Source organism: Pseudorca crassidens, chromosome 12, assembly GCF_039906515.1.
Source record: "Pseudorca crassidens isolate mPseCra1 chromosome 12, mPseCra1.hap1, whole genome shotgun sequence".
NCBI classification, from domain to species: Eukaryota; Metazoa; Chordata; class Mammalia; order Artiodactyla; family Delphinidae; genus Pseudorca; species Pseudorca crassidens.
In genome coordinates, this window is record NC_090307.1 from 91,282,492 (window position 1) to 91,423,652 (window position 141,161).

The 141,161-nt window shown below is 56.5% G+C and overlaps 1 protein-coding gene and 2 long non-coding RNA genes across 6 annotated transcripts; 1 reads left to right on the forward strand and 2 right to left on the reverse strand.

The window, feature by feature from the left end:
• Positions 1 to 259: 259 nt before the first annotated feature.
• GALNT9 (polypeptide N-acetylgalactosaminyltransferase 9) lies at positions 260 to 91,244 on the reverse strand. 4 transcript variants are annotated; one of them, XM_067701278.1, is made up of 11 exons: positions 90,382 to 91,021; positions 66,079 to 66,259; positions 50,466 to 50,632; positions 48,236 to 48,410; positions 44,876 to 45,073; positions 35,550 to 35,667; positions 10,182 to 10,367; positions 8,014 to 8,151; positions 5,932 to 6,027; positions 2,087 to 2,254; positions 260 to 1,160 (listed from the first exon to the last, which is right to left on the reverse strand). In XM_067701278.1, the coding sequence occupies exons 1-11, from the start codon at positions 90,620 to 90,622 to the stop codon at positions 1,014 to 1,016; spliced, it is 1,815 nt and encodes a 604-aa protein (XP_067557379.1). In that variant the 5' UTR covers positions 90,623 to 91,021; the 3' UTR covers positions 260 to 1,013. The 4 variants fall into 4 exon arrangements, with proteins under 4 accessions (XP_067557379.1, XP_067557380.1, XP_067557378.1 ...); XM_067701279.1 differs by lacking the exons at positions 260 to 1,160; positions 90,382 to 91,021 and adding exons at positions 1,386 to 1,774; positions 91,145 to 91,244; XM_067701277.1 differs by lacking the exon at positions 260 to 1,160 and adding an exon at positions 1,386 to 1,774 and having other exon boundaries at positions 90,382 to 91,023.
• LOC137204005 (uncharacterized) lies at positions 88,975 to 93,051 on the forward strand. The gene is made up of 3 exons (XR_010933405.1): positions 88,975 to 89,465; positions 91,440 to 91,650; positions 92,765 to 93,051. It is a non-coding gene; the product is annotated as an uncharacterized lncRNA (long non-coding RNA).
• Positions 93,052 to 121,075: 28,024 nt separating this feature from the next.
• Positions 121,076 to 128,239, reverse strand: LOC137204199 (uncharacterized). The gene is made up of 2 exons (XR_010933466.1): positions 127,871 to 128,239; positions 121,076 to 122,205 (listed from the first exon to the last, which is right to left on the reverse strand). It is a non-coding gene; the product is annotated as an uncharacterized lncRNA (long non-coding RNA).
• Between the last annotated feature and the right edge of the window lie 12,922 nt (positions 128,240 to 141,161).

Sequence of the window (141,161 nt, forward strand, 5' to 3'; positions counted from 1 at the left end):
CAGTGGCCGTGGCTCCCGGGCCCAGCCGCTCCGCGGCATGTGGGATCTTCCTGGACCGGGGCACGAACCCGTGTCCCCTGTATCGGCAGGCAGACTCTCAACCACTGAGCCACCAGGGAAGCCCTGTCCTGCAATTTTAAGTGCAATCTTGAGAGGACCTCCTGGAGGCTCTGGGACAGCCCTGGTGGGGGTGTGCTGCTTCTCAGCTCCAGCCCTGGAGTGTGAAAGCCGCTGTGGACAGTACATAAACCGAGGGGTGTGGCCGTGTGCCAATAAAACTTTATTTATAAAAATAGGCGAGGGGCCGCGGGTCATCGTTTGCTGACCCCTGCCTTAGAGCAACACAAGAGGTGCCTGGCCCCGGGTGAGCCGCTAGAACAGGGTTCCTCCCTGGACGGCCGACCAGCTCTGGCTCCTGTGGGCAAGACATCAGGTCTGTACGGTTTAATCACTCTTTACTGGACTGAAGCAGTCACATCAGTCTCCTCGCACAAGCACTGCCGGGGGTTGTCTTTGAGGCCACGGCAGCTGCTGTCCCCATCCCCCCTCACCAGCCAGGGAGAGCCTAGCTCCGCTCGGTTTAGATGGAGGTGGTCACCGGGGCAGCCCCGCCAAAGGACGGAGAGGTCAGGAGCTCGGAGTTCACAGGGGGCTATTGCTGCCTGGGGGATGGACGGGAGCTTCAGCACATGCAAGGAGGTGGCCACTGGCGGCTCGACAGGAATACCGTAGAAAAGGCACGTGATTCAGGTCTGGAGTTGGCGGTCAGCTGACGCGCTCAGGCAGAGCCGCCAGCTGCGGGGGGTCCGCGCTGCTGGAGGGGGAGAGGTCCCCATGTCCCCATGTCCCCAGGGCCCGCCGGCAGCTGAGAATAGGTCCCCCCCCCCCCGAGGGGATGCGGGCACGGCCAGGGCCCTCTGGGTTCCAGTGGTGGGCTGAGTGGGAGGGGCCCCACGCCTGCCCCAGGTCCTCGGGGTCTGCGCTGGGGCGGGGGCACAGGGTGAGCCTGGGGGTCAGTGCCGCCCTGGCTTGATCCAGTTTCTGATGGTCCACTTCTGCCCTGAGCACCTCTGCACCACCAGCCGGAGCCCAAAGTTGGCGTCCTTGGACATCTCCACCTCCAGGCACCGGCCTGTGTCTCTGCTCACGATGGGACCGCCCTGCACGGGAGGGAGACCCAGTCAGCCCGGGGGTCCCATCGCAAGAGCTTCCAAGGAGTGGGGGTGATACCAAGGCCAAGCGGGTCACTGCACGGCCACCTGAGACTCGGGGTCCTGACTCTCCCAGTCCCTCTGTCCCCCATCCCTCGGTCCCTCCTGACCCCCTATCCCCCATCCCTCTGTCCCCCAATCCCTCTGTCCTCTCGCCCCCGCCCCCGTCAGCCATCTCCCTTCTCCTGGAGTCCCAGGAGTGATCAAGACAGTGGACCCCAGGGCCGCTGAGACGGGCTTCTCCCCCAGAATTGTCCCCCTGACCCCTGGCATGTCTGATTTGCCCATCGGTCACCTCTGCAGGCCCTCTGGTCCCCCAGACATCAAGGGCCCTGGCCCAAACCCAAGGACCCCCAAGCTCATGTCCTGTACGTCCTCTATCCTTCTCCAGACAGGTCCCTCCCATGCACGCTGGCCCTCAGCGTCCTGGCTCCAAACGCGGCCTCCTGGGGACCCGCTGGTCTTGTTGGGTCCACTTGAGACAGTGACAGCTCATCCCTGCAGCCTCTCCTGTAACCGGGAGCCCCCAGACAGGACCGTGCACGCATCTGTCCCAGGGTCTCCTGCGTGGGAGGAGTTGGGTCGATTTCAACAAATCTCTGGGGAGTCCAGTCTGGCCCCACTTGGCCAGCAGCTGGGGCGGGGCTTCCGGGGCAGTCAGACCCCATCCCTTCTGCCTAAAGCCCCTCCCCAGGAGGCCAGAAGAGGCAGCCACGGGGCTGCGAACAGCCCGGCCCTTCCCTGGCAGGTCCCCTAACGTCCGTGAGGGGGTCACGTGGGAGCAGCTGGTCCAGCCCCTGAGCCCTGCAGCCCCCGCTGCCCTCGGCTTCCCCACAGGCTGGTCCGGCGGCCCGGGGTCCCAGCAGCCCGCTGACCTGCGTGAAGTCCCACAGCCGCTGCGCTGGCCGGGCCACGTCCTCACACTTCCTCAGGGTGGGCGTGCGGCCCCTGCCGTCATCCACCAGGCACTTGGAGTCGGGCAGGAAGGCGGTGGAGCCCAGGGGGCCCAGCTGCAGCAGGCCCTCGGCGCTGTACCGCACCAGCTGGGGAGAGGCGGAGCGGGCGGTGGGCCGGGGCTGGCCTCACAGGGGCCACCCGAGGCCCTGGAGGGAATAGGTGGGGCATCGCGGGCGGGCCCAGCCCGGTCAGGGGCCAGCCTTGCTGGGGAGGGGCCGGGCCCCAAGGAGCCCCCTCGGCCCCAGGGCGCCTGAGAGGCCGTGGGCGGGGAGCCCACAGGGGATGCCTTCCGGTGGCCCTGCGGCCCCAGCCCCCTTTCTTCCACAAATTCCCCCAGCGGGATGCTCTCGGACTCCTTCCCCAGAGCTTTGCTCGGACCCCTCCCTCCATGGGGCCCAGAGCCTCGGCCTCAGACGAGGAGGAATTCACACATGCCCCGGGCCGCCCGTCTGCCCTCGAACCGGAGGCCGCCCCAAGTTCATGGTTCCAGGTCACGTCATTTGCCAAACACCAGCTCAGTAACGCCTGTGCACCCACGAGGAAACCAGTGCTCTAGGTTCCTCCGCTCCCCGGCTGTGTGGCTTTGGGCGAGTCACGCCACCTCTCTGTGCCTCGGTTTCCTCATCTGTGAGCGGGAGATGATGACAGTGCCGGCCGGGCAGGGCCACCGTGGGGAACCCACAGGCGTGTGGAGTGCAGGCTGAGCACAGCAGGTGCCGGGGTCGGTCAAGTGCTTCTCTCCTCTCCTTTCTCGCGTTTTCTCTCCCAAAAGAGTGGGCGCTCGCGCGCCCTCTGCTGTGTTTCCAGTACAACCTGGTGGCGCAGCACCTCCCCTGCACGTTCGCGCGGCCCTGCGACTCTGCCACCCCCACTTAGCATGGGGCCCACGTTCTCTCCTGCGTCCTCCTGGGGGCGGGGCGTAAACGCGCGTGGCACCTCCCACGTCTCCAGGGTGAGGAGGCCCGAGCAGCAGGGGGAGGCCGTGTGCGGAGGGGCCGAGGCCCCGGAGCGGCAGCTCACGGTGGCTCAGACGTGGCCTCACCAGCCTGCCGGGTGGCCTGGGCAGTGCCGTGCAGAGCGGGTCCTGCTGCAGATCTGTGAGTAAAATAAAGACTGTGGTCCTGGCGGGCCATTCTGCCTGGGGACAGGTGGTCACAGATATGCTCGTGTCCCTTCTCTGTAAACTTTCTGAAGCCACGGAGATTTGAATATGGGGTCCGCAGCCCCTGAAATGTCCAGCACAAGCTCCCAGCCGGAGCCCCTGCCACCTGTAGCTTCAGCCTTGGAGGTAAGCCCTGGCGGAGCTCGGAAGCGGGAGCCTCAGTGCCGGGAGCCAGCACGGCCCGTGCTCAGGGAGGTCTGTCCCAGACGCCGAGCGGGGCAGCGAGCCGGGCTGGGAAGGGCTTCGGTGACCACAGGCGTTGCCGCTGGCTTGTGGGGAAGCCGTGTGCTTTTAGAGATGCGTTCTGAAATACTCTGAGGTGAAAGGACCTGACGCCTGCAACGTGCTTTAAAATGACTCAGAAAAAAATAAATGATGCAAATACGGCCCGATCTGAACACCACTGTATCAGGATCGGGTGGAGAACCGTGTCTGTGAGGGGCAGGGACAAGCATGTGTGCTTCACGGTTACTGCTGCACGTGTTTTCCCTTCTTTTCCCTCCATAAACCTGTAAAAAGGTAAAAACTCTTCTTTGGCCGGCGGGCTGCTCTTTGCCGACCCCAAGAGTGTGTGGTTGGTCATCTGAAGACTTTTCTACTTTTCTGGAAGCTTGAAAGTGGTCAGAATAAAACCTGACAGGTTAAAGGAAGGGCCTCCTAACGACCCCCAGGCTATGTCGAGTCCAGCCCAGGAGGGGTCCCATGCCCACACGGGGGTGGACGCGCCTGCCCCGTGTCCCTCTCACTCACACTGGTCAGGCCAGCGCAGTGACCAGAGGACAGAGGGCTGGGCCCCATCGTGAGGGGTCCATGCACTGGTCTGTGTCTGCTCCCTGAAGACTGTTTACTAACCATCTGTACGTGTGCAGATTTTGGTCCGAGACTGGCTTTCTTTATGTTGTAGGCTGAACTGCTTCCCCCCAGAAGTCATGTTGAAGTCCTAACTGGCACCTGTGAATGTGACCTTATCTGGAAATAGGATCGTTGCAGAAGTGCTCAAGGTAAGATGAGGTCATACTGGGTCAGGGCGGCCCTAATCCAACATGACTGGTATCCTGATAAGCAGAGAAAACAGAGACACAAGGAGAAGGCAGGGTGAAGACTCAGCCACAGGCCCGCCCAGGCCACGCGATGATGGAGGCAGAGCCTGGAGGGATGCGGCCACCAGACAAGAACTGTGGGACCACCGGGGCGGGAAGGGTGGGCCTAGAGCCTCAGGAGGGAGCACAGCCCTGCCCAGGCCGTGATTTCAGATTTCTGGTCTCCAGAGCTGAGAGGATAAACACCTGTCATTTAAACCAGTTCCCAGTTGGCCCCAGGACACTAACACAGCCGGGGATCGGGGTTTGGGGATGTAGCTTGTCCCCATGAACACCTCAGCAGCCTCCACTGAGACCAAACCGACTGAAGTCATTTGCAAAGGAGACACCACCACGGGCGTGTCCGGCCTGGTGGGCACATGGGTCCAGCCGACCTCTCCGTGGGGCACGGTCCTGTGGACTGGCCTCCCCGTCCACCTGTGTCCACATCCACCCTGGTTCCAGCAGCGAGGCCGCTTCTGCCGGCCGCCCCAGGGTCCACTCGCAGGTGGAGGGGGGCGCTCCCCCAGGCGTCACGCGGCGTCCTTGGAACACCCACACCTCACTCAGCCACGTGACTCGCTGCCCCAGACACCTCCGCGGCTGGCCCCACACTGCTCGCTCCACAGCAGGGCTTGCTGGGAAAGGACCACCGTCTACCCAGCCACCTGGAGTCGAAGAGGAGCAGGGCATGTTCGGCGACGCCCCACAGACGTGGCCTCTCACCTCAGGCCTGTACCGGCCAGAGGATTCCCCTCCTGCAGCTGAGGGCCCAGCAAACTGGATTTCTCCCGGGAGCCCACGTTTGCACCTCGACGGGTGATTCTGCTTCGCTCTCTTAAGGCAAGGCCACGTGCCAGCAGGGGTCCTGTGAAGAGGCTGCAGGGGTGCCAGGGGAGCACGGTCTTCTCCGCCGCCACAGGCTTGGCACCCCCCACCCGCGATGGACCCCTGCGCAGCTGTGTGGATGTCCCCGAGCGGGAGCAGGTTCAGAGAGCTTCAAGGGGGCCGAGTGTCATTTCGGGGGTTAATTTAAATCCCACCCACTGAGAATAAGCATTGTCACTGCAAGCAGAAGGCGGGTCCTCTTGGGATTGGAAACATCAGGCTGCGTCGGGGTCCAGCACACCAGCCCCGTCACCTCTGGAAACACACCTGCCTGGGGTCTGGACACCCGAGTGGCTGGCTTTAAAGCCCTCCAGGTGATAAGAACTGGTGGCTAATGTGATACTTCCTGGGTTACGTCTACACTGTGGCTACCATTTACCCTCGTTTTCCACTTCAGTCCACACGGCAGCCCTGAGAAATAGGTACCGTGATCATCCCCTCGATGAATAGGGAAACTGAGGCACGGGTGTCAGGTGATTCGCCCAAAGCAAAGCCGTTGCTCTTAATTTACCCAGGGCCTGAGCTCACAGCCAGCGGCATCAGAATGCCCCGGCAGGCCTGCCTCTGCCCCCCGGGACCCACCTCCACCTGTGCTCGGGGCTGTGTCCCTCAGGAACGTCACCGCCACCCCTACCTGGGAGGACATCCCGTGGCAGGGGTACAGGATGGCACGGTCATCATCTTCTGCCCCCTGGTCCAAGCAGTAGCCGCTGGCTTTGCTGTTTCTCACCTACGACCAGAAATCAAAGCAGAGGCCCTGTCACAAGGGTGCTAAGTGCAGAGGCAGGCTAGAGGGAGCTTTACCGACCTGTCCCCTGCCCAGGACCTGTGGTCGCAGGAAGGGGTGGCCCTCCTGGGGTAAGAGGAGGGACGGGGGGAGGGGGGAGGAAAGGAAGTGGGAGGGCGAGAAGGGGAGGGGGAGGGGGGAGAGGAGGGGAAAGGGGGGAGGGGGAGGAGGGAGGGGGGAGGGCGAGAAGAGGGAGGGGGGAGGAGGCCGAGGAGGGGAAAGGTGGGGGGGGAGGAGGGAGGGGACAGTGCCCTGGCCGGTGGGCTGGCTGCGGAGGGACTGGCTGGGCTCCTCGGAAGGGATGACCGGGCCTGGCTCTGGGGGCGATGTGGACTGATGTGCCGCGCGTGCGTGCGTGTGTGGACCCGGCCACCCTCCCCAGGTGAAGCTCACCACAGAAGCGGTAGCCTCGGAAAACAGCGAGGAGGGCCTGGCTGGCTCCCGGGAACAGCCTCCCCACACTCACGCCTTTTGCCGCATGACTGCGGCTCGTCCCCTCACCGGGGGTCGGGGGGCTACTCCCACAGCCCCCGAGTCTGGTCTGGCCTGGAGGCTTGCTCAGCCAATAGACGCAACGGAGATGGCTGTGTGCAGCTCTGAGCCGCAGGACACCTGCAGCCCCCGCTCTGCCTTGACCCCTGACTCTACCCTGAGAACAAGCCAGCTGCCCGCTGGGGGTGACAGACATGTCACCTGCGCCCCAGTGCCCTGTTGACAGCCAGGCACCCTCCAGGTGTGCGGGTGAGCCTGTCCCCAGAGACCTGATGTCAGACTGGCCGAGGTCAGGGCTGCCCGGATGACCCCTAGACTTGCGAGCAGGCACAGGGGCGCTGCCCGAACCCTCTGTGTTCTGGGGATGTTTGTTTGGCAGCACTAACTAGCTGACACAGCACTCCCACCCCAACCTTGTCAGCTGGCGAAGTCCCTAACGTTACGGCTTCTGTGGGCGGGCGATGCATGAATTTCACTCATCATGGTCAGGAGCCGCAGGGCAGCCTGGGAGGGGCTGGGAGGACAGTGGCCTCCCGCCCACGCTGCTGATGTGCACCCGTGGAGCTCCCTGTCACGTGGGAAACCCCTGTGTCCAGAGGAGCGGGAATCTGGCTTGGGGGTGTACCAGGAGCTCCAGGAACAGACGGGCCTCCTGGGATTATCCCCCGCCCCCAGTATCACTTCTGCTTGGCCCACCTAAGTTCATGCATTCCTTCACCTTGGGGAGCCTGGGTCCCCGTGGAGGAGCTGAGGCCTGGGGTAGGGGGAGGCCTGTCCCCCAGCACAGACCAGGACGAGTGGGCAGGAACGCAGTGCCCTCCCCCGGCTTTAAGGAGAGGTGTGCGTGGCTGTGCACGTGGGGGCCGGTGCAGACACGTGGGTCTTCCACAGCTGGTGCCTGTGCGGGTGTGAGTCTGTGTGTCCTGTCGTGCACTCGCATGCAGGCATTGTGGCACACAGACACGCTGTGTGTGCACGCATCCGTGTGCCGGGCTCTGCGCATATGTGCTTATGTGTTCACGTGCCATTTTGTCTCAGTAACAAGTATTTGCACGGTGCAGGGCAGGCAGCTTGGGTGGGGTCTGCATACACAGGTGAAGATGTACAGGTAGCTTTCTGTGTGTCTGTGAGCAGAACAGTGTGCAAATGTACACTTCTGTGTCTGTGTGCACTTACACCCATATGCATGTGCATGAGGGCATGTATAAACACACGTGTGCGACACAGATACGTATGCACACACGTGTCTCTGAATCTGCTTTGTGTACCTCGGTATGCAGGCACGAGTGTGTGTCCCTGCGGCTCTTACACTGGTGTGAGTGTGCCCGTGCGCTCTGCTGGCTGCTGTCCGTGCGCGTGCACCCGGGGACAGGCCAGGATGCCGGGAGGCGGGGCGCGGCGCGGGTGCAGGGCGCAGCCATGCCGCGGAGGTGGTACCTCTCCGTACGTGAGCGTGTCGTTGTAGGTCCTCATCTCCGGGTACACGTTGTCCAGGTACCACTTGAAGCTGCGGCACTTCAGCCTCCGGCGCAGGGCCAGCCGCTCGGACACGTCCCCAAAGTCCACGCCGGGGTTCTGCGAAGCCGGAAGCGAGGCGGGATGGGCGCTGCGGTGTGCAGAGCCCGCACCAGCCAGGCCTCTGCCCGGGGGGTTGGGGAGCCCCAGGCCCCCCATCACAGGAGCGTGCCCGCGCTCAGGGCTTCCCAGCCCCGAGCCTCATCTGGGGGCCTTCTGCCCTCCCAGGCTCCTGGAAGGTCCAGGGCGGCGGGGCCGATGGGAAAGGCCAGGCATCTCCGGCCTGTTTGCAGCAGGACCAGCTGGAGAGCGGCCGGCCTGGACAGACAGCCACCGGCGGTGTGTGTGGGCCGGCTCGTAACACCCTGCACCCGCCGAAGGAAAGAGCTGCCCGCAGCCAGCTCCCGGGAGGTGACTTCAAACACCCCGAGTATTGTTTACGGGGGCCGGGCCAGGTCATCTGTGCTCCAGGGTGATCTCCGGGGGTCGCCGTGGGGCATCAGCTTGACCTCTGCAGGGGCCAGAGGCCAAGGCCGGGCACGTGAGCCCCGGTAAATTCTGGAGGCCGAGGCTCGGGTGCGCTTCCCGGGTTGGTGATACGCTGTACATGTTGTCACACATCGCAGCTGGGAGAATTAAGCGCGATTTCTGTGACTCCCCGGGAGTCATATCCTTTCATTATAATAAACCACAGCCCCCACGTAACAGCTTTTCTGAGTTCTGAGTCCTTGTTGCCAAACACTGAACCTGAGGGTGGTCCTGGGGGCCCTGACACTCTGTGACAGGTGGGGGACGTGGGTGGGTTTGAGAAAGCCCCTCCCCAAGCCCAGGTCCCCGAGGCTCTGATACCAGCTAAGGAAGGACCGTGGGCCTGGTGTGAAGGGCAGACCCTGGGCTGGACATGGGAGCAAATGACCTTGGGAGCCCCCCACCTACAAGGCGGCATCACCCAGACATGGGGCCGTGAATCCGACTCAGTTCAGGAGGTTGCAGTGAAGATGTTTAAAATACCAGGACGCTTTGCACGTAATGAAGATAATGTCTCTTAACTTTTTTGTTATATACACGCAGCTCTATCTGCTGACAGCTAGAAACCCATGCACACGCGTGCCTGTGTGTGTGTGCCCTAATAAAAGGTCAAGCCCCATGCACATGCGTGCCTGTGTGTGTGTGCCCTAATAAAAGGTCAAGCTCCTCCTGCGGGTGGGTGCTCCCAGGATGAGTCTACCCCAGAGACGCGAATCCTCCCGTGTCCAGGGGAGCAGAAGTGCGTGGGGCTGGGCCTGCCGCCAGTGGGGGTGAGCGGAATGGGCAGCCTGTCCTCAGCACTCCCATGCACACAGTGCACACACACGTGTATGCCCAAGCCCCTTCTCCGGGCTGCCCCGCCCCCCAGGCCCTGGTTAGGACCCTCTGGCTCACACCCAGATCCTTTTTCCCGCCGGCCACAGGCAGACCCCTCGAACAGACCCCTCCTGCCCCCGCTCCCTGCAGGGCAGGCAGATCTGGCTGCAGACATCACACGTGGGAGAAGCCGCCACCCCCACAGCAGGCGGGCCCTGAGAGCCTCGTGACAGGGTCCCGCGGGGGACCGAGTTACATTCCGGCTCTGCCTCTTTTCAGCTGCGCACCCTCGTGTGCCTCAGTTTCCCAATCTGCCGTGTGGAAGTGATGGGGTCATCATTACGGTCATCATATCACCGTGGTCTCGTGCAGAACTACGGGGAGAGGCTTCTGCGTGGCAAGGGGTATGCTATGAGTCCCAGGAGGGGCTGTGGTCACCCTGGGGCAGCTCTCAGCGCAGCAGCAACTGCGACCCCGCAGTGCCACGTCTGCGGCCGCTCGGGGGCTCACACCATGGAGGGAAGGAGCTCTCGGGGCGGGAGGGAGGCGTGCCAACCAGCGTCGCAGCTGCTGGAAACGGGCTCTGCTTGGTGAAGGTCATGACGTCCCTGAGCCTCACCCTGGCTGAGCTGTCCAGGAGGCCCCACCTCGCATGGCCGGGCTGTGCCTCGGATGACCACTGAGGCTGTCCCCGGGGGCAGCCCCGCCCCCAGCCCTCCTCCTCACCACCCGGTCCACCAGCTTACGCTCATGGGGATGTTCCAGGCCATGTACACGTGGGACTTGAAGCTGTCCATCCACACCTCGGCCGCCCGCAGGGCGTTGCGCTTTGCGTAGTAGTCAATGTCGTTGTTGTAGGGCTTCTTGGTACGCTCGATGTGGGCCACGCGGGAGCAGGGCAGAACCTCCATGCTGCCGCCGCACTGCCACACCTGTGGGGACCCGGGTCTGGATGGTGGGCCCACCCCTCCCAGCAGCCACCGGGGCCAAGGGCACCCTCCTCCCTCCCCGCATCCCCTGTTCTCAGATCCCCGGGACAGGCCTTCCAGAGGGCAAGGAGGCCCGGCCGCCTGGGCCGTTCCAGCGGAAGATGCCAAAGAGAAGCCGTGGCTTTGGGTTAAGCCCACCGAAGCCTGGGGGCAAGGCTGCCTCCCCTTCTGGATTTCCCACCGAATTGCATTTCTCTTGCACGTCCCACGATCTAAACAATGGAGGGGTTTTTTTCTGATATCCTGACAATTCATTATTATCCCTTTCCTATGGCCCCTGCCACCACTCAGTGTTTGCTCTGGGCCCAGAGCCTGGCCTGAGAGGGGTTACTTCCCACCAGCAGCTGTCCTCCCCCCGCAGCTGGAAGAACCAACCTACAGTCTAATTTTAAAAGAGTAGCTTGCGGGACTTCCCTGGTGGCGCAGTGGATAAGAATCCACCTGCCAACGCAGGGGACACGAGTTCGAGCCCTGGTCCGGGAAGATCCCACATGCCGCGGAGAAACTAAGCCTGTGCACCACAACTACTAAGCCTTCACGCCACAACTACTGAGGCTGTGCTCTAGAGCCCATGAGCCACAACTACTGAGCCTGTGTTCTAGAGTCTGCGCACCACAACTACTGAGCCCGCGTGCCACCACTACTGAAGCTCGTGTGCCTAGAGCCTGTGCTCCACAACAAGAGAAGCCACCGCAATGAGAAGCCTGAGCACCGCAATGAAGAGTAGCCCCTGCTCGCTGCAACTAGAGAAGAGAGCCCCTGTGCAGCAATGAAGACCCAATGCAGCCAAAAATAAAATAAATAAATTTATATTTTAAAAAAAGAGCAGCTTGCTATGCAAACAGTGCTTCAAGCACCCCAGACACAGTCTCGGTCTAAAGGAAAAGTCTAAACAAACAGCTGTTTCTTCTGCAAATAAGGCTCCCCGAAGCCCCTAAGCGCTAGAAGCCTCACTTGCGATAGAAATGTTGTCGCATCAGGAGCTCCTTTCATGCCTGCTTGCTTCTGCGCTGCCTCACCCGACACAACTCAGCCTCACTAGGCACGGGTCGTGTTCGTCTGTTCTACTCTACCCCAGCCTATGCGAGCCTACCTGTGCCATGAGGCGCCCAGATACTTGGTTCACATGGCTCTGGGTGTGTCCAGCTGAGATGAACACAGGTTGGTGGGCTGAGTAAAGCAGATTGCCCTCCTCAGTGTGGGTGGGCCCCAACCAATCAGTTGAAGGCCTGAACAGAACAGAAAGGCTGAGGGAGGGACAGTTCACTCCTTGCCTGACGGTCATCGAGCTGGGCTGCTGGTCTTCTCCTGCCTTCCGACTTGGTCTGGAACCACACCCTCAGCTCTCCTGGGCCTCCAGCTAGCCAACTGCAGGTCTTGGACTTCTGAGCCTCCGTAACTGTGTGGGCCAATTCCTTATCATCTCTGGATAACCCAGACTAATGTCCTACCCTATCTTATCCCACCCTACCCCATCCCACTGAAAAAATGCGGTGCAACCCACCAGGTCGACTTCACCATGAACAACTCAGTCTGATCAACTTGGCCCAAGCTCTCTTCGGTCAGATTCTTACCCTAAGCCTCTTCTAATTCAGACATTTTGGAAATGCCAGGCATGTGCTTACTCGCCTCATCTCACTCAACCCACCAGGACCCGGGAAGGACGGGTACCACAGGCAATGTTCTCCTCACTGTACAGAAGAAGATACCGAGGGTCAGAGAGGTTAAGCCAGTCACACGAGCTCACGGGACCTGACCAGGCCTGACTGATCCCACAGCCTCTTAATGTCAGTGCTGTGCTGGTCACACCCCCCCCACACGGCCACTGTCTTCTGGAAACTGTTGTATTTTATAGTTGAAACATAACATCAGTTCACAAACATTTGTCCATGCAGCCACACTTGAAAGTTGTCATTTCTTTTTTTTTTTTTTTTTTCCTTTTTGCGGTACGCGGGCCTCTCTCACTGTTGTGGCCTCTCCCGCTGCGGAGCACAGGCTCCGGACGCGCAGGCTCAGCGGCCATGGCTCACGGGCCCAGCTGCTCCGTGGCATGTGGGATCTTCCCGGACCGGGGCACGAACCCGTGTCCCCTGCATCGGCAGGCGGACTCTCAACCACTGCGCCACCAGGGAAGCCCGCTTTCTTTTTTTTAATAATTTGTATTGCAATATAGTTGATTTACAATGTTGTGGGTTTTTTTTTTTTTTTTTTTTTTTTTGGCTGCGTTGGGTCTTTGTTGCTGTGCGCAGGCTTCTCTCTAGTTGCGGCGAGAGGGGGCTACTCTTCATTGCCGTGCGTGGGCTTCTCATTGCGGTGGCTTCTCTTGTTGCAGAGCACAGGCTCTAGGCCCACAGGCCTCAGTAGTTGTGGCACGCGTGCTCATTAGTTGTGGCTCACGGGCTCTAGAGCGCAGGCTCTGTAGTTGTGGCGCACGGGCTTAGTTGCTCTGCGGTGGAAGGGGTCTTCCCGGACCAGGGATCAAACCCGTGCCCCCTGCATTAGCAGGCGGATTCTTAACCACTGCACCACCAGGGAAGTCCAAAAGTTGTCATTTCTTATCACAGAGAGGATGGGCCTTAATTCACTTCCCCATTGCCCCAGTTATTAGACATTTAGATTTTCCTCCTGTAGTTTCTTCACTATTAAAATCAAGGCTGCGCTCCACGTCAGAAACACCTTCCTGGGCTAAGTCATCGCGGTAAGCTGGCAGGCGCGAGTGCTTCCAGCTAAAGTCTTGTTGACAAATACAACTGGGTGTTTCTCAGTCCTGGGCATGGATTTCACTCCGTGGGTCCCTCTGGCCTCTTGTCTAGCCTTCTTCAGCCTAAACGTTCTGCCTTACGCCCAGTTTAAGTGGCGCTGGCTTCATCAAGGCCCATTCCTCCCAGACAGCGACCGCGCAGAGTGGCCTTGATGCCTCGGGGCTCCAGCCTGAATTTGCAGAACCCACTTTGGGGCCCATGAGGAGGGGCTTGAGAAGTGGGGCTGGCTTCACGGGAGGTGTGGAAGGCGGGGCCTGCTAGAGCTCACACCAACTAGAGGCCGCGCTCGTTTCCTGGGGCTGCGTAACGAGGACCGCAGACCAGGTGTAAACAACAGACACATTCTCTCACAGCCCTTGAGGCCCCGCTCCCTCTGGGCCTCCAGGGGAGGGTCCCACCTCCCTCTCCCAGCTTCTGGTGGCCCCAGGTGCCCTTGGCTTGTGGCCCCATCCCTCCTGCCACGCAGCCTCCCCCCCATGGGTCTGTGTCTCAAGTTCCCCTCTCCTCTCTCGGGTAAGGACAGCAGCCATCAGATTTAGGGCCCACCCTAATTCCAGGAGGATCTCATCTTGAGACCCCTCACAGCTTCCAGGCAGAGGTCTCCGGGGCTGCCATTCACCCACCACAGACGCCAAGCCCCCGTCTCGGGGAAGAGCACGGCCCAGCCCTGCCTGCTCCATCGGCCCTACTCTCTGCCCCGGGAAAGCAGAGGAAGACAGGAAAGTCTCACAGCAGGTAACGGGCGGCCCCTCCTGACACCACCCACGGCTGGGATAAGAAATCACCCGAGCGAGGGAGGAGAGGCTGCCCGCTCCTCGTGGCTCACTGAGCGCGTGCCCAGCACGCTCTCCCCTGGCCCGGCTCAGGGCCACTCGGGACCACTGCTTGGCACCCTGCAGGCTCAGCAGGCAGCCTCCACGGCCTCCGCCCGATGGTGAGAACCGCGCACGCTCTGTATCAGAGACGCGGCGCATGTTTACGCCCAGGTCCCGAGCTGCAGACGCGGTCTTGCTTCCACGTGGCTTTGCTTCCACGTGGCTGGATGTGGGGCCGCAGGGGGAGGGCTGAGGGCCCTGCCCAACTCCCACCACTTCCGCTCACCACCTCTGTCAAACCCCGGCACGTGGCCCAGCTGCCCAGGAGGCTGGGAGCGCAGGTGGTCACCTGGTGAGCCGGGAACCTTCCAGGAGGCCAAACACTGAAACAAACAGAGGAAGCTCTGCACACCCGCAGGGCAAGCGCCCGGTCCCCCTGCCCATCCTCTGTGGCCACCGTCACCACACGTTTCCTGAGGGGCCTCCCTGCTGTCCGTGCCTGCCTAGTCTCCAGCCGGGGCCGGGGCTGCTGTCCAGCCGTCCAGGCCTCTGAACCTCCCCTCGCCCCTGCTCGTCTCAGCGCCCACCCCACACCCTGCCAGGGCCCCTGTGCCGGCTGCTCCCTCTGGCGGGAACGCCCTCCCCGAGCTCTGCCTGCCTGGCCGCCTCTCCACCTTCAACTGTGCTCGCATGTCACCTCCTCCGGGATTCCCTCCTTACCACCCCATTTAAAGCGCAGCCCCTCAAGCCTCATTCCCCGGCCAGCCCTGTCTACCTCTGTGGCTTTTGTGTCTTTCTAACATGTGACACTATTTACCTGCTGATTCCATGTTGTCTGTCTGCCCCACTAAAATGTAAGCCTCGGTCAGTGGGGTTTTCCATTGCCGCATTCCCAGCTGACAAAGCTGGACCAGGAGGTAGCAGTGGGATGATGATAAACCCCAACAATGCCATGCGGGGGCGAGCTGGGGATTAACCTCGCCCTCGCTGCAGATGAAAATAAGAACTGAGGCTCAGAGACGTTAAGAAACACATCCAGGCTCACAGCTGGTTCGTGGTGGGACAGGGATTCAGAACCCTTGCACGAAGACCCTGAAGTTTCTGCTTCACCCACAGCTGTGAAAGGCGTCACGGGGACGATTCACACGATCTAAGTGTTCCTGTCACACCCACCCTGTGTCTCAACCACTAATTATCTCAATCGACTTGGTTAATTGCCACCCAAACAGAAACAGCAAACATGAGGCAGAGGACCAGGTGTCAGGCCTTCAGGCAGCGGCTTGGAGGGAGGGCGAAGGGCACGGGGGTGGGGGGGTGGGGGGGCGCCCACCCCGCCCAGAGGGAGCCCCGCCCCTCAGCCAGCAGATCTCAGCTCCCGGAGCCTTGCTGCCGGTTTCTGAGGCTGGGATTCCAGAGCAGCAGCCTTTATACACGAGCCCTTCTTACAAAGCCCGGAAATAACGGTCCGTCAGCAGCAATGCCTGTGAAGGTTTTTAACCCTCCAGCCGCCCGGCAACGCGCGCCCGACAGGGGCCCGACAGGAGCCGAGGGGCGGGGCCAGGACCCGGGGACGGGTCCGCGTGGGGCCTGGGGACGGCAGAGCGGGCGACGGGGCCTGAGCGCCTTCCCTCGAATCGACGCTCTTAGGACGTCCATCGTGAGTCAAGCTGCGTTTCTCGTGGTTCCTTCCCCATCTTCCTCCTGCACCACAATGGTCAACACGACATTTCTGGAGAGCCCTGCTACTAGAAAGCCAGTGCCTCCGGAGAAGGAAAATGGTCCCGGGCCCTTGGCGGGAGAGGCCACGTGTCTGTGCATCCTTTGTACAGACGCCTCTCTGGACTCTGAGTTCATCCCCTTGGCCGCACAGCCCAGGAGCGTGGCACGCGGCCCCTCGCTGGCCCTGCCTCTCCGTGAGCCTTCCCGTGAGGGCCGAGGGACACGGAGGGGCACTGCCGCGCTGCCAGCGCAGGAGCTCCCAGTCTGCTCTGCGGTAGCATCTCCTGGTGGAGGTTAAAATTCTCACCCCTGCTGACCACATCAGAACTGATGGTCTGGTGGTCGGGTCCCTGGGGCCCGAATCTGCGCTCGGGGGAGGCCGTGCTGTCCCAGGGGCCTCCTGGGGAGGCGGAAGGAGCAAGCCCCGCGGTTCTGTTTGGATATAGCTGAACACGGAGGTCTCTGCTGCTGCAACCAGGGTTTCCAACTGGGTCCCCCAGAGAGGCGACGGGGCCCGCAGCTCAATCCTGCAGTGAGACCCGCAGGGCGGCCAGGTGGGTGGGAAAGGACACACACGTACGCGCATGCACACACACACTCACACCTGCCGCTGGGGACAGCGCGCCCTGTGGGCGTGCAGCTGTTCTGTGGAGCAGCCCCTGCCCCGTGGGGGGAGCCACGCAGAGGGGAGAGGAGGGCTGGCCTGTGTAGTAACTGTGTCTTTTTTTTTTTGGCTCCAAGAGGCCGGTGGGATCTTAGTTCCCCGACCAGGGATCAAACCTGGGCCCTCGGCAGTGAAAGCTCGGAGTCCTAACCACTGGACTGCCAGGGAATTCCCTTAACTGTCTTAAATTTCTTTATTCTGATACTTTGACGTCTGGGGCCTCGCTGACCCGGAGGGACGGCCTCCCCCAGGTTCCGGATTCCAGGAGGCTGTAAGCCACTCACCTGAGCGCCCCTGTCACGTGTAACCCAGCCAGCCCGAGCCCTCCCCGCCCCCCCCGTGGGCTCTCACCCCCAGGGCAGGGCCAGCCCCGCGCCCCAGAGCCCCGGGAATGGCTCAGCCAGCCACTGCTGGGCCCCCCTGAGGCATCCTTCCCTGGGAAGCCCAGTAAAGGCTCTGAGCCCGGTGCACCCCACCCTCTGCCTCCTGACCTCCCCGTGGCCCGTCCTCCTGGGAGCTGGGAGTAACCCCCTCCCGTCAGCGGACGTGGTCTCCTGATCCGCTGGCCGCTCTATACCTGAATAACAATAAAACAGCTGGCCAGGGCTGGCGGCTACCTGGGGGCTGGGACAGCAGGTGACAGCAGGGCCTTCGACCCCAATTCCCTCTCGGCTTTCATCTCACAGAGCAGGGTGCGCCTGGCCACTCCACAGAGGCCTGTCCCCATTATTATTCTCCAGCTGCCCTGGAGGAAGATTCTAGCTGCTGGGCAAACTCAGAGTGTGTGGCTGGGAGATCTGAGAAGCTGCTGGTTCCCATGTGCAGGCCTGGGAGAAACTTCTGCTGCTGTTGGTGGCCTTGCCAGCGTCCTCGTGACTGCTCTCTGGTCCAGCCTGTTTAAGGCCACTTGGGAGGGAATGATGCCCAGACTCTGGCTCTCAGGGGTGCACACCCCAGTCAGGCACCGTGGGCCCCGCCTGGGCCACTTAGGCATAACAGAAGTCGTCAGTTTCACAGGCAACCTGCTCGGGACCCTCAAGTCTTTCTCACATGATTTGCAGGTGACACAGGGAGGCTTTCAGTAACACAAACCATCCCTGGCACGCATCCTGAGCTGTAGCTGTATCAGCGCTCCCCGTGTGCGCAGAGATGCCTGGTGGCGTCGGAGTCACGGCTGTTCCGCGGACTCTGCTGTGCGTCCAGGCTGGAAGGGTTCTCTGAGTGCGGCCCTCGGTTCCTGGTGACGGCTGTTTCTTGGTAGCTGCCTCGGCTGCCACGTGGACAGGCTCACCCAAGCAGACATCCTCTCCCACCGTCCAGGGAGCTCACGCCGCTGGGTTCCCTGAGGGCCCAGCCCAGGCCGGCACGTCCCACATCCACCCCGATGGCCCCAGCTGGCCGTTTCGTCTCTGAGCCCTAGAGCTGAGGATGGAGAGACGACCCTTCGCGGTATCAGGATAGGCTGGTCGCTCTAGTCAGCAACCGGATCTCGCTGCATGCGCGCAGGAATTCACGCCTGGCTTCCGTCTCAGGCGCTGCAGGCAGCGGGGCACAGGCCTGGCGGCTCCACACGGCCCCTGGGGACCCGGCACTTCGTGGCGGATACGTGCTCTCCCAGCGCCTGTTGGATGGAGGAGCGTGGGCGCGGGCGCCGAGGACAGCGTGGGAGAATGTCCCTGCTCAGGCCTGAGGGTGGAGCTGCCGCCCCCTCCCCGCATTGCCCCATCTGGGAGTGGGGGGCGGGGTGGGAGGCCACACCTAATGGGGCGGGCTGGTGCTGGCCTCCAGGAAAGGGAGGCTTGCGGTCACACAGGGGAGATTTGCTGCAGGGGGAGGGGGAGGGGAGGGGGAGGGGAGGGGGAGGGGAGGGGGAGGGGAGGGAAGCAAAATGGAGGGGGGCGATCCGCCTGCGTGGGAGACCCCGTGAAAGAGAAGGAGCACGTGCTGAGCGAAGGCTGGAGAAGCAAATGAGAGGTCCAGAACGGCCCACCTCCGTTCATCCCTTCTAAGGGGCGTCCGTGCCAGAGCTGGGGAGGGGCTGGCGTTTCCGAGGCTTCTCCCATGTGGGCTCATCCGCGTGAGTCAATTCCTTGGTTCCGAACAAGCAGTGTAACAGGGGAAGCAGAGTGGGGAAGCTGGAGGTGGGGTGTGGGAGCCCAGCCTGGCATCTCCTCGCTGCGCCACCCTGCAGCCCTGAAAGGGATTTTCTATGGCAGGAGGCTCATGGCAGATGTCGGTGGGTCCCCAGGCCTGCAGCACCCAATCCTGGCTTCCCGTCGATGTGTCCCTGGCATTCACTGGGCATCTTCCTCCTGAGATCCGTGTGCCCTCACCACCTCTCTGGGAAGGGGCGCCACAGTCTGTGGGGAGTGTGTTTTCTCTTTGGACCGGTGAGCAGGGGACTCACTGGCAGGGCCTGAGAGAGCCACAGGGGCGGAAGCTGACGTCTTTGCTGAGTGCTGTTCTGAGTTTAAAGCTGGCTTTGTCCAGGCTGTGTATTATGAGGAACATCTTCTTGAGTCTCTGGGCTTGTCGTCCTTGGGCTAGCCTGCGTTTGTAAACGGTGAGGACAACTTGGGGATAACTTAGTTCTTAATTCCTAGGTTTACATGTGATGAACACACACGTTTCCTTCTGGGTGTTGGGATCCACTGAACATGATAGAAGCTGGTTTTCACCTTGAAAATACTGAGGATGGGACTTTGCCTGTCAAGCTATGGCCAACATCTACTCAGGTTGGCCTCTCTCTTCTTTACCTTTGTAATAATCCATGGATCTAAAACCGATCAAATTGTCCATCCACCACCCATTCACTCATTGATAAACCCATTCATCCACCCATCTACTCGTCCATCCATCCATCCACCACCTATCCACCAACCACCAATCTATCCATCCACTCATCTATCCATCTATCCGCCCATCCATCCATCCACCACCTATCCACCAACCACCAATCTATCCATCCACTCATCTATCCATCCAACCACCCATCCATCCATCCTTCCATCCATCCATCCACCCATTCATCCGCATTAGTGCATACAATCAACATGACTCTAGGCAATGTGCAAAGCTGTATTAAGATCAGGAAATCAAATTGAGAGGCGAAGCAAGCTCAGTGTTCCTAGCCCAGGTCTCAAGGAAAAAGGTCGGATGCACCAGTGGTCCAGGCTGAGGCTGACAGGAACCCAGGCATCCTGCCTCACACCTGGCACATACCCAAGAGGTACCAACCATCATCTTCCTTTTGGCCGTACAGAGTTTCCACCTTTAACAAAAAAACAGGGCTTTATATTCACCCTGAAGAAAACGATGTGCCTCATGTTTAGAGATTTCACATCGGAACCTAATTTTTAAAAAAGATTTACAATCTGCTCAATTGCCCCCTCCCCAGCCCAGGTCCAATTTCAGGAAATAATTCCTACAGGGCAGCCAAGGCTGATGCCTCCCTCTCGTCACACAGACTCCTCGCTCTGCGGGAATGATTCATCTCCAGGGGCAGAATTTGACTGGATTTAGCTTTGAAAAAGCAAGTCCCATCTCCCAGGGTTCAGTTGGGCTCGATTCATAAATTTTTGACAAGAACACATCTCTTCCCGGACTATCTGAGGTTATATATATATACACACACATATGCTATGAAAACTGCTGTTTCAGTGTTCTGTTCTTATGCCAGAAACTTTCAAGCTGAGCTTTCATTCCAGATTCCTCCCACTTGTTTCACTGAATGCTTTGAACTTCTCAAAAAAAAAGAAAAGAAAAAACCAGTTTCCTTCCTTCTAAACAAGTGGTGCGCAAAGTGTGGTCCTTGGGGAATTCCCTGGCGGTCCAGTGGTTAGGACTTGGTGCTCTCACTGCCAGGGGTCCAGGTCCAATCCCTGGTTGGGGAAGGCGGCCAAAAAAAAAAAAAAAAAGTGTGGTCCTTGGACCAGAAGCATCAGCACCCCCCAACACTCCTTAGAAATGCAGATTCTCAGGCTGCACTCCGGCTGCATTCCTGCTGAACCAGAAACTCTGGGAATGTTTTAATAAGGACTTGGGGGGGGGGGGGTCTGATGTTGGCTGCAATTTGAGAACAGCTGTGCTAAATGCTGAGGCTTCTCGTCCCTCCCCCCACCTTCTCATTAGTCCTTTGAGCACTTGGCGTAATCGTCTACTTCAGAAGCTGTGTCCCTTGAACACTACTTGAGGGTGGACCACGTCTTATTGAGTTTTCTGTCCTCAAACAGAAGTGAGGCTATACTTGTTAGGTCATGATTCCCATGGAACCAAGCCCACTGTAGCTGGCTGAAATGACAAAGAAGACATCTAGCTAATATCATGGATGTGAAAATCTCCCCTATCTGCCCCAAACATATAGAAATGATAGAAAAAATGATTTTAAAAGTTAAAAATATATACTAGAAAACAAGATGAAATTCCGCTTAGCTCAGAGAGAGCAGAAATGCGCTGATGTAAGTGTGGCGGAAGCTCTAAGGCAAATGCATGTAACCCTTACGAGGGGCGGGGCTGAACGTGTAGCCAGGATCCTGTGTGAAGCCTGGGGCTGAGACTAGGCTCCCTGTAGAGTAGAAGGCGAAACCAGCTCTGACTGATCCCTGGGGTTCAGCCAGAAATAATCTACCAGGAGAGGAAGCAGACATGTACACAGCACCTGGAATCAATCTGGTTCTCTGCATGAGAAATGAAACTGGAGATCTCAGGGTGAAAACTATCGCTAATCAACTATGGTTTGATAAAAAGAAAAAAAGGAAAAAAAACCCTAAGCCACTAAATTCTGAGCCATGGATCTGGGGACAAGATAACCTGAAACTTCCTCCCAGGAATGAGTGAGTGTGCTGTGAAGATACAGCACACAAGGAAACCGGATTCCAGGAGAGCCACCAACAAATCCAAAGATGGGTGGATTTAAACCCAAGGAAAGAGAGAGAGAAAAAGTGACTAAGCAGGTCTTAAGCAGACTATTAACATTTTCAAAGAGATGAGGAATGAGGGAAAAGCACTCCTCAGTACAGAACAGGAGGTATGAATCACAACAGGCAGTTATAAAAAAGAACAAGCAGATATGGAAAATACCACCGGAAGATCTCATAAATGTAAGATGCATTCATTAAAGTTGAAAGGCAACGCTAAGTAGGTGGCTCAAATAGTCATCTGGACCTGGCTGAAGGTAGAATTTGTTCACTGGAACATGGAGCTGAGGACATTACCCAGAACACATGGCAGGATGAGGAAGATGTGGTAAAGTGGATGAGATCTGAAGAGACCTGGAGGGTCGACGGTACAGCCTCACCAGGCATCCAACAGGATTTCCAGATCAGGTGAGGCCACATACTAAGAACCCGAGCACTTTCTGGATGCGTAAAACAGAAGCCTCAGGTTGATGACGTACGCCAGCACTCGAGAAGAATACAAGGCAAAGGGTCATAGAACACGAGGGATTCAGGGCCCAGGACTATCTTCCCATCCATTCCTGTGTGACACTCTGTAAACTCAACTGATGTACAGGTGGACAGAGTCTGATAAAATGTTTCTAAGTTCATACAAAAGAGGAGAAGCAAGAGAGCAGCCAGGAAGATTCTAAAATGACAAGGAGGAAGCATTCACTTGCTAGACATTAGCATACTTTATAAAGCAGGAGATAATGGCTAAAAGTAAAAAGTTCAAAACAGACACAAGCGTATCTAGAAGCACTTAGAATATGGTAAAGGCCGCCTTTCTCATCGGGGGAAAGGATGGAATGCTTAGCGGACGGTGTGAAAAGAGATAGTCCATCATTTAAAACGGTATAAAGAAATATCACAACCTAACTTACATAAATAACATATTCCAAGTGGATTAAAGATTTTAATGTAAAAAAGGAACTAGAAAAGTGTCAGAAGGAAATGTGGTCAAATAGTCTTTCAAATAGGCCTTTCTAAGAAGGACAGCAAATACACAAGCCATTTAATAAAAAGTAGGTACTTACATTAAAAAATTGTCTCTATAAAAAGTCAACATCATAAAATTAAGAACAAGGAAAGCACTCGTGTCACACAGGAAAGAGTTAATATCCCTAATGTATGAAGTGCTCTTAAAATCTACTAGAAAATGAGGGACGTCATGAGAAAAAAATTAGCAAAGAAAGAAAAATATATGGTCAACAAATGTACAAAAATATTAACCTCCGGCTTCCCTGGTGGCGCAGCGGTTGAGAGTCCGCCTGCCGATACAGGGGACACGGGTTCGTGCCCCGGTCCGGGAAGATCCCACGTGCCACGGAGCGGCTGGGCCCGTGAGCCATGGCCGCTGAGCCTGCACGTCTGGAGCCTGTGCTCCGCAACGGGAGAGGCCACAACAGTGAGAGGCCCGCGTACCGCAAAAAAAAAAAAAAATTAACCTCATTAGTAATTGAAGAAAAGCAAGTTAAACAACAAGACGTTCCCTGTGTGTCTGTCATGTATGAAAAAAGGAAGATTATATTTAATCAGATCACATGTGTTACATGCCTGGGAAACTGCCTCCTCATGTACCATTTGAGAAAACACACACACACCACACACACCACACACACACACACCACACACACACCACACACACACCACACACACACACCACACACACACCACATACACAGACACACACCACGTAATCAGACACACACACACCACACACAGACATGTAGACACACAGACACACACACCACACACACACACCAAGCACACACACCGCATACCACATACACAGACACACACACACACCACAGACACACACAGACTTTTGTGGGGGGCAGGGCGGGGGATTTGGCAAATTGTATCAAAAGCTGTAAAATTATGTGTTTCAGCTGATCTAGCAATTCCATTTCTAGAAGCTCATCCTGAGGAAATGCTGAGACATGAAGGAAGATCCAGACATGAGAACACGACTTCAGGGCTGTGCCGTGTGGAGGGGCGGCCGCATTACAGACAGAGACCCACCGTCGAGTAACTGTCGGGGTCATGGCTTTCCAGAAATGTACACATATATAAAACATAAGCGAAAATGGGCGCACATTACGTGCACGTGGAGAGAATCTTAGGCACACGCAAGGCACCTCTGAGAGGATGTCCACCCTGGCGAAGACAGAGACAGAATCCTGGGTGACTTAATTTTGTTCCTGTTAGCTGACCTTGTGTTTTTCTAATAAAAGTCACTCTTATAAAGGGAAGAAAAATAGTATTCCAGAAATCCCTGCACAAACAATGAGTGCCGTCACATGCTGGCCACGTTTCATTTAATCCCCAGCCGGCCCCAGGAGTTGCGTCCTATACGCCCCTTGGGGACAGAAGTGGGAACTGAGGCTCAGAAAGGAGGTGGCCCAGGTGGCTGACGGGCAGGACCACCTCCAAAGGCAAGTCTCAAGGGGACATCTGAAGACCCCATGTAGCCACAGGGGCTTTTCCACAGAACACTCAAGTGGATGAGACTTTCCCTCCCCCGCGTTGCATCTGCTTCCGCTGTCTGGAGGCCTGGGTCATCTGCTTGGGGGAGCGGAGGCTGGCTGGGCAGGCGAGGGGTCCCCCTGTGGGCTACTGGGGAGAGGACGCGCGTCCTCACCTTATCAGGCAGACAGACCCACTTGTGACTAGAACAAGCCCTTCCTGAAGCAGAACCAGATGGGACTTCACAGTCTACTCCCACTACCACCAAGAAAGGTCCAGGACCAGCCTGGGGGACACCCACAGCCCCTCTGGTGTGGCCCGTGGAGCAGCGTGGATTCCTCCACGAGTAACGAGGCCCGTTCCCTGCTCTGGCAGGACAAGAGCCTGTGACGATCGACTCCTGGGGAATAGGGAAAACCTACCACCCGGCCCCCAGATGTCTAGCGCTAAGACAGCCCCTCAGAGGCTCGGGAGTTGAAGGCCCTCCGTGCTGAGAGGTTTGCCTGTAACACCCTGGGAAGGCAGCGAGTCGGAACATTTTAAAATAGAGAAGCGAACGATTTCCAATTTCTGTGTGGCAGAGCTTTGCCTAACCAGGCGCGTGCCTCTTGATTCTGTCTTGACCTTTATTAAACCTAACGGACGCGACGGATTCATTTCCCCCTAATTGGCTGGAGGACTTTCCTCATTACTGGATGAGCAGTTGGCATTTCGACAATCACAGAAATGTAAATTAGCCCCGAGACCACAGAATTACTCCTCTAATTGGACTGAATCTATCAGAAGGGCTGCGTGGCCATCTGTGTTAACGACGGATCGGATTCAGCGGTGGCTTCAAGGGCCATCTGGGCAGGAGCAGGGGTTCCAGGAAGGCGGGGGAGGAGCACGCGGGCCAGGGCCGCTCACGGGCTCCTGCCACAGGGCCTTTGCACTTGCTGTCCCCTCGCCGGGAACACTTCCCCGTAGCCACACAGCTCACTTCCTCTCCTTCATGCCTGCTCAGATGTCACATCTCTGTATTCCCTTCCCTGGTTACCCCTTTTAAAATGACAACCTCCCCCATCCCAGACACTGCTAGCCTGGGGATGAGGGGACGTGCGTACCCTGCTGAATCCCAGCACCTGGGACGGTGGTCGGCACCCGGACACTCGTTTTCATCAAAAGACACTTCAGCAAATGGACGGCTTGCCTCCCTTTGATGCCCCCCCAGCGACCCAGCACTTAGCACAGCACAGAGGCCCCCTCTTTCCCAAATGATCCAGCTGTTTATCCTGTAAGTAAACCTAAACGTCGACAGGCAGTCGCACGCAGCAGTGAAGGAGACCCAGCCCTGGGCACAAGGACTCACTCGCATCCCAACTGGTGAGGGAGCGGGGAGACAGGCAGGGAAAAGTAGGCAAACCAGTGAGACAGTGATGGGTAGAGCCGCGTCGTGCGAGGAGACACAGCCAGGCTTTGGTGGGCTGTGGCTGGGCAGGGCCAAGACCAAGGGTTGGGAAGCAGCCAGGCTGGGCGGGGCTCCTGGGCTGAGGGGCATGGAGCTCGGTTTGGACAAGGGAAGCTGAAGGTCAGGGGCTGGTGCGGGTGGGCGAGAGGGTGGGCACCAGGACACATGGTCAGCAGGATGGCGAGAGGGTCCTGCACACCATGGGAGGGAGTGTGGGATTAATTCTCAGGGTGGGGAAGCCCTAATGAGGTTGCAATAGCCCTCTCTTGGCTTTTACGTAGAGTGGATGAGAAGGCAGAAGGGTGCAGGCCGGAGGTGAGCTGAATTCCAGGTGGGATTGACGCCGACCTGGGTTTTTTAATCAGTAGACGTTGATAAGAGGCCAGGTGAGGAATCCAGGCGAGGCTTTATCAGGGCTGTGCTGAAGCACCAGGGAGCGAGAACTAGTAAGAGGTGGCCTTGCCAGCTCCCGGGGAAGGTGGGCTGGTCCCTTAAATGGGGAGCAGGTAGGGGTGGGTCCAGGGCTCAGGCCGGAGGGGTGCCTTAGGCGGTCTGCCCACCCACTCAGTGATGCTGTGTGCAGGGATCGTGGGCAGGACCCGGTTTTGCTCCCTGCACCTGAATGGCAGTTGGTTTGTGGCCTTTTTCTACCTTATTGTTCAAAATTTGCCCCAACTGAGCATGCGTGCAGTTATTTTTAGTCCCTTATACTTTCTTCGTATTCTGTTGTCCAGCTGCAAGCACTCCAGTAAAGGGTCCCAGGTCCCAGCCTGTCTCAAAACCACACTTTTGGGACTTCCCTGGTGGTGCAGTAGTTAGGAATCTGCCTTCCAATGCAGGGGACACCGGTTCTATCCCTGGTCTGGGAAGATCCCACATGCCACGGAGCAACTAAGCCCGTGCGCCACAACTACTGAGCCTGTGCTCTAGATCCCACGAACCACAACTACTGAGCCCACATGCTGCAGCTACTGAAGCCCGTGCACCTAGAGCCTGTGCTCTGCAACAAGAGAGCAATGAGAAGCCCAGGCACCGCAACGAAGAGTAGCCCCCACTCGCCGCAACTAGAGAAAGCCTGTGCACAGCGACAAAGACCCAACGCAGCCAAAAATAAATGAATTAAATAAATAAATTTTTTAAAAAGAGTCAATATAACTTATAAAACAAAAACAAAAAGTACCAACAAACAAAAGTCCAGGACCAGATGGCTTCACAGGCAAATTCTATTAAACACTTAAAGAGCTAACAGCTATTCTGAAGCTCTTCCAAAAAATTGCAGAGGAAGGAAAACTCCCAAACTCATTCTACGAGGCCACTTGATATCACCCTGATACCAAAACCAGACAAAGATACCACAAAAAAGAAAACTACAGGCCAATATCACTGATGAACATAGATGCAAAAATCCTCAACAAAATACTAGCAAACAGAATCCAACAACACCTTAAAAGGATCACACACCATGATCAAGTGGGGTTTATCCCAGGGATGCAAGGATTCTTCAATATTCGCAAATCAATCAACGCGATACACCATATTAACAAACTGAAGGAGAAAAACCATATGATCATCTCAATAGATGCAGAAAAAGCTTTTGACAAAATTCAACACCCATTAATGATAAAAACTCTCCAGAAAGTGGGCATAGAGTGAACCTACCTCAACATAATAAAGTCCATATACGACAAACCCACAGCCAACATCATACTCAACAGTGAAAGGCAAAAAGCATTTCCTCTAAGATCAGGAACGGGACAAGGATGTCCACTCTCGCCACTTTTATTCAACATAGTTTTGGAAGTCCTAGCCACGGCAATCAGAGAAGAAAAAGAAAAAAAAGGAATCCAGCTTGGAAAAGAAGAAGTTGTCACTGTTTGTAGGTGACATGATACTATGTAGAAATTCCTAAAGATGCTACCAGAGCTCATCAATGAATTTGGTAAAGTTGCAGGTTGCAAAGTTAACACACAGAGATCTGTTGCATTCCTATACACTAACGACGAAAGATCAGAAAGAGAAATTCCAGGAACAATCCCATCTACCATCGCATCCACCCTCAGCGGGGACTCGCCGTCCAGCCTCCTTCCTGGGCTTTGGGCCCGCGTTCCATTCACTCCCTGTCCCTCTTCGTGTCCTGTGAGATGGAGGCCTTCTACCCAGGCCCCCCTCCTCCAGGGACAGGTGGCTTTTCTGGGAGGACACTGCCCAGGGCTGCGAGGCACCCCCGATCAGAACAGAAGCTAATCCGGTCGTTTCAAACAGGGGATGCAACACAGGACTGGTCACCGGTAGGGCGGGCGGTGGGGAGGGCGGGGCTCAGGCAGCCAGCGACAGGCAACAGCCGGGCTGTGAGGGGCACGGGGTGCAGAGCGCCCAGGCCTCTCCCTGGAAGCTGCCGGAAGCACCTAGGGACTGTCAGGGCAGGAGCTGGAGCCCCAGGCATGGGGGAGGGATGCCCAGCCCGGCCCCGCCAGAGCCTCTCCAGGACCTGGACGTGCAGCCTGCAGGGGACCCTGCGGGCACAGCCCCGAGGCCGGGAACATGGAGGACAGCGTGGCCCACCCCGCGCCCAGCGGTGGTGTGTGGAACTGCTCCAGTGCCCTGGGTCAGGGACGGCCACGGGGCCACATCGCTGTATGACGTTAAACAACTGTTCCACCGAGAACGACATTTAGGAAAGGTGGCTTGAAATGACTCTCGTCCCTGCTCTAAACGGGGGCGGGGCACACCTGCCCTCTCTGACCCCCCCACGGCCCGGGCCTGCTGCCTCGCTCCTCTGCGCTCTGCTGTGGCCCACGGGCTGCTGGCCTTGTAAGGAGACCCTGCCCTGAACTCAGGGACTGAGCCGGAGCCCCCAGCCCGGGGGACAGACAGTGGAGCTGCTGCCCTCGGGCCCATGGGTTTCCTGCCACTGGCTGTTAACAGCAGAGGGCAGCCTGCAAAGCACAGGGCGGGCATCACTGAGGCGTCCCGCGGCCTTCCCCACCCCCAGGCCTCTGCGAGAACAGCCTGCTGCCCCGGATGTGGGCCTGCCTTCACCCGACGCCAGAGGGGAGGTCCTGGGCTTCTGATCCCGGCCTCCGGGCTCGCCCGTGGAGGCCCCGCCTGCCTTCCATGTCTCTGTCTGATTTTTCTTTCTTCTTTCTTGCTATTTAGAATTTACTTTATCTTGCTGGGATTTTTCTGTTTCCTGGCAAGCTACCTTAAATCCGGTCAACAATAAAAGTTTATAAAAATAGAGTTGCCCTATGACCCAGCCACCCCACTCCTGGGCGTATTTCCAGACCAAACTCTAATGCAGAAAGATCCAGGCAGCCCCATGTTCACAGCAGCACTGTTCACAATGGCCAAGACACGGGAACAACCTGAATGTCCATCGACAGATGATGGATAAAGAAGATGTGGTGTATATATATATACAATGGAATAGTACTCAGCCATAAAGAGAATGAAATAAGGCCACTTGCAGCAACATGGATGCACCTAGAGATTATCATACTACGTGAAGTAAGTCAGACAGAGACAAACACCATATGATACCAATTACATGTGGAGTCTAAAACATGACTCAAATGAACCTATCTATGGAAGAGAATGGACTTGTGGTTGCCAAGGGGGAAAGGGGTGGGGGAGGGATGGAGTGGGAGTTTGGGTCTAGTAGATGTAACCTATTATGTATAGAATGGATAAACAACATGTCCTACTGTAGAGCACAGGGAACTATATTCAATATCCTGGGATAAACCATAATGGAAAAGAGTAGAAAAAAGAATGTATATATATCTATAACTGAAAAAAAAAAGTTTAAAAACATATATACATATATACACACCTCTGTACACTTAATGTACGTAAGTATGATTCTGTACGTGCATATCTATCTCTACAATCTGTACGGATTCTACACGCCTGTCTATCCATATCTATACCCAGATCTACAGCAACATCTGTATCTACGCCTCTGTAGCTCCATCCATACCCATTTCCACACCTAATCCATATCTACACCTACACCTGCATCACCCCAGTCCGCAAACGTCCCCTGATGTCCCACAGGCAACGCCAACCCCAGACCCCTCCCCGACAGCTAGGGGGACCCTGCCCAGCTCAGAGCCCAGAGCCCCCTTTACAAAGTGGAGACCCAGACCAGGGGTGTTGGGGACCCACCTGTGGTCAAAGCACCAGGGCCAGACGGAGCCTGCTGCCAGGCCTCCTTTCGCTGGACGCCCCTTCTTCAACACCTCGCAGGGTTTCTGTCTTCCTTCCAATCCCTCGTCACTGTGACCACGGGCTAGAACTCACCCAGGGGAGCATCAACCTGGCCCTTCGTCGCTGTCTAATGGCCAAACCCGCAGTCACCATGCGTTCACAGAGCTCAGGTCTCCCAGCTACAGCTGGGTGCAAGGGAGCTTCCACACCTGGACCCCTCCCTGCCTCACCAGCTGGGACCGGGGGCTTTGCCCAGCTCTGCCCTCCGCCTGCGCCGGTCAGCACCCCGTGACCCCCATGCGGCCTCGGCTGTCCCCCATGTGCACTGAGCACCTACCCCACTTCTGGACGCCCCCTCACTGCAGGCCGTGCACTGTATGTGGTGGGCGTGGGCACTGCTCGTGTTACGTTCGGGTCACCCCCCGCCCCGTCCCCTCTGCCTCCCCGACCACTGCACAGGGTGCCCTCTCTTCCCAGTGAGGTGTCTCGTGCCCCCAGTTAGTTACCACGGCAACAGGCTCCTGCCTCTCCTTCAGGAGACGCTCCTTCGTGGAGGCCCACCTCCTTCCCCGTTCCCCATGCTGCAAAACCCTCCAGAAGGATATTCCCACCCAGGTGCCACCAGGGATGGAGACTGGCCCGTCTCTCCATCGCCCTCTCCCAGGCGCCTACGTGGTGACGCCCAGGGCAGTGCCTCCCACACCCCCCATACCAAGTTCTCTTTCGGACAGATTGGGGTCTCAGATGGACCCCGACCCTAACCTTACCCCGTACACAGGCTGCTTCCTGGATGCTGGTGGTGGCGTCCAGCCTCACTTCTCTCTCCCCGCCGGCATGTGGGATGCGGCTGTCGCCCTCGTCCGGCCCCCCGACACCTGGTGTCTTCTCACCTCGACCACACCCACTTTTCTCCCTCCCTGCTCGGTTCCCCCATGCTGGCTTCTGCCTGACCCTGCGCTGCCTCCGACTTGAGCCACTGCGAGCCCCTGGGGGTCCCCGCCCTCAAATGCCTCCTCCTGCCCTCACGGCCCACAACCCCTGGCCGGGCCCACCTGGCTGGGTTGGCAAAGCCCGGTCGCCCTTCCAGGCAGGTCCCTTCCTTCCCTCAGGCTCCCAGCTGGGTTTGGTTTGGAAGGAGACAGGGCGCAAGAGGTCTGTCGGGGCGCTTCTCCCCTGCCCCTCCCTGTGTGGGCGCCTTGCGTCTCCAGTGGTGGTTCATCCCCCCCAGGGCGGTCCCTCCACCCAGGCGCATGTCCACTGAGCCCCCTGCTACCCACACCCAGGCCAGGGGTCAGGGGCAGCCCCCAGGGGCTCTGCAGCTTCCTTGGGACTCTGACTGTGGTTCCCGAGCTGACATCCTCTAACACTGGGAAGGATTAGAATCCAGTGTCGAGGTGCAGGAATCAATCAGACACGGAGAGCGGGTACTTTCTGCCAGGTTCAGGAATCATCGGAAAGGATTTGTCTTTAATGACGAAAACAGCTGAGAAAAGTCAGCGTACTGAAGACTCTGCCGGCTAATCCTCTGATTCCATTTTAACGTGTATAACTGAGGATTGATTCTCAATTTGCGATTTAAAATTGGACCTTGTCAGAGAATTTTAAACATTTGCAAACAATACCGAAATGCTTCAGAGAGGTTGAGATTTGGTATAAGTTTAATATACTAGACACTCTAGAGTTTTTTAAGCGCTTAGGGGAATTTCTGCCATGATATCAGGCATTCAGTGTGCTTAAAGAGAAAAGAAAATATGCCACATTTGTGTCATTTTAAAAGTTCAAGGGAATTGAATTAACTAAAGGCAGAAATGGAACTGATCGTTGTTTAATAGCATCTAATCTGTTAAACTGAGTTAATCAAGCATTAATCAAAGAAAAGGGGAAGCTGAGTGTTCTTACTTTATTTATAACCACAATAATATGGTCTCTAGGTTTAACTGAAAAGCTTAAAGCACACAGGTTTGCAAAGGTGTAAGTTCAATAAACTGTACGTAAGTTTTTAAAAACCAGCCTTAAATAATCTTTTCTGTGACCTAAGTCCCTACAGACAAACAAAAACCTAAATGAAACCCCAGAAAAAACCCACAAAATCCACAAGGACCCCAAACCAATCAGAGTTCAGCCCCACATCGGCAGAGCTCGGCCGCAGTGGACCCCGAGGCCTGGCCCCCGGCCGCTGCCCTTCCGTCCATCCATGGGTATTTACGGAGCGCTCAGTAGTGCTCCAGGCCCCGTGCAGAGCAAGCCTGGCCGGCTTACGGTCCGCAGAGTGGCGGCTGGGCGGAGGCTGGTTCTCAAAGTGGGTTCCCTGGACCAACAGAGTCAGTGGCCCTTGGGAATCTGTTGGAAATTAAGATTCCTGGCTGGGCTTCCCTGGTGGCGCAGTGGTTAAGAATCCGCCTGCCAGTGCAGGGGACACAGGTTCGAGCCCTGGCCCGGGAAGATCCCACATGCCGCAGAGCTACTGAGCCCATGTGCCACAACCACTGAGCCTGCGCTCTAGAGCCCGTGAGCCATAACTACCGAGCCCGCGTGCCACAACTACTGAAGCCCGTGCCCCTACAGCCCGTGCTCTGCAACAAGAGAAGCCACCGCAATGAGAGGCCCGCGCACCGCAACGAAGAGGGGCCTCCACTGGCTGCAACTAGAGAAAGCCCGCACGCAGCAACGAACACCCATCGCAGCCAAAAATAAACAAATAAATGAATTTTTAAAAAAAGATTCCCGGGCTCCACCCTGCCATACTGAATCCACATCTCTGGGTTGGGGCCCAGTGATCTATTTTAAGGAGACTCTAAGGGATTCTGGTGCAGCTGGAGTCTGAGAACCAGGCCCAGAGACCAGCCTCACCCTTCTGGTAGGTCTCCTGGCCCCTCCTGCTCTGCCTGTGAACGTGCTCTGCTCAGCGCTCTGAGTGGTGGAGCGGCTGTCACAGCATCCTGGGGCCTCAGTGAGACAGGCTGGGACCTGGAACCTGGGCCCCTTTGCTGCAGTGCTTGTACCTGGACACACCTCTCCTCCAGCAATAAATACAAAGAAACTATACGGGACTAAAAATAAATGCACGCATGTGCAGCTGCTGCAAATTCTGGACAAAAGATACAAAAAGACCAAATAAAACCCAGCTGCCGCTTCTGAAGAGCCGGGAGCAAAAACAGGGTGTCAGGAGCAAAAGCAGGGCACTGCACAGGCCCCCCGCACTCAGCACCACCTAGGCGCTGGGCAGACCACCTGAGCCACGCCTCCAGCCCGACCCCTGGACACACCCCTACCCTCACCCCGTGTAAGGGACCAGCCCCCTCTCAGGGAGCGGGCAAGCAAGGGAAGCTGTTGTTTGGTCTCCGCACCCCCCCCCCACCAGCTGCAGCAGGGGCCCCCGTAAAGCCTTGCCTGAATTTCCTGTCTGGCCTCAGGCCAATTTCTATCGACTGGGGAAGGCCAAGAACCCTGGTCGGTACATCAGGACTCAGCACCCCGGCTAACTGTGATTCTTGTCCCATATACTGTCCTAAAAATTGGAAAGTCACTGCACACGCTGGCTTCCTCTTGTTTCACATCCAGAAACAGCTCTGAACCTCAGGCTTGGCTGCTGGTGGCTGGGAGCTCGTGGCCCACCTGCTGCTGCAGGACTTGCTCAGTTCACTGGCCGTCCCCAAACCCTGAGCCTCGGCCTCTCTGAAGAGGGGCCGGAGGCCACGGCAGTGAGGTCAGAGGTGACAGCGTGGGAGTCACATCCCTGGCCTCTGGCTCTAGCTTCCCAGCTGCTGGCAGCCTCGCTCCCACACAGCCAGAGCCCCGTGGGCCACCGTCATTTCCAGGCCGTTGAAGCTGCCCTGCTTCACAGTTTGGACCCATGACCAAGCTCAGTCAGCTTCCCCTGGAGAGAGGACATCACCAACCGGGGCACCAACAGCTGCCTAAGTTACTCTGCCCCCGGATGGGACGCTCTTGGTGCTGGCAATGCTGATAATTAAGAATAATCAGGGGCTTCCCTGGTAGCACAGTGGTTGGGAGTCCGCCTGCCGATGCGGGGGACACGGGTTCGTGCCCCGGTCTGGGAGGATCCCACATGCCGTGGAGCGGCTGGGCCCGTGAGCCGTGGCCGCTGAGCCTGTGCGTCCGGAGCCTGTGCTCCGCAACGGGAGAGGCCACAACAGTGAGAGGCCCGCGTACCGCAAAAAAAAAAAAAAAAAAAAGGTCTAAAAAAAAAGAGAGAGGAAACTTAAAACAGTGTTTTTTAAAAAATAAATAAATAAATAAAGGGGTAATCAGGTTAAAACAAGGTCATTCAGGTGGGCCCTAATCCAGTGTGACTGGTGTCCTTCTAACGGGGAGCACACACAGAGGGAGGGGACGTAAAGACACAGGGAGAAGACGGCCATGTGATTGGAGGGTCGCATCTACAAGCACCAGGGTTAACAGCAAATACCGGGAGCTGGGAGAGGCAGGAAGGACCCTTCCTGGGAGCCCCCAGGGGGCGCAGCCCCGGAGACTTCAGACTCCAGCCTCAGCGCAGTAAGAGGAGGGGGCCGTGGCTTTAGGCCTCCCGGGTGACGGTACTCTGTCAAGGCTAACAGATCCAGTGTCAAAAACTCTTTGATTTGGGGGCTCTGGTGTCGCCACTGGGTAGACAGCTAACCAGCTGGTTAGTTAGGCTTGAGCTAGTGGGGATCTGCGCTCCAGCCCCTGGTACCAATGGCTAAGCTGCTTCCCCATCCTGGGCCTCTGAGCATTCTGTGTGGAGCGGGGTCACAGCACCTCAGAAGGAGCACTTGTGCGTGAAGGGCAAGGAATTGGTGACCTGGTGACCTGGTCGTAACCCACGACCTGGTGCTGAGGGCTCAAACCCGAACTCTCCTGGAAGCAGGGTCCTTTGACACCCCAGGTCCACAGTCCTTGAAAGCCCTGCCCATCCCTCTCTGGATGGGCTGTGTCATGTCACGTTAATCATGCTGTGACCGTCCCGCTGAGCCGTGAGCAGAGCCCAGGATACTAGCCTTTGACTGGGCTCCGAACCCAACCTGATTTTATCCTAAGAATACACTGAACCAAGGAGGTGAAAGACCTGCACGCTGAAAACTACAAGACATTGATGAAAGAAGTTGAAGAAGACGCAAATAAATGGAGAAGTATCCATGCTCGTGGATCGGAAAAATGTTGTTAAAATGACCGTACTACCCAAAGCAATCTAAGATTGAGTACATCCCTATCAAAATGCCAATGACAGTTTTCCTCAGAAATAGAACAACCAATCCTATAATTTGTGTGGAACCACAAAGGCCCCAGAGCAATCTTGAGAAAGAAGAACAAAGCTGGAGGCATCACACTCCCTGATTTCAAACTACCTTGCAAAGCTATAAGAATCAAAACATATGGCATTGGCATAAAAACATTCCATAGATCAATGGAACAGAACACAGAACCCAGAAACAAACCCATGCACACATTGTCAATTAATTTACAACAAAGGAGCCAAGAATATACAACGAGGAAAAGATAGTCTCCTCAATAAATGGTGCTGGGAAAACCGGACAGCTCCATGCAAAAGAGTAAAGCTGGACCACTATCTTACACCATACAGAAAAATTAACTCAAAATGGACTAAAGCTTTGAGCATAAGGCCTGGAATCATAAAATTCCTAGAAGAAAACGTCCTCTCTGGAGCCTTCTCTACAAGCTGCCCCCCCCCCCAGGAGCAGCCGTGGGGAATTCAGACGCTCACAACCCCCATCCGCACCCTGCTTTACACACATCCACCAAGACAAGCCCACGAAACAGGGTGGGTCTCCTCGTCGCCATCGTGCAAACTCCCCAAGCCGAGGACCAGCCTTTACAATTTCCACCCCCCCACCGGCCCCCACTTTAGTGTAATGCAACAGAACGCGTGGCTTGAGAAAGAAAGTCACATCCAAAACACAACCTCTTGTCACCATATTCATAATGTTTCCCAGTCCCGCTGCCATCGAGGTTTCTTACATTGACCTAAGTTTTGGGGCCTTACGTCCCCCTTACTGGTAACACGCAGCTCACGGACCAGCCAGGCCAACAGGTCTGCTCGGCAGACGGTCCCCTCACGAGGCCTCGGTGGCCAGGCAGTGACACTTACCCTCATGCCCAGCTCGATGTTCTCCCCACCGTACACCTCCATGCCCGGGTCCAGCAGGCCGATGTCCCCGAAGTACTCCCGGTCCACCACGAAGGAGCAGCCGATCATGGCCGGGGTTCTGGAGGGAAGCAGGCAGTGCATGAGCTGGTTGCTGGTGTGTGGCCCCGGATCTCCACAGCCTGGGTGGGCTCACCATCCTCTTTCCAAGTCCCCACACCTCATCCCTGCACTCCTTGCCTCCGCTTGGTCACTGTGCCCAGGGCTTGGGACACAGGCAGGGCTGCCTAGGACTTGTCTTTGCATCCCTCAGAGATGACAAAAACCAGTATTCAATTCAGGCAACTTAGTGGAAATTTTTTAAAATCTGTTTACCCAATGAGTTGTTTAGTTGCCCTGATCATCAGTCGCTTGCCTACCTCCTTCGTTATTTTATCTGTGTATCAGTAGTCAGGGCTGTAATGGGCGGTTGCACAGGCTGTGCACTGCTCAACTCTATGGAAGCTCTTCAATATCAGACTCTCTCTGAATGACACACCTTGAAGTTGTACAGTGCACAACCTGTGCAGCTGTCTGCACAAGACTGCCACCTGTACTATTATTCCTGTAATAATTCTATTTACAGCTACATATTCTTAAAATGTCAGTAAATCTTGCCTTGTCCCAAGCAATTGTATCTGTAAAATCATGTGTCAATGTGCTGGTTATAGTTTTTTCTAAAATGCATTAACAATCTATCAGTGTTGAGACCTCCACTGGTCTCATGGAGCAGCGGTGGTCAAAGCAGGACAGGGTGAGACAGAGTGGCAGAGAAAAGTGGATGGTGTCACTGTGAATAGAATTGCATATTTGCTGACTCATTCATTCATTCATGATACATTCACATCATGAATGCAGGATATACTGAGCGCCTATTAGTCGGAGGGGATAAAAAAGAGAAAGGAAAGAGAACGGAAAAATAGCTTGCTAGCAAGAAGTAGACACAGTCTCTGTTTTGTAAGAAAGCAGGACCTTCCAAGCTTTTGAAGGACGTGTTTCCCTCAAAACAAAGACCCCTCCCTTGTAGGCTGAGGGTTTAGTTTCTTCCGAGCTCTGAGAGGACTAGTAAAGGCTCCCCGCTGGGGCTTCCCTGGTGGCACAGTGGTTAAGAATCTGCCTGCCAATGCAGGGGACACGGGTTCGAGCCCTGCTCTGGGAAGATCCCACATGCTGCGGAGCAACTAAGCCCGTGCGCCACAACTACCGAGCCTGCGCTCTAGAGCCCGCGAGCCACAACTACTGAAGTCCGCGTGCCTACAGCCTGTGCTCTGCAACAAGAGAAGCCACCGCAGTGAGAAGCCCGTGCACCGCAAAGAAGATCCAACGCAGCCAAAAATAAAATAGAACAAATAAATTAAAAAACAAAAACAAAAAGGCTCCCCACTGTCCCCGAAGGCCCCTGTGGTCCTGGCAAGGCTGAAGGTTAAGGCTGTTTCCTGCTCCGTTCCCCCCCGCTGTCCCGCTGCTCCCACAGGTATGAAGTCACTCATGATAACGCCATGATAAATTGTTCTCAATCACAATTTAAAAGAAGCATTTCTTTTCAATGTGACTAGGACATCAGAAGCAAATGCCCATGAGTTGTCCAAGAATAACAGAGGCATTAAAAGGCGATTATCCTTTTATTTGTAAAAAGATCCAATTTGTTCAGTCATGACATTTGAGCCACAAATCTAACAGCAACGAAATTTTAATGTCATCTGTGATGTGTAATAGCAAGCGTTTGACTGGTTAAGTTATGGTTCACCAACCAAGAGAGATATTTCTCTCATTTTCTTAACGACACAAAAATCTCAGGCGATCTCTGGTGAACTTAACTACCAAATCCCTCCCAAGTCTGATGTAGCTAGTAAGAATTTTTTTATTACTGCTCAGAGTTCCAAAATAAACTTAAACTCAGAAGGCGATGGAAGCAGAATCAGCTGGCACGGAATTTATTTGCATGAGAAATTCTTGCTGTGTTTACAGAAAACAGCCAGGGCCGAGGGGTTCTCAGGTTCGGCCGGGCAGGGGGAGACGTGTCGTCCTGGGGGCATCCTTACATCGGGGCTGATGTGCACGTGCCGGGATATAGCAAGCGGCATCTCTGCAAAGGGTCCTCACCCGGGCTCCTGCCTTGTAAAGGCAACAGACATGCGGACACACACAGATGCATGGATGCACACAACACACACGTGTGCGTGCAAAAGTACACACATGCAACAGACAGGTACACGGACACATGTAGACACACACGCAACACACCCACTACAAGGCCAGACACACACCCAACAAACAGATGTACAGATATACAGACACATGTAATACACGTACATGGTCCCACAAACGTACCCACAGATAGATACCCATACACACAGACCTACACGTACACACCCAGATGCACACAGGTAACACCCAGAGAAACACACATGTGCACCCCCGCACACATAAACACAGACCCACACCTGCAGTGAACACACACACAGATACACATACAACACATGCACACACAGAGACACACCCAGACACCCACGCATAGACAATCCACATCCTCGAGTCCATGGAATTCTGGAGTTCTGTATAAATGGTAGCGCATAGAATTAAGGTCACAAACGGGTCCTTCAGCCTTCAGGAGAGTGACAAGGGACAAGAGAGTCATCTGCTCCCGACGTCTTGAGGAAGAACACGTGCTCGCAGGCAGGGCGTGGCCAGGCAATCGGCACAAGCACAGGGAAGGCGTGTGCAGAATCTTGCAGACTCGCTGCCGAACTGGGTGCAGGGGTCACATGCACTGGTGGCGAGTTTGTGGAGAAACTGGGGTGGGTTGGCTCAACTGTCTTGGAAAAGTCCAAAGCTATGAATAGACAGCCAACGATACCTGTGCAGTGATGCAACGACGACCCGGCTCGGTGCGCACCAGCTGTGTGACCTTGGGCAAGTCGCTCAGCTTCTCTGTGCTCGGCTGCCCCGCCCATAACGTGAAAGGCAGGACGGTGCCTCCTCCACAGGCTGCTGTGCAGATGAAAACTGCACAGAGGAGTGTCTGGAGCCTGGGAACCGTTTGCTGTTACTATTTTATCCCCTGATTCCACAGCTGGCATTTATCCTAGGAGACTAATCCAAAAGCTATTCGCACAAAGCTGTGCACTGCAGCGTGAGTTATAGCGGCCAAAGGGAAATCAACTTAGAGTCCATCAGTGTAGACGGTCGAATGAATTTCGAGCCATCCCTTTTATGGACTGTTACCCACCCAGCAGGCGAGGTGCTTACCAAGACCCGCAGCACCACGGGAAGTGACGGCTCAGGAGAGGGTAAGTGACAAGTCAGCAGGAAAATGTCACTATGCTACCACCGTGACCGGAGAAGCAATTATGTGTGAATGTGTGTGTGCACGCGCGTCTATGTGTGGTCTTGCGCGTATGTGTGTGTGTGTGTGCGTGTGTGTCTGGGTGGGCGGGTCTGTGTGGTTTTGTGTGTGTGAGTGTGTACGTGTGTCTGTGTGCTTGCATTTGTATCTGTGTGTGCACCTCTATGCACGTGTGTGCATCTGTGTGTGATTTTGTGCATGTGTGTGTGAGTGTGCGTGTGTTACTTGGGGCCTCGTTCCACGCTCCCCTGCTTGGTGGGGGGGACTGGGTGCTGGGAGGGGGCCCCTCTGCCACCCCCCGAGCGTCCCCCTTTCCTCCGGGCTCCTCTGGCCCCACTGGTAGCGACTTACACCCGCGATCCCTCCGCGTCCACCAGACACACTGGCCCGGATCTGGACTCCCCTCGGGGGACGGGGTGCAAACCCTCGCACGAGCTCCACGGCCCCTGGAAGATGCGAGCCGCGTGCGCCAAGGGGCTGCACTGCCCTCCCCGAGGCGGGGGTCTGTACGACGCGGCCAAGACGCTCCGCGCCTGCACCCTGCTGGCAGCTCGGAGCCACGCGGAGACGGGGACGAACACGCCACTGGTCACGGGTCCCGTTTTGACCTCCTTCAGACCCGGGAAATAGCTCCATTTCAGTGACATGGTTTGCGCGTGCGGCCAGCCGCCCCCAGCACGCAGGACCCCTGGGCCCACACCAGGCCTGCGGGCCCCTCACTCCCCTTTCCACGTGCGGGGGGAGCCGTCTTTCTCCTTCTGTCAAGGCTGAGATACTTCCCTCCAGCAATCCAAGCCTTCTTCTCACGCCTTTTTCTTCCTTGAGCTTCAAGGATAATGAACGGTAGGGAAATTTCCTAAAGGAAATCTTCACACGCCAGCCTCTCCCGGGCTAATTTCCCACCCGGGCTCCAGGGCGGGTGTTTGAACTGCGTCCTTCAGGAGAAGGGCAGCGGCTCCGCGCCCAGGTCCGAGGGAAACGAGAAATCCCAGAGCGGTTTTCAGGAGAGACCCTTCCAGGCTCGCGCTGTCCCCGGGGATGCAGTTTCCCAGCCTGGGGTCCGGGGGTCGGGGTGTGCAGGGTGAGGGGCTCCATCAGAGGGTGGCCAGGGGCCTTTTCCGCAGGCACTGGGGTGCCAGGGCTTTTCCCGCGGGGTCTGCTGTCGCGGGGAGGTTGTGTGAAGACCCTTCCCTGAGAAGGGGGAGAAGAGGGCCATCCTCTGGATAACAACCTTGGAAGCAAAGGACCTCGCGGCTGCCCCTGCGGTCCTGTTTCTCCTGAACCCCCAGCTCGAGGCCCGAGGGGAACAGGCTGCGGGGAGCGCTGGGGACTGTGATGCTGCCCCTCCCGGGGGACCAGTGGCAGCTCAGCTCCAGTGGACCGTCACCAGGCAGGAATGGGGGCCTGGGTTTTCCAGAATATTCTACTTTTCAAAGAGTAGATATCAATTTCATGTGAAATCTCTTAAGTGTAAACATTGGTTCCAATTCAAAACATACACGGTACAATCGAGGCAACACGCTGTAACTCAGAGACGGCCTTTTCTAGAACTTGAAGGACGCGGTTACGCCACCCTTGGCTCCCCGGGTGCTGTGCACACTGAGACGGGAGATTCAGAGTGACTTCTCTCCCCAGGAAGAGGGGCCGGGGGTCTGGGGGCAGGGCAGTGAGTCCCGGCACGGAGCCTGCTGAGGGCCAGGCGGGTCTGGGGAGGCTCCGGTCGGCCTCCTCTCTTCCCCGAGGGACACACCACATCTGATTCCCAGGGAGCCTTGGCTGGGCGCGGTCAAAGCCATCAGCCCCGCAGGCAGCCTTGAGAGGCCCTTGTCGGGACTCTGCTTCCCCGCGGGCTGCACTCATGCCCGTCGAGGACGCAGTTCGGGGACTGGCTGTGGTCATGGCTCCGCGTGGAGCTGAGGAATGCTTGTGACTGTCACACGCAGCACCGGCTCCAGACTGCCACCATGGTCTCGCCTCAGCGTGGCTGTGCGCCGGCTCCATCCCCACGGGGACGCCCTCCTGGCAGATGCCCAGCAAGGCTTAGACCTTCCAGTCTCGGCGCAGGGCTCTGCAGAGGGCCTGTTCTGGACATTGGCCATTTTAGGTTACCCAGCGTGTTCACTTCCCGTGGCTGCGAAAAGAAGTACCATAAACGGGCTTCAGACCAGAGATGTGTGTCCTCTCCCAGCTCCTGACGCCAGAACTCCGAGGTCGAGGTGTCGGACTGGAGATGTGTTGTCCTCTCCCAGCTCCTGGCGCCGGAAGTCCGAGGTCAGGTGTGTCGGACTGGAGATGTGTGTCCTCTCCCAGCTCCTGGCGCTGGAAGTCCGAGGTCGAGGTGTCCCAGGGCCGCGCTCTCTCTGGAGGCTCCAGGGGAGGGTCCTTCCTGCCTCTTCCAGCTGCTGGGGGCCCCAGGCGTCCCTTGGCTTCTGGCTGCGTCCCTCCCGTCTCTGACTCCAGAGTGGCGTGGCCTTTCCTCTTCTGTGTGTGTCTCTCCTAAGGACACTCATGACGGCATTCAGGGCCCAGCCTGGTGATCCAAGGTAATCTCCCCGTCACAAGATCCCAATTGCATCTGCAAAGATCCTTTCCCCAATGAGGTCGCCTTCATGGGCTCTGGGGGTCAGGATGTGGACACGCCTGTCTGCTGCGCCCAGCCTTCTTATAAACACCCCAATATCTTTTAGGGAGACAGCCTCTCTCCTTGCACATTCTCCCTGTGGGACGGTGAGTCCCCAGACCTTCCCCTCTGTGAAGGTCAGCGGGTCACTGGAGGACGCCTTCTCCCATCTGCTTCCAGGAAAGGTGGGGGCAGGGGTTTGCGGCCCAAGTTCAGCCACTGCCTCCTCTGTTCCGGGGACTGACTGGGGTGGAGGGACACCCGTCCGCAGTGTCGGGGAGACGTCTGGCTTTCCTGCTGCCTCCTCCCCAGAGCCGCTTCAGCTCACGTTAGCTGGCGCCCTTCTCTGTTGCTGGAATCCTCCTGGTCCCGGCTCAGAGATGCTAATTTAACTGGCATGGTAAGCAGCTTGGGCATTGGAATTATTGCTTTTTTGTATGTTTTGAAATTCATTTTAAAAATCAACTCAACAAAGTTAAATTTACACGCAACAGGACACATCCCTTGAAAGCGTGTGGTCCGAGTGGTCTGATGGAGGGAACGTCGGGTAACCCCGTCCCAGTCCAGACGGAGAATGTGCCCACGCAGGGCTCCTCGGTCCTCCACCAGGGGACTGCGTTCTCTGGGCTTCTCTGTGCATCAGATCACACACTGCGCGCTCTCGTGTATCTGGCTCTTTCGCCTCTGTTTCACCATTTTGAGTTTCACCCGCATTGTTACGGGCATAACCGTTTATTCCCTTTTGGTTCTGAGAAGTCTCCCGTTACATAGATAGGTTATGCTTCGTTTATCTAGTCACCTGTTGGTGGACATTTGGGTCCAATTCGGGACTACTGTGAATAAAGCTGCCACCACAAACATTCGCAGGTGTCTTTTGTAGACGTGCGTTTTCATTTCTTTTGGGAAGATACCTGGGGTAGAGCGGCTGGTCATACAGGAAGTGTTTTTACCTCTTTGAGAAACTGCAAGTATTACAAAGTGGTCTTGCCGATGCCTTCTCGCACCGGCCGTGCTGAGAGTTCCGACTACTCTGTGTCACCAGCCCCCGCTGCCACTGGTCTGTCTGTCCGTTCTAGCAGGCGTGCAGGGCCCCTCACTGGGACACTGTGTGACTCCGTGGGGGGCGTTTTTCTATGAGTGTGTTAGCACTTTGTCTGCCTTCCTGTGTGCAGTATCTGTTCGAGGCCTTTGCCCATTTTTTGTTTGGGTTTTGGGCATCAGGGGTTTCAAATGCTCTCCAGGTAATAGTAATAAGGAGCAAAGTTTGAGACGATGCACAGTCTGTCCAGAGCGTCCCTCCTGCAGCTCGGGGCATCCAGGCTGCTCTGAGACTTAATTTCTCGCTGGACGGCTCTTTGCTCATGGAGGGTAGGTGCCCGGAAGCCCCCGTAAGACACTCCTAGGGGAAGAGAGAGCTTTCAGAGGCGCAGTGAGGGATGGTCTTGGTCACTTGCGGGCAGAGTGGCTTGTTTCAGCAGGGACACATCAGTTTGTACAGATGAGGCAGGAGGGTCCCAGCCCGAGGCCCTAAGATCCAAACCTCTACAGGGGGGACCTGGCCAAGGCTGCAAGGGGTCAACAGATCCTGGAGATGCACGTTCACTCCAGGAAAAAAATACCTCCATCCTGCTGGGCCCCCAGGAGAAAGTGGTAGCCCCACTAGATTTTGAAACATAGATTTCCCAGGGGCTCAGCAGACTAGGGAAGTGGAAGGAAGGGCTGCAAACTACAGAAGCTCAGTCGGTGATGGAAACAAACAAAGCAGGCCAGGTGCAAGGAATGACAGCGCAGGTAGGAAGGCAGAGCGTCAGGGAGACAATGGGGAGGGGTGGGGATTTCGGGAACTGGAGACCACCACGCTGTTTAGACAGGGGACTGCTTCTCAGCCCCAGGGACTGCTGCCTTGGGAGAATGCGCACCTTCCCATTTTTATAAAGATGCTGGGCTGTGGGTTTTTTTAAAAATTTATTTTATTTATTTATTTGTGGCTGCGTTGGGTCTTCACTGCTGCACACGGGCTTTCTTCTCTAGTTGCGGCGAGCGGGGGCTACTCTTCGTTGTGGTGCGCGGGCTTCTCATTGCGGTGGCTTCTCTTGTTGCTGAGCACAGGCTCTAGGCATACGGGCTTCAGTAGTTGTGGCACACGGGCTTCGTTGCTCTGCAGCATGTGGGATCTTCCCGGACCAGGGCTTGAACCTGTGTCCCCTGCATTGGCAGGTGGATTCCCAACCACTGTGCCACCAGGGAAGCCCTGGGTTGTGTATTCTTTTTTAATATTTTATTTATTTAGTTAGTTATTTGGTTGTGCCAGGTCTTAGTTGCAGCAGGCGGGCTCCTTAGTTGTGGCAGGCGGGCTCCTTAGTTGTGGCAGGCGGGCTCCTTAGTTGTGGCAGGCGGGCTCCTTAGTTGTGGCATGCAAACTCTTAGTTGTGGCGTGCATGTGGGATCTAGTTCCCGGACCAGGGATTGAACTTGGGCTCCCTGCATTGGGAGCATGGAGTCTTAACCACTGCACCACAAGAGAAGTCTCTGGGTTGTGTATTTTTAACATGTGAAAATCTCTCCGTTTTCATGTTTGGGAACCGATTCAAAATAAAATAAATGCTTTGCAGGACAATCTCTGGGGTCTGCTGAAACGCCTGGGGTCTCGGTAGCACACACAGCATCTGTGGTCTCCGGGTCTCTGCTCTGCTCCCCGGCTCATGTTTTTGACTCTTGTGGTGCTGTCTCTGCCTCTGTCTGTCTCTCCCTCATTCTCTCTAAGTCTCTGTCTCCTTTCCCTCCCTCTCTCCATCTCTGCATCTCTCGTCCTCTCTACTCCGTGACGCCTTCCCAGTTTTGTCCCTTGGTCTCGCTGCCGCCTACCCTGACTCTGTCTTCCTCTGTTCGTCTCTCTTTCCTGTTCCCTCTCACTTTCCTTGGTGAGTCCCCTGTTCTGCTCTCTCCATGTCTGTGTCCCTTTTCTCAGTCTCTTTTACTGGCTCTTTCTCTTTGGGTGTTAGCTCTGTCTGTCTGTCTGTCTGTCTCCCTCCCTCTCCCTCCCTCTCCCCCCCCCACCCGACCTCGTCATCTCTCAGGTCACACACTGGAGCCGCTCCCAAGTTCCCCCATCACATCACCATGTCCCTCTGCACGTCTGGGCAGACGCTGCATCCCACCACATTTACTTGCCCACATGGCGCAGGCCCTGGCTTTCTGCAGGAGAGCACCCCCGTCCCTCCAGCCCCCAAGCCCCCTGCGGCAGCCCTGCCCCACCGCCACCTCATGCTGTCCTGGCTCCTTCCAGGGCAGGCCCTGCCCCGGGGGCCCCGGGGGTCGGCTCACCTGATGGGCGCTGCCTCGTCACCACGGTCCAGCCAGTCCTGGGGCGGGATGATGTACATGCACCAGAGGCCCCAGTTGTAGCCGTGGGCAGCGCTGGCGTACTGCTGCACCTCAAATGTGTCGTACTTGATGTTGTCGATGGCCGGCAGGACGATGCGCCGGCGGTCCTCCCGGATCCGCGAGAGGGCGGGCTCGGCCCTGCGGGGTGGTGCATGCCCATGGGGAAGGGCATGGATGCCGGGAGCCCCTGCCCCATTCCCCCAGGTGGGGGGCTGAAGCCGGGCCTCCTCCAGGGAGGCGGCCACACCCGGGTCTGATGGCGCCTGCGGACGGCGGATCCAAGAGCTTCACCTCTGGAAGCCCCGGGGTCGCCTGGGCTGCAGACCCGCCTGCCGAGGTCTCGCTCTTCCCGGGCCAGCCCGTGGCTAAGGACTGATGGACACCAGGGATACGGGCACACGGATTGGGCCCAATCTCTGACGCCTCTATGGGTCCATCCTGGCTCCAGAGGCCCTGTGGGTCAGCTCAGTCTGTCCCTTCACAGCTCGGCCTCCCCCTCCAGCGCATCCCACTTCCCGGCCCTCCTTCCCTGCACGGGTGGCCGTACATTCATTTACAAGCATGAACTGAGGACCTGTTATGTGCCACACCCTGTTTTAACACACCGGAGTACATTCAAGAACTAGAAAAGAAAAAAACATCCATGCCTCAGGGAACTTAGGATACACTGAAGGGACAGAAAGGCTACCAGGTACTGTTGTGCAGTGCACAACCTACACAACAGTATGTGGCAGCCCTGACTGGGTGGGGGTCAGGGGACAGAAAATAATGTATAAATAAATGATATAATATATTAGGAGGTGATAGCTGTTGTGGTGGAAAAAGAGAGCAAGTAAGGAGGATTTGGAATTGCACTTTTAAATAGGGTGCCTGGTGTATGTTGCCCTGGGTGGTGAACAGAAGGAGGTGTAGGATGTAGCAGGTGGTTGGGAGAGCTGGGGAGGGGGGGGCATTCCACGCAGAGGAAGCAGCCAGTGCTGAGCTCCTGGGATGTGCTGGTGCACTTGGGGAGCGGGCCAGGGGCCTGGAGTGGCGAGATGGGGGCAGTGTAGGCAATGAAGCCGGGGAGGAGAGGGACCAGAGGACATGGGCTGTCGGTTGCGGATTCTCCTTGCAGGAGTCCAAGAGGCAAGCAGGTACAGCTTGACCCCAGAGACGGCCTTGTCTACCGCAAGGATGAGATGCTGCCCGAGGGCCTGTCACCGAACTGGAGTTCAACGTGGTCGTGAGCAGCCCACTGACGGGGCAGCCAGAGAGACGAACGCTACAGGGGGCCAGGGGGCCAAGCTCAGGCAGGGACAGCGGGGGCGGGTGGGGCTGGGGCAGTTCTCTGACCCTGGCGAGATGCGCCATGTGGCCCGCCTTCCTTCCTGTGCTTCCAAGCGACAGCCTGGTATTTACCTGCGTTTCAGCTTCATGAGGAGGCTTAATTAATTACTGTTAGCAGAGTGCTTCAGAAGTGAAAAGCTCTCTGCAAATGCCACATCTGCTAAGCAGGCAGGATCTTTGTGGAGGCAATTCTTGGAGGGAAGGGCTATTTGCAGATGGATAACTGGGTTTTCAGTTGTGAAAATTAAAGTTGCATTTTGACGTGGTAGACTTGTGATTCTCCCAAACGCCCTCCAAATGCTCCAGGGAGTTTAACGTATGTTAGAGGGACAGAAAGGCCTCCGAGTACAGCTGTGCAGTGCACAACCTGCACAACAGTATGGAGTGACCCTGGTGGGGAGCGCAGACCATAACACGTCATCAACGATAGAACGTGACAGGTGTCATGGGAAAAGAAGACTCGCTTCATAAGGGTGGCAGAGGAGAGGGAAGTGGGGGCCAGCAGGGGAAGTCAAAGCAGAAAGAAGCCGAATCTTGATCAGGAACGTGCTGGGACAGACGCAGCGCTGAGAACAAACTCGTGGTCCTGGGGTGACTGAGACGCCACAGCGAGAGTGGAGGGAACGTGGAGGAGAGGGCTCCACTCACCTGCCAACCAGGCACAAAAGCCCTGGTCCAACCAGCAGGAGCCATTAGGAAAACCAAGAACTTTGAGAGACACCGAAGGCCAGACCCTCGTGGTCCCCAGCTGGGGATGCCGGCCAGGCGCTGTGCGACTTGGTCAGCACGTCCACCACGAGCACCTCCTTACGGCGTTCGCAGCTCTCGCGTTTCCCGCAGGGGAGTATCTCAGCGAACGTCTTAGTTTAGGCTTCACAGAGTTTGAAGGTGTAATGTGGGCGATTTGATATAAAAACGGTGAGGTTTAGTCTCTCTTGAAACAGGGCAAGCTGCCCACCCACCCCGGGGCTGACTTTTCCCCGCAGCCCCTCTGATGGGTGCTCAGGCTGCCCCTGGGTGCAGGGCTCATACTCCCTGCCCAATGTGGGCCCCCTGCAGACCCTCCCACCGTGGGTCTAACTTAAGGATCTCGAGATGGGATCATCCTGGGTGACCTGGGTGGGCCCTAAACCCACTGGCAAGGGTACTTAGGAGAGAGAAGAGGAGAGACAGAGTCACACAGAGAGGAGAAGCCGTGTGAAGACGGAGGTAGAGATTGGAGGGACTCCTGGAGCCCCCAGAAGCTGGGAGAGGGTTGAGCGGTGTCTTCCCACAAAGATTTGTCCATCTGGAACCTGGGAGGGGACCTTATTTGGAAATAGAGTCTCTGCAGATGTAATTCAGTTAAAAAGCCCAAGATGAGATCAGCCTGGATTGGGCTGGGCCCTGAAAGCAAGACGTCCCAGCCTTCCTGCGGGGCGGGCCCCGGGGCACCTCTACATCATCTCACGCAGATGCTCCTGCGTCACTGAGGTATCCCTGCCGCCCCCCTGGCCACATCCCCCTCCAGGTTTCTCACTAGAAGCCCACCTCACCCCTGCATGGATGGGTGGGAGAAAATGAGTGGACGCTTTGATCTAGAATTTTCCATAAGGATGAGAAATTGCTTCCACCTTGTGCCCTAGACTTAGGTCTCCATTAACTGAGACCCTACAGACCACGTGTTCATGCAGGAACTGCCCCCAACCTTTGTGTGTTCCCCTGGCCTGAGGTCACGTGAGCAGCCTCATTTGACTGTCACCTGCTGGAATGAGTGGCCAATTCAAATTCCTTTGGGGACAAGGTGGGGATACAGATCCATCTTCATCTATATGCATCAGAAACAGGTTCTGGGTCCAGGAGCTGGACATGGAGCGGCCACGTGGCTGGACTCGGCTGCCCCCGGCCCTGCCAGGCTCATCCTCTTTGCGGGGGTCCTGCAGGCGCCAGCAGACCCCGCCGACCCCGCCCGGGGCCCAGCCCCGCCCTTACCAGCCCACGCTGAACTCCACGTGGGCGTCGAAGAAGCCCACGACAGGGGCCGTGGCGACCTTCCAGCCCTGCAGGCGAGCCCGGATCAGGCCTTCTCTCCTGCCGTTTCGGACGATTTTCACAAGGCCCGGGTACCTCTTGCTGACGTACTGGTCCAGGTGGAGCTTGAGTTCCACTGCGGGGGACACAGAGATGTTTCGGGCGTGACACCTCGGGAGGGCCTGAGGTCACCGAGACCCACGGTCGTTGTGTGCCCTGGATCTGTATTTCATAAACATTTAAGAGGACCCGCCGTTGCTGGACGTGGGGTCGGGGTGCTGGGGGGGACCTCGGAGAGATAAAAGCCCACCTCACGGAGCTGCATTCCAGCGGGAGAGACAATGAACAATCAAGCCAGACTGATTCAGACAGAGGCACGTGTTATAAAGACAGCAGAAAACGGGGCTGAATTACTCAGCTGTAGAAAGGAAGGCAGTCCGTGGACAGATGGATGGATAAACAAAGTGTGGTCCATCCATACAATGGAACAGGATCCAGCCTGAGAAAGGGGGAAATTCTCACACATGTCACTACGTGGAGAAACTCAAGGACGTTACGCTCAGTGAAATAACCCAGCAGCCAAATGGCACGTCCTGTGGTTCCGCTTATATGAGGCCCCTAGAGCAGACAGCTCCACAGAGACAGAAAGCAGGGTGCTGGGCGCCAGGGGCTGCGGAGGGCGGTGGGGAGTTAGTGGGGTTTTTTGGGGTTTTTTGCGGTATGTGGGCCTCTCACTGTTGTGGCCTCTCCCGTTGCGGAGCACAGGCTCTGGGGAGTTAGTGTTTAATGGGGACAGAGTTTCACTTTGGGAAAGTGAAAATGTTCTGGAGATGATGATGGTGATAGTTGCACAATGATGTGAATGTACTTAATACCCCTGAACTCTACACTTATTTTGTAAATGGTTAATTTTATGTTATGAGAATTTCAACTCAGTAAATTATTAAAAATCTGATGAGGGCGCAGGCGTCTACGTGAGGAAGCTCCCAATGGCCAAAAGTGCAAGCAACAAAGTAAGTCACCATAGTAACAGACTTTAGCCGGTAGGAAAAAGAAAAAGGGGAAAAGCGAGTGGACATCTGAGTGAGGCGGGAGCTTCTCCGGGTCGGCTGGGCATGTGCGGGGCAGCCTGTCTCCATCCCTCCCCGTCAATCACCAGGCTCCAGTGGACACTCCTGCGAGGGCAGCCGTGGCCCCAGGGGTGCCCCCAGCCGCAGCAGCCAGGGGCCCCGCAGGCCAGCCTTCCTGTGCTCTGTCCCCCCTCTCCAGGGCCCCGCAGGCCGGCGCCGGCCACCCGCTCCTGGCTCCCTTGACGGTGTTGGGCGGGGCTCCCCCCCCCCACCGCCCCGCGTAGACACAGAGCACACGCAGGGCTGGAGCTCCTTCAGGCCGTCCTGGAGGGCTCTGGGAGGCCTCGCCCCGCTCTCCTCCACCCGCCCCCCGACTCCCGAGGTTAGGAGGAGAGGCTGCTCTGATGGGAGAGACTGGGGATGAGGAGGGGCCGGCAGGCCCGGCTCAGCGCGCCAGGGGCTCGGTGTGGGGACCGCAGACGGGGGCAGGCGGGGCACCTCCGGACCCCTGTTAGGGGCTCGGAGCCCCTGTGCCTGCTGGGTGTGGACAGCGTGCTGGGCTGGACTGAGGCTGACGCAGGGCCACGCTAAGGGCCCGGGTTCCGGCCGTGAGCGCCAGTCCAGCTTCCCCACCAGCAAGGCTCCCACTGCAGCTTTGTCCAGGTGCCATTAGCATTTGGGAGAACTCAGCACGCTGGGGGCCTTCCTGGCTGGAGGAGTGATAGCACCCTGCCACAGCTCAGGTCCACCCAGGACCTCAGAATGAGACCTCAGGTGGAAGTAGGATCTTTGTGGATATAACTAGTTCAGGATCTTGAGGTGAAAAGCTTCTGGGTTAGGGTGGGCCCTAAATCCAAGGACAAGTGTCCTTAGAAGAAGAGGAGAGACACAGACACACCGGGAAGAGGCCTTGTGAAGGTGGAGTCAGAGGTGGGAGGGGTGTGGCCCCAAGCCCAGGACACCAGGGATGCCGGCAGCCGGGAGAAGCTGGGCGAGGCAGGAAGGACCCTCCCCTGGAGCCCCTGGAGGGAGTGTGGCCCGACTCCCAGCCCGAATTCAGACTTCTGACCTCCAGGCTCTGACATGCTTCCCTCGCGGGGCGCCGGGCTGGTCCCACTCACCGTTATCGCTGTTGTCGTCCACCAGGATGACCTCCCTGAGGAGCTGGGAGGGCGTGTGGTTGACCACGCTGTGGACGGAGCGCAGGATGACCGAGAGGGCTTCATTGACAAAGATGAACACCACGGAGATCTGGGGCAGGTCGTCCGAGTAGGTCATCTGTCTGCACCTGCGGGAGAGACGGGGTTGGGGGCAGTGGTCCGTGTCGGGATGTGACGGGGAGGTGGGAGCCTGGTGCCCCCGCGGGATGCCCGCTGGGACCAGTTCTCAGTCCTACTCCCAGTGGAAGGGCGACAGCAATGCCACAGATGGAAAAGGACCGAGCACGGTGAGAGGAACAGCACGATGACGTGTGTCTCAGAAGCTCTGGACTTCAAGGCTCTGAGCCTGACCTGCTGTCTCCTGCAGAAAGGCAGGGAACTTGCACTTTAAGGGGTTAAAGTCCCACTGGGATCACACAGAGCATTCTTCCTTGATGCCCTTGGAAGGCGTGGAAGAGAGATGAAAGGAATGGAAGTCATCTCGCGGTGCAGCCCAGTGGAGGGCCTGGGAGAGAGCCCAGCCCGGAGCCCACGTCAGCTCCCGAGGCCCAGCTCTACCTGAGCCCCGGGCGGTCACGGGGCAGGTGGCATCTACCGGGTGGGTCCTGCGCTCAGCGGCCACTGTCCCCTGAAGTGGGGTCTAAGCAGACAGTGCTGGGCTGCCCAGGAGGGTGGAGCGCTAGTGCCAGACGAGGGCTGTTGAAGCGGGAGCGATGCCTGCACGGGACAGTCTAATCGTGGCCTCCGCCCCACCTTAGCATCGAGGGTGAAATGGAAGGATGAAGTATCTTCTTCCCAAGGTCTTATCTTCGCTGTAGGGCTGTGGGAGGGGAAAAGATGGGGGGCAGGGAAAGCAAAATATTCCACGTTGGGTGTGGGATGAGGCCGATGACAGTGGAATAAGTTCACAAAGGGGCAAAGGGAGCTCTCAAAACTAGAGAAATGGGGAAAAAGGAACAAAAAATAAAGTAAGACAGAAGGCACCCAATCAAGTACGTTGGCTGCTACAATAAATGCAAACAAACTTACTCTCTCCTTAAAATGCCAGAGGCTTTTCTTTCTTTTTTTTTTTTAGAGGCTTTTCAATGAAGTTAGATACATGCACTAAAGCACACTTACACATGCACACACTCACGCAGTCACACGCAGCTCTGCTGTGTGCAGTTTACAGTAAACACAGTTCAGATAGAGTGATTTTTAATTAATTAATTAATCTATTTAATAAATTTATTTATTTATTTATTTTTGGCTGCGTTGGGTCTTCGTTGCTGCACGCGGGCTTTCTCTAGTTGAGGCGAGCGGGGGCTACTCTTCATTGCGGTGCACGGGCTTCTCATTGTGGTGGCTTCTCTTGTTGTGGAGCACGGGCTCTAGGCGCACAGGCTTCAGCAGTTGTGGCTCGTGGGCTCTAGAGCTCAGGCTTCAGTAGTTGTGGCATGTGGGCTCAGTAGTTGTGGCTCGTGGGCTCTAGAGTGCAGGCTCAGTAGTTGTGGCGCACGGGCTTAGCTTCTCTGCGGCATGTGGGATCTTCCCGGACCAGGGCTCGAACCCGTGTCCCCTGCATCGGCAGGCGGATTCTCAACCACTGCGCCACCAGGGAAGCCCTCATCTCCTCTTCTAAGGACACCAGTCCTATGGGATGAGGACCCATCCTATGGCCTCATTTTGCCTCAGTCACCTCTGTAAAGTCCCGGTCTCCACACACAGTCACATCCTGAGGTCCTGGGGTCAGGACTTCAACCTGTGCATTGGGGTCGGGGGACACAACTCAGACCCTAATGAGACCCAAAGGCTAAGGAGGGCCCAGCCAGGCTAGGACCGGGGCCGTCCGGTGCGGCAGGAGTGTGTGGGCACGTCTCCCATGGGGCGATGCGCTGTCTCACTTTATTGTGTTATAAACATGTGCAGCTTACAAAAGGTTGTTTAAATTAGAAATCGTGCAATATATATGGCTCATTTTTGTCCACCACAAATTTGCATAAAAATAATCTGTTTTCCTTATAATATAATCCCCTTCTCAGTTGAAAAAAAAATTGGTTGTGTTAAATATTGAGCAGAGGGAATTCCCTGGTGGTCCAGTGGTTAGAACTTGGTGCTTTCACTACTGTGGCCCGGGTTCAATCCCTAGTGGGGGAACTAAGACCCCGCAAGCCGCGTGGTGCAGGCCCAAAACTTAAAAATCAATCGGTAAATATTGAGCAGATCGAAGGGGATGTACCTCACACACAGGGAGGTATGACGTCAGTGAGGAAGTAAGAAGCCCACGCCTAAAACCCCGTTGAAGACAAGGAAGATTACCACCCTCCCCCTGAGCTTCTCTTTACAGCCTCTGACCCCAGGAACCTGGCCAGTAGCGCACGTGGACTTGACCTTAGGCCGGAGTCCTCCTGTCCTGCCTTTGCACCCACACAAGCTCCGGTGGCCGCTGGGTGGGACGGTCCCACGATGCCCCTGCTTCCCTCCTCCAGGCAGGAGGTGCTGTGTTTCTGGGTTTCCTTCTGCACCTGAATTGGCCTCAGTTTCAGGGCTCAATGTCCTCCCACCCTGCAGAGACTGTCCCTGCGCTGAAGCCCGGGAGGCACTCGGTGGGGCGGGGGAAACAAAACTGGCCGCCACACTGCAGCCCTGGAAGAAGTCGGTCTGAGCGGAGCCAGAAGGTTCTCCTCTGTAATTGAAAGCCCTGTTCCTGTCCGACAGAAAATAAACCACGTTTATGGTGATTGGAAAGAATCAGAGTTCAGCAAGGGGGCGGCTCTGAGAGCTTGTAAACCTGGTGACCCAGGGTGGGCCCCAGGAGTGGGGCAGAGGCCGGGACAGAGGGACTCGGGCCCTGGGGCAGGAGTACCCCATCGCCCCCTCCCAGAGCCTCCGGAGGTGGAGGGAGACGCAGAGCACTCCCACACGCCGAGGCTCTTGGTTCACCGTAAAACTGAAGGAAGACGGTGACACACTTTAAAGATTTCCACTTGACCGAGTAACATTTCTACGTTCAAACTTGAAGCTAACAGGTACAGGTCGGGAGAGAACCAGACATCGCCCTGAGCCCTCCCTCCTGCTGCCCCCACCTGCTCCCCTTAGTGATGAAAACGGTCCATTTCTGGCCCACCTGCTCTGGCAAAGCCTTGGCCTTGACTGTGGTCTCCCCGCCTCTCCCTTGACCCTCTTCCTGGATGCGCTCACCGTCCGCTGAGAAAGGGCGTGGTCTCTAGGATGTGTGAGCTGGGCCCCCTCTGACCTGACCTCTTTGTCTGTTTCCTTTTGCTCACTCAATGGCCCCACGTGGCCCCAGTGCCTCCAGGAGCACGCCAGTCCTACTCCTGCCTCAGGGCCTTTGCACGCCCTCCCCCACGCGGCCACGTCACTGACTGCTCTTCTGCTCTTTCTCCCCTGGGCTGGGAGCCCCAGGCAGGGCCCCCTGTTTGTCCGGTCACTGCTTCACGGCACCTAGAACGGCAGATGCTCTGTGGGCTTCAATCCACAACATCTAAGAAGCTTCCATTCACAGCTCCTGGTGGAATCAAAGGTGGGGCATGAGGTGCACGTTTAAAGCTGCGACATGTGTCGGAGCTCTGAATGATTTTGTGTGAGGGAGACGTTAAAAGTCTACACTTGAGCCTCGAGCTGAATCTGAGGATACGTGTGCACGTACCACACGGGCGCATGCATGCCCACACTCACACACACACCCACGAGCCCTTGACAGGGCTGTGCCCCCGCCCCACTTGGGGCATCTGCCTTATTTGGGGGTCTCTCCAGTCCTGGCTGAGCCACGTCTAATCCATCCAGACCAGGGTCTCCCAGTCTCAGCCCTATGGACTTTGGGGCTGGATATTCGGAGAATTCTCTGTCGTGGCGGTCGTCCTGTGTGTGATACAGTGATTAGCAGCATCCTTGGCCCCCAGCCAGGTTGAGACACCCCAGAATGCCTCCAGACATCTCCAAATGTGCCCCGGGGTGAAATCGCCCGGTGAGAAGCCCTGGTCTAGGATCTGGGGTCTGGCCCTGGGGGGGCTGGGACTTGGCAACCGTTCCAGCATCGTGAGGCTCCCGGCACCCAGCCCAGCGTGCCCGGTGACTGATGTTAGCTGGAGTGCAACCCTCCCTAGGTCCCTTCCTCCCCCTGAAAATCGAACTCCAGCCGGAGTCCTGTCCATCCTGTCTCAGGCTGTGGATGTCTGCTGTGGTCCTGCTCAGTCTCTTCCTTGTCCCCCATAACATGTGTTGTTCACCCCCCACTGTCACATTCTAAGTCACTGGGTGGAATCCCAGCCCCTGGATGAAGCGGGGGAGACGTGACTGGGTCTGAACCAGGCAGCTCAGCAATAGGCTCAGGAACAGACACACAGAGACATGGAGAGGTTGGCTGGGGCCTTGGGGAGAGAGGATGTGAGGCCGGAGCAGCTGCATCCATCTTGCGTCCAGTGGTCAGGATGAAGCCAATGAGGCCAATAGCAGAGCAGAGAGATGGTGAGATGCCAGGTCCAGATGACATCAGCTGAGCCTCAAATCCAAGTCTACACGAAGCCAGTGCTTCCTCCAGACTTTGTAGTTGCAGGAATAATACATTCTCTCCCCGTCTCTCCCTTTCTCTCTCTTTTTCCAGCTTAAGCCAATTTGAAATGGATCTTCTGTCAGTCCGGATCCTGCACAGGTCCTGACATGTGTATGATGCAGGGACACACTTGTGAACGCCCCTCAGGAGGGGTCTGCCCAGTCAGCCGCACCCCAGAGTCCCAGACCAGGCCGAGAGGGGAAGACAGGGGACCAGTGGGTCCAGTGCTCACAGACGTTAGACTGGCCTTGACCATTGCACACCCTGTCTCAGGACGTCCCCGTCCAGGCGAGCTGGGGGCTTTCTCACATTGTTGGTAGAGATGACACCAGCTGCTTCATCCTAACCCTGTCCTTGTCTAGGACACAGACAGTCCCAGCTTGGGACCTCAGCTTCCTCGAGAGGAGGAGAGAGCCAACTGCCAACCTCCTCAGCTAAATTATCGGCAAACCCCATTCTTTGAGACTTGGGTGTCCCCGCCATCCTGAGAGGCAAAGACTGAGCAAACTAAACACTGGAGGGGCTCTGAGAAGGAGCAGGAAAGCATCCTTGCCTTACATGGTGCAAGGTGAGACACACAGACAGCCCAGGACACAGGAGGGGATGTCTGTAGGGGGCTCTGGGAACGATTCCTCTGTTCTTAAAGAGGGACAAGATGTAGGAACATATTTATTCTAGCCCTTTGGAAATTTGGCCTGTGAAGACGTGACGCTGAGAGCTATGGCAACCATATTGTGACCATGAGGAGATAAGCCCAATGCACTGAACGTGGCAGAGCAGAGAGGTGGGAAGAGCCCAGGTCCCTGATGATGTCGTTGAACAACTCTGCCCCCCCACCCCGAGCTGTGGACTTCTCACTATCTGAGGTCACACCAATGAACAACTCTGCCCGCACCCCCCGAGCCGTGGACTTCTCACTATCTGAGGTCAGGAATCCCGGGGTTGTTGCAGCCGCTTCAGACTTGCTAGGTTTCCATCTGAAAGCATTCTCGGTGACACAGAACATCCAGTCTTTTTAGGGGAATCCCATCCTCCCTCGGAGCGTCATCTAGCCCTTGTGCCCTCAGACGTCACCTCACGACAGTCCGGGATGGGTGCTGTGGTAGATCATGCTTTCCAAAGATGCTGCGACGACAGCCCCCAAGTCCCCTGGGACTTTGCCACCCTCCCTTTGCACGACAGTGGGCTCTGCCGCCTCTCACCAACAGGACACAGGGGAGGGGTGCTACGTGCCTTCTGAGCTGAGTCACGAAGAGCAGCGAGGCTTCGCGTGCTGGGACTTTGCTCTGGGGCCACGTGGCACCAGAGAGGCAACTCTGCCCAGGCCGCCGCGCTGTGAGGAAGCCCAGGCCACACAGAGGGTCCGTGTGTGGGTGCTTGCGTGGACCGTCCATCTGCTGCCAGGCGTGTGCACGCTGCCCCCCCAGATGCTTCCAGCCCCCACCGTTGAGCACCCCCATCACACCTTCCCAGCTGAGGTCTCAGGAAGTACTGCTCAGAGAGGCTATTCCCCCTGCACCCCGCCTGACCTCCTGCCCCCCAGTACATTAAAACGTGGTTTAACGCAGCTGACTAAGCAGCGATCGTAACCAGGACAGGTACGTTCCCCAAAGTCCGGCGGCTCTGTCCTTTCCTTGGACACATGCTGTCCTGCGTGGTGCTGGGTACAGGCTGGACGCTTCCCGCATGGTGCTGGGTACAGGCTGGACGCCTCCTGCACGGTGCTGGGTACAGGCTGGACGCTTCCCGCAGGCTGGCCGGCTTCACGCCCGCCCCCTCAGGTCAAGGCCGGAGGAGGGGCTGGGCTGTGGGCCCCAGAGAGGCTCTGGCTCGGCTTCGCATGTCCCATCTGGAGCCAGAGAAGCAGGACATCCTCAACCACAGAGGATTTATGAGCCCACAGAGCACCAGGCGTGGTTACGGGCTCTTGAAGCCACTTCCGAGGTCGTGACTGGAATGCGTCGCACGCCGCGTCCCAGCTGGCCTCCGGGGAAACGGGGCCGTGGCAGCGACACTGATGGAAATTTATGGGGACGCCCTTTGTGCCGCTGGAGAAATAAATGCAGGATGGAGAGGGGATGAAGTGGCAGTGGCCTCCCGGGGGCGCAGCAAGCTTTGCCTGTGACAACAGGACACACATCCATCTCCTGCCAGAGGAGACGGGTCCGGGCTGAGCACAGACCCAGGAGCTGTACCATCGGAAGCCGAGAGGGACGTTTCTGGGAACAGCTGTCAGGAGGGTTCTTGGAAGCACGTCACTGGGGAGTGGGGATGCCTTCCGGGCAGCAGCTGCCTGCTGGCTTGACACGCTCCTGCCCTCTCGGGAACATCGGTGCGAGCCTGGAATCCCCGACCAGTGCATCCCACACCAACGCCTGGCCTTCCTGCCAGCCCAAGGCAGGATCCTGATGGGCACAGAGACAGCGCAGCCCCACGGAAAACCAGCACAAGAGGGGCTGCTTGGGAAGGTGGAGAGGAGGAAACCTGAGCAACGAGGAACGCCAGAGCCTCCTGCTTTGGGGTCTTGTCTTTCCCAGCCTGAGTGCACCCATCCGTCCAGGCAGCTGGCTGCAAGACCTCCCAGAAGCAATATGTACGTGCACACACCCAGACGTGTGTATACTACACACGTGCACACAAGTAAAACACTGCAAATACACATACATACAACTGCACACACAGCATAGATGTGCACACGCGCATTGTACGTGCCCATGATGCCTTCACACGCACGTCCTCACGGGCACCTTACGCACAGCCGCACTCTGTGGAGACATTGCCCATGATGCCTTCACACGCACGTCCTCACAGGCACCTTACGCACAGCCGCACTCTGTGGAGACATTGCCCATGATGCATTCACACGCACGCCCTCACGGGCACCTTACGCACAGCCGCACTCTGTGGAGACATTAATGGCTCATATTCATTGGAGGAGCCTGTGCGCGGAGCTAAGGGTGAGTACGGGTCTCAGACTCACCCTTCCACACCCAGGCCCTCACTCACAGCTGCGGGTGACCCACACGCACCTCGGAGAGACACTTGGGCTGAGATGCATAAGAATCACTGCACCACGTGTTCAAGGAGAAATGAGCACACACGCCACCCTCAGAGCTCAGAGCAAAAGCCGGTCAGAAACAGAACACTGGCCCGTGCACAGGAAGGCCCCTCATAGGAGCCCGGTGGGACAGTAACACGTGGGGTCGCGCGCTCACAGACACGGTTGCCGTCTGGCCGCCTGGAGGCCTGCTCGTGCCCAGGAGAGCGAGTGGACTGCAAGGGTGGCCAGACCACACAGCCCTGGGTGCAGTGCTGCAGAGGACTCCTGCGCCCACCTGGAGTGTCTCTGCCTGGGCAGTGAGGTCCATCGGGGCCCAAGTGTGCGACCTTCAGGGCCTGTGACCTCCAGCCCCTCCAGGCACTCCCTAGGGCAGTCCCTGCGGTCGCTGGGCCAGAGGCCGATGACCCGCCCCATGCCAGGGTCCAGCTCAGCGCAGGTGTCTTCTGTTGCCCCAGCAGCCCCAGCAGGGCCCTGGGGATCATCAGTGAGCCCTTAGGGTGGACAGTGGAAGGGAAGGGAGAGGTGGGACCCTGGTACTTGTTTGTCCGGCCCCCGACGGGATCTGGGGCAGCCCCACGTTGAGTGGACCCTCCACGGGGCCCTTGAGTGGGCTCCCCCTTCCCAGCAAATCCCCAGCTGAGACGGAGCCACGGGGCAGGTGGCCTCCGATTTTCCTGTCTGGCTTTGTTAGCCTCCAACCCTGCTGCAGGGGGACCAGCTGGCTCTAAGGAAGAGCCCGGCACACAGGAGGGTGAGCGGGTGGGGCCTGTTCCCCTCGGCGAGCATCCCAGGCGGAGGAGCAGCCTCAGCTGAGGGGCCCCCGCCCTCCCCAAGCATCTCCTTCCCTGGGCTCCTGGGCCTGGTGGGAAGGGAAGGGGGTCTACTGGCTGCAGCAGGAGGAAAGAAACCAGCCCGTTTCCCTGACAGCACCGTGCTTTCCATCCCGTCATCTGGGACCCTTGCCTCCACTTGCAGACCCTCAATGCCAGTGGCATCAGAGCCCCCATGTGGAGCCGGATTGGCGCGTGGCATGCGGTGTCTGTTTCCAGTGTCTCGCGATCACCATCCACACCCATTACCCTTGACTGCCGAGCCACGCGCAGCAGAGACGATTCACAGCACTAAGACTTCTCCAGCCCTAACGAGGCGGGGGAGGAGGGCATCACTGCACGGGAAGGCAGGACGGAGCCTCGGACGAGGCCGCTCATATTTACGATGCCGTTTAATTTGGGTTTGCCAGTCTTCCTTCCATTATCCCGTGGGCCAGTCTTAATAATCAAGATCTTTGTTATGTGCTTTGCGGCATAATTAAAGCCACCACTTAATCAGAAAAGCTATCTGCCTCCAGACAAAGGGAAATCAATAATGTATCTAATGGAGAAAGGTAGAGAGAACTTTGGTTTGAGAGTGGATGGAATTGCCAGTTGAGATGGGAACACATGCCCACACACGTGTGCCGGCACACACACGCACACGCTCCTCCACCCGCGTGTGTTCTGATGACTGCACCTGCCAGATTGGATGGATGGGCTCCAGGGGCTAAAGGCTGTTCAGGAAACCAAACTGAAAGTTTCAAACGGTTGTAGACAGAGCTTGCGTTTATGTATTGATTCATTTAATCCTCCACGCATATTTCCTGAGGGCCCCCTAAGCACCCGGCTCGGCCACCGATGTGTGACAACGCGCAGCGGCTGCTGTTTGCCGAGCGCAAGGCTCCCCCAGTGCCCGCGAGCGAGCCCGCTGCAGCGCCAGCCTCAGGCCTCCTCCCGCGGGCGCCAGGCATCCTCAGCGCGGGGTCGGCGTCATCTCGCTTCCTGCCGCGGCCCCCTGCCAGGTGTCGGCTGGCAGTGCCGGGTCAGGGACTGTGGAGCGGCTGTCGGGTGGGGCTGAGGCGGCACCGGCTGGCGGGTCTCTGAGCGCCGGCTCTCGGCGCCTGGCCGCATGGACGCTCTGCCGGAGCGCGCGGGGGCTTCCTCACAACGTGGCGGCCCCTGGTCCAGGGCGCCTGCCGGGCTGGCGGGGAGCCCTAGAGCTCCACAGCCTCACGTCCGCCCTCCTCGATGGAATGACCAGCCTCAAAAGCCCCCCGACTGCAAGGAGACGGACACTGTCTCCACCTCTTGATGCGGGCGAGGCAAGGCTCCAGACGAGGGGTTTGCGTCCACCTTTGGAAAATACGATCGGTCACACCGGGTGACGTGAGGAAGGTAAGACTGGGGGAAATCACGCCACACAACAGGCTGCCTCCTGGATTTGCAAATAAAGCTTTTTGGGGCCAGAGCCATGCCCGCTCATGTACCTACTGGCTGTGGCTGCTCTCGCGCGGCCCCAAAGCCTGAAACATGTACTGTCTGGCTCATGAAGTAACGAGAAACATGCACTGGTCTCTGCGCCCGTTTCTCAGACACAGAGCCGCACCCTCGGAACCTCCAGGGCGATGGGCGAGGTCGGAGTGTTCACACTGAGCTCCGTGTGCCTTGGGAGTCCCTGGCTGACGGGAGGGAGTTTTGTTCTAATGAGGCAACTCTGGGTGGGCTCCTGGCTGGGAGCTGGTCATCAGAAGGACCGAACCACGATTAGAAGTTGGGCTTCCCTGGTGGCGCAGTGGTTGAGAGTCTGCCTGCCGATGCAGGGGGACGCGGGTTCGTGCCCCGGTCCGGGAAGATCCCACGTGCCGCAGAGCGGCTGGGCCCGTGAGCCATGGCCGCTGAGCCTGCGCTCCGCAACGGGAGAGGCCACAGCAGTGCGAGGCCCGCGTACCGCAAAAAAAAAAAAAAAAAAAAAAAAGTTGGCGCTTTCAGCCCCTCCTCCCCACCCTCTGGGGAGGAGGGGCTGAAAGCGAAGCTAAAAATGGATCATGCCAACGTGATGAAGCCTCCATAAAAGCCTGTGAAGGACGGGATTTGGAGAGTTTCTGGGGCCCCAAACACATCCAGTGCCAGGAGCGTGGGACACCCCGGCTCCTCAGGGACAGACGCTCCTGTGCTCAGGACCCTCCCAGGCTTCCCGCTGCGCAGCGCTTCTTCCGGCTCCTCCCCCGTGTCCTTCATCGCGTCCTCATTCTAGAACACGCCAGTAAACACAAGTGTCCCTAAGTTCCGTGCGCAGTCCTAGCAAGTGTCTGAGGCCAAGCAGGGGTCACAAGTGCCGGGGCAGAGCCTGGAGCTGAGGTTGGCATCTAAGCCCTGCACCTGCGGGTCTGATGCCGACTGCAGGCAGAGAGTGTCAGAACTGAATTGAAGTGCAGGACACACAGCTGGTGTCAGAGAATTGGCTGGTGTGGGAAAGCCCCACACATCTGATGTCACAAGTGCTGTGAGTGTGGCAGTCTTGTGAGAGTAAAGAAAAACAGGGAGGTTTTTACACACGGCCTTTTTCAGGAAGAGTTTTCTGACGCCGCCCACTGCAGAACATCAGGCTCCAGGATATTGTATGTTACTGAGCAGCTTTCTCAGCCGCTGCTGCCCTCCCTGGGTGCCTCAACGTCCCTCGTGGGGTTCCTAGATTCTGCCCACATCCCTCCTGAGGATGTCGCCAATTTCCTTCCAGGATCCTGACTGACCCGACTTGAAGGCAGGCAGAGCTGATGTAACAGCGGCATCCCCTAAATCAAGCCGTGCCTGAAAGCCTACCCTTCAGCGCCTGAGCCAATACATTCCCTTTTTTTGCTTCAGCCGTTTCAAACTGGGTTTTAAGTCTTACCAACCCAGCCCCCAGAATGGTAGGCAATAAGGGGAATTCCTGTTGGAGGACTAAAGGTCAGGGCAGATCTCACTTCCAAATATAGAAGACTGGATGCCTGGTCATGCTCATGAGAAGACCCCAGCTCCTCGTCAGAAAGGCCCCTGGGGGACTGGAGCCCGTGTTTTAAGCGAGGCTCTCATGAAGGCTGTCACTGCTTTGAAAAATCCCCATGATGCAGTCCCCTGAGTGCAGAGGGAAGCTCTGGGTTGAGTAATCTCCAGAGGCCCCGGGCAGAGCCTGTGGGACAGGAGGGCACTGGGGGGAGGGGCGTGGGGGAGGGGCGTGGGAAGGCCCCTCTCCACTTCTGATTCTTCAGCCACATCGCCCATGGGGGCAGGAGGGGTGGTCTGCCCATGTGCCTGGCGCCAAAGCCTCCTCGCTTCTTTTTGGGGAAGAAATGGGATATAAACAACCAGGTAAGTAACTAGATAAAATCCACATTCTCTAATTCAGGGAGGCAGAGAGCTCCGCCCCTTCAAATCAGAGTTTCTGTAAAGCAGGTTTCTATCAATTAAGGCAGACTGTAAAGGTCAGCTCTTTCAAAGTTCGCCCTGATGTCTTCTTTTGTGACGTGAGTGACAACTGGGATTGATCACTCTGTCAGCTTTTATTTCGGCAGGCTGAGGTTTCTTACGGGGGATCTGAATCCTCAAAGGGAAAGCCAGAATCGCTCCTGCTGCTTGAGCAAATCCCAGGCCCAGCAAGACATGGGAGGACAGTGCTCCCGAGGACAGGAGAGTGTGCAGTGACACACCACACACATCGGGTGGAGCCCTTTCAGCTTAAAAAGCAGAAAATCCAGTGCAAATTTGCTTAAGCAAAAAATTTAAAGTATATATGTGTATGTGTGTATACTAATTTACTGCAGAGTCTAGCGGACTTATTTTTAAAATTTATTTGTAATTTATTGCAAGTGGCTTCAGGGACAGCTGGATCCAGGTGCTCATAGCACTGGAACCCAGTTCCTCCCCACATCCCAGCTCTGCCATGCCCTGCAACCGGATTTTTTTCTTCGGTTTCACAAGTGCACCCTGGGAGCTCAAGCTCTCCCCTCATGATGATAAGATAGTGCAGATCCCCAGGCTCCTAAACTTGCACTTTTACTTTTGGGGAAAATCTTGATTTTCCCCCCCATGGCCTCAGGTAATTCCGAGGTTCAGCTGGACTGGCCCAGACCATGTGATCTCCTTGAGCCAATCACTGTGGCTGGTGGACCGTGAGCTCTGATTGGCTTAGCCCTGGTCATGTGACCCACCCTGCAGCAGGGGTGGGAAGTTTCCATGGGTCCCCACATGGAAACAGGGAGCTACTGCCCGAAGAAAGAGAACTGGATTTTGAGGAGGCGACCGACAAGCGTCTGCTGCACGCAGACGCACATCTGTTCTGTAAGCACCACTGCTCTGATGTTGGGAGATGTGGCAGGACCGTTGGGAGACCCCTGCCCTTGGCCCAGGGCTGGGGGTGGTGGGCTGGACCCCTGTGGGCTGGGACTGCTCTGAAAGCGGGCCCTGGGGGCATTCAGGGGGTCACAGAGAGGCTTCCGCTTCATCATTACTTGGGCATGACTGGACTCAAGCCCAATGCCCACTGGGCAAGGGGTCCAGCCATGCAGAGGCGGCGTGGAGGGGTTCCAGAGGGTTCCGCAGAGCCACCAAAAGAAGACGATCTCTGGGAAACAGGGCAAGAAGGGGCTGTCTTCAGTTATGACAACAAGTGCCATGAGGTGAAGGAGGAGACGCAGCAGGAGAACGCCCCCCACTGCCTCCGACCCAAGTCCAGGGGCTGCAAGCCCCCAGAGTCACAGGGACGGGGTGCAGTGACCCGATGTGCCGCGTGGCTTAGGAAGGTGGAGCACGGGGCCACTTCCGTACCAAGTCAGCTGAGGTGTCCCCACGAGGACCACGTGCACAGGAAGGGGCCAAGGCAACAGGTCTGGCTCGTCCATGCCCTGCACCTCCTGGGAGGTGACCTCTGAGCCCTTGGAATGTCCTGCCTGAGAAGAGCGTCACCTTCACCTGGAGGCCTGGGGCCTTGCCAGGGGGTCTTTGCTACAGTGGGATTCATGTGGGGTCTCGACTTGACCTCTGCAGGGGCTGGAGACTGAGGTCAGCCAGTAAAAACCCAGACGCCAAGGCTCAAGGGAAAAAACATACAAACAAAAGGCTCGAGGGAGCCCCGCGGCTGGCAATATGTCATAGCGTGCTCACACCTCATTGCTGGGGTAATCAGGCACCGTCCCTGTGAGCCCCACCATGAGGGCCAGCTGGAAACTCCTGCCTGGTGTCCTTCAGCGATAGCAAACTGCACCACGCGTGTAACAGATTTGCTGAGCCTTATGACTCATTTTAATGAGTTATTGAACTTGAGGTTGGCCTTGGGGGGTCCCCCGAACCGCACCTGGGCTGCCCAGGCGCTCAGAGCTAAACGCCAGCAGCTGTGCTGACCCTGCTGGTGGGCAACTTAGTTCATCCTCCAAAAGTCAGGACACAACGGGGGCTTTCAGAAAGCGACTCACACTCAAACACATGTGCACGCACACGCGTGCACACACACTCACACACACCCTCAGAGCCCCTGACTCATTCAGGTCCGCGTCCGTGACTGCCGTCACATCTCGGCACCACCTGCGTTACTATTTACTTTGTATGTTTCTCCAAATTGGCCTGTTTTACACCTAAATGCATTTTTTAAATTCAAAACGGCACCTTTATTTCATCGCTGCAAAGGCAAAGCAGCACCACTTATGCTAAATCAACAGTAACCATGAAAATAAATGCGATGAAAATAAAATAGCGCCATCACGAGCCGCGGTGGTCAAGGCGGGGTGGGGGGGGGGCTCCTGCTCCAGGCCCTCTGGGTATAACGCGACAGGAATGGAGTCACGAGACGGCCTAACCTCCCACTCTGCAGCTCACGCATCCCGGCTGCGGCTAGAGCACGGAACCTGGGCAGACGCGCTGGTCCCCGCGCCCCAGGCCCCAGCACTCCCTGGGGCGGCCACGCACTCACTGCCGGCCCTGGCCCAGCGCCCTAGAAACTCATTTCTGGGCATCTCACCTCACTCCTCGCACAGCAAGCCCTCAAGCTTGGAGGAACAGGGAGTCTGTGAGAACCGCTTCCTGGTCCTCCCTGGGCTGGGGTAGCCCCGAGGCCCTGTGTCCCCAGTGGAGCTGGTCCGCGGCCGACCACCTGTGCCCGCAACCATGATGCACCTTCTCACGCTCCGGGCCCTTCCCTGTCAGCCTTCCCACCCCCTCCCAGGGCTTCTGGGACCACTTCCCAAACCAGAGTCCTACCTCAGAAGCCACAACTGGAAGAGGGGCAAACCAAGACAGGCGCTAAAAGGAGACGCTCCCCCGCACCCCCCACCCACCTTTCCTTGAAGGCTGCTCCGCGGACTCAGGACTCAGAGCGGCAACTCTGACCACACGGCTGCCCGGCCCAGCCCAGCCCTGCACTGCGGCCCCTGCCAGGAAGAAGGTGCTGCTGAAAGTGCTGTCCTGTTCAACGCTGCGAGCGGCGGGCTGAGTTCCTGCGGCCAGGGCCACAGGAAGGAGCCTGGCTTCATGTCCAGGGTGCAGGCGCCCTGCTCGGCGGAAGTTAGTAAAGCAGTGAGGTCCACTCAACACGGAGTTTTGTTCTAGTCTCGCCTCTGCTTTACTACAGGAGGCGATGATCTGAGACCAGGAGTCCTGAGTGACCAGAAGGCAAGGCACAGCCATCGAGGGGTCCGACTTTTCTGACTAATCAACTGCTGTGGCTTTGGGGGTGGGGGGGACAGGGGTTTACAGGCAAGTGACAGAAATGGAACGTCTTTTAGTCACGGGCGACGCTCATTTCAAGCAGGACCTCCGCCCCCCATCGCGGCTCCTGCACCAAAGGCGGGAGGACAGACGCCTTTGGCAGAGACTGTGCTTCAAGCTGTGTCGCTTGTCACTTGTGTCATTTGTATAGGTCGCGGCACCTGGAGCATCGGCGATGGCGCTGCCCAGCTTCCTGGGCGGCGCCGTCCCTGAGCAGCCTCAGTCCTGTACTGGGCACCTGCAGAAGATGCCCATGGCCGAGAGCAGAGAAGACGGATGGGGGGTGCCCCACCTGCCAGGGCCCCCCTCCCTCCGCTCTGCCTGTCCAGCAGATCCTGTGAACATCTGGGTGCCAGGAGCCCAGGCCTGCGGGGCGCTGCCTGGAGGTGTCTGTGGGAGGGGCGGCGTACTCACTTTTTGGGCCTGTAGTCAGGGATGGTCCTGTCCAGGGAGATGCGGTCGCTGAGCTGTGCGTTGTACCCGTATTCCTCGAACTTGCCCTCTGTCTCCTGGCTGTCGTCACGCAGTGTGGCCGCCATGCCGCCCTGGCCCAGGCCGCCCGGCCCCTCCACCAGACCGATGGGCTTGGCGAGCCCTGGCGGAACGGAGAAAAGAGGGGGTCAGGCGCGTCCCAGGACCGACCGTGTCCTTCCCCCGCCCTTCTCCCAGCCTCACCCTAAAAGGCCCTTTTTTCAGGTGCAAACTCAGCAAATTCCTCGCGCACTGCAGGATTGCAGCTCTAGGACACTGCAGGGAAGGCAAAGCTATGGAGACAGCGTAAAGATCAGTGTCGCCGGGGTTTGTGGGGAGGGCTGAGCAGGCAGAGCACAGAGGACGTCTAGGGCAGCGAAGCTACTCTGCATCATTCTGTAATGGTGGGTACATGTCCGAACCCAGAGCGTGTACGGCACCGAGAGTGAAGCCTCATGTAAACTGCGGACTTGCAGTGATTACGATGCGTCAGTGCAGGTTCACTAATTGTAACACATGTACCACATCAATGCAAGGTGTTAATAACAGGAGAAACTGGGCGGGGGCAAGGCGACATGGGAACCTTCTGTACCTGCCACTCAATGTTTCTATAAACCCAAAACTGTTCTAAAAAGCAAAAGCTATTTTTAAAAAATATTTACTTATTTATTTTGGCTGCCCCGGGTCTTCATTGCCGCGGGGTCTTTAGCTGTGGCATGCGAACTCTTAGTTGCGGCATGCATGAGGGATCTAGTTCCCTGACCAGGGATTGAACCCGGGCCCCCTGCATGGGGAGCAAGGAGTCTTAGCCACTGGACCACCAGGGAACTCTCATGGTTTTTTAAAAATATAAAATAAAAATAAATTAACTTTAAAAATGCAAAGCAGCTGCCCCCCTTGCTCACCAATCCTTGATATTGTTGGTCTTTATAATTTAAACTAATTGTACATCCACACAATGGAACGCTACTTTGGGATAAAAACAAAGGAACTACCAAATATGCAACAATCTGGATGAGTCTCAAAAGCATTATGTTGAGCGACAAGCCTCCAGAGACACAGAGGAAAACATATGTACGACTCTATTTACAAAACTGGAGGAACAGAGGAATGGTGACAGCAGCAAGAACAGGGACCACCGGGGTGGAAGGTGGCATTGGCTGAAAAGGCGCCCTCCCGGGATGACCAGGGTGTGTGTGCATGTGTGGGTGCCTGAGAAGGCCAGGCCAAGGGAGTGCTTTCTGGAATGTTCTATTTGGTCACTTGTGCCAGGAGAGGAGACATCACCCCCCTGACGCCAGGGACCAGAGCAGTGCCAGTCAAGCAAGGACAACACCCCTTGCTCTCTCTGGGATGGGTGATTCTGGGGCATCTTGGTTTTGGGAGTGAGTTCTGGGGAGCAGAAGTTTAAGCCAGAAAGAGTTGGGATGAATTCTCATCCCAGAGATGCAGTTAATAGCTTCCATAGAGAAGTCTCTGGTCCTAGCTCAGGCCACTAGAAGTATAAACTCAGCGAAATATCTAACATTGATGTCACACGCTGCCCCACACTGGGTACCAGGATCTTCTTTTGTGACACCCACTCCCTCCTTAGGTTTTTAAATTAGTTAAACAAGGAGGCCACTTGGCTGGGGGGTCTAACACATGGCCTGTGTGCAAACAAACCCAAACCTACGCCTGTGAATGCCTCAAGGTTACGAAATGGAAACCCAACCACACACAGCCAATCACACACAGAGAATCACAGCCAATCACACACAGCCAATCACACACAGCCAATCACACAGAGCCAACCACACACAGCCAATCTCAGCCAATCACAGACAACCACACAGAGCCAACCACACAGAGCCAATCTCAGCCAATCACAGACAACCACACACAGCCACTCTCAGCCAATCACACACAGCCAATCTCAGCCAACCACTCACAGCTGGGCTTTCAGCCATACCAGTTAACGATCACTTTTGCTTTGCTTCAGCGCTTAATCTATACTTTCTCCAGCTGCTATGGGTGGGGCGCTCCTAACCACTTCCAGTTCTAGGTTGCCCCATTCCAATCAATTTTTGTCCAAATATAATCCTTTTTATCTTTTGGCTGGCAGTGCGCATGCGGGATCCCAATCAGGGACCAAACCCACGCCCGCCTGCAGTGGAAGCCCGGAGCCCTAACCTCTGGACCACCAGGGAATTCCCATGTCCAATATAATCTTAAAATTTGCAATATGCCTCAGTTTGTCTTTTAGCGGTTCCCAGCGAGGGCGGGGGTGGGGAGCCGACCTCCATCCTCCACACAGCCGGGGGCTCCTCTGATCACCAGAGCCAAGGTCGCAGGCTCCAGGGACAACCCCCCCTCCCCCAGTTCCCAGACCAGGCATCAAACCCGCGCCCCTGCATTGGGAGTGCAGAGTCTTAACCACTGGACCCCCAGGGAAGTCCTGGGAATACTCCATTGTAAATGACAAATGTAGCGTTGGTATCTATGTAGGACTGAAGGATACTCACTGGATGTAAAATTGAAAAATCACATGACACAAATCACTTCCGCTTATCTGAATACTGCTATATATATATATAATCATGCTGTTTTTGAACGTCTGTACTGTACTTGCAGTTTCTTTGAAAGGTTTGTAAATAGACGTCTCCCACAGGCAAATGTGCCTCCACACCTGAAGAGAGAGTCTCGCTGCTCATGGCAGCCCAGCCTCAGAGTGCGTTCAGGTGGCCGGAGGGAGGGGTTGCCCCGGGTGGGACCGCCTGCTGCAGCCGGGCCCCGGCAGCATGGCTGAGGCCATCACACCAGGTTCCGCTTACAAAAGCAAAATATGCACCTGTTGAGAAATTCAAACCATCCAGAAAAAGCTATAAAATGAAGAGCCAGCGCTTCCCGTGCTCTCTCCCTCTCTCCAAAGGAAATGACTTTTTCTGGTGTTAGGCCTTCTCATTTTGTCCACTGTGGACACGCAGAGTAATTTTATGGGTCTAGTTTTTGTCAGCCAGAGACTATTTCCCTTGACTTCCTGACATGAAAGATGAGGATTTAGTCCATTTTCCCTACCGCCTACATCCTGCTCCTGCCTCCCTTGATTTTTCTTAGCTATGTTATTATTTTTAGTTGTTCTGGTGGTTACTTTTGTGACCTTAAAAGGAAACTTAAGGCTCTATTTCTGGAAGTATCAACTTTAGCTGCTGTCTATGGACTCCTTACCAGGTTACAGGAGAAATTAACATACTCCTGGGGTTGCTGTTCAATGGGTATAAAGTTTCAGTTATATATATTTGTTCCAGGGATACACACACACACACACACACACACACACACACACCTCTGAATAAACTTAGAGGTCTGCTGTACAACACTGTGCCTAGTTAACAATACTGTATTGTGCACTTAAAAATGTGTTAAGAGGTCAGATCTCCTGTTCAGTGTTCTTACCACAATATAAATAAATAAAATGTTGAATCGCAAAAGAAAAGACATTAACATACTTCCTTTGCGTCTCCCGCTTAGCTGCGCCATCCCTTTTATGGTGTCAAAGATCATTTGTAACATCTACATTTTGCTCTGTAACTGCGACTGGGCTTTCCACAGATTTGTCCATGGGTTGATTCCAAAACGAGAGAGGAGTCCACATTTGCCACATTGTGATTATGTTAATATTATTCACTGTGGAGACAAGCAATGAGGGCCCATGAGGACTGAAGTGGAATTCTATCACTAACTGAACCCGTGCACTTAGTGAAGAATTTCCAAATGTCAAGGCAGTATTGATTGCTTTTGTGATACTCTGTTAATTTCCCCGAAGTATGCATATTTTGGTTTGCTTTAGGTTTGCAGCTTGACTTTCTGTACAGCTTTTTAAGATGAACGTGTAAGAATGATAACAGTTAACATTCAGCTAGCATGTGTCCCTTAGATACCAGCACATTCATTCCCCACAACACCCCTGTGAGGTAGGGCTATAATTCACCCCATTTTGCAGATGAGCTAACTGAGGCACAGAGAGGTCCAATGACCTGCTCAAGGTCACGCAGTTTGCAAGCACCAGAACCTGTCTCTGTACGCAGGCGGTGTGGCGCCGAGGGAAGGTGCTTCACTGTTGTGCTGCTGACTCTCCCGGAGCTTCCGAATCACCTGCCTCGTGAGACAGGGTCCAGTTTCCTCTTGCAGACACTCCTCACGGCAGAGCTGGGACTAGAGTGAGGTGCCTGGGATGCAAGATTCAAGGAGACGCCCGCCTTCAGGGTCCCCGTCTCTTAAAGTCCTCCACGACTTTGCTCCTTGAATCAGCCACTTGCCAGGTGCCCACGTCCGCAAATGACCACAAAACACCGCTGCGGACGTGCTGGTGGGACCAGCTGGACACTGGCCATCGCTGGAACCAAAGCCCCGGGAGCCTTGTCCGTGCTCTTCATTGCTGATCTCCCAGCAGCCACAGAGCCCGGAGGGACGTGAGCTGGGAGAGTGGATGGAGAATGAATGACTGAGCCCGACGGACAGAGAGGGTGGGCAGGGAGCCAGCACGCCAACCCCAAGGGGCTGTACCCCCGAGACACTCTCCTGCTGGGCCCTGGAGGCGGGGGCTCCGCGGAGCAACAGCTGCCCTTAGATGGCTGTTCTCAAACGTGGGCAGCGACCCCTGGAGGACACAGACTGCAGGGGCCCACCCGGAGCATCTGATTCCGCAGGTCCGGGGTGGGCCGGAGGCAGAATTGGCACCTCTGAGAAGCCCCCAGGGCATGCTGATGCTGCCGGCTGGGGACCCCACTCGGAGGACCTCTGCCGTGGAACAGGCGCTCACCGCCTTTCACCCCGCCACAGGTACAAGACGCACTGCAGGCGAGAACGTGGTGCACACCCGGCCTTTGGGCTCCAGTGGGGCTGGAAGCAAGGGGAGGATCCTGGGTCGGCACCTTCTGGGCCTCACCCTGGGCCTTCTTGGCTCTGCGGAGACGGCCGACCCAGAGGAGGCTGCAGCGGCTCTCAGAGGCTGGCCCCCCAGAGCACCCTTGCGGGGAGGCAAGGGGTCAGAGCTGCCCGCCGCGGGTCTCTGATAGCCCCCGTCGTAGTCTCCAGAGCAGTAAAGACCTGTAACCGCTCGCCTGCTTGAGAACCCACGGATCTCGTTTCGTTTTCAAGGAAAGTCGCGCACATCGGTGCTTCCCCGCAGGGCTCCCGGAGCTCTCATCCCACCTTTTTTCTCGTGTCCCAGCGTTGACTCACATCTCTTCTCCCGAAGAATTCCTTCTAAGAGGCGGGATTGATTGGTACCCCCGGGAAACGAAGGCAAACGGAGAGAGAAGAAAATTGTCAAGATTAAAGATGGCTCGGCCGTTACTGCAGGGTCTGAGGCCCACTGAACCGATGGCCAGGTAGGGCCTGCCGAGGCCTGCTGGAGCCACGCCTGCAACTGGGCTTTTGTCCTCACATCTCTCAGCTCCTGGCATCACCAAGCAGCCCGCAGGGGGTGGGGCCGGGGGTGGGGGCCGGGATGGGGCCTGGGGCGGGGGTGGGGCTGGGGTGGGCCGGAGGGGCGGGGCGGGGCTGGGACCGGAGGGCTGGGGGTGGGGGTGTGGGGAGGCAGCAAAGTGCCCTCGTTCCTGCCCTGCCTCTTGGGGCTCCTGCTCCAATTAGTCAGCCTCGGTGCGAGGGCCCCTGAAAGAGCAAGAAACCAGATTCTCCAGACGGTTCTGGGTTGAACTGTGGCCCCCAGAGATACACCCAAGTCCTGACGCTTGGGACCCGTGGTTGCAAACTTATTTGGATATAGGCCTTTGCAGATGTAGTCATTTACAATGAAGGCATCCTGACTTGGGGTGGGTTCTAACCCAATGACTTGAGCCCCTTAAAAGAAGAAGGAATTTTGGACACAGACACACACAGAGAAGATGGCCATGAGACCATAGAGGCGGTGTTGGGAGTGATGTGGCCGCGAGCGCAGGACACCTGGGGCCACCAGGAGCTGGAAGAGGCAGGAAGGACTCTCCCGTGGAGCCTCCAGAGGGAGCGTGGCCCTGCACACACGTTGGCTGCAGATTTCTGCCCCCAGAACCGTGAGGGAACGCATGACTCTTGTTTCAGCCATCTGCTTGTGGAAACGAACACACAGACCCACCACTCACGCCGCCCGCTGGGACGTGACCTGCAGCCGGTGGATCCTGAGAACGGCACGTGCCCAGGTGCAGCGTCCCTCACATCCGACGGACGCTCAGGCCGTTGTCAGGCTGACCTGCGCGGATGTGGGTGCAGATTCCAGAGGCACCGGCTTCCTTAACAGGAGCAGAGGGGTTGTTTTTCCTGTTTGAAACCCTCCACCTCCTCCTCCAGTGGAGGGTGCCGCAAACTTGTCATTTCGTCCTTGAATAGCCGTGATTTTGAGAACAATGGGAAATTTGCATTCATTAGCTCGGAAACCTCTGTCGGACAGCTTTTCTGACAAAAGAAACAAAAGCCAGCATCCTCAACGCAGTTCTGGGACTGGAGGTCAGAGCTGACGTTTGCCGCACTGGCCCACCCGTGCCAGGCACTGCCCACACCTGCTTCCGTTACTCCCCACGGACCCTTCTATGCCAGGCGCCTTCATCCCCCCACTTCATGGAGGAGACCACCGAGGCTCGCCATGGCCCCAGAGCCAGCAGGTGGCGAGCCCAGCCTCTTAGCCACGTGCTGTAAACTTCAAAGCATCTCAAAAAAGCTTCTTAGAGGGGACTCAGAAAGGTCACCAGCTTTTCACTTTGACATCAAGGACATTTTAATTACAATTACTTGTCACTATTACTACCATCTCATGAAAGGAAGGTCCTGCACTACACCCTGGGCAGGAAGGATGCACCCTCCTGGTAGCATTTTAGTGAAATACACCTGGCTTTCATTTTGCCCAGGCAGGTGGGGGCGCGGGGGTGAGCTTCAGGCCCACACTACAGGTGAGCCACTGGAGGCTCTCCCAGCACCTGCTGGTCCATGGTGCTCTGGTCGCACACTTCCCCTCCAGCCAGGTAAGGGGCTCCCTCTGTGGGTAGGGGGGGAATGCCAGTCAAGGTTAGAGGCAGGGATGGTGCCGGGAACACCCACAGTCAGCATGGCACGGGGACCGACCAGGTGACGGTGGGTAACAGGTGCAGCCACGTCACAGCATCCAGACTGAACACAAGCCCTGCTCGGGAGATCTATGGACCCCTCTGCACACCCACAGGGGCCTCACCTCTCTCCCAAAAGATGAGCTGCCCACTGGCATTCAGGGAGCTTCTCCAGCTCAGTGGGAATCGGACGGCCCAGGCTTCCCTGGCGCCCGCTGGCTCCCCGCTCCTGCATTGCCCTTGGGGAGGGGCCAGGGGGGCACCAAGGGGCAAGTCTGCATCCCTCTTTTGCTGCCACTTAAAGTTATTGTCAGTGTCTCCTGTGCTGTTATATGTGACTCGATAATAATTATAATTAATGATCACCTTTTAAAGCACCAAGATATTAAACATTTACTTCACAGTTCCTGTGTCCTGTACATTGACTTATTTATTTATTTTATGCATTCAGGTCTGTTTCCTTATTCAGATATTGAACCGCCGGGTCAAGGATAAAATATTTTTGTGGATCTTGGCGCCAAGTTACTTTCCAGAAAGTTTAGATTTGTTTTATGTTGTTGCCAGCGATATACGTTCTTACTTCTCTAATTAGAAAGTGCGTTTCTGCTGATTGAAAAGATCATAAATACGGATTGCAGAAAATTCTGAAGCCCCCCCCCCCACACACACGCCCACACACACACACACACACACACACACACACGCCCACAGGGCTACCCAGGGTCTCACTCCACAGGGAAAGCCAGTATCAGTATTTCAGTGCTCTAGGTTGTTTTTATACGATTGTATACAACAGTTTCAACTAAGTTTAATGAATGCACATGACGTGTATACACGCCTGCATTCTGCTCTTGTCACTACATCCTAAGCATTTTCTCATGTCACAGAAATTCTGCGTAAGCGTCACTTTTTACGACTGCGAACATAAAATCTCATCTTGTGGCTGTACCGTCTATCCCTTCAACCATTCACCAAAAATGCATGAAGCATCTCAAATGCCAGGATCCGTGCCAGGTGCTGTGCGTAGGTTCCCGGCGGAGCACGCGCAATGCTGCCCTCAAGGGGCTCACTGTCCGGGCAGGAGACAGCCACACAAACGCAATCGTGGGCCCGTGTGCTGAGGTCAGCCACGCTCACGGGAAGACACAGGGCAGCTGCCCCCGCAGGCTGGGGTTGGGGGTTCAGACACAGCCTCCTGGAGCCTCCGGGGAGCTTTCTGAACCTGCAGGAAAGGGGCCCACAGAAGGGCCAGGAACACTAACCATCGGGTGGAGGGGGCTCGGAGGGGCCTGTGCTGAGTCTGACGGTCTGGCGGTGGCGTCCAGGTGGGAGGGGGTGAGGGCTCCCTGCGGGCAAGGTGGCCTGTAGGCACGGGTGACCCAGTGCCTTCCCTCCCTCTCTCTCCCCCCGACCTCAGCAGACCCTCTCTAGTTCTTTCAGGAACCGGCCCTCTCCATGGCTGTCACCCATGTGGCCTGCCTTCTCCGCCACAGGGTTCCAATCAGACACTTCAACCCCTGGACACTGGCCAACGGTGGGCATGTGCCCCAGGAAGATTAATAACCAGGAGAACAGCCCCCTCCTCTGGTATCTTGAGCACCAAGAATAAGGGCTTTGAGGGCCATCCTGGTCTCCACAGAGGGAGGCTGCCCGTTCAGGTGTTCTCCATCCCAGCCCGGATGGGTGGCCCACTCAGGTGCAGCCCAGCCCAGGTAAACAGGAGCTGAGCTGGCCAAGGCAGAACAGGGCCTGAGGCCCCAGCACAGAGGCCTGGTGGGTGGGTGGCTCTCCCAGGGGCCCAGATAGCTGGGAGCCCAGGCGGAGGGGGCAGAGGTGGGTCCCGAGCTGTAGGAAGCAACTCGTCAAGGTCGGGTGGAAAGCAAGGCTCCCTTTCCAGATCCAAAGTCCCAGCATGCTCCTACTGATGGAGTGCCCGTCGGGGTGCCCACTGCTTCCAGAACATTCTCTGCTCTGCTGCTCTGGCCCAGAGCCCGAGGGGACACCTCTGGTGAAACGCATTTGGCTTCAGAGGCAACAATTTGACTTTCCAGAGGTAAAGTGTCTTCCGTTTGAGGGCCTGGGTGAACCGTCTCAAATTCATCATCTCTGCAGTAACTGGCAGGGATCGTGCACTAATGTGAAAGACCGCCGGTCGCCCACAGCAGTTCTACTTTTATGGAATAATCATTTGAAGTTCCTTTCCCACGACCTGAGGGAGCGCACTTTTCTAATTACAAGAGATAATTTGGAAGACGCAGTGGCGAGATGTCTCTATCCGAGCGCGGGTGGGAGACCCTATTCACGCGGGGGGAAGGGGACTGACTCTGGGTTGGAAGGCAGGACAGCAGGAAGGTGCAACTGAGGAGATGACTCAGGAGCCGTGGGGAGGAGTTTGGAGCCCGTTTCCCAGACGCTTTCTCTTGTTGTGCCCCGAGAAAAGTGACAAAGGCATTTCATGATAAATAGGGACTGTCGTTCGGCATGTGTCATAGGGCAATAGGGAGGGGTGGGGACTGCGGTGAGTGGGTGCACACGTCCCACCTGCGGGGACCACTGCTCTGGATCTAACAGGTCCAAAGCCACCAGATCTTCTAGACTTTCGAGAGAAGGCAGCAGTACAGATTCATCTCTCTACATATCAGCAGCTCATTCATATTTTGGAAAAAAATCTCATAAGTTAAGTAACAAATAGGGTCTCTATCTGTTAGTTAGCCAGGACCGACCGGTGTGGTGGGCTAAGTAATAGCTCCCTAAGATACCAGGTTCTAATCCCCAGAACCTGTGGACACGTTGCCTTAAATGGTAAACGGGACTTTGCAGGTGGGATTAAGTTAAGACCCCTGAGATGGGCAGAGGTGGGTGACCCAGGAGGGCCCTAAACGCCATCACAAGTGGCCCTGAATGGAGAGGGTTGGGGGAGGTTTAACAGAGACAGAGAGGGAGCCCTGTGACGTGGAGGCTCAGCGGGCAGCGAAGGCGGGAAGGATCCTCCCCCGGAGGCTTCGGAGAGCGTGGCTCTGCCCACACACCGACCACAGCCCAGGGAAACCCATTTTGGGCTCCTGACCTCCGGAACTGTGAGAGAACACATCTGCGTGGTGTTAAGTCCCCAACACGTGGGCTGTCACCGCAGCTCCAGGAAACGAACTCGACAGACAGACCTGCTGCAACAGCAGGGGAAGCTAACGTCCTGGGCGGTTCCTCTCTCGCTCCTCTGCCCTGGGGCCCTGATGTCCCCAGGATGTGGCAGGGGACCAGGCAGAGCGCTTGCTGGAGACCTGCCCGCCAAGGTGGGGAGGCCCCCAGAGCTGGGGTCTTGGGATGGTCTGCTCTCACCAGCCCTTGCCAGTAGCCCTGGGCTGGGCAGTCGAAGCCCTTTCATCTGCCGTCAGCACACGTGAGCCGTGGCGCCCCAGGGATGGCGGGAGCACAGACTGTCAGACCCGGAGGTTTGGGGGGTGGAGAGGCGGAAGGCGTCTGCTGAGGGGCCACATGAGCTGGTGGAGTCCAGGCGCCCGGGTACACTGGCCCAGGAGTCCAGGTGCTCTGGAGATGAGCCCTGGCCCGGGGATTCTCCAGCTGCTGGGCACCTCAGAACCTCAGGGCAGCCGGCTAGAGCGAAGGTGCCTGGGTTCTGAGGTGCCCGGCAGCTGGACACGCCTCGGGACCCTCGGGCGCTGACCCTCAGCTAATGCGGACGGTCCGGACCCTGCAGAGGACCAGCCAACAGGAGGAACCAGCGGGGCTAGAGCAGGGAAGAAGCCCCAGAGGTGCTGCTGTGGGTCCTGGTGTTTTCCCCACGTGGTGCTCTTGGAAATCAGCCCATGCGGGTTTCACGTGGAAGCCTGACTCCAGCTCTTTGGAAGGATCTGGCATGCTGGCCGCAGGGGCCTGCTTCTCCACAGGGCAGCGATGGGCTCCACCCCCGCCCCAGGCAGGCCTCTGCTCTCTCGCCGTCCCTGCAGGTTTTGCACGGTGCCCTGGAGGTCGAGAGGTTGTGCCCCGGGTTTAGATGGTTGGAGAGGGGTGCTGGGTCGCATGGTGGCCCCTGAGGCGCTGTCCAGCAGAAACCTGTGAAAGTGGCCTCATTTGGGAAAAGGGTCTTTGCAGGTGTAACTAAGGTAAGGACTTCGGATGAAACCTCTGGATGAGGGTGGGTCTTAAACGCAACGACCTGCGTCCTTACGATTTAGAGAGACACTTACAGAAGGAGACGCCACACGGTGAGGGAGAGAGAGGTTGGAATTAGGCGTCTACAGGCCAAGGACTGCCGAGGATTGCCCGGGGCACGAGAAGCTGGGGAGAGGCCTGGAACAGACGTCCTCAGAGCCTCCAGGAGGGATCAGCCTGCCAACACTGATTTCACACTTCCGGCCTCCAGGACTGTGAAAGAAGAAATTCCTGTTGTTTAAAGCTACCCTGTTTGTGGTCATTTGTTACAGCGGCCCCAGGAAGCTCATAGGAGAGGGAAGGAGGAGGGGGAGGGGGAGAGGGAGGGGTGGGTAGGAGGGGGAAAAGGGCCAGCTGCACACCCTGTGGTTGCTTGGCCAGCATCTATTCTCTCCATCCTTTTTATTAGTAGAACCTCAATTTATTTTGGAGAGAAATGCCTTCAGCTAAAAGGCTCGCCTCCCTGGGCTGACCTCGCAGCTAGGAGTGGCATGTGACCAAAATCTGGTCAATAAAATTTAAATGGTATTCGCTGGGTGGAATTTCTGGGAAACGTGTCTAAAAGGGGCAGAGACTCAGCTGGTATATGTGGGGTCTGTTTTTGGTTTTTCCCTTTTATCTACAGCCCTTCCCCCTTTCTCCTACCTGGAACTAGGACTCAATGTCCGGGGCTGGAGCAGCCGTCGTGTGACCATGAGGTGGAATGCCACACGAGAGGAAGGGGGGAGCTGCGATTCAAATGGGGTTGGGCTCTTGAGGACATCTACCAGCCTCGGGATTTCATGTTCACAAGAAAAACAAAGCACAGTGCAGTTAGGTCATGTCAGTTGGGGTTTTGTCAGGACTCTGAATTCTTCACCCCGAGAGGCAAGGGGGCTCAAGTTAGGAATAAGAGGACACTGCAACAAGAAAGGCCAAGCCGCCTCCCCCAGCCAGTGGCCTCCCACCCAAGGAGGACTTGGCTGCCCACCCTGAGCCGAGAGCCTTCCCGGGACGTGGATGGAGCCGCCAGGACCACCCCCTGGAACATCCTCTCCCCAGAAGAGTCATTTCACACTTGGCCAACCCACTCCTTCCAGCACAGAAACCTGGGCTACGTGGGCGACTGCAATTTTTCAACTTGGAAGGAAGCGTGGCTTTCAAGCTTCCAGCTTCTCTTTGAATCACTGATTTCCATCTGTCATAGCGACTTAAGCCAATATTCTGAGAGAGGAGACAGCCCAAATGGAGAGGCTGCCGGTCACAAGATAATCTGAGAGGAAGAAGCAGAATGAAGACACCTTTGGGAACCCGGTTGGACAGGCCCGTGAGGTACGGCCTCGGTGTTGGGACACCCCTGGGGACACACGGCCGCTGGCGGCCTAGAGAAGGGGACTCCGTCAGCAGAGTCCCCATAAGGACAGGACAGGACAGTCGGACTGACCCGCCGCCCTAAAACCACTAAGATTTAAAACAAAGTAACAAAATCAATTGTGAAAAAGCACTAAGTATCTGACAAGACGGGAAGAAATTACTGGGATGAGCGTGAAGAACAGTGGAGATCTGGGAGATGAATCCAGGACTTGCTTTTTCCCCGGAGGATGTTCTGAACTCTGTGGACTTGGGGGCACAGGGGGAAGGAAGTCAGAGGGCCAGACGGACCCCCGTGTGGGGCATACAGCCTCTGGGAGGCCTGGGGAACGGCGCAGATACAGATCCTGCCCGTCCAGGCCTCCAATGAGGCCACAACTCCGTGTTTCCTGACGATGACCAGCACGAAGCAAACACACCAGGACACTCGAGAGAACAGAGACAGGCTTCAGACGGGCACTGCCGGGTTGTGGGTCCTCACGCTGCCCTCGGATCAAAGAGGCCCTCAGTCCCCTCTCCTAACATCACCCAGCAAGCGGGACTCCACAGTGCGCAGTGGAGAAATCCCCCGTCACCTGCCCGTCACCTGCCCGTCACCTGCCGGGCTCTAGGTGGTGTCCTTCCAGTGCCCGTGACCTTGGGGTTGGGGGGATGAGAGGTGGCAACGGTGGCCCCGGCTTCCCTCTTTTCTTCCCCTATGAGAACTTAGGCTGATTTAACGTGCCTGATTATTAATTTTGATGATTACAAAGAGGAGATTAAAGCGAGAGCCCCTGGTTCGCCTTCTAAGATAACGTCCCTCCCAGCTTCAGTTTTAGCCACTCTCTCCAAACACAACGGCTAATTTCATTACAGACAGGTCTTTTAAGAGTCACTGGGGACCCAAACCAATAACATATTGTCAATAGTGGGAAGGCGGACTGCCCTTCTGAAACTATGAAGCCATGAATATTTTGCAGGACGTGGCAATACCTGTAAAATATATTCTCACTGAGACTAATCTGGTATTTGATGAATCTTCATACATGATACTCCTGTTCAACTAATATGAATATTTATGGGGCCAAAGCCTGGGAGATAAGGGATGACTGGAAACATCTGGCGAACTGCCTTTCCTAGCTCCTTCACTTTGTAAAGCACATGGGCCGTGGAATGTCCCTCGGCCAGCTCTTGGGCCAACCTGCCCCAAATTTGGGCCTGTCACTGCTGGGGAGTGGGTACGGGGGACATTTGGGCATCCTGTCCCTTCAGTGGTGACCTGGCTCTGAGCGAAGCTGCCCAAGGATGTCAGGGTGGCTGGGGCCCGACCTTCCCCACGCCCACTGCATCAGGCTCCAGTCCCGATGGCAGAATCTCCCGGGAAATGCTTGTCCCGTAGGCCAGCCCCGCTCTGGGGGTCACAGGCAGGAGGAGACCTCAGAGCCCACACTCAGGTCCCCAGGGAGCCGAGAGTCCGGGCAGCCCAGAGAGTGAGGCTGGCTCTGTGCCCCTAGCCCCACTGGACAGGTACAGAGGGCCCGGCCCCACCCTGGGCCTAGCTGCTGACATCCTGGGGCAGGGGCTGCCCGCCTTACTCAGGCCAGAGCCCCAGGACCTTGTGCATCGTAGGTGCGAATGAATGAATGAATGAAGGCACATATGCATGAATGAAGGGGCCACTGCTGGGCGCCCACCGAAGGAAACGGAACTGGAGCCAGGGGTGTTGCCCCCACGCTCCGTCTGCAGAGAGTGTCCTTCCAGACAAAGAATGATGGACGAGCGTAAGAGCTCACGCTGACCCTGAGGATGCAGAGCGCCCCACGGCGTGGGACCCCCGGCTCAGTCAGCTTGGGCTTTGTAACCAGCACCACGGACAGGGGGCCTAACAGCAGACATCTGTTTCTCACGGTTCTGGAGGCTGGAAGTCCAGATCAAGACAGCGATTTGGTTCCTGATGAGAACCCTCTCCCTGCCCTGCGGATGGCGGCCCCCCTGCTATGTCCTCAGGGGTCCCTTCCTCGGCGTGTGCACGCAGAGAGAATGAGATCCTCGACCTCCTCTTCTTACAAGGCCACTAATCCCATCATGGGGGCCACGCTTATGACCTCATCTCCCCCAACCACATCCCAGAGGCCCCACCTCCTGACACCAGCCCACTGGGATTAGGGCTCCAACGTAGGAATTTGGGGGACACAGACATTTAGTCCATTGCATTCCACCACTGGCCCCCCAGATTCATATCCTTCTCTCACGCAAAATACTCTCAGTCCTTCCCAACACCCCCAAAGCCTTAATCCGCGCTGGCGTCAACTAGGAAGTCTCAGCTCAAGGGCTTCCCTAAATGTATATCAGCCACTCGCGTCCCCTCAGACCCGAGCCCCTGGACAGCTGTGGCGCCGGCTCTCCAGGACCCAGAGCCGGGCCGGGGCCGAGTCCGACGCCTCGTTTTGCTCCTGGTCTAACGCCCCCTCCCCCCCAAATCAAGCTGGAATGTGTTTGAGTTGGAGGCTGGAGCGAAGCCACCAAGATTCAGACCCCACCTTCGCCCACGTCCTAACTTCAGGCGAGACGCTCAACCTTCGTGTGCCTCCCTCGGGGTGACGGGGGCAGAGCCCCCATCCCAGGGCTGCTGTGGGGCTGGACGAGGTGGCGCGCGTGACACTCAGCACGACGGGCGCTCGGGTCGTTTGTCCTCCTGGCGACACACGGTCGAACGGCTCCTGACACAGGGGCTGTTCGCATTTCCCCGCCCTTTGGGTTTCTCTCCCCCACGTTTAGCATCCCAGCCACTCCCACCGAGACAGGAGAGTCATGGGCCCACCGTCAAGTGCCTTTGAGAAGACCCGCGGGCAGAGCGGCGCAGGCGCAGCCAGGCGTGGGCAGGTACAGCGACCACGGTTACGCGGAGCGGGCGGAGGCGGGAACGGAGGGCTGGGCGAGGCTGCGGTAGGCAGACCAGCTCCTGCTGGGGGATGGTCTGCAGGCTCCAATCTGCAGAACCGCTGCGAGCCGGGCTGGCTGCCGAGTCAGGACAGATCAGACCGGCAGTGGCTGTCCCCGACCCACCCTCAGAATCGCCCTCGACGGCTCCAAGTTCACTGAACACAGCTCTGTGGCCTCCTGGCTCCTCGCTAGCGCTGGGATGAAGTGAGACCAGGAAGAGGGCTGGGGACCTGTGGTACCCACCGGCCCGAGGGGTTCCCTCTAATCCCCAGAGGCCACTCCAGCCGCAGGGCCCCAGGTCGGGGGCAGAGTCCTAGGCCCGGAAGAGCTGCCTTTCTGGAGGGAGGTGGGGTGCAGCGTGAAGACACCTGCCCTAAGTGGCGCTGACTGAGGACCAGCAGGTCCCTGCTTCTTGGGTCCTTCTGACCCCACAGGCCACCAGGTCAGGAACAGAGATGCTAGCCCTTCCAGCAGCGGAGGGACCTTGGAGGCGAGGAGGTGAAGGCCTAGAGCTTAGCAGTTGACTTCCGCGGGTCTCAGAGCCACGTGAATTTTCTCTGGGTAGCTCTCTGGACACACTCACTCCCAGCTGCCAGGAGACTGCTCTGATATCTGCAGCCCCGGAGGGAGCACGTGCCTCACAGCCCTGTTCGCGGGGGCAGCAAGGGCTTCCTGCAGCCCCAGGCAGTGCCCAGCGCCCTTTGACTGTGCCACAGGGCGGGGCCGCCCTTACACCAGGGCCACGCCGGATACGAGGCTGTCTTCCTCACACCTGCGCCAGGCCAGCTGTTCATCTCCACAAGGGCGCGCGGGGCTCCCGCCTTCCTGGCCCTCTGTCCTCCTCCAGCCATGCCAGATGCCTGTCCCCCTTCCTCACTGCTTGGCTTTGCACCCTCTATGGGGTCTCCTCCCATATTCATTCATCCATAATCCATCCACCTCCCCACCCATCCCCCTGTCCACTCAAACATTCTCCCTCCCTCCCTCCCTCCCTCCCTCCCTCCCCCCAACCATAAATGCGTCCACCCATCCAGGGAACATTTATTGAGAAACTCTATGTCAGGCACCATGCTAGCCATCTGTCCAAATTCCGCCTCATTTTAATTCTTTTCCCTCCATTGTCTTTGCTCACTTTTCTGAGGACCTGTTACGTGTCAGGCACTTTCACATGCATCATCTTGTCTAATCGCCTCAAAATCCTTTCATGGGGCTTCCCTGGTGGCGCAGTGGTTGGGAGTCCGCCTGCCGATGCAGGGGACACGGGTTCGTGCCCTGGTCCGGGAAGATCCCACATGCCGCGGAGCGGCTGGGCCCGTGAGCCATGGCCGCTGAGCCTGCGCGTCCGGAGCCTGTGCTCCGCAGCGGGAGAGGCCACAGCAGTGAGAGGCCCGCGCACCGCAAAAAAAAAAACAAAAACAAAAAAAATCCTTTCATGGAAGGATGATCACCCTCCCCATTTCACAGATGGGAAAACCGTGGCTCAGCGAGGGGAACTGACCTGCCACGGTCTCCCAGTTGGGGTTTGGGTCATCTATCCAACTCCAGTGTGCAGCTCCAAACTCCTCTCCTTCCAGGAAGCCCTCCTGACCTTCAACACAGCCCATCAACACCCTGCTTTCTTGTCACTCACACTCACTGCCTTAGAGAACAGAGAATGCCAGGCAGTTGCCTCCGCGCTACCTGGCTGTAAACTCTCAGAGGAAGGCACCCAGGCTCTGAGCTGTGGGCACCCCATCCTGTGCTCTGCAAGCAGCCAGCGTTGGTTCTGTGAATAAAGTGTGAACTGGATGAAACCACCTCCCTGATCCCCACTCCCCAACTTCCCGTAGATGCCTGGGGGCCAGGCGTTTTTCTGCAGGGGTGGGGCTGCATCAGAAAGGGATCCACAGGGCTGGCGGAGTCGGTGGGGGGAAGGTCAGGGGACTGTGGACAAGCGGAAAAGAGAGCTGGAGCTCAGCCAAGTCAGCTGAGCGAGACCCACGCGCCAGGCGTCGCCCAAGAGCTCACGTGCTTCCCTCACTTACTTCTCACGGTGACACCGGGAGATAATTAGTATTTCATCCCATTTTACAGGTGAAGAAACTGAGAGCAAGGCTGTGAAGGAAGCTGCCCGAGGCTGCAGGGAGCAGGGCTGCTTACCCGGGTGGTCTGGCTCTGCAGCCACATTTCAGCTGCAAAGCTCTGCCCCACCGAGGAAGATAAGATTTCCTCCTTCCCTGCGTCCACTGCTAAGAGCTCAAGCACATGGAATATTAACACATTTTCCACAGTCCGCTCACGTGGTGTGAAAATAGTCCCTTGCATAACCCAGGCACTTTCTGTTACTTTCTTTCTCTGAAATGGAATCGAGGCTTGCTGGGTCTCAGATGCAGGCAGCGCCCAGAGCTGGCTTTGACTGGACTACATCCTGTTAAAAGTACAAGCAGTCCTTTTCGCTCTAGCCGGAGGCATAAGCCCTCACCACCGAGCTGACCGGGCTGATGTCTTTCCCAGTCCACCCCCAGGGAGGCGGTCCAGGGCAGGGACCCTGGCGCCAGTGTGCCGGGGTGCAAATCCCAGCACTACTCTCCCCCCTGGGACGTCAGCCCCGAGAGGCAGGAACCCGTGGCTCAGTCACTCCTGACTCGGCACCAGGGACACGCGAGGAGTGAACAACACACGGGTGAAAGAGCTTTTCCATCATTCCAGAGAGGGAGAGCTTCCGCCTGCAGGGGGGTTTCCGAGGACCCCTCTCGCCGTGAATCGGCCTTGCCCCTCCCTCCTTTGACACCTGGCCGGCCTCCCTTCAAGGGTACCTGTGCTTTCTGAGAGCAGAACAGAGAAGCTGACCAAACTGTTCCAAGACCTGGATCCCATCTGGGAATGTCCTCAGTGGGACATCGGACATGGAAATGGATAGAGACTTTTTTTTGTCGAGTTTCCAGCCAACGAAGGATAAGCTGTCCTTTCAGAATACGGTGCCGAAACTTTGAAATGTGCAGATTGCTGAGCTGAACCGTAAATGCAATCACTTAGCCCCGGCACACTCCCGAGGCGGGGATCCCCGCCTGCATGAATTATTCCTAGAAGCGCTGCCCGCTGGATCTGCAGACAGAAGTCTGCGGATAGAGCCAGCCCGGGTGAGGTCCGCTCCTCCCAAGGGAACTACGTGCGGGGTGTTTATCTCAGGGTGAAGCACCCCTGCCTCTCGTCCCCTGAAAATGCCAAGGCCCAGGTCTGCACAGCGCTAACCTCTGTGACCGGAAGTGGCCTCGGTCGTTCTGACTCACCAGTGGTCAGTTGGGGTCAGAGCCAGACCAGCAGGCAGAGGATCACAGGCAAAGAAGAGGAAAAAAAGCAAAACCGACGCGCTCTTAATCTTCTCAGGGTGAGTGAAATGTAATTGCAGGCAGCTCCGGCGGAGGAGAAGGGAAGAGGTGATTCTCGTCAAGCACCCCGCCGGCCGCGGCTGTGGGAGGCCTGGGCTCCGGTTGGGCGCACCGACTATTTTCTCACTTTCTGTAGTAAATCAGCAACAGTGGGGGAGATGTGAGACGGATGCAGGGGGATAAGGCCACTCCATTAATGGCCCGGAGGGGGGGAAGGGCCAGCCAGTTAAATGCTGCCACTTCGAAGCAAGACCTGCCAGGACCCGTGATTAAACCCCGAACAGACTGCAGCTGTTCCTTCAGCCGCGGTGGCTCTGACTGCTGGGATGGGCGAGGCAGGACATTTTAGCTCGTAAAGCAGGTTCAGGGAGGATGGAGGTGGATGAACTCAAGCTGGAAAGGCCCCGGAGCCAGCGGGGAGCTCCTCCTGGAATTAAAAGTCACGATGAACAGGGGAAGCTTTGTGATGAAATGTGCGTGCCCTACAGGTGGAGTGTGGTCTTCAGAACGGAGCTACTCACGCACAGAAGGGCTCGGAACCCCTCCTGAGAAGCCGGCTCTCAGGGGTGGGCGGGCCGGCACAGGAGTGCCACGGGGGCCAGGGGTGGTCCAGTGAGGCGGCCGGCCCCCCCCTGGCCTCAAGAACCTTCCATGCGCTTCTCAGACTCCCACCCAGCCCCTTCTCCACCACGCTCTCCTGCAGGCTCCACCCAAGGGTGTCATTCATGCTTTGGTCGCGTAAACGGTGCAACGAGGCGCCTCCTCCTCCTGGTGCCACAGTCTGAGGCACCTGCTGCCCTCATGTGGCTTGTGCTCTCGTGTGACGTCTGAATCCCCGTCGCAGGTGGGGAAACCTCGGACGCCTCCCCAGATTCGGCTTCTCAGCTGTGGCATCTGCCTACCGCCGAAGCAGGCACGGGGAAGACGGCTGCACGAGGAGACACTTGCTCCCTCTGTGGCCCGAGAGTCCAAGGGGAACGCACTCTCTCCACCCTTCTGCTTCTCCCCTTCCCCCGGGGGCCTCCCGGCCCCAGCTCCTACAGACTTCGATTATTAAAACTCACGGCGCTCAGACTCTTGGTAGGATTTCAGCTTCCCGATCTGAAACCTGGGCCCCGCCACAGCGGAGGCAGCCTCGGGGACACACGCCCCTTGGCAACATGACAGCCCAGCTCCGCACTCTTCCCACCCCCTTCCTCCATGCCCGCACCCCCCGTACCATCCCGTCTGCTGCTCTGATGCAGACCCGGGCTTCCCAAAGTGTGGGGTCGGAACCCTGGCAGGACCGGCACGCAGGATAGGATCCTTGGCAGAAAATGAACGCGGCGTTAAGCAGCATCGACTCGCGCCGTGCGACTTATCGCCTTTTAAAGTCTGTCTCGATCTCCCGATTTCTTCGAGGAGAAAGTCTTGGTTTCATGCCAATATATCCCTCATACGCGAGAATCTCCCTTTTAACAAGGAGAGGGCAGGCCTCTGGCTCAGCGCCTCTGGTGACAGCTGCGTCACGCTGGAATTAAAGGGCGTGATTTTGTTTTCATCGCATTCATTCACGCAGTCCCCTCCTGCTTATGGGTACAGTGGTGATTTGCAAGTGTCTTTTCAAATAAATTTATTCTAAACAAAAACAATTGTTTAGAGAAAGATCCGCTCACTCGCTCATCCAACAGATATTTATGGGGCGCTAACTATAGGCAGGGTGCCTCCCTAGACCCTGGGCATGTAGAGTTGTGAATAAAACAGACAAAAATTCCCGCCCTGAGATGAATAGCAGAACAGGTGTTGTGCACAAGTCTGGTAAAACAGTACCAGTCTTACGTGAATGTGTCTAGTTTGAGAGACAGCAGGGCCAGCAAGTACCTCTTCCCAGTGGAGGGGAAGTGACGTTGGCAGGGCTGGCGGGAGGGGACCTGCACCTGAGATGTCCAAGGCCATTGCCCGGTAGAGCACAATTGGACCTTCTGTTATTTTAACTTGAACTTTTAATAAGTGCAGAAATGTAGATAATTCTGAAGCAATTATGCTTTTAGCAGCTGCCATCACTAACTTTCTAAACAACCTGGGGCAAGTCCTGCTGTCTCACTGGCCCTCAGCTTTTCCATCTGTATAATGGGCCCATGGCGTTGACTTCTAACTGTAATGGCTTTGACCTCTGACTGTAAAGCACTTGGGCTGGGGTGGGTCTGGTTAGAGGGAATTAACGCACATGTGTCTGAATTTTTAAAACCAACCAGCCAACCCAAATGGAAACCCTCCCCTCCCATCCCCAGCTTGAATTCAGCCTCTGCTCCTAAGGGGTCATAAGAAGGCAGAAGGGCTTGAACATACGATCAACTGAATGGGACTCTCTTTCCCTTCTCACTGAGCTTAGAGGTTCTCCAATTCCACTTTGGAAAGACTCGCTGTGCCAGTTGCAGGCAACGGAACCAGGGATGCTGTATTTTATGTGCAATTTAAGATATTCAGAAGGATGATTTTTGTCTATAAACGTTTTTTCTTGCCTTGAGCACTGAATTTAGAAGCAAACTCTCGTGCACATACAGGATGTGACTACACTGCATCTCCTTAAAGAATATGTTCCCCCGGGTCCTGTGAATTGGAATCTACACACACCACTTAATAAGCCTTTGCTGAGGTCGACAAGACATCTCGAGTAAAGGTCACTGGACCGGCTAAAGAAACGGTGTGGCGAGAGCTGGGGAGAATACCCTGCCTCTGGGCCCTGCTCCCAGGGACAGCCTTTCCTTCCCACCAGCTCCTTCAAGCCAGGAGAGGTATTTCTAGAAAGCAGTCAAAGCAAAGGAAAGATAAGCAATAAATCAATTTTGTTTGGGTTTCTCCCTCTCCTTTCTAAACTCAGCTGAATTGGTGTCGAGTAGGAACTCCAGGAATCCATTTCATATTTCTTGGATCTAAAACACAACAGACACTAGTGCAAAGGGCAGCGGCTCGCCTCTTCCAGGAAGCACTCTCTTTGCCGTGCTTCAACACCCTTAACACGGGAGTCGGTGCCGGTTTGAAGGCGTGAGCACTGCTCTCACACAGCTTCCTGTGGACCAAGGTCAGCCCCACGCCTGCACTGTCCTATCCTTAGGGACCGACCTGGGGTGAGGGCTGGATTGGGGCTCTCTTGTCATTTCCAGGAACAAATACTGGATGACCCCTGGGTAAGATGCTATGCTAGGCACATGGCCTAAGAGAGGGATGCAAGACGGATTCATCAAAGAGAGTGGGGTTGGGGGGAGTGGACAGAGGGACAGAACAGTTGGAGGAAGGGGTGGGTAAAGAAAGGAGAAGGAGGGCTTCCCTGGTGGCGCAGTGGTTGAGAGTCCGCCTGCCGATGCAGGGGACACGGGTTCGTGCCCCGGTCCGGGAAGATCCCACGTGCCGCGGAGCGGCTGGGCCCGTGAGCCATGGCCGCTGAGCCTGCGCGTCCGGAGCCTGTGCTCCGCAACGGGAGAGGCCACAACAGTGAGAGGCCCGCGTACCGCAAAAAAAAAGAGAAAAAAAGAAAGGAGAAGGAGAGAGGGACATTGATGACGAGGAAGAGACTTGCTGAAGGGAAGAGGGAGGAAAGATTTTAAAAAGAAGAAAGGAGAAAGGGTGGGAGGAGGGGGAAGAGGGAAGCGAGGGGAAGGGAGAGAGGAAGGAGGGAGAAGCCGGGAGACAGGAGAGGGAGAGGCTGGGGTGGGCCTGGGGATAACACTCCACTTTCCCGAAACCCTTCATCATCTCCCATCAGTGTCGGGAGAGTCTGTCGAAGGTCTTGGCTTTTTCTGCCTCCAAGAATCCTGGTCCCTTCTCACCCTGAAGGGTGGGGAGGTGGCTCTCGGCGCTGAGCTGGCCGTCATGATGTGACAACCCGACACGCTGCCAGTGTTTTTATAGAATCCTCTGGTTTCCCCATAAAACAGACCATAACACCCTGGCAAGTACACTTCGATAAAGCTGTGTGCTATCACTGGGGCGCGCCGCCTTCCCAGAGATGAATCACTGCCGGGATGGTCAAATGGCGGTGGAACCAAACTGTTCTGCCCTCGCGGCTTCAGCTGAGCAGGAGAGACCAGTAAAGCCACGGAGCCCACCAAAAGTACCTCCAGAGAGAAACCAGGAGTTCGGGGGTGGTGAGAAGGTGCTTGGGAAGCCAGAGGACGCTCTGCCTTCCCCGAGCAGGTGGGCACGGCTGCGGACAACTCCTGCGTCCCTGGCGTCACCCAGCCTCAGGTTCAGAGCCGGTGCTCCGAGGCCAGCTGGGCCTCCAGAAGCAAATCCTGAGATGACCCTCAGGTCGGGCGGGCGCCACGCAGAACAGGCCCTGCCTGTGCAAGCTGGCTCCCAGACAGCTCCTGCCGGAGCCTGTCACTGACGCTGCCTGAGGGGTGTTGCTGGGTCTGCTGATGCAGAAACCGGAATAGCACAGGACAGAGGGGAGCTCGCGAGTGAGGTAAGCACTAACTTTCCTCCTTCCTCCTCGTACCTCGGCACCGAGTGAACCGACGGGGGAGCAGTCGCTTTCTTCTGCTCCGCTGCATATCCCCAAGTGGAAAAGTACTCCCCCCCCCTCCCCTCACCCTCCTTGACTCCCACTCTGACTCTCAGGGTGACCCACACCTGCTTGGGATGAAACAAGGCGCCCACCTCCAGGAGCTGGGCTTCCTGGAGAAGCTTCCTGGACTCCAGGGTCCATCTGGGTAACTAACACCTGCCAAGCCCCTGCTAGGCCCTGGAGTCTCTCCATCCACGAGCCACAGGCTCACGGCCTCAGACGTGGCCCACGACTCTTTGTGGAGGGAGCCCCGAGCATCCCCAGGACAGGAGGCTGAACGGGCCCAGTGGCCGGGGGTACCTTTCTCCACCAACATTTAAAGGACACCTCTGAAGGGCAGTGTCACCACCCCACCTCTCTGCACTTCCTCCCCGAGGGAGGGGAGTGAGTCCGGGCTAAGCCCTGATGCGCCACATCTCCCGGGGCATCACAGCTCTTGTCCTGGGCACCGCCTGCTCTTAACGCAGGTCCTACAACCTCTGGAAGTTCTCTCACATCCCCTCGGGGGACAAGGCGGATTCCCCTCATGTGTGCTGGGGGGAGGGGGGACGGTACGCAAGGGTCCACTGGGCGAGTGAATGCGTGAGTGGCCAAGCAGGCCAGTGCCCTCTGCCACACGGAGCCTTCATCGCTTTTGGCCTCCTGCCTAATTCCCTGCCAAGAAACAGGAGTTCGACCCCAGCCCTAGTTGGCCATCGGGCCCCTGGGGTCCTCAGAGGTTTTAGCGGTCGTGCGCAGTGCAGCGTCCCAAGCACGGGGACGCTTCCCCCCTGCCCAGCGCCTCTGTCCCGAGCGGGGCGCTGGCTCGGCTCACCGTTCAGCTGGGTGTAGACCACCTCCTCCAGGTGGTCGAGGCGTTGCAGGATGGCCTCGCGCTCCGCCAGCGCGCCCACCGTGGCGTGCCGGCTGCGCACCCGGCGGTCGGCGCTGCGCACGATCTGCACGGGCCCCTCTGAGCGGTCCTGCAGGCGGCAGTACACCGAGAAGAGGATGATGCCCACGAACACCAGGATGTTGACCGTCAGCAAAGTTTTGATCTTCCTGGCCACCGCCATGAACGCGGCTGGAAGCTGGGGGCTGCCTCACCCGCGGGGCATCCCCGTGGGCCCGGCGGCCGCAGGAGCCTCCGTCTGGCCCGCTGCTTCGGGGACCATGAGCCAGCCCGGCTTGCCGCGGGCTGGGGGCTGCGGACCCGCTGCGCGCTCTGCCGCCTGTCCCCGGGAGCTGTCCCTTCAGTACCGCCCGCGCCGGCTCAGCACGCCCCTCCGCCTCCCGGGTTCCCCACGCGCAGGGGCTGCCCGGGGCCGCGGATGCAGGGGGCACCCGGCATCCTCTGCAGAGGGGCGCGGCCCAGTCTCGGGGGCGGCGAGGCGGGCCTCGGGGCCCGGAGAAACGACGGAGGTGCGGGCCGGCAGGCGCTCGGCTGGCGTGCGGCTCCTGCCCGCCCCGCCGCCACGGCGCCGGTGCGGAGTGACGCGGCCGCCCAGCTCATCAGCATGCAAGCGGGGCCCGCACCCTCCCCCGCAGGCCCACCCTCCCGGGACGCCCCCTCCGGGACCACCCTCCCCTCCCCTCACCTCCCCTGCGGGGCGCAAGGTCCGGCGCGCGCTCCCGGCGCCCGAGCAGGGTGGGGCGGGGCCTCGCGCTCAGGGTACCCCGACCAAGGGCATCCGGGCGGGGGCGGAGCACGCGCGCAGTCTCTCTCCACTCCCCTCCCCAGACTTGACCGACCGAAGCGGGGTCCTGGGGAGCGCCTGGTCAAGGCGGTGTAGTCCGCGCGGATGAGCAGGGGTAGGCGGGGGCGTCTTTATGAGGAGAAGGAGGGATAGTAGGGTCAAAGCCACCTCGGTGGCTCGTCTCCCCCTTCCCTAGGCCAAACTGAATCTACTCCCGGCCTCCCTCCCCTTGCCCCTCTGTGGGGCTGAAGGCTGGGGAGAGCTGAGTCCAAGGACGGGTGGGCCGCGCTTGAGAGTCGGTGGTACCTAGGGGCACCTCCAGGCGGAACTGCGAAACCCACCAGGAGGGGGAAAAGGCGCAGACCCCTGGGCGTCGGGTACTCCAGGTCGGGGTCCTCAGACCTCAGGTGAGAGCAAACCCGGCTCACCGCGTCTCCACTCCCATCTCTAATCTAGCCCCAAGCCGGCGTTTTATAGATGAGACAGCCGGGCTCCGTTGGAAACTGAGCGGCCAGAGGCAAGGGGTTCTGTCGACTTCACGCTGTCTCGCCAGTGCCTCGTGTTTACTTGGTGCTCAGTAAATGCTTGTTGAGTGAATAATTGTAGGAACATGCATTAAGAGCTGGCTTTGTGGGGCTTCCCTGGTGGCGCAGTGGTTAAGAATCCGCCTGCCAATGCAGGGGACACGGGTTCGAGCCCTGGTCCGGGAAGATCCCACATGCCGTGGAGCAACTAAGCCCGTGCGCCACAACTGTTGAGCCTGCAAGCCACAACTACTGAAGCCCGTGCATCTAGAGCCCGTGCTCCACAACAAGAGAAGCCCCCACAATGAGAAGCCCGCTCACCACAACTAGAGAAAGCCCGCGTGCAGCAACGAAGACCCAACGCAGCCATAAATAAATAAATAATAATTTTTTTAAAAAAGAGCTGGCTTTGTGCTGGTCCCTCACTATACAGAGATGAATAAGATACTGACCCTTGGGCTTCAGGGAGCTCTTGGCGTGTGTGTGTGTGTGTGCACACGTCTGTATGCATGTGTGTCTCTGTGAGTGCATTTTGGTTTTTGGCCACATCACGTGGCATGTGGAACTTCCCTGACCAGGGATCGAACCTGTGTCCCCTGCAGTGGAAGCGCAAATTCTTAACCACTGGAGCTCCAAGGAAGTTCCTCTGTGTGTGTATTTGAGTGTGTGTGTTCATATGTGTGTCCACAAGTGCATTTGTGTGTCCAAAAGTGCATTTATGTGTGTACATGTGTGTACATGCGTGTATTTGTCCATGTGTGCATTTATGGGTGTGTCCGTGGGCGTGTGTACGTGTGTGTATCCATGTATGAGTGTTTAGGGGAACTTCGGGGTCTCTGGCTCTTGGTCCAGTGCTCTTCTTGCAAGAATACATTTCTAAACGTCAGACATACTAGCCTATCCAGCATGGAGGTTCTGTGCCTCTTGGTAGGTTCTCCTGAGAAGCCGAAAGACCCCTTGCTCCTTTCCCTCGTCAAAACTTTCTTTTCTTTCTCAGGAAGTTTGTCCAAGAAAGGCAGAGAACCATCACCAGGAAGGGCCCAGCCGTTGGGACTTGAGGCCACAGCTGGCTACAGGGTGTTCGCCTGAGAGGAAGCTCAGATTCTGTTTTTCATCATCATTCTGGGAGCGTCTCACATGCAGCAAGTTTGATAAACACTGGTCTGTTCTTGGTAAATAGCCATTCCCCTGTCCCTCCTTAAGAAATACTGTATTTTTCTGTTTATAAAATGCCAAGTTGTAAGATGTTTCCCCATTTTACAAGGATGGCTTTTGGAATAAAAATACAAAGGGCTAACATTTCCACAGTTGGTAAGATTGTACCAGACCCTGTTCTAGGTCCTTTACGGCCATTAGCCGATTAAGACCGACAGCAACTGGCATGATCTAATTAAACTACGAGGAAACTGAGGCAGTGAGAGGGCGAAAGCCTTGTTCAAGGTCACGTCAAGGGCAAAGCATGGATCTGGGCTTCAAGCCCAGACAATTTGGCTCCAGAATCAAATGTATTAGCCACTGTCACTCGAGAAAAGAAAAATCAAGCACTTTTCATTATGTGTCTATTGAACATGATGTTAGAGTGGTTTTGCAGAAGGAAGCATTATTTTGTTCATGTAAATACATTGCGCTGCATCCTAAGGTTTAGCAGGAAATGATACATCCCCAATACGCATTCATATTTGGCTGCATTTCATTTGAAGTACAAGCACATTGACCTGGGAAAGTTTGGGGGTACTTTGCACGGACGGAAACGCATCAGTCCCACCAACTGGTGTTCATTTGATTTCTTAAATAGACTGAATGCTCAGCAGTGAGTTGTGAGATGTGCTGCAGTAATGTGGCTCTAACGCAGGACCGTGCAAGGAGGAGAACCACCCCCCCTCCACCATGACCATCTTCCCTCTGACAGAGCTCTGGCTTCCCGGGGGCTTCCTCAGATGCCAGCCCTTCAGAAGCCACAAGGGAGCCTGCAGTCCACAGTGCTGATTGGCCAGCCTGGGAAAACCCTCACCGGAATTGCGGATACCAGGTGGGAAGGCATCCACGGGACTAAGGGAGTCTTGTGGTCACAGCCTTGAGGCGGGCAGGCGTCTGTGCTGGTGCAGGCCACGGGAAGGCGGAACCATGGAAACACAAAGTGGCCCCAGGAAGGGACGCGTTAGGTCCTCTGATGTCCTTGAAGCCAGCCTCCATCCCGAGGTTTGCCTTGAGGCAACACTCTTGTCTGAACAGAATTCACTCTGACTTGGGCCTTGTCTTTTGTGGACCACAAACTGAAACTCAAGATTCACTAGATGATTCTCTCCCAGCTCATGGAGAGGAGGGCGTTTCCTGTTCAGAATTCAGCCTGAGTATACGGGCATGCGGTGTTTCATTATCTAAACGTATCAGTCAGGAGAGCCTGGGTGGTGCTGCAGAAGCGAACGGCCAAATCTTGGCAGCTCAGACAATGCGGGGCTATTTCTCGGACAAGCTGCACATCCACGGGGGTCAACAGGGGAGTTTGCTGACGACTCACCTCGGGACCCAGTCGTCCGAGAGCAGCCGCCTTGAGCGTTGCCTACGGCTGTGCCGAGGGGAAAGGAGAGGAGAGCTTAGGGGGGCCTCACGCTGGTCATTAAACTCCCAGCCTAGAAGTGACACCTGCTATTTCCACTCAAAACGTATCGTCCAGAGAGTGTCATGTGGACCACCCTGCACCGACGCCTGGGGTAGAAGTGAAATTCTACCGTGCACTTGGAAGAGGGCGATCTGGAGTTATGTGGGTGAATAACACTCAGGATCCGCACAGCAACCTTCCAGAAAATTAGGATTTTATTCCAAACTCCTCCCACACTCCCAAGTACCAGGCTCCCCAGGGTAGCAACACATGATTGTTGTCAAATTAAAAATTAATGCAACCATTTTATGGAAGACTAAAGCAAAAAAAAAAAACGTGCGGTGAATTTTGGTTTAGGCAGGATTCATTGACGAGGCTGGACCTCAGGCATCTGCACCTGAGCCGCCATCCGCTGAGAATTGCAAGCTGAGCTTCTGAATGACGGGGCTCCTCCCCATGGGGATTCTCAGCTGGCAGGGGCCCAAGACGAGGGCAGAGGTTGTGCGGGCCAAGTTCTCGCTGAGAGACTGACCCCCAGACACGGAGCTGCAGGAGCGCTCCAACAGCTCCAGTTCAGACCAGAGACAAAGTGGGGAGCTAATGACACCCCAGGATCCCAACTCCAGTCTTGTCTCCCCCTGCCTCTGACTTAGGCCACCAGATCTGACGCTAAGCAGCTTTAAAGAGGCAACAGAGATGTTGGCGGGGTCCGTTCACTAACCACGGGCCCCTTTGGATGCCCCCCATGACAGCCGGTGGGCCTGCAGCCCGTTACCCCCCCAGATGGGCACATCAGTCCTCGGGCAGGTGATGCGGGTGCACAGTGGGTGGGGAGGCGGCGAGGGCTGAGATCTGCAGGCCAGACCACACCTTCCTTCTCCGGGCACAGAGGGCACCTTCCACTGAGCCAAGAGAGGAAAGTGGCGCCAGGATGACCAGAAAGCGCGTGCAAGGGGTGGGGAGGGGAGCAGGGGGGGTGAGAGAGAGATGGACAGGGAGAGAAAGACAGGAAGGACGGGGAGGGCGGAGGAGAAAGAGAATTTGGTGGGAGATGGGGTGGAAGGGAGCGTCCATCGCAATGGAAGACGCTGGGTGTCGCTTCCTGCTGTCATTTCTCCCCAAGACATTCTAAAACGGTGATCGAATTTGCGAGCGTCCTCACCGCCTGAGTCACGTCTGGCCCTTGGGTTCTGAAGCTATAACCCAGCTTCACAACTGCTCCGGCACAAGGGCATTGTCTACTTCCCGACAGTAATGGTTCAAAGGTCTGTTCCTCACTGGCCTCACGTAGAACAAAAACCTCATCTAGGAGGCCTTCCGTGTCTGACTCGTAATATATTTACCAGACACTTAAAGAGCGTTTACCACATGCCAGACACTCATCCAAGTGCTTTACAAAATGCATTCACGCAACCCTCAAAGGGAAGCCATTATGCCCACTTTGTAGATGAGGAAATAGAGGCACAGAGAGGTTTCGTAACTGCCTAAAGTCACACAGGTATCGGAGATGGAGCTGGGATGCAACCCAGGCCACCGGGCTCCAGCCTTTAAACTCTACGCTCAGGTGCCTCTGCTGCCAGTAAGCTATCTAAAATATATTCTTCCTTTTATCATATTGAAGATTAGTCTCTCCTGTTTCCTACTCGCCCATAACGCTAACTTGTCCCTTCATCGCAGGTGCCTGGGCTGCTGAATCATTAACCCATCAGGGTGTTCAAAGCACCACCGAACAGCAGCTTAAATCAACAGCATTCGGTCATTCAGCAGGTGCGTCTACAACCAAGGCAGGGCTCACAGGTCAGGCTCATCTCTGCTCCATGACGGCTGGGGCCCCAGTCGGCATTAAGGAGTGGAAGGGGACCATCTGAAGGTTCATTCACTCGTGGCTGTCGTTGTGGCCCGTGGTTGGCTGGGACCTGGGCTGGGCTACCAGAACACCCATGCTGGTCCCTCCGCTCACACTGGCCCCTCCACGTGGCCAGGGCATCCTCACAACGTGACTGCCAATTCCAGGACCAAGCCTGCCTAGAGGGCCAGCCACACTGCCTCTTGTGACCCAGCCTCAGAAGTTACACAGTGTTGCTTCCGCCACCCAGATTGAGGGGAAGGACACAGACAACATCTCTTTGTGGGCATGTTTTGGAATCGCTCTACCTGGGGACCTCTTCCCTAACCAGTCTGATGAGATGTCTCTTGCTCTCACTTCCCAGCTGCTGGAAGGCTATGGCTCAAGCCTAGCTGCACGGAGGGCCATCCCCCCCGGTGGAGCCAGGGGTCTCGTTTGTGTGGGCATCATTCCTGACTGCAGTTAGGTTGTAACAGCTACACCACTTGAGCAGCTGAGTCTAATGTCATAAACCCTGGGCTGGAGTCCCAGCGGGGCAGATGCCATCAGTTGCTTACCCAACCTCCCTTCCTTCCCTGTTGCAAGAGCAACAACAAACGCCTCTTGGCCACAAACGCCTATTTCAGACCAAGAAGTAAATCTTGATTAGTTGAAACCAACCCACAATAGGTCTATGGAAGGTGCTATGGTCTGAACGTTTGTGTCCCCCCCGCAAATTTCATATGTTGAAATCCTAACCCCAAAGGTGATGGTATTAGTAGAAGGTGGGGCCTTCGGGAGGTGATTAGGTCATGAGGTGGAGCCCTCAAGGGTGGGGTTGGTGCCCTTATTAAAGAGGCCCCAGAGAGCTCCCTCGCCCCTTCCGCCATGTAAGGACACAGCCGGAAGTTGGCAGCCTGCAGCCTGGAGACGACCCTCACCTGACAATGCTGGTGCCTTGATCTTGGACTTCCAGCCTCCAGAACTGTGAGAAATAAGTATCTGCTGTTTATACGCTACTCAGTCTGCGGCATCTTGTTATAGCAGCTCCAATGGACTAAGACAGGTGGTCATATTAGCCGGTTGTGGCCGAGAGTGTAGGCAGAAGTCTGCAGGGAAGAGCTTGTAGGAAAGGTTTTCTTCCTTGAGTAAAAGGCACTGATTCTACTGATCTGGCCAACTTTCCCTTTCCCCCTTCCATTTGTCCTCTCTGGAACTCAAATGTGATGCCTGGAGGGACAGCAGCCGTTTGGTAACCATGAAGCTACCAGCATATGCATGAAGGTCAACACCCATTAAGGATGACAAAACAGAAAAGTGAAGGAGGAAGGTCCCTGACAGCATCACTGAGCAGCTCTCCAGGACTGGGCTGCTGGCCTGTGGAATCCTGTTACATGAAACAAACGAACTGCTATCGCTTGAGCTGCCGTTAGCCAGGCTTTCGGCCCTGCATCCCTAGTTAATATACCTCATGAGCCGCTCCACGGTCTGGGGCCGGCTGAACCACTCAATCACCCACCACAAGCACAACCTCCATGGTCCCCTGACTCATGAACCCCCATAAATGTCTACCGTCCTATAGCTGGAGGACAAGGGTCATGTGTCTTCCCCGTCCTGTGTCCTGAGCAAGGAGCTTTTGGTGGCTGCAACTAGCAAACGGTTGCCAAAGCAACACGTATAGCCTGGATCTGCCCTGAGCACCCGGGGCCTCTGCTTGGGGCTCTGTGCACCCAGGGCTGTCACTGCACCCGGGCTCCCAGGCTACTCCAAGGCCAGAGGCTGCAGGCTGCTTGGCACCCTTGCAGTGAAAGAGGCAGGGAGGGAGCTTCCCATGACCTTGGCTGTCCTCGCCCTCAGAGCCTTGTCATCAGCTGAGTGCCTGCAGGTTGAGGAGGGCCGCCTGCACCCAGGTGGGAATGCTGCCGCAGGCTCTGCCAGCCCCACATGGCATCACCCCCATCCCACCTGTGCCCGCCTTGCCTGGGCGTGGCTCGGCCCACACCTGCTTCTCTCTGACGGGGCCCCTTCTGTGGTCCGTGCCGACCTGGAGTCTGGCCCCGTGGAGGAGATGGACCACCAGGGCCTCCTGAATCCCTGTCCCTCTGTCCTGCCCTCTGTGGCTAAGCTTCCTGGTGCGGCTGCCTTTACTTCCTGCTTGGATTCCCATCCTTGGTTCCCCCTTCAGTGGCACCCCTGCCTTCCCACCAGAAGGGCTCTCGTGAAGGTACTTGCCAGACTCAGGGACCTGCTCTCAATTCCTCCCTCACGCCCCTCCCATGCTGTGCTGGGACGTGTTTAACAATCAGCTCTGCAGGCGGAAGAGAGCAGTTGTGCAGGGTTTGCCAATTTCCGTGGTGTAAGTACTCCCGTCACGGCTGGTTTCAAGCTGGCAATGTGACACCACTGAACGTAGAGTTGGGGACACGCCCAGTCGGGCTTTGTGCGCTGGGCGGAGCCTCTCCGCCCGGCCAGCCCCTCTCTCGGCGGCCCTGACACCAGGTCACTCGCCTTTCTCGGAAACTGCTCTCCAGCTAGGGTGGTACCACCCTTCCTCGGATTCCCTCCTGCGCCTCTGGCCTCGCCTTCTGGGTCTCCTGTGGGGACTGGTCTTCCCTGCTCAGCCTTGAAGTGCGGCGCCGCTCAGCGCCCCGTCCTTAGACCTTCCTTCAACGCACTCCACCCGACTGCATCCACACCCGCTTCCACTTCTGTCCGAACGCCCCGAGTCAGCATCTTCTTCCCATGCTGTGGAGCGTAGGAGAAAAGCCTGCGGATACGAGACCAGAATGGCAGAGACCTCAGCGAGAGGGAGACGCCGACTCCCCGGGTCCGTCCAGGCGACTGGTCCCATCCCGGTCTCTGCCCATCCTGTGGTTCGGTGGTCCGCACTTTGTAATCCTCATTCCACACCACATCTTTCTTTCCTTCCCAATCAGACCACACAGCGCAGGTCTTCATCATCTCTTCAAGTTGGTCCCCGTGGGCTTCCCTGGTGCACAGTGGTTAAGAATCCACCTGCCAATGCAGGGGACACGGGTTTGAGCCCTGGTCCGGGAAGCTCCCACATGCCGCGGAGCAACTAAGCCCGTGCACCACAACTACTGAGCCTGCGCTCTAGAGCCTGCGAGCCACAACTACTGAGCCTGCGCTCTAGAGCCCACGAGCCACAACTACCGAGCCCACATGCTGCAACTACTGAAGTCCACACATCTAAAGCCCGTGCTCTGCAGCAAGAGAAGCCCGCACAGCACATAGAAGAGTGGCCCCTGCTCACCGCAACTAGAGAAAGCCCGTGTGCAGCAACGAAGACCCAGCACAGCCAAAAATAAATAAATTAAATAAATAAATTTTAAAAAAAAGTTGTTCCCTGTGACCCCCATCCCTCTTGCCATCCGTCAGATGGTGGCATGAGGATTCCTTCCAAAGCACAGCTCCAGCAGGGGTGCCACACTTCCTCACATGCTTCCATGACTCGCTAGTGCCTCCAGGATAAAGTCTGCCCCGGCAAGCCTCAGGCCTCTGCACGCTCGCTCTCCGCTATGTCCCCAGCATCATCTCCTGCTGCGCTCCATCTCCCCTCACCACTGGTCGATAAAATGGAAACCTGCGCTGTTTCCTCACCACCCTGCCCTGTGCCCCTGTGCTTGAGCTCAGCTGTCTCTTCCCAGGAATCCCCGGACACGGCTGGCTGGTAATGGTGTTATCACTACCAATTTGCAGACAAGGAAACTGAAGCTCAGAGACGTGAAGTGAGCAGCCAGGCCACACAGTGGGGAAGCTGCCCAGCCAGGATTGGCACGAGGGCAGTCGTATGCCAGGTCCACACCCCGCCAGCAGGCTCTGCCTCGTTGGAAGCGAACTTGGATCTCAAGACATCCAGAGTGTGGGGCCCCAGTCATGTAGGCCCAGGGCTGCCACCTCCCCCTTACCTGGAGGACACGTTTCGAGGTGCCCGGTGTGCTGCCAGGATGGGATAAGGGGGCTCAGCAAGTTCCTGAGGCCCAGAAGACCACGACGAAGGCCCTTTGTCCAGGGTTCCTGCTGCTGTCATGCGGGGAAGTGATGTGACCTGGGTCAGCGCGTTATCAAAGAGAAACAGACATCTTTGCATGAGGAACATGAAATTACCATCATCTGCAGAGGGGCGTCTTTGATTCCCCTTCCTGCTGTAGGTAGAATTAGCTCAGAGCTCACAGAGAGCACTTCAGCTGGAAAAGGCCATTACTGGACACTCTTCCTTCTGCCAGAGGAGAAAATCTCCGTCTGAACGGTTTTCATTTCCATCGACTCCCAGGCCTGGAGTAGACCTGTAAGCTGGCCAGCCCGCCCTTATTGGGTCCCTTGAAAGGGTCTAATAACACAGGCTGACTTGAAAATACAGCATTCACAGTTTCCAGGGACCCACTGCCCAGCCTTCGCGGGGTCCTGCCCAAGCAGAGGGAGGCTGCAGCCTCTGGTGAGCAGCCCCAGCGCGGAGCTGTGGGCCGCCGATGACTGCGGTGTGCTACCCACGCAGTCGCCAAGGCCGGCCGGAGTCAAACCTTCGTGGGCCGAGGCTCCCAGAGCGGCATGGGGCGCGGGTGAGTGAGCGAAGGTGGCCCCGTGCCACACACGGCCCTGAGAGGCTGGGAGCGTCCAGCCTGGACTTCCGCGAGCTGACGGCGGGGCCTGTCCACAGAGGAAGCTGGGGGACACACAGTGGCTTGGGAGCGAGCAGAAGGCCCCCGGAAGGGGCCCCTGTCCCGGGGACACGCTCTGTGGCCCCACCTGACCTGGTAAGATATCAGCGTCGGGCGGAGTTGGAGGAGGTTGTAGACACAGAACAATCGCACGATAAGATCGGGGGTTTTCCCCAGCTTTACTGGGGTATAAATGACAAATAAAAATTGTAGATACTTAAGGTGTACAGTGTGATGATTTGATACGCGTGTACATTGTGAACCGATCGTCACGTTTAAGCTAATAGCACGTCCATCACCCCACTTAGGTACCATCCTGTGTGTGCGGTGAGAATAACATTTCCTCTCAGCAAATTTCAAGTACACAGTGCAGGCTGTTAAACACAGTCTCCACACTGTCCGTGAGGTCCCGCTTGCAACTGGGACTTTGTGCCCTTTGACCAGCGTCTCCCCATCCCCCCCACAGCCCCTGGAAACCAGCATCTACTCTTTTCGCTTCTCTGATTTCAGCTTTTACACACATTCCACATGTGAGTGAGATCATGCGGTGTTTGTCTTTCTGTGTCTGGATCATCTCACTTGGGTCCATCCATGTTGTTGTGAATGGCAGGACTTCCTATTATTTTTTTTTTTTTTTGCGGTACGCGGGCCTCTCACCGCCGTGGCCTCTCCCGCTGCGGAGCACAGGCTCCGGACGCGCAGGCTCAGCGGCCATGGCTCACGGGCCCAGACGCTCTGCGGAACGTGGGATCTTCCCGGACCGGGGCACGAACCTGCGTCCCCTGCATCGGCAGGCGGACTCCCAACCGCTGCGCCACCAGGGAAGCCCCATGGCCTTCTTTTTTTTAATATTTATTTATTTATTTGGAGTCTTAGCCACCGGACCACCAGGGAAGCCCCAACATGGTCTTCTTTTTAAGCTCCTTGTGGGAACGGAAGCTATCTGAGGGGCCCTCTGACTGCTCAGTCGGCAGCCTCGCAGGGGGAGGGGTGGGGCTGAGGCCTGGAGAGTGGCCGGCCCTGTGGAGGACCTCTGTTTTCTTGCCGCCCACCCATCACCGCTTCTTCTGGAATAATGTCTGTTTGGGGGCGCCACCCCTCATTCAGCCACAGTCCAGGGGCTTGCATGGCTCCCCTCCCACCCCGCACTCACCCCGTGGCAGGCAGGCATCAGGTGGGCGGATCAGACGCTGCGTTGTGCTGGTGACCGTGATCGGCTCACAAAAGGACAGTGACCAGGCTGTGGATCTGGTCAGAGTTGACCCAAGACCTCTGCTTGAGTGACCAGGAAAGACAGATTTGGGGGCTGTGAGCTGTGACCCCGGTGCAGCCAGTGCCGCTGCAGGGAAGTAACGCAAAGGGCCATGTGGCCAAGCCCCGGGGAAACTACAGCCTTGGGACGGGAAGAGCTAAGACCCTGAGGCAGTGACCGAGCCTCTGGGTCAACCTGTGCCTGAAGCCGGTACACGACTGTGTCAGTTCAGTGCCGAGACCAGGTGAGAGGCGCAGGAGACCTTGGGAAGCAAGGCCTGCAGAGGGAGCGAGGGAGGAAGCCGGAGGGGGCGGGGACGCCTTCACACCCAGCAGGGCTGGCCCCTGCGGGGCGGCGGCAGGAGGAAGGAGCGTCAGGCCCGCGGAGCCCAGTCTGAGGCGTGCCTGGAAAGTCTCAGCCAGGCCAGCGGCGTCCTCCAGCCAGCGCTGCCCCACGTCCTGCAGGAAGGCCTGCGCCCACCCCAGAAAGAGAGCTCACAAAGGAGGAAAGACAGGTGGCCAGTACATTTATGGGGAAACAATCAACTTCTCTGGTGACCAAAGACCTCCAGATTAAAACATCCATAAATATCACTGTAACCGCTCGACCAGCTGGGGCCGAAAGGACAGCATGACGTCATGGGGCGGGAGTGGGGCGGGGCTGCCTCTCCCACTGCAGGGAGAGTAAATGGGCGCTTTCTGGGGGCGACCTAGCCCTACTGACCCAAGTCCCCACAGTCACAGACCACCTTTGACTGCAAAACCACGTCTAGTCATGTGCGCTTCCAAAACAGAGATGTGAACAGACAGGTGTGCAAGGAGATTGGAGTGCTGTTTCAGGAGGGGGTGGGGAACGCTTTTTTGCCAGGTGTGCACGTGAGTGTGTGTGCAGTGTGTGTACGTGGAGGTGACTTGCAAGTGGGCGTGTGCTGCGCGTGCTTGCACACAAGTGTGGTGTGTGTGACTGTGTGCGTGCCCGTGCCCGTGTGTGCCCCCCACGGCGACAGGGCCTGACTGACTTGGCGGGAGTGGGTGGCATGCGGCCGGGCGGAGAGGGGAAATGCTGGTTTGCATAAGTCACCAAGGCTGCTTTGCAGAAAGGAAGGCCAGGGTCAGAGGCCGGGAGGCCGCAGCGCGTCGTCTCGGCGTGAAAGCCTGACGTCTGCGCGGACTTTGGTTCTTCTGGGCACGGACGATGGGCGCCACGCCTGGGCGGCAGGGACGGAAAGCGGGCTCGCCTCTTCCCGGCGACCGGGGTACAGGCGCGTCGCCCTTGTCTCAGGAATCCTGACCTCATGCAGTCAGGCTGCTGGCGCCTCTCAGGGCCCACACGCACAAGCATCGCCCCACCGCGCACCCCCGGGGCTGCCGTCCTGCAGTCTGACGTCTGCCCCGTGGTGGCTGTGACCCCACACGGGCCCGTCCGAATGCAGAGGCCCTGGCCCTGCCCGAGGAGCCGTGGAGGCCCCGGCGCGGCCCCTTCACTGAGCCAGACACACACCCACACCCTCGGCAGCTCGGGCCCCAGCCTCACTCACGCGGCGCACGGGCGCTGTGCCCCGGGGAGGGCCCGCGGCTGCGCATAGCAGAGGGGGTCTGAGCAGCCGGCGGGGCGCCCGGCTCCTCAGAGGAAGCCGCCAAGCAGGAGGCCCCGACAGGTGAAGAAGGGAAGCGTCATCCCGCGAGAACCTGGTGAGGATGGGCTCCGCGCGGGGTCAGGGAACCTTCTGGAACCGGGAGCAGGCTGGAGTGGCTGAGCCGCGGCAAGAAAGAGGGAAAGGGCGGTTAGGACGAGACCGGGAGGCCAGAAGCGCGCAGCCCAAGGCACAGTTTGACCGTGTCCTGGACGAGAGGGGAGGGTTCCAATCACGGAAGGCACCTCACGCTTCGTTAGAGAAGGTCAGGCTTTCTGTCCTGCGGTGGGCGGTCGGGGGACAGAGTGCGAGCTCGTGCAGCGTGGCTGGGAAGCAGCCAGCAGGCGGGTTGGATGTGCAGGAGAGCGAAGCGAGGGTGGAGATGCCACGGGATGGAGGGGCTTCGGCAGCCAGGAAGAGGCTCCCCGGGGGGGAGGGGGAGAGCTTCCCCCGTGGAGAAGGGAGCAAAGGCAGGCGCAGGCAGGGCTGGGGCTGGGCGGCAGGAACTTCAGGCTTTGTGGGGACCCCGAGCCGGGACCTCTGAAGTCTCTGCGCTGCCTTCCAGGGCCCTGGCTGAAGCTGTGAGCAGTCACCTGCGGGAGAACAGGTGAGGCAGGTGGGGCGCAGCGGCCTCCGACCGTCGTGGGCTGAATGGCAGCCCCCCAAACGCACGTCCATGTGCCAAGCCTGGGGCCTGTGGAGGAGACCTCGTTTGGAGACCGGGCCTTTGCAGGTTGAATTAAGGCGAGGATCTCGAGATGAATTACCCTGGGTGAGGGCGGGCCCGGCAGCCAGCGGCTGGCTCCCTAAGGGAGGGGAGAAAGGGGGATGGGGGCCCACGGGAGGGAGGGCGGGCGAGGCCAGAGCAGAGACCAGAGTGCGTGGTCCACAGGGCTGGGGCCGCCACTCCAGGAGCGGGAGAAGCAGCAGCAGATCTGCCCTCAGATCCCCCAGGAGGAACTGGCCCTGCGACACCCAGGTCTCAGATTTCTGGCCTCCAGAACTGAGAGGACAAACTCCTGCGGTTTTCAGCACTCAGGGAACTCATAACAGGACTTTAAAACAAGCTTCAAATATAAACAGTGATAACAATGGACATCAGAATGCATGAGGGAAATCCCGTTTTCCTGTACAGTCTGTGGCGGACCCCGCAGGCATGAGGTTAGATGGGGGGTGTCTGCCAGTGGGGGAGGGGAGGGGACTTTATTCCATTTGATGTTTATGTGGTCCTCACTGTTGCCAGGGCTTCACAAATCTCATCTCCGGCCAACTGTGGCCCCAATGTTGTCAGAGGTTCCAAAATTTTCAAGAAAACTAGAAATTTCAAATTCCACGTGAGATTTCTCAGTATTTCAATGTTGGCAAGAGCGGCACGTGCTAAAACGCTGCGGATCAGCACCGCGTCCGAGACGCCTGGGGCAGCTTCTCTGGAGACGCACGGGGCTCACGCCCGCCCTTCACCCGGAAGCGACCGCCCGGTAAGCAGCGAGGGCTGCCGGGGGCTGGGTGACATCCCGCTGGGGCTTGAAACTGGCCATGGCGGGAGGTTCACACCACAGACCCCGGCAGAGGCTGCAGCTGCGCCGCCCCTCCACCTCCACCCCACGGTCTCGGCCCCTGGTTAACACCTTGCTCCCCAGCATGCCCTCCCCATCAGGGCCAGCTTGGCCCTCTCTTCCCCACAAGCGGGGCCCTTTTCCATGCAATGACCACAGGGAGGCGGGCTAATGCCAGGCTCTCCCCACCTCCAATCCACGGGCCCAGAACCCGCACAGCCCACCTGGGCTGACCCCGCTCTCTCTGCCTTGGGCGCGGTGGGCCGCCTGCTCGGCTGTGGCCGGGATGGCTGCCTGCACTTTCTCTCTCTGCTGGGGTCACTAAGGGGATGAGATACACACCTGGAGGTCCTGGTCGCAATTCTGGGAGGGAGCCTGCCTGAGAATACAGTCAACGCCCAGGGCAGCAGAAGTGAGGGAGGGAGGGAGGGCGGACGAGGGAGACGCACACACACACAGAACACACACAGTGCAGGGAATCCATGCGTAGTACATACGTACACACGTGTGCAGTCCCTCCCCGTCATTGGAGGATTCCGTACTTGTGCGTGTGCCTGCCCACTGGAATCTGTGTGTAACCTCACGGTCGGTTCTCATGTCTCTTCCTGGTCACTCGGGGACGTGGCAGAGCAGGAGAGACGTGACTGGCCCGACACGCGTCTTCCTGGCAGGGGCGGAGCCAGGCGATGCTGCCGTCTTGTGTCAGCTCTGGGGCTGTAAGCAAGTGCACTTCGTGTCTGTTTAGGGCCATGTGTTTTGCATTTTTGTGCTTTTAGTGGGTGATTTCACTGTTTAAGACAGCCCTCAGCACAGAGCTGAAGCACCATCCAGCGTCCTAAGGACAAGAAGGCTGTGACGTGCCGCTGAGAAAGTGCGTGTCAGAGGGTTTTTCTGGTGTGGTCACAGCGCTGTGGACGTGAAGTCCACATTCCTGAATCAACAACATAGATGAATTGAGATTTCTTTAAACAGAAATGCACATAAAACAAGGTGATGTATTGATTATTTGATGAAAATGTTGTGACCAGAAGCTCACAGGAACGCAACTCTGTTTTACCCCTAAGAACAGCAGTTTAGTATCCACGGATTCAGTATTTGCAGTGACTTTATAGAACATAACTACTGAGAATAATTATAATAGACCAAATACACAAACACGTGTGTATATGTGTGTGTGTGTATATATGTGTGTGTGTGTGTGTGTGTAAATTGTAATGATATCATTTAAGCCCCTGGATCCAGCTAGTCTGAAGCCCTAGGTCCATCACACAACCCCTGGTTATATAAATCAGTACATTTCCTGTTTTGGTTAAACTTGTGTGGGCTGGGACTCTACTGCTTGCTAACAAAAGCTTTCTTTTTTTTTTAAATTAATTTCTTTTATTTATTTATTTATTTTTGGCCGTGTTGGGTCTTCGTTGCTGTGTGCGGGCTTTCTCTAGTTGCGGCGAGCGGGGGCTACTCTTTGTTGCCGTGAGCGGGCTTCTCACTGCGGTGGCTTTCTTGTTGCAGAGCACGGGCTCCAGGCGCACAGGCTTCAGTAGTTGTGGCTTGCGGACTCGGTAGTTGTGGCACACGGGCTTTGTTGCTCTGCAGCCTGTGCAGTCTTCCCAACAAAAGCTTTCTTACTAACACATTACCCAGGATGTAACTTCTTAGCTCTAAGAAGGGGTCTCCCTGGGAACCCCAGAAAGATCCTTACTTGCCAAGCACTTTGTCCAAGCTGACAGCAGGAAAGCTCAGCACTTTCGGTGACATTTGGAAGCAGTGAGAGTCGGGGTAGGACACGGGCGCCCCTGTGGGCCATCTGACATTCCTCTCCCCTCCGGGCGGTCTCCCCAACTCTGGTTTTCCAGCTGAACCCCCCAAGATAGGCAACAAAGCAGAGCCGGCACGCAGGAAGATTTACAACAACCTTTTGTACACGCGTGTGTGCTCGCGGACACGGTGCCCCAGCCGCTGACTTTCCTTTCAGTTAGTGTGAAGGAGCAAGCGGGTCCCAAACTGCATGTACTCAGTCCTCGTAAATCAGGCATCTCTGAGCACCTGCCGGGACGGCCGGCTCTGGGCGGGGCGTCACTGCCCTGCTCCCGGCTTTCTTCTGGCCAACGGAACGGTCCCGAGAACCGGTGGGCGGGGAGACCCCTTCCGGAGTGCAGGGGTGGGTGTCAGTGATGCATCCATGGAGGTGGAATGCGTGGGTGGGCGTCCGCGAGTAGGAAGCTATTCTTCCCGCTTGTCTCAGAGTCCCAGCCCCGGACACCCGTGACCTGCTGGCCGCCGTACGCAGTGTTCACCCGACTCTCTCCTTCTCGCCTCTCAGGCCCGAGCTCTGGTGTCATCGCCCCCGAGCATGCCCCGACCCCCCACTGAGCCCCCGCAGTCACTGCGTCTGTCTCGCTGTGCTTCACGGTCCTCGTCACCACGGAGCAGGCATCCGGGGTCCTGGCTGTGTGCCTGGGCTGTGTCTCCAGTTCAGACTCCGGGCCTCAGGGACAGTGCCTGGCGCTTGGGGGGAGCCTGATAAACACTTGCTTCCCATTTCCCGGGACGGAGGAGAGGTGAACTGCACGGTCTGCCTCGGAGAAGCCAGTGGACACAGACAGCTGGGGTGGGCAGTGGAGGTGGCGGGGAACCCCAGACTAGCCCTCTTGTCAAGCAGCCAGGGGTCTCGGGGGGGCCCTAACCAGCTCCTGTAAGAGTAGGAACCGAGTCCCAAGGCTGAGGACTCACCTCTGGGAAGCTGCCCAGCTCCACGCCCTGTTCCCAGCTGGAGGTTCGGGGTGTCTGCAAACACAGATCCAGAAAGAAAGGGAAGGCGCTGGCCGGGGGTTCTGGGGAAGGCGAGCTGGCAGTGAGCTCTAATCAAAACCTCAATTCCTCACCAAGCTAACAGAGGAGGGGGCGCCAGAGCAGATGGCAGAGAGGGCGTGTGGGTGGCTGGATCGTTCCAAGCTTCGGAGGACACCTGGCTTTCCGCCCTGTCGTAACTCCATGAGTTAATTTTTAGGGGAAATCAGCGCTCTTCTGTGCTGGCCGAGAAAACATTTCTGCAGCTCTTCCCATCTCTGACCCGATGGGATCGGATTTGGCCAGAGTGGCACCTGGGAGAGTGGCAGATGGACTGGCCCCCCCCCAGACCTCACCTGCCCTCTGCCCACACGCATGTGTCCCCCGCGGGCGCACCCATGACACTCCAGACAGCGGTCACTGGAACCCACCAAGACGGGTCCCAGGTCTGAGGCTGGAGGAGGTCACAGCCTCGGCCAGAGCTGGTCCCCTGGGGCCACCTGCATACAAAGTTACCGTCACGAGAAAGCTGCCTGCTCAGTGCTCCCCACGGCCACCTCTGGGCCTCCGGGGGCTCGGCCATCTCAAGGGTGTCCGGAGAAGGTGGGAAAATGGGAAGCCGGCAGGGAACGGTGGCAGTGACGCCCGGATGCTCTGTGCCGGGGGCGCGTCGCAGAGCAACTGCCAGTGCTGCTGCCGCGAGACTTGTCAGGTGTCCCCAGGACGTCCTGAGGCCGTTCAGGCACAGGAATGTCACCTGCCCTTTTTCTAAACAAACCATCTAGAATAACCTGTAACAACCTCATTAGAAAAGCAATCCGTGCTGCTTCAAGGCTTCCGGAGCCAGAGCCCGGAGCGTGGGCTTCTCAGCTCTGTGAGCGCCGGCCTGGGCCTTTGCCAGCTATCACTACTATATAATTTAATCTAATTGATCAATTAAATCCAAATAATTTTTCAACAAGCTGTAATAACAGTTATATAATTTCAGTTCTACATATAATTTTCTTAACGACTTTATCAAAGGAAATTGCTCACTGGGACTTGCTTTGTGTGTGGGAGCTGTCATCGCCGCGACTCTGAGACCCACGCAGCTGCGGGCAGCAGCCCACGCGCAGAGCTCGCTGACGGGCTGGGGTCGCGTCCCCCCCACAGAGGAGGCAGCTTCCCGTCTACCTGACTGGTGGCCCTGCTGAGTCACGTCCGGGCGAAGCGTTCAGGTGGGCTGGTCATGAGACCTTGTGGAGATGCCGTGGCTCTCTCTGTCTCATCTGTTGAATGACGTTCCGTTACGCTGAGTCACAATCAGGCACTCAGAGCAGCAGATGCCGCACTGAACAGTTATGTTTGTCCACGGCGAGGTCGGCCGGTTCTCCTGGGCTGGCTCAGCTGTCGCGAGAGGACAGCTCTCCCCTCCACACATGTGGACCCTTGGCTGAGATGACCCGGCTCCCCCGCGGGCTGGCCCGGGCACCTTCTGGAAGTGCTCACGGAGAGGAAAGAGAGGGCCCGAAAATGCACAAGGGCTGTCTCAAGCCTCCGTCTGCATCTAGGCTGCTCTGCCCGTGGCCAAAGGAAGGCGTGCGTCACAGTGGGGGGCCCGCAACGTGGGAGGCAAAGGGCCGAAGGGCGGGGTCTGCTCCTGGGGTCACAGATGCCATCAATCTACCCAGAGCCCTTTGTTCGCTGGCCACAGACACTGATCCCGAATAACAAGTGCAGGAATAGGATCTACTGGGAAGATGTGAGCAACATAGGAGGCGAAGGGAACAGCCGACCTCTGAGAAAGGCCAGCGCCCCCTGGACGGGAGTGGGTGGAGCCAGAGATTGGGGGCGGAGCTCCGTGGGCCTCTGGCTGGACCAGCATTAGCCCTTCTCTGCTCAGGAGCCAGATGCTGGGGAGACAGAGGCCAGCTGGCTTCTCTTTGGAGGGCAGGGAATGGCGTCTGGCCGGTCCCTCCAAGACTTCACACAGTGGGGCAGCAGCGACCCCAAACAGAAGAGGGCCGCAGTTTCCAGAAGTGGAAGGAGCGGGTGTGGGCTGCAGAGACAGCGCAAGCCCCCGTGCGAAGCTCCCTCGCGCAAACTTTCCCAGGATGCCCCCACGGTGCCCCCAACATGCAGCTTTGCCCCTGGAGCGGCTCTCGCCATCACCGGGCCCTGGAGGCTCTGCCTTGAGGTGCTGAACCGCTTCACTGGGGCATCCCCGTCACAGCCGAGCCCGCGCTGTCAGCTCCCGGACTGACATGCGTGCTTGAATGTGTATGCACTCTGTGGCTGTGTGCATGTGTATGTGTATGCGAGTGTGTGCACACATATGTGTATACGTGTGTGCAAGCACTGTATATGTGTACACCTGTGTGTGCACGTGTGGTGTTCAGGAATGTGCGTTGTGTAGTCGTGCGTGTGTGTGTTGTGGTGTGCCTTATGTGTCGGCGTTTGTGTGGTGTGTGCGTACACATGTGTATTGTCATGTGCCGCGTGTGTGTGCATGTGTGTATTGTGTGGTTGTGTATAAGTATGTGTGTGTGTGTATGTGTGAATGTGTGTGCAAGCATGTGTGTATGTGTGCTGTGTATATTGTATACATTGTGCACGTGTGCCTGGTGTTTGTGTGTGTGTGTGCACACGTGTGGTGTGCGCATGAATGTGTGTTGTGTGCTGGTGGGTACTGGGATGTGTATGTATTTGTGTATTATGTGTGGCGTGTGTGCCGATGTATGTGTGTGCACACGGGTATGTGTTGTGTCATGTGTGCCCCTTTGTGTGTGTGTGTGCTCCCGTGTGATGGTGTGTGTGTCGTGTCATGTGTGCCCCTTTGTGTGTGTGTGTGCTCCCATGTGACGGTGTGTGTGTCGTGTCATGTGTGCCCCTTTGTGTGTGTGTGTGTTCTCATGTGATGGTGTATGTGTCGTGTCATGTGTGCCCCTTTGTGTATGTTCCCGTGTGACGGTGTGTGTGTCGTGTCATGTGTGCCCCTTTGTGTATGTTCCCGTGTGACGGTGTGTGTGTTGTGTCATGTGTGCCCCTGTGTGTGTGTTCCCGTGTGATGGTGTGTGTGTCGTGTCATGTGTGCCCCTTTGTGTATGTTCCCGTGTGACGGTGTGTGTGTCGTGTCATGTGTGCCCCTTTGTGTGTGTGTATGTTCCCGTGTGACGGTGTGTGTGTCGTGTCATGTGTGCCCCTTTGTGTGTGTGTATGTTCCCGTGTGACGGTGTGTGTGTCGTGTCATGTGTGCCCCTTTGTGTGTGTGTGTGTTCCCGTGTGATGGTGTATGTGTTGTGTCATGTGTGCCCCTTTGTGTGTGTTCCCGTGTGACGGTGTATGTGTCGTGTCATGTGTGCCCCTTTGTGTATGTTCCCGTGTGATGGTGTGTGTGTCGTGTCATGTGTGCCCCTTTGTGTATGTTCCCGTGTGATGGTGTGTGTGTCGTGTCATGTGTGCCCCTTTGTGTATGTTCCCGTGTGATGGTGTGTGTGTCGTGTCATGTGTGCCCCTTTGTGTGTGTGTATGTTCCCGTGTGACGGTGTGTGTGTCGTGTCATGTGTGCCCCTTTGTGTGTGTGTATGTTCCCGTGTGATGGTGTGTGTGTCGTGTCATGTGTGCCCCTTTGTGTGTGTGTATGTTCCCATGTGATGGTGTGTGTGTCGTGTCATGTGTGCCCCTTTGTGTATGTTCCCGTGTGACGGTGTGTGTGTCGTGTCATGTGTGCCCCTTTGTGTGTGTGTGTGTTCCCATGTGACGGTGTGTGTGTCGTGTCATGTGTGCCCCTTTGTGTGTGTGTATGTTCCCGTGTGACGGTGTGTGTGTCGTGTCATGTGTGCCCCTTTGTGTGTGTGTATGTTCCCGTGTGACGGTGTATGTGTCGTGTCATGTGTGCCCCTTTGTGTGTGTGTGTGTTCCCGTGTGACGGTGTGTGTGTCGTGTCATGTGTGCCCCTTTGTGTGTGTGTGTGTTCTCATGTGATGGTGTGTGTGTCGTGTCATGTGTGCCCCTTTGTGTGTGTGTGTGCTCCCGTGTGACGGTGTGTGTGTTGTGTCATGTGTGCCCCTTTGTGTGTGTGTATGTTCCCGTGTGATGGTGTGTGTGTTGTGTCATATGTGCCCCTTTGTGTGTGTGTATGTTCCCGTGTGATGGTGTGTGTGTCGTGTCATGTGTGCCCCTTTGTGTATGTTCCCGTGTGACGGTGTGTATGTCGTGTCATGTGTGCCCCTTTGTGTATGTTCCCATGTGATGGTGTGTGTGTTGTGTCATGTGTGCCCCTTTGTGTGTGTGTGTGTTCCCATGTGATGGTGTGTGTGTCGTGTCATGTGTGCCCCTTTGTGTGTGTGTGTGCTCCCATGTGACGGTGTGTGTGTCGTGTCATGTGTGCCCCTTTGTGTGCGTGTGTGCTCCCCTGTGTTGGGGGCTGTCCCTGAGCCTCTGCCTTCCTTCCAGCATTGGGGATCTGAGGGCTCTTGGGTGGCCTGGTGGTGCTGGGCAGGCCTCTGGTGTGTCCTTTGAGATGGGGGACATTTAGAGGCTTCTGTGTCCTGGAGACCCCACATCGAGAGCCACTGAGGGACACACCTGAGTTCGAGCCTTGCTTCTGTGACCTCGGGCAAGCCCCCTCACCTGCCCGTGTCTCAGCCTTAACCTATTTCACCTGTGGAACACAGGGGTGAACGGCAACTGGAGGGTCCCTTGGGGCGCATGTGCTCAGGGCTGGCCAATCAGTGCGGGTTCTGCCCAGCCCCCAGCCTGCCTATGAGAGTGTGACAGCCCCCATTCTGGGGAGGCAGGGGTAGAGGAAGAGCCGGCTGGAGCCGCCCTGCCTGGTTCCGGTCTAGACGTGCCGCTGTGCTCGTCTGCCGGGCCAGCCCACCGAGCACCTCGCACAGTGGCCCCTGCAGCACACATTTGTCCCCTCGTGTCCTGGATCTCAGGGCTGGTCCTCCGAGGCTCTCCCAGTGGCTGCTGGCAGTCCCGGTGTCCTCGGCTTGCTGCCTCACCCCCTCCACGTCCGTCTTTGTGTGGCCTTCTCCCTGGGTGCGTGTCTGTCCAAATCTCCCCTTTTAATGAGGACACCAGTCCCGTGGTGGAGGAGGGTCCACCCGCTCCAGTACGACCTCATCTTAACTTGACTAATTACATCTGCAAGGACCCTGTTTCCTAGTGGGGTCACGTTCTGAGCTACTGGGGGTTTGGGATGTCAGCGTGTGCATTGCCGGGGGGGACACAGTCTGACCCATGATAGCCAATGAGGGGCTTGTGGCCTTGAGCGGAGCACCTCAGCTCTCTTGACGGCCTTTCTGGTCTGAGAAACGGGGTGCTTTCCACCTAAGGCTGTGAGGATTTAAAGGATAAACGCCTGTAACATGTGAACAATGGGGTCTGGCGCTTTGGAGGCGCCCGGTAGACATCAGCCATCCTGTTATTCATCAGGATGAGTGTGCAGCGCCCAGCTCCCGGCCTGCTGCGTCGGCCGCTGCCAGAGACACACCAGCTCCTCTGGCCCTACCTTCCTGCTCCACACTTCCTTCCCTTACTGTGGCCTCAGCCCAGGGAAGGGGCGTTCCTCCGGGCCCGGCCCAGCAGGAGAAGATCGCCTGTTTCAGGCTCTGTCTCCACTTGAGGGGCTGGGTTGGAGGGCTCTCAGAGAGCCTTGTGGTGAAATTACCAGAATTTCTCCTGAAACCAGCAAGAGAGCTTTCCATTACCTCTCCAGAAGAGTAAGCGCTCCCCCAGGCTCCAATCCCAGGCTGCTGTGGAACTGAGTTTTCCCAGAGAAGCCCCGTCTCAATCTGAACACCAGACTCCTCACACAGCAGACTGCTGAGATTCCCACCCAGCCAGGGAGAACAGGGTGCCCTGGGAACCCTGGGATCTGGACCCCCAGGCCTTGGAAATGAGGGGGATGGATCTGGAGCTCCGGGAGAGACCTTGCCCCCTACACCTGGACCGGGGCTGCGGAGGTTCAGGGTCTTGCTCCAAGCCCCTCTGGCTCTACTCTGTATCTCCTTCAGTGCAAAGTCATTTCAAAGAAGGCCTTCACATGTTCCCAGTAGACCTGTTTTCTTTTGTCCACCAACACTTCTTCAAAAATTCGAGTTATTTGCCAATATCTGCAAACCAGAATATTTCACATTTAAAAGGATTTCTGGTGTCTCTAGAAGTACTGAGAGATGTGGCCACCTAGGGCTTCTATTTCCTCATGGAAAAAGTAGATGGAGCTGAGCAAGTACCACTCCTTTTAGAAAAACATGCAAATCCAGTCTGCCACACTCCCGTCTGGCCCACTTCGGCCATTTGCTTTACCTTTCTGGTCTGTGGATTTTTAAGTTTGGGATCAATTTTATAGAATGCTGACCCCTCTTCAAATCTCCTGTGCTAGGAGCAAAAGTGCTACCACCATCACCACCACCATCACCACCACCATCATCATCATCACCATCACCATCACCATCACCATCACCACCATCACCACCATCACCACCACCATCACCACCACCATCATCATCATCACCATCACCATCACCATCACCATCACCACCATCACCACCACCATCACCACCACCATCATCATCATCATCACCATCACCACCACCATCATCACCATCATCACCATCACCATCACCATCATCACCATCATCACCATCACCATCACCATCTCACCATCATCATCACCATCACCATCATCACCATCACCATCATCACCATCATCACCCTCATCATCATCACCATCATCACCCTCATCATCGTCACCATCACCATCACCATCAACATCTCAACCATCATCATCACCATCATCACCACCATCATCATCATCACCATCATCACCATCACCATCACCATCACCATCTCACCATCATCATCACCATCACCATCATCACCATCACCATCATCACCATCATCACCCTCATCATCATCACCATCATCACCCTCATCATCGTCACCATCACCATCACCATCACCATCTCACCATCACCATCACCATCACCATCATCACCATCACCATCATCACCATCACCATCATCATCATCATCACCATCATCATCATCATCACTATCCCATTATCACCATCATCACCATCATTACCATCATCATCATGATCACCATCATCATTGTCACCGTCATCACCATCATCATCACCATCCCATTATCCCCATTAGCATCACTATCACCATCACCATCACCGCCATCATCATCATCATCACCACTACCGTCACTATTACCACTGTCATCATCACCATCATCATCTCCACCTCCTCCACCACTGTCCATACGCATATCCCTATATACTCACACAGAGACTCTCTGTGTCTCTCTGTCTCTTTCACCAGATTCATTTCTTTACCTCTGACCTCTTTCAGAGCTCTCTCAACGTATCCAAGTGTTGGCAGCTCATGCAAGTACAAGTTAACGCAACTGGGTCAGAGCTGGTGGGGGTGAGAGTGGTGGTTGGTGGAGGTGGGATTGGAACCCTGTGTTAAGAATACCCATCTTGGGACTTCCCTGGTGGTGCAGTGGTTAAGAATCCGCCTGCCAGTGCACGGAACACGGGTTCGAGTCCTGGTCCAGGAGGATCCCACATGCCACGGAACAACTAAGCCTGTGCACCACAACTACTGAGCCCACGTGCCACAACTACTGAAGCCTGCCCGTGCCTAGAGCCCGTGCTCCACAACAAGAGAAGCCACTGCAATGAGAAACCCGCACACCGCAACGAAGAGCAGCCCCCGCTGGCCGCAACTAGAGAAAGCCTGCACAGCAATGAAGACCCAACGCAGCCAAAAATAAATAAATAAATTTATTTGTTCTAAGAAAAGAACGCCCATCTAGCCGAGACCTCCTGGGGAAGACGTGCTGGTGAACCCTGCTCATACAGTGCATCTCTCTTTGGCTCCGTGTCCAGCTGAGGAAGGATACCCATGCCATTATTTTCTGTTAACAGCTGTCTGGTATTGACTGAGCGTCCAAGATTTCTTCAAGGAGCCGCCTATTCTCAATCCGTTGGTTGAGGTGAGGAAGACCCCACTTCTAGCTCTGAAGCAGTCCAGGGTTCCTCAGGTCAGTGAGCATATTCCATGCCCGTGGCCCAAGGACTGCTATGGAGGTGGACACGTGGCCCAAGACAGGTCAACACGACCCAATTCTTGGACTTTTTTGTGGAAGACTGGCGAATGGTGCTTTTTCCCATGGGCTTTGCACATCTGATGGGATATGGGTGAGGAGCTGCCGGGGATCATCTTCACAGCGACTGGGGAGCCCCGCTGAGAGTGAAGAGCTCAGCAGAGAAGCAGAAGATGGGTGGAGCCGGAGGCCCCGGGGGCACTTGTTTATCTATTTATTTTTGGCTGCGTTGGGTCTTCGTTGCGGTGCGCAGGCTTCTCATTGCGGTGGCTTCTCTTGTTGCGGAGCGTGGGCTCTAGGTGTGTGGGTTTCAGTAGCTGTGGAACACGGGCTCAGTAGTTGTGGTGCATGGGCTTCATTGCTCTGTGGCATGTGGGATCTTCCGGGAACAGGGATCAAACCCATGTCCCCTGCATTGGCAGGGGGATTCTCAACCACTGCACTGCCAGGGAAGTCCCGGCCCTGGGAGCACTTGAACCCCTGCACCCAGCTGTGCCTGAATCCACTCTCATGACCAATAAACCTGCTCTTCTGCCATTTTGAGTTGGGTTTCTGTCACTTACAATCAAAATAGCCTTGGAATATTCGGCTCCTTTCCCAGAAGACATTTCTGGAAATGTTCCAGCCCAGGGCTCGAAGGTCACTTTATCCTCTCAGCTTCAATTTCCTTCCTGGAGAAATGGGATAATTGTACCGGCCTCGATGAAATAACGCACACACTGTGACCCAAGTTGCTTCCCCAGAACCAGCAAGAGGTGGACACTCCAGGGTCTAGGTTCTGCCCTGACCCCACCCCGCCCAGCTCTAGTTGGAACTCCTGGGCAACAGGGACCAGCATGTTCTCGCAACCCTGGGGACTGCTTCACCGTGGTGGTCTGGCCGCGAAGGTTTCCAGCTAAGCCAGCTGTGCCCTTTGGGGATGAGCGCTGCTTCCTTGGGAGGGAGTTATGGCTGGGAAAGGTTGGTGGCCCCCCAGACACCCTGATACATCCCTAGAGGCAGCACGGGACCACGTCCGTGCCTCTGCCCCAGGGAGTCGTGCTGAGACCCAAGACCCCAGACTCACAGCCCCGGGCGAGTGGAGCTTTCGGGCAGGACACCTGTGCCTTCACCTCCTGACTCCCCTGCTTGGCCACCCTCCGCTCAGCTCAAGCTGACCAAGTTACCATGTCAGATGGCCGTGGTCCCCCAGGTACTATTTTTCTTGTTGTTTCAGAAGTACTGGTCCCAGAGACAAGTGTCAGATTTTCTCATCTGTAAAATCTGAAGGCGAAAGGATGAAAGAGAGTCTGGACCTTCTTCCCACACACAGTCCACACGCACTGGCCACAACAGCCATCACCTGAGACACACGTGTGCAGGACAAGATGTGTTATGGGGGCTTTCACTGCAGAGCTTGTTTCCTTGCAGGCTCCCAATTGCCCCAGTGGATAAATAAGGTGGAGATTCCAATAATCATAGGCGAAACTGGCACCAAGAGACTGACCGACCTACAGACACGGCAAATAATTAAAAACAGACGTGAAAGCACAGGTGGACTGACCCTCTCGTTGCACCATAAGTCAGACCCCCCAGACCCCTAGCTGCCACGCCCTGAGTCCCCAGGCCAAGAACCAAGGGTCCCCATCCTTTCCCCCAGCCCGTCAAACGCCCAGGACCCCCTCTCCTTCCCTCCTCTCTCCTCCACACGCCTCCCCACGGCCCCCAGTACTAGACTCTGTGTCCTGGCGGGAGAGAGGCCAGAGGGGATCAGGGACAGTGACTGAACGAGCACCACAATTCCTTCCCAAAGAAACCCTTCCTCAAGCAGATGAACTTAAGTCTCCTCTCCTCCTGCCAGTACCCCCACGCCTAGCAGTTCCGACGATGCCGTGGGTCTAAATGCTTCCTTCCCTGCCTCTCCCCAAGCGAGCTCAGGAAGGAAGAAGGAAGTGAGCAGGAATAAAAATACGTAAACAGATAGATGTGACGAGCGGGTCTAGGAGTGGGCTTGGGACTCACTGAGAATTCTGTGTGACTCTGACTATTATCCTTTCACGTTTTCCAGACCAGTCCAGAGAAAGACAATTGCTGCACACTGGCTTCTAAAGCTGGCTTCCCCCGGGGGCGGGGAGTCTGGGCCCCGCTGGACAAGCAATGATTAAAACAGGAATCCCGACTTGTCATCAGGAAGCAGTCCAGGCTCTGAAATGACTTTGCTAAGCTTCTCTCCCTCCCCAGGCAGCCCTGAACGTCCTCGATAATGCAGACAGGGCTGCCTCTGCTGCTGCGCTTAGAAATAGTTGATCTATTAGCTTATCAGTGGGGACAGCTTCCCTTTGCTACGTGCCTCGAATGTTTCCACAAAAACGTGACCAGATTTTCTCAGAACCTTCCACGTGCCTCTGTCAATCTAACAAGGGTCCCAGGTGAGGCATGCTACATAACACGGGCTGGAATTTGGGGCCGGTCAGCTCGACATCCAGACTGGAGAGGGAGCAGGGGGTGTGGCCCAGCTCTGAGCATCAGTTCGGCATATGGCAAGGAGCAAACCCACAGACGGGCAGATCAGCAGCAAAGCTGGGCGGAGCCTGCCTTCTCTCCTCGTCTACCTGGACATACAGCTGGACTACATTTCCCAGACTCCCCTGCTGCCAGGTGTAGCCATGTGACAGAGTTCTGACCAATGATGTGTGAGCGGAGATGATGGGCTTCCCTTCCAGGCCTGGACCTGATGATCTTGGCTCTGTCCCCACCGCTGGCTGAATGGAGAGGATTCAGAGGGCCAGAGGAGGACAGAGCTGCAAGACACAAGAGGAGCCTGGGTCACTGACCCTGATGACCTACACTGAATAACGACATGAGCTTTTTTGGGTTTTTTTACTTTTTTTTTTTTTTTTAATTGAAGTAGAGTTGATTTACAATGTTGTGTTCGTTTCTGGTATTCAACAAAGCGATTCAGATACAGATATAGATACAGATATACCCGCATATATATATTCTTTGTCGTATTCTTGCCCATTATGTTTTAGTACAGGATATTGAATACAGTTCCCTGTGCTCTACAGTAGGACCTTGTTGTTTATCTATTTTATATACAGTAGTGTGTACTGCTAATCCCAAACTCCTAACTTATCCCTCCCCTATCCCCTTTCCCCTTTGGTAACCATAAGTTTGTTTTGTATGTCTGTGAGTCTGTTTCTGTTTCATAGATAAGTTCATTTGTGTCATCTTTTAGATTCCACACATAAGTGATATCACACGGTATTTGCCTTTCTCTGTCTGACTTACTTCACTTAGTATGATAATCTCTAGGTCTATCCATGTTGCTGCAAATGGTATTATTTCATTCTTTTTTATGGCTGAGTGATGTTCCATTGTACATATAGAGACATGAGCTTTTTAATGCAGAAAGTAAATATTTTTCTGAGATTTTGAAATTTCATAGTGCATCCCTACCAGCAGCTAGCGTATTTTACATTTGCTGATATAATGCTCTGAGGCAGTACGTGGTGGGTTGGTCAGGACTTTATGTGTGGCAAATAACAGAAAGCCCGACTCAGAGGGGCTTGAGCAGAGTAGATGGAATTTATGAGCTCCTGTAACTGTGAAGTGAGAGGCAGGCGGGGTTCAGGCACAGCTTGATCAGGGATCCAAAAACCAGCACCAGGAACGCATGTCTCTCCCAGCACAGCCCCTCTACACTGGCTCCGGTTCGGCCAAGCTCACCTCTGTGGGGACGGAAGTGTCTGGCCAAGCCTGGCAGGGGTCGTCACCCCAGAGTCCTTGTCTCTGGAGGGGTCACATGTGCAGGGAGACATGAGCTCTATTTGTCCAGGCTGAGGCATACTGACCCTTCAGCTCAATCAGAGTCGTGAGTGGAGAAAGGGCACCTGCACGCCAACAGGGAGGCTGTCGTTGGAGAAACCTGGGGGCACTCTTGGCTGGTTCCAGGAAAGACCGTGGTGCCTGAGCCAGGGGATGCAGGCACAGGGGAGGGTCGTGGGGCAGAGCAGATGTTGGACACAAGCATAGTCCACCCACCCGCTTCCCTTGGGGACCTCCCTCCGTCCCACCAAAGGGCTCCAAGGGCGGCCTCCACTTCCACACATAATCCATGCAGATTGATCCAACCCAGCCCAAGTCCTGCCCTTGGAGGTTTTTATTCCACAGGGGGAACAGAGTGAGGCTTCAGACCCTGAGGGCGCTGGGACTGGGGCTGTTAGCCCATCCTTCCTGGGAGGGAGACCCCGGTGTGATGGAGCTGAGCTGAAAGCCCAAGACTCGAGACTCAGGCACGGGAGAGCCAAGCCCTGCCATCTGCCCCTGCTTTGCGTCTCCGAGACCGCCTTCAACACATCCCTCCTTTGCCAAAGTTAGTTCAAGTCGATTTTCCATCACTCAAAGCCAAAGGAACCTGAAAACACAGACTTCTTCTACAGACGGAGTTCTTTCTTCTCTATTGTGTGTGATGAAACTTCAGATTTACCTGAAGTCCTTTCAGTTAGTCTGGTGGCCTGAAGTGAGACCTACACACGCTCAGGGATGGACCCCTTCATGCCGTTTGAGGCCAGGCCCATCCCCCAGAATTCCTGAAGTCTGGCCTGGCGATGCTGCCGTGCCGAGGGTCCTCAGATCCCTCCCACCACCCCCTCAGTGCTTTGAATCTGCCACCAGTAAAAATAACAATGGGAGCAATCCTCGACGTGCACCATTGACATTTCATCGCCTTAAATACTCTCGATCTTATATAAAAGTAGCTTTAGAACACACGGCGGGTTCCGTCGGTCTGTAACGTACAACGACCATGTGATCTCCCCACGTGTTTAAAAGCAGACGGAGACCCCACGCCCTACTGTCGACCGAAAAAACTCACAGCCTAAAAGTTGAGGGTATGTTTTATTTAGCAGACAGCCCTGAGGACTCAAGCCCAAGACACAGCATGTCAGGTAACTGTGAGAGGCTGCTCCGCAGAGGCGAGGGGGGCGCCAGGATACGTAGGAGTTTGTGCAACAAAGACCAGGTCGTTGGAACATCAAAAGGTTACTGTTGATTAAAGAAAACCAGATACCTCAAGTTAAGGGATTTAGTGCTTTTCTGTGTATGGGAAGATGCAAGAGTCTGGGCTCACTGAAGTCATTCCTTTGATGTGCACCTCAGCTCTCTGGGGCCAGCGTCCTGTGTTTTCCCATCCTGAGTCCCCTCAGGGTGCACTGTCAGGGGTGGGGGGTGGCTGCAGCAGGTGACTGCTAGATGGGGGGCATCCTGTTTCTAGCCTGAGTTCCCTCAGGGCTCACAGTCGGGGCAGCTGCAGTGTGATGGCTTGATGGCCGCAACGTCTCTTGTTTACTGTTACGGCAGGCAATATCCTTCATTTACCCCACCCTTTGGGTGCCCTGGAGCCACCAGAACTCCGAGGACTTTGGAACCATCTCAGCTGTGGTCACAGGAAAACTAGATGGGCTGGAAGAAGTTAGTGGGTCAACGGTTCCCACCAACAGAGCGGCCCCTGGACGGATGGAATTTTGGAAACTTGGTCTGTCCCTGATGGTCATTCATGGGTCTGCCTGGTGGGAATCCAGCCGGGAGCCCTCTGTGGCCCACCTGCTCTCAATCTCACGTCCTCCATAGGAAGAACCGCCCTGTCCCAGGCACCCATATTTCACTTCTGCCCCCAGGAGACAGAAATGCTGGTGGCTGGACTTGAGTCTCATGGTCCTTCCCCGCTTTGGTTGGACTCCTGGGGAGACGTCTGGAGAAGAGGAAGAAGAGAAGCGGCAGTTTCCCAGCCACTGCAGAGAGTGACTCAGGCGGCTTCTGTTCCGCGGGGAACGGTCCAGCTTCCGAGGGAGCCCGTTCCACCAACTCAGCCCTGCCATCTGGAACGTTCTGTCTCGCTGCTGTTTGCTTTCTGAAACTTTGCATTCCTGAGGCCTGAGATTGGGAGCAACTGTGTGTGGAAAATATGTGCTTCCTTTCATATGTTCCAGTGACACATAACAGCTTGCTTTCAGCCCTTTAAAACAGAAACCGAAAAAGAAGGAAAGAAAGAAAGAAAAGCCTTTGCCAAACACTCTTCCCACAGAGGAGAAACCCTGGGGATTCTAGAACAGAAGGTGCTCTGAGAGGTGGGGCACCGCCAGCTGTGTGGCCTCGAGTGCCCGGTTGGTGCAGAGGAAGGTACCGGGTGAGGGCCATGTAAAGGGCCTTTTGTGAGGGGTGAGCGTGGCACAGGCCGGCAGGAGCCACCCTGGGGGTCCCACGCAGCAGCCCGGGTGGAGCCCAAGCTTCTCAGAGACATCAGGCTGGGGGAGGGGGAGGGGGGAGGTTGCAGGGTCACGGGGAGGGTGTGGAGCCTCAGCTCCAGGCTGACCCTCTGGCCCACATGCCATCCAGACTCTTGCTGGTAAGAGGTGGAAACCCAACCTGAACTCACTAATTGGAAGCAGCACGTGTTACCTCGTGAAGTCTAACTCAGGGAAGAGTGGCATGGAGCTCTTGGGCAATGGAGACCAGAGCTTCGGGGCCTGGGTTCTCTGGTTTCCTTTGCCAGCTGTCTCCTCCCCCTGGCTTCCTCCATGCCAAGCCCCCAGACCCACACTCCATAGGGCTGGGCTCTGTAACAAAGTCTGAGAGCTGTTCATTCTCCAAATGTCTCCTCAGACCGCAACCTGGTAACAGAACCCAGATAAAAACTACATTTCCCAGCCTCCCTTGCAGCAAGGTATGGCCGCATGACACATTCTGGCCAATCAGCTGTGACGATGGCGATGCTGGGCTCACCCAGGGAGATGTCCAGCACCACGTCCTCCCTTCCCAGGTGGGAGACACACCTGGTAGAGAGCCCTCCTTAGAACAACACGGGCAGAGACAGAGCAGACACATCTAACGAAGGAAGGAGAATGTGCTGGGAGACATGCCCGGCCCTTTCAGATCTTGGACAAGTCAGGGCCAGCCTGAGAAATGGCCCACTGGACACAGGTAAGCCAGACAACAGTCATCTCGGCACCGGTCACCCCCCAGGTGTGTGACAGCCCAGAGCTCGGGGCTCCAGAGGGCTTGGCATGGAACACGGGTGCCCTCAGCCTGAGCTCTGTCCAGCTGCTGGTGGACAAAAACCTCTCTCCAGACCAAAGCTCCTCTTCCTGGGGTGCCCTCTCTGGGGCCCTGCTTCCCACTGGGTGATGAGTTGGGTCCATGAGAGCCTGTCAGGTTCTGTCTCCCTCCTCTCAGGTAACCCAGCGACCTGCTTCACGAGAAAGCACCTGTGTTTGTTTAGCAGGTGCCGCGGGAGCCGTGGGTCGCTGGGTATTCAGGCAGGTAGTTCACTCAGGTGTGGCCACTGGGTGGGGAGTCTTCCCAGGCTCACACCTCCACTTCCCTCCCCACCAGCAGAATCGCTCAAGTCCAGCGGTTCCTGCTGTCACATCTTCCGGATGTCTCACATCCCTGTGGATGGAGAAGCAGCGGCGCTTCTGCGAGCCCAGTGTTCCTGAGAATTTACCTTGAGGCGCAGCTGAGTGCATCTCCCACGCTCTGGCCTCCCCCGCCCCTCTGTCCTCCCGGGACCTCGGCTTGGCGTGTTTGCTTCTGCTCCCACAGTCCCAGTAGCCCCTATTGCTTTAAGGATAATACTCAAGTCCTTGATGTTGTCTCCAAGGCCCCGGGGGTCCAGGCCTGCTGCCCCCACCTCACCTCTCGTCTCTTCTCCCTTCTCACTGTGTTCTAACCACCTGGTCCTCGTGTGATTCCTTGGATGTGCCAGGCCCTCTCCTGCCTCAGGGCCTTTGCATGTGCTGTTCCCTCTGCCTCATCTGTTTCCCTTCCATCAACTTAGCTGCTGCTCAGCTTTCCAATCTTAGCCTCCCTCCCAGAATGTCAGGATCTCCTGCTTTTCTCTTTGTAGTCCCATATGCTTTCTTTCAGAGCACTTACCAAAGTTTATAGAAATGTAATCATGTGGTTACTTGATTAGTGCCTGTCTCTCCTGCTAGACTAGAAGGCCCCCTGAAAACCAAAATATCCATCCCTACTCAGCACTGTATCTTCTGAATACAAGTGTTTGTTGAATGAGTGAATGAATGATAAAAAGGCAGACACAGGCCACACAGACATACATGACACAGACAGGCTCTCTGTGGTTCCCTCCTTAGGGGCTGGTCCCCGAACAAGGGATTCACACCCAAATCAGGGAAATTGTGAGAGTGGGCATGTTACCCTTCCTGAAGCTTCTGTCTGTGGTCTTGACACTGCACTGCACATATGATCATTTTTAATTCAACCCACATTGTCCGTATGGAAGAGCCAGGAAGCTTGGCTTCAAGGAAGCATTCATTAGATGGATGTATCCTTTTATGTTACCTATAGGACAAAGCGGTTTAACTGTTTCCATTATCTTTGAGCTTTTATTACCCTGGTTACTGATCTTCCCTTTTAATGAAGCCCATCATTAAGCAACTAGGAGGCTGTGCCTGGTCTTCATGAATACGCTGCCGGGCATAGCTCAGCCACGGAGCCCCCGCGGCCGTGAAGCAGAATCACCACCTCCTCCCATCTCCTGACCTCTTCTGTTCCTTGGCTGGCGCGAAGGGCAAAGGAGGAGGGGGGAGCCCAAGGGCTTTCCTGGGGACACTGTCATCAGTAGTATAAGCCGGAGCCCCCGGCAGACACGCAGGAGGGCCTGGTCCCACCGCAACGGGGCCAAAGCGTGGGGAAGGAGAAGAGGTGGGCAGAGAGGTCGGGCACTCTCCTGCATCTGACACGCGGAGTCAGGAAGCCCCGTTTCCAGACACGGGTAACAGCGATGACCGTCTATCAGCCTAGGGCACGGAAAATTACACATCTTCCCTTTGTTTCCAGCTAACCATCAGTCACACACCTGACTCACTCCCTGTGTAATAAACACCTGTGCTTTGCCCGCTCAGAAGCCAGTGCCCCTCCTGTGGGGCACCAGCAGCACAGCTTCCCTTGGGGGAGTCCCCGCAGCTCTCGGTACCCAAGCTGTGGGTGAGGTTGACCTCATTACCTGCTTCCAGGATCGGGTCCTGGCCAATCAGCACATTCCACCCCCTGGCCCAGGGACTGGTTCAGGAAAGAAGACATGACCCAGTCAGGCAAGGTCAGACGCAACCCTAGGATCCTTGCTTCAGCTATTGAGAGAGAGCGAGCATGGGAGAGAGAGAGAAAGGGAGAGAGACCTCCAGGGGCCACCTCACGGCGAGAGCCTGCCTGGAGATGAAGCCCACCCAAGAGAGGACAGAGCTGGGAGCTGGGGACGGAAGACTCCCGACAGCATGGATTCAGCGCCTGGATAAAGCTATGCCTGAAGCTCTGTGTGTCCTTAAACCTTCAGTTACACGAGCCCTTTGCGGCTGGATCCAGGTTGAACTGAGTCTCTGTCAGTTAGGATTGATGTATGATTCACTGTGGTCACAGTAAGTCCAGCGCATCTCCCTGGAGGCTTTCCCCGCCACCTGAAACCATAGTGATGGGGGTGTCAGTTCAAAGGAAAGCCCTGTTTCCAAGGGCTGGACGGGCAGAGAAGTGAGTGGGATGCGTGCCTAGTGCCACGAGGTGGCGCTGTTGATCGCTGGTCCTGCACAGTCCTATGGACGCCGTGGGCTGCTGGTCCAGACCCGCAGAGGCTCTGACGGGGCCTCACCTGGGCTCTGTACTGTGTGGCTCAGCCAGTTGGCCCCAAACCATGGTGCCGTGCTAGTTTGGAAGGAAGCTAAGGAGACTCCCACTCTGGCCAGCCAGTGTGCTGGAAGGAACCCTGTCCCCTGTCTTCCAAGCTCCAGGTCCCGCCCCCATACTCCCCACCTGAGGCCTCCCTGGGGGTTTGGAATCACTTACTCGGGGTTGCATCTGCTGCTGCATAACTAGCAAGTATTAATGACATGAAGCAACAGCAACCATCTATTTTGCTCACAAACATACATGTGGGTGCAGATTGGCAGGGAAGGGTCATCTCTGTCCCACGAGGCACCAGCTGGGGCAGCTCGGCGTGGACGGGGGGCCCTGAGTTGCTGCCAGCTGTTGGCTCAGTTTGCCCCCATGTGGCCTTTCTGCGGGCCGTCTGGGCTTCCTCACAGCATGGAGGTCAGGTTCCGAGATCAGAGACAAGCATCACCTTTATGACCTAACCCCGAAGTCATGTGACATCACTTCTACCCAGGGAGGGGACAGGGACCCCACCGCTCAATGGGAGCATGGGAAATGGAGTGTCGTTGGTGTCCCCAGAAAAATACGATGGAGTCCTACCCCAGGACGTCGGCTGTGACCTGATCTTTGTAGATGATCTAGTTGAGATGAAGGTGGGCCCTAAGACAACATGATTTCTGTACACTTCTAAGAAGTGTCCTTATTAGAAGGGACTAGGACACGGGGAGAAGACGGCCGTCTACACGCCAAGGAGAGAGGCCTCAGGGCACACCAGCCCTGCAGACACCTGCATGTCAGACCTCCAGCCTCCAGAACTGAGGGAGACTCTAAACGTCTGTCGTTGAAGCTTCTCAGTCTGTGGCACTCTGTGACAGCAGCCGCAGGGACTGACACAAGGAGATGCTGTTGCAGCCATCTTTGGACAACACATCCCACCAGAGGATGCGTGATAACCTAGAGTCTCAAAGAAAGTGGGCAGGAGCAAACCGACATATACAAGGCATGGCTCTGCCCCCCTCCAGGGGGGCGGGGTCTGGGGGCAGGGCGGGGCGCGGTGGGGCGCATCTTTGGCTGGTGGGGAAGCAGCGACAGAAACACAATGAAGCCACCCGTGTCCGACCCCTGACGGGCTCGCCTGCGCGTTTGTCCAGCCAGATGCGTTTGCTTTCACGTGCTTTCTCTACATCTTCTCATTCAGGTTATCTTGGCAAATTGCTAAAAAGATTCCAAGCCTGGAAAATGGGCCCATCGGCGCACGTTCTCCCTGAACAGCCCTCCACACTCCCGCGCACGCCCCTTCTTCGAGATCCTGGCTCCGTGCATCTGTTACCACTTCCCTGGAGGCGGTGCTGTCCTGCCCCCCTGCGCCTCGGGAGCCCGCGTACTTACATTCCCATCACAAGAGAGGCCCCCTAAGCGAGTCCTTCCCACACCACGAGGTAATGGTTCTGTCCACCTACAAAGGCAGGAACTCCTACTGCAAATAGGAGGTGCTGCTCCAGCAGGCGCCCACGGGATGTGCAGGCGAAGGCAGCCCCTGGGACGGGCACGGCAGGATGCCCGGCCAGACCGGGGGGCGTGGTCTGACAGCGCCACAGAGCCCAGACCTAGGGCAGCCCCAGAAGGTCCAACAGGATGGAGCCGAGGGGTGCAGCTCCACCCCCCAACCCAGCACAGTACCTGCACGCGCCCCGGCCCCCCGAGCCTCCCCCCTCAACCCAGCACAGTACCTGCACGCGCCCCGGCCCCCCCGAGCCTCAACCCAGCACAGTACCTGCACGCGCCCCGCCCCCCCGAGCCTCCCCCCTCAACCCAGCACAGTACCTGCACGCGCCCCGTCCCCCCCGAGCCTCCCCCCTCAACCCAGCACAGTACCTGCACGCGCCCCGCCCCCCCAGACTCAACCCAGCACAGTACCTGCACGCGCCCCGCCCCCCCCGAGCCTCCCCCCTCAACCCAGCACAGTACCTGCACGCGCCCCGCCCCCCCGAGCCTCCCCCCTCAACCCAGCACAGTACCTGCACGCGCCCCGGCCCCCCGAGCCTCCCAGGTTCTTCGGGAGTCCCGGACCTTCCTGCAGTAAGAGACGGTGCATCTGTCTAAGTCGCAGCTGCAGACTGCAAGGCAAAAACGTGATTACTTCCCTCCTCAAATTATGGGTAATGACACCTGGACTACGTGTAGTAATTACGGACAAAGCGCTGTTGATGCAGCTGTCAGGTACGATGTTGACTCAGCCAGCCCTGCCCTGCCTTGGAGAATGAACAGGCAAGTTGGAGCAGCAGAAAAGAAGAATAAATTCACATCTGAACTATTTCTGTTCTCTGCCTCTGCAGGAGAAATAACGGAGAACAGAACAGAACAGTGGGACATCTCTCTGTTCGGAAGGGCTGGCTCCCTCTGCCTGGAGACTGCTTCCTGACAGGTGGGTGGGCAGGTGGGCGGTGGGATGGGGTCCGCCACCCCCCAGCAGCACTGGAGGTCGCAGAGACGCCAGGAGGGGGCCGCCTGGGTCCAGCGCTTCGGGGCCCATCTCAGGCTCAGGGCACCTCCCCGCACCCCTGCGCGGCCCACTCCCACCCCCACCTCCCCGCACCCCTGCGCGGTCTCACTCCTTTTGTTCTGCACAGGGCAGTGGCTCCAAATTCAGGCTCAGATCAGCCAGACTGAAATCTAATCCTGGGTAGCCAGGTGGCCCTGGGCTAATATAGTTCACATCTCAGTGCCTCAGTTTCCTCTTCTGTGAAATGGGTGCAATAATACAACCTTCCTCGTGGGGTTTTATGAAGATTAAATAAACACAGAGTTAGCATTGGTCCAGGCAGGGCAGTGAAACTCTTCTGTATGACACTATGGTGGCGGAGACATGACACCATGCTTTTGTCAAAACCCATAGAATGTACCGTACAGGGTGAATCCTTGGACTAGACTTCAGTTAATAATGACGTATTTGTTCAGCGGTTGTAACCGGTGTACCCACTAATGTAAGACGTTCATAAGAGGAGATATTGGCGCAGAGGGTCTATCTGGGAACTCTCTGTACTTTCTCCTCAACTTTCTGTAAACGTAAAGCTGCTCTAAAAATAAAGTCTCTTAACTTCTTTTAAGGAACCAAAAAATGTCAATTTTCATTTATTCACTACTGTTGCTCTCACACCGGTCTGCTGACTTCAGGCCTCACGCCCCCTCTTTCGACGGATTGCTTGGTTCCATGGTCTGTTCCATCCTGATGTGGTTTCTCCCCAAAGTGTGTGCGGCAGCAGCAGCCAACTGTCTACCTAGATCCGGTCTCCCCCTCCTAAGAGAACCCTAATTTGGTTTGGGTGGCAGTGGGACAGCTGTACAAAACTACATTTCCGGGCTTCCCTGGTGGCGCAGTGGTTGAGAATCTGCCTGCTAATGCAGGGAACACGGGTTCAAGCCCTGGTCTGGGAGGATCCCACATGCCACAGAGCAACTAGGCCCGTGAGCCACAACGACTGAGCCTGCGCGTCTGGAGCCTGTGCTCCGCAACAAGAGAGGCCGCGATAGTGAGAGGCCCGTGCACCGCGATGAAGAGTGGCCCCAGCTTGCCACAACTAGAGAAAGCCCTCGCACAGAAACGAAGACCCAACACAGCTAAAATAAATAAATAATTTTAAAAACAACAACAACAACAACAAAAACTACATTTCCCAGATGCCCTTATAGTGAGGCATGGCCATGTGACAGAGTTTGGCCCAATGAGTAGAGATCTCCTGGGGATTTCTGGGAAAGCTTTTTTCTGACTTAGGTGTGGCGCCTTTTCCTCCTTCCTGTTTTGAATGTAGATGTAATGCTTGGAGGGCAGCAGCCATTTTGTAGCCATGAGGTAAAAAAAGGCACACACTAAGGGTGGTAGAGAAGGAAGTGAGTCTGAGTTCTCACTGACATCCTCAAGCAGTTGTTCGAGCCCTACACTATTTTTGTGTCCCTATTTGCTTAATCAAGTTTCTGTTAGGTGCAGCTGAACATAATCCCAAATGCTATGTGCTGCCTTTGAGACTAGCCCTCTCAGGTCTACACACTGTGACACATGGGCAGGTGACCCTGCACCCATGCCTTGGTCTCAGCATCCCAGGCCCCTGACCAGTGGCCATGTCAGTGCCAAGGAACCCTGATGACACAGGCTTCCAATCAGATTATGAGAAGGGCCAAGTAATCAGGACTCAACAGAAGAGAACGACAGGCTTCATCTGGTGGGAGATCTCTGGAGAGCGGGGGCACAGAGGAGTACTGAGCTGGCCCTGGATTGGGCTCAGCCAGCATGGGAAGGGAGGGAGCTACTCATTCCAGCTTGACCCAGGAATTCCCTCGCTCAGCCTGGGACGAAAAGGGAACAGAGCTGAGGAGCCGGGCCACCACCTCCGGGCATCCGAGAAGGCACAAGGCAGAGCTGGGGAGGGGGTCTGCATCTGAGAGCAGCACGGATGCTGGCAGCCCGGGCAGCACAGGACACGCCCTTGTCTCGGGCGGTGCGGTGGAAAGGGAGGTGCTTCCGTGGGCACCAGCAGATGGGCCTCAGCCCCGCTTCCTCTTAATTTGTGTAATTCAAACAAAAGGAGCTTTCACATTTTCTCTGAACATTTGTGCCCCTCAGCCTCCCCTGCTGGGCCCAGAAGCCCGAAAACATCACAGGTTCTCAGCACAGCCTTCTCACTTTCTTTCTCAGATGAAACCTCTTATTTCAGAGCAGCTCACTGGGGGTGGGGTGGGGGCCTTGAACTTGAGGCTTTGAGGCCAGTTCTGCAAAGATGACTTCAAGAAACTGTGACCGCCTTTGAAGGAGGCTCAGAAGGTGGGGTGTGGCCTCCCACGTCCTTCCTGCAGCAGCCGGGGAACGGAGGAGGGGTCATCCAAGGTGACTCGTCAGCGGCGGCAGAACGCTCCTTCCTCACCACGGGACGGCCTGGCCTGGCCTCACACCAGCTGCGAGGAGAGGCTGTCCACAGCCGCGGTACATGCTCCCGGGGGGCACAGATGTGGGGAGAAGCCCCAGCCTCCGTGGGCTGGCAGGCCAGGAGCAGGGGCTCAGGGAGGAGGGATTCTCACCAATGGCTCAGCACGAGCCCCTGGGCAGTGGGCTTCTCTTCCCTGACGTTCAGTTCCTCATACTGAAATGATAAAAGAGCAGGGCCTTTTTTTTTTTTTTTTTTTACTTTTTAAATAAGTTTTATTGGAGTAGAGTTGATTTACAATGTTGTGGGTCTCTGTAAATGGCAGTCACCCCGACTGAAAGTGGCTTAAATCAGAGAAGGGTATGTATGGGCACGTGTGGCCGAAAGTTTCAGGCGTAGCAGGAACTTCAGGCACATCCTGATCCAGGCGCCCCACCAGTGTCATGGAGACCAAGTCTCTCTCCTGACTCTGATTCCACCGCACTGGCTCCATTTCCACCCCAGCTCTCCCCTCCTGCTGACCAGATGCCAGCAGCAGAGTGTCCAAGCCCTTGAGACAAAGGAAGCCTCTTTCCCACCACTGAGGTAGAGCTCTGGGCGCACCTGGTTGGCTCAGCCTGGGTCACGTGGCTTTCCCTGAGCCGATTGGATGGTTAGAGGAAGGTGACACTGTGATTGACCAGGCCCGATCACATGCTCACCTGTGGGTTCACAGATGATGTCACCTGAAACACCAGACTGGAAGAGGGAGAGAGGGGGTCCTCACAGGAAATGCAGGGAGCGGTTAGCAGCAGGGGAAATGCTGGCCTTGGTCTCCTCCTCCCTGACCCTTTGTGACTGGACGGGCATGATGCCCTCAACCTTGAGGACCACACCTGGCAGCATCCCAAGGCATTATGGGTACAAATGCCTGCCCAGGTGAGTGAAGCTGGTCCCGCAGCCGCCTGCAGGCCGCCAATCTCGGACGCCTGTGCGGTGACTGCAGGGGAGGGAAGGGCAGGATCACGGGCCATTAAACCTCAGGAGCTCTTGAAAAAGTTGGGCTCAAGGGCCATAAACCCAGACGTGCCAGGCAGGTAAAGGAAGCTCTGGGGACCAGGCGTCTACGCTCCGTGTGTTTAGCCCCAGAGTGTGCCTGCCTGCAGCAGGTACTCAAGAAATAGTTGTTGGGCGAATGAGGCAGTGAGTAGAAAAAGGCCAGGGGAGGGAAAGCCAGCACAGGTATTGCAAACGCCAGCTATGCCCGGACTGGTGGCAGGGCTGTGTGGGGTGGTGGGGACGGTGGCCTGGCGGAGGGCACATGCCCCGCAGAAGGCAGTAGCCACCACCTAGTGGCAGCCAGCTCTCACCGGAGCTCCGCCTGGCCAGAACACAGGCTTTTAAAGGAAACCAGACGCCCTGCTTTTTGTGAAAAATTTCATGATTTTAAAATCCTTTTTAACACACTATAGAGAGAAAAAAGAAAGCATGTCCAGTGGCCCAGACTGGACCCGTGACAGACATTTTGTAATGGCTGATCCGGCCCAACTGTTTTCCAGGGAAATAAAATGAGAGCTGGACTAGCGCTCTTCTAAGCCAACACAGACACAGGCTGGCTGAGGGCCCCCGCCGTCCTCTGCGGGAGAGGCCAGAGCACCTCCGGCCCCAGCTTGGGGTTGCATTCCAAAACTTTGACACCCAGGAGCAGTTCTGACTGAAAAAGGAATACACAGATGAATCTGTGGGGGTCCCAGGAAAGTGTCCAGCGCGGCACGAGATCCCCCCGAGGGTGCCTCCTTCCGCTGTGGGCAGCCAAAGCATCGCCTGTGAGGAAGGAGTTCTCATCTTATTCGAGCCGTTCCTGGAAATGGAGGAGGACGGAGGTCTCACCAACTCCTGTGATGAGGCCAGCGTGCCATCCGTAGAAAAGTGGACAAGGTAATATGCTGTCACGGTAACAAGCCTTGACTCTGGACCGAGTGTACAGATTCCACATGAGATGCTCCCTGTCCCTGGAACCACCTGAACGTCCTCAGCTGGAAAGCACCTGAAAAACGAGGGACTAATTCTCTCTTATCCGAGGGACTGTAAGAGCAGGCTGGTTGCAGGCGGGTCCATCTGTGGCTCAATGAAGATTTCTCCTCGCGATTTCAAGGCCGCCTCCAAGTTCCAGGCAGCCCATCTTCACGTGTCAGCATCTGAAATCCTCCGGGAGCCAGTCTTTGCCTTGTGTCCTTTATAAGAGGGGAGACAATTTCCCAGCAGCTCCTGGCAGACTTTCCCGGAGTCCCATTGGCCGGGTGGCCTGCCGGTTCCCTTCGGGGCTCTCCATTTCCGGCGCGGCCAATTGAATTGCAGGACTGGCTGCATCCCATGGAGGCCAAGCTGGGGAGGCACCACGTCCCCTGAGTGCATTGCTGCTGCCTGAAGCCTGAGCAAAGTCAGGGCTTGCTTAGCTGGGGGGAAGGTTGCCTGGCAACCAAGTGTCAGCCACCTTCTCACCAACTGCTGTCAGCTTGGCTGGACGCTGCCTCAAAGGTGCGAGGCCAGGCCCAGGGCAGCCCAGTGGCCCAAGGCCGCCGTTCACGACGGAGCCTTCCCGGGCACCCGGGGGCCCAAGCCCATCCAGCTTGGCACCATTACTACTCTACTCACTCCTTCTGGCCCAAAGAGCAGAATCTGCATGAGATCCCAAGGTGGGTCCCTGGGGATGACTTCCATCTTCCCTGATGCCAACATACCCACCTCTGCAGCCACGAAGAGTGAGGCCAGGCCCAGGGCCCCATCCAAACAGAGAGGCCTGTCCTGCTGGTTTACTCTGCTCTGCCCAGGAACAGGTGGAGGTAGAGTGAGAGGAGAGTTTCACTCAGTAAATACCTGCTGGACGGGTGCACACACACATGCACGCGCACACACGTGTGTTAACATGCACGTAAACGTGTGCACATGCATGCACGCGAACACGCACACACATACACGAACACGCATGCGCGCGCGCATGCATACGTGCAGAGACACATACACAGGACACATAGCCCCCGACCTTTGGATCCAGCTCCACAAAAGCAGCTAATTTATGTTTCCCACTATAATTACATTTCTGAACCCATCAGCGTGACTATTCCACGAACACGTAACTCGCCGTGTGGCAGAGGCGAGCTCGTGACTGCAGGTGAGCCAGTGCTGGGAACTTCCATTTTTATTTTACTTGAAATTCAACACCAAGTGATAACAGCACCGCGTGGATGGAACACATTTCCACATTCCATGAGAACAGAAACGATCCTTCTTAGCAGAACCCCCGGGGCCGCAGGCGCCAAGGTTGACAGCAGAGGCGTGGCCAGGAAAGGGGCTCAAGCCCGCCGTCAGGGAGAGATCTCTGAGGATGGGAGGGGTGTGGGCGCTGGGAGCGGAGCACAGCGTGTGGCCCGCAGTTGAGCCGTCGCTGGGCCAGGTTTCTGGGCAGAGTCGTGTCCACCAGTGCCCTGCTTTTCAGTGCCACCCACTGGCCCGAGGAACAAAGGGCTGGCTTCGGGGACACTGCCCCCAGGAGGAAGCCAGGACAGCGATCCATGGCCCCCAGAGGGTCGGCTCCTGGAGTCGTGGTCGCTGGCCCTGCGGGCACACCCTCCGCAGGGGAAGGTGTGGCAGGCTCGCAGCCCACTGGGACCTGCCCTTCCTCCGTGCTCCCCACCCCTCTCTCACTGGGTCGCCTCCGGTCCCCTCAGGCTTTGTGGGGATGACAGGACCGGAGGGGATGCCTTGTTAAGGTGAGTCTTACCTAAACCCTCCCCAGAGCGAGTAGACACAGCCATCCAGGGCGTGGGATTCCAGCAACACCAACAAGAAGGCGAGCGCCAGCGCCACCTCCCACGTGGGGCTGGACCGCGCTCCAGGGGGGCTGTAGCTGCCTGCTCCCCCCTTGGGTTTGTCCGCTCAGCACCAACCTCTCCAGTTTTGGTAGCCGAACCCAATTTCCCTTCCAGGAATCTGGCCCTACTCCATCTCTGTGTACTCAGTTTTTGGTCAAAACCAGTCTAAATGTTGCTATGAAGGTATTTTTTCAGATGTGATTAACATTTTTTTAATTGTGGTAAAATACACATAGCATACAATTAACCATCTTTAAGTGTACACTTCAGGGGTGTTAAGTACATTCATACTGTGAAAGCACCACCACCATTATCTCCAGAACTTTCTCATCTTCCCAAACGGAAACTCTGTCCCCACGAAACACTAACTCCCCATCCCCACCCCCAGCCCCGGCACCCACCATCCTGCTTTCTGTCTCCATGGATTTGTCTGCTCTAGGGACCTCATATAAGTGGAATCCTACAGGATTTGTCCTTCTGTGACTGAGTTATTTCACTGAGCATAATGTCCTCAAGGTTCACCCATGTTGCAGCATGTATCAGAATTTCCTTCCTTTTTAAGGCTGAATAATATTCTATTGTGTGTGTATATATCACATTGTGTTTATCCGTTCATCTGTCCGTGGACACTTGGGTTGCTCCTATGTTTTAGCTATTGTGAATAATGCTGCTGTGAACATGGGTGTGCAAATATCTCTTCAACCCTGCTTTCAATTCTTTTGGGTGTTTACACAGAAGTGGAATTGCTGGATCATATGGTAGTTCTAGTTTTAATTTTTTGAGGAACTACCATATTGTTTTCCATAGTGGCTGCACCATTTTACATTCCCGCCAACACTGTCCAAGGATTCCAGTCTTTCCACATTCTCCCCAACATTTATTTTCTTTCTGAGGTAGCCATCTTAACGGGTATGAGGTGGTACCTCATTGCGGTTTTGATTTGCATTTCCCTAATGATTAGTGACGTTGAGCATCTTTTCATGTGCTTATTGGCCATTTGAATATCTTCTTTGGAAAAATATCTTTTCCAGTTCTTTGTCCATTTTTGAATGAGTTTGGGGTTTTTTTGGTTAAGTTTTAAGGAGTTCTTTCTACATTCTGGACACTAATCACTGATCAGATATGTAATTTACAAATAATTTCTCCCATTCTGTGGTTTGTTCTTTCACACTCTTGATAGTGTCCTATCATTCTCAAAATGCACGAAAGTGTTTTTATTTTTATGAAGTCCAATTCATCTCTTTTTTCCTTTTGGTATCATATCAAATAAATCTTTGCCAAATCCCGTGTCACGAAGATTTCCCCCTGTGTTTTCTCCTCAGAGTTGTATAACTTTAAGTCTTACATTTATGTCTTTGATCCATTTTGAGTTATTTTTGTATGTGGCATTAGGTAAGGGTCCAACGTCCTTCTTTTGCATGTGGGTATCCAGTTTCCCCAGCACCATTTGTTGAAAAGACTGTCCTTTCCCCATTGAATGGTCTTGCCACTCTTTCCAAAAATAATCTGACCATATATATGCGAGGGTTTATTTCTGGGCTCTCTGCTCTGTTCCACTGATCTATACCTCTGTCTCGATGGCACACCACTTGGATTACTGTAGCTTTGTAGTATGTTTTGAAATCAGGAAGTGTGAGACCTCCAGCTTTGTTTCTCTTTTTCAAGATTTTTCACTTTGGCTAGTCAGTGTCCCTTGAGATTCCACACGAATTGTAGGATAGAGTTTTCTATTTCTGGGGGAAAAGTGATTAACATTTAGATTGGTAGGCTTTGAGTAAAGCAGATGACCCTCCGTAGCATCAGTAGCTGTGGCAAGACGGGAGCATCTCTCACTGCAGCCCATGAGTGGACAGGGAGGAAGGAGAGGGAAGAGGGGAGGGGTGGCGGGGGGAGATGGAGAAGGAGAGGAAGGAAGAAGAGAGGAAGGGTGGACACCAGCTGAGTTTACTACCTTGCCCGGCAAGAAAGAAGGAGCCGGTGAGGAAATCCTGAGCAGTCATTCGAGGGGAAAATTCGTGGGTTTGGGGTGTTAGAAAGAGGGGTTCATAGGTGCTATCCTGATGAGAGACTGAAAGCCAGCACTATAGGTGGATGAAGGAGGGAAGTTTGCACGTGATTGGACGAGGTGAGCACCTGCTCACTGGTCAGTCTTCAGTTACTCAGGGTCTGGAGTCCTGGGTCACTCAGCACTCATCATCCATCCCCTTCTCAGCTTCGGATGGTTGAACCACCTGGATGAAACTCAACCGTGGTGTCCAGCCTCCTGTGCGGCCCCAGTGATCCCCACTCCTGCCAGTCACACCCTGAGGAGCCCCTCCCACGTTAAATCGGGCTGACGTGTGACACCAATAACATCTGGTGGAAGCTGTGGAGCGTGACTTCCAGAAGCAGATCATAAAGGACGTGTTGGCTTTCACCATATTCTATGTCCTCTGGCGTTGCTCACTCCCGGCGGAGGTGAGCAGCCCCAAGGAGCCCCGTGAGGACGCCATCTTGGAAGTGGACCAGCCTCGGTCAGGCCTTCAGATGATGCAGCCCCAGCTGCCGGCTGGGCTGCAACCTCAGGAGAGACGGTGGGCTTGGAGCCACCGTGCCAGGCCTCTCCTGAATTTCTGATGCAAAAAAAAAGGAGAAAGAAATGTGCAAGATAGTAATTGTTCATTGTCATTTAGGCTGCTAGTTTGGGGGGTGGGGGTAATCTGTTACATTCAGTTGTGATGGTTCCCAAGAGGAAATATTTTCTTTTATATGTTTCTGAGTTACCCTCGGTCAGAGGGGCCCCAAGGCAGGCTGGCTCGCGCCCCAGTGCTTCACAGTCTGGGTGAGGAGAAGAAAACTTTCCTGTCCGTAGTCTTTTGTAGGTTGGATTGTGTCCCCTCAGAATTCATATGTTGAAGTCCTAGCCTGCAGCACCTCAGAAGGGGACCTAGTTTGGAAATAGGGTCATTGCAGATGTAATTGGTTCAGATGAGGTCATTCTGGTCATCCTAACCTAATACAGCTGAATTCTTATTAAAAGAGAGATTTGGACGCAGAGACACACACAGGGAGAAACTGTGTGACCGCAGAGGCCGAGACGAGGGATGTGGCCACAAGCCAAGGGATGCCAAGGGCAGCCGGCCGCCCCAGAAGCTGGGAGGGTCAGGAAAGACCCTCCCCGAGAGCACAGCCCTGCAGACCCTGGATTTCAGATTTCCAGCCTCCAGAACTGTGGGAGAATACATGTCTGTCGTGTGGCGGCCCCTCTGTGGGGCTGTGAAGCAGCAGCCTCAGGACGCTCGCACGTGGCACAATTATGCTGCACAAGGACGCTCAGCACAGTGGGTGCTCTTTCTAACAGGGTAGATTGCATGATTGTCCCCGGATAGCAGCGGGCCCTCTGAGAGGAGTTATGCGTCTCTGTCCCTTGATGGAAGGCTCTGGCACGGTCTCACCTGGGGCCAACAGGTGTGAACGGAAGCTTCCGGAGCCCTTGAGGGGCAGGGCCCCCTCCCCTCTGCAGTCAGGCCTTGCTGCTCAGCGTGCCGGGCCCAGAGACAAGTGTGAAATGGCCCTCTTCTGTTGTAACCGCTGATCTCGGGGGCAGCACCCCACAGGGGCGCCTCACCTAAGCAGACTCAGCGCTAACCCACCGGGGAGAGGAGAGTCTAGCAGCAAAGCAAGAGGCTGGCCAACCCAGCGGGACCATTTACAACACAGGAATATTCTCTGATCTTTAAAACCTTGTTATAAGAAACATGATATTCAGGATATGTTGCGTTTTTAAGAGAGTACGTCCTGTGGAATTCAGACTGGATTTTGTGAACTCAAGGAGCACAGTTTGACCGCGCTGAAATGCAAATGGGATCTCCACCGGGCTATAGCCTTACGGGCAACACTTATTCTCTTATTCACACTCCTATTCCTTTCACAGACTACACAATAAACCTAAGTTTATTGTAATGTGATCAGGGAAAAGTACGCTTTACTTCGATTCGCGCTAAAACACAAAGAATGATCAAAATGCCACCAGTAACGCAGCCTCACGCACCACACCTTTAAAAAGCAGACCTCAGGGCTTCCCTGGTGGCGCAGCGGTTGAGAGTCCGCCTGCCGATGCGGGGGACACGGGTTCGTGCCCCGGTCCGGGAGGATCCCACGTGCCGCGGAGCGGCTGGGCCCGTGAGCCATGGCCGCTGAACCTGTGCGTCCGGAGCCTGTGCTCCGCAACGGGAGAGGCCGCAACAGTGAGAGGCCCGCGTACCGCAAAAACAAACAAAAACAACAACAACAAAAAAAGCAGACCCTGCAGCCTTTCTGCCACGCTCTCCAATGCTCTGCTCCTGAGCCAGGCCACTCAGCGCTTCCCGGGACCACATCTCAGCAAAGTCTTCAGTCCAGACAGGTTAAGTTTCGCTGTAAACCGAGAAGCTCACCTTTATTTCTAGGCAATTCACTTAAGAGCCTCCTAAAATCTGCTAACTTCCGTGACGAAAATCATTAAAAATCAAATGAGTTTTCCCACGGATAAAACCTAAGATCCTCCCTCAGTCCTGGAAGGACAGAACTGAGTGGTAACTTCTCCTCCTGCAGGGAGACGAGCAGTGGAGGGGCTGGCACTGTCTCCCGAAAAGGAACCTGAGACCTGCTCTCTGAAGGAAAAAGCAGAAGCAGACACGGTGAGCCCGGCGGCTGTGCTGGTGGCCGCGGAGAAGGCCGCCCCTGGAGATGCACCCTGCCTGGTAACCAAGCAGCAGGCACCTGCGTTCCCACTGGCAGATCCTCACGCCCGCTGCTTCCCCCATTTACGCGCAGCTAGACCACAACCTACGGGGTAGGGTCCCCTGAGTCCATCCTCATGCAAAGAGATGTTTTAGAACCACCTGCAGAGTGCAAAGTGCCCGGGCAAAGCAAAACTGACCACGTGGCCCCAGCCAGACTCCTCAGGGCCTCCCAAACCTCCCCGTGCATCACCACAGGCGGTGCGAGGTTGGCTCCCCTCCCAGCCCCCTTTGACTCTGCCTTGGGGAGTCCGTTATCTTCTGCCATAATCATGCTTCTTCACAAGTCACCCCAAAACGCAGAGGTTTTCAAGAAATGTTCAGTTAGGTCACCAGTAGGCAGGTCCACAAGTAAACTGGGCTCTGTGGGGTGGTCTTCCTGGCCTAGCCTGGGTCCCTTCACTCGTCTGGGGGTAGGATGGATGCTGGCTGGTCTAGGCTGGTCTGGGCTGCTCTCAACCAGTCTGGGCCAGTCTAGACTGGTCTGGGCCAGTCTGAGCTGGTCTCAGCTGGTCTAATCCAGTCTTGGCCTTGGCCAGTTTTGGCCGGTCTAGTCCGGTCTCAGCTGGTCTAGACCAGGCTAGGCCGGTCTAGGCCTGTCTGGGCCGGTCTCGGCCCATCTAGGCCATTCTAGGCTGGCTTCTGCCAGTCTAGGCTGGTCTAGACTGGTCTAGGCTGGCCTTGGCTAGTCTAGGCTGACCTCGGGTGGTCTAGGCTGATCTAGGCTGATCTAGGCTAGTCTAGGCTGGTCCAGGCTGGTCCAGGCTTGTCTGCCATTGAAAATCGCATTTTGATGGATTTCACCCCAATCCAGGAGTCTGCCTCAGCAGTGTGGGAATCACCCTCTCCAGAGAGACGGGCCATCTGAAGCTGCCCTTCCAGATGCTCCACCGACCTGGGAGGCCCGGGCAGAGTCGAGGAGGGTGAGCGAGGATGAGGGCGTCCTGCAGGGAGCTCTCAGCCTGGGGGTCACCACGGCCAGGCAGGGTGCGGGTTCTGTCTGGCAGGTGGACCTGAGGCTCAGCCACCCCGGGGCACCAGACCCCAGCTGGGGCTGGAGAGCATGAGGAGGGGGTGGACGGACGGAGGGAGGATGTCGGGGTAACAGGCAACGCTCCTGCTGCCCCCTCCCCCCACAACATGGAGCCTGGGCCCCAGGGAAAGCCTGTTTCTTCCTAGAGCCACGGCTGCTATCGACTTGCACCCCCTCCTTTCTCCCCATCCCCTCCTTCCTCCCCATCTGCCCGTTGCAGACAGGCCCCAGCAGGAGGAAACTGTGGGCGCTGTGGCGTGGAAACAAACCCACAGACGTGATTCCCAAAACTGGAAGAGCACAGGGGGCGCCGGCCTTGATCCCACGCAGCCTCTAAGTGAGACCAGAGACCTGGCGCCTGGGCCGGAGAGGACAGCAAAGGAAGCTCTCGAAGCCCCGCAGTAAACCTCAAGCTCTCGGCAGTTTTGCACGAGAAATCGTTCTCACGTTGTGCCCGTGTCGGGGTGGCCACAGCCCCGTGGCCCCACTGCCCCCAGAGGGGACCCTGCCCTCCGGTTTGGGAAAGCCAGCTGCCACCCAAGTCCATTGCTTTATAACGGATGTGTGAGAGCAATCGGCCATTCGGGCACTGTTCCCTGCCCACACGCTGAGACTTGATTACTTTTTTATCACGAAATTAAATTCCTTCTCTTGCCTGTCTCGTTACGTGAAATCTCTTTAAATCTTAATAGACTGCAGCTTCTCCCCACAGCTCGGGCCACTGATAACCGTGTGGGGCACTCTTGGGG

Excerpts from the sequence above, each read along its gene's own strand:
- GALNT9 (XM_067701277.1), bottom strand. The coding sequence starts at position 90,622 with ATGGCGGTGGCCAGGAAGATCAAAACTTTGCTGACGGTCAACATCCTG. Across the intron at positions 66,260-90,381 it reads GGTCTACACCCAGCTGAACG|GGCTCGCCAAGCCCATCGGT; the intron begins GTGAGCCGAGCC and ends CCGTTCCGCCAG. Across the intron at positions 8,152-10,181 it reads CCTGGAACATCCCCATGAGC|AACCCCGGCGTGGACTTTGG; the intron begins GTAAGCTGGTGG and ends CCGGCTTCGCAG.